At 43.9% G+C, this 144,179-nt stretch overlaps 1 protein-coding gene across 1 annotated transcript; it reads left to right on the top strand.

The window, feature by feature from the left end:
* Positions 1-30,045: 30,045 nt before the first annotated feature.
* LOC309568103 (uncharacterized protein) lies at positions 30,046-141,554 on the top strand. The gene is made up of 6 exons (XM_082273699.1): positions 30,046-31,071; positions 69,606-69,688; positions 71,561-71,629; positions 87,486-87,540; positions 137,213-137,249; positions 141,456-141,554. Exons 1-6 carry the CDS (start codon positions 30,381-30,383, stop codon positions 141,478-141,480), a joined length of 960 nt encoding a protein of 319 aa, XP_082129825.1. The 5' UTR covers positions 30,046-30,380; the 3' UTR covers positions 141,481-141,554.
* The last annotated feature ends 2,625 nt before the right edge of the window (positions 141,555-144,179 follow it).

Genomic DNA, 144,179 nt, shown 5'->3' with positions numbered 1-144,179 from the left:
CACATGTGCTATTATTGAGTGGTTTCAAAAATCATACACTTTTTTCTATTCCACTATTCAATATACAGCCTTGGGTTAAAAAAAATTAAATTGTGGCCTGCAGCAGAGCTGAATGATATTTGGGGTTTTTGGGATTCATCTCATACTTCTGAAGATTTGAGGGTGCTGCCTGTTCCAAACTCCTCCTACTCCTCACCCTGCCTTTAGGGGTACAAACAATAGTAATTGGGGCCTAGTGTGGTTTTGTATGTGTGAGATACATACACTTTTTTTGATCATATTTTCTATTCCGCTATTCAATAAAAACCTTTGGGGATCAGTTAAATTGCGGGATAGTCTGTGTTGGTACGTGTGAGATCCACCTTTCCAAGTTTTTGGGGTTCATCTCATACTTATGAAGATTTGAGGGTGCTGCCTGTTTCAAATTCCTCCTACTCCTCATCCTGCCTTTAGGGGTACAAACAATAGTAATTGGGGCCTAGTGTGCTTCTGTACATGTGAGATACATACACTTTTTTTGATCATATTTTCTATTCCGCTATTCAATAAAAACCTTTGGGGATCAGTTAAATTGCGGGATAGTCTGTGTTGGTACGTGTGAGATCCACCTTTCCAAGTTTTTGGGGTTCATCTCATACTTCTGAAGATTTGAGGGTGCTGCCTGTTCCATACTCCTCCTACTCCTCATCCAGCCTTTTAGGGGTACAAACAATAGTAATTGGGGCCTAGTGTGGCTTTGTACGTGTGAGATACATACACTTTTTTTGATCATATTTTCTATTCTGCTATTCAATAAAAACCTTTGGGGAACAGTTAAATTGCGGGATAGTCTGTGTTGGTACGTGTGAGATCCACCTTTCCAAGTTTTTGGGGTTCATCTCATACTTCTGAAGATTTGAGGGTGCTGCCTGTTCCAAACTCCTCCTACTCCTCATCCTGCCTTTAGGGGTACAAACAATAGTAATTGGGGCCTAGTGTGGTTTTGTACGTGTGAGATACATACACTTTTTTTGATCATATTTTCTATTCCGCTATTCAATAAAAACCTTTGGGGATCAGTTAAATTGCGGGATAGTCTGTGTTGGTACGTGTGAGATCCACCTTTCCAAGTTTTTGGGGTTCATCTCATACTTCTGAAGATTTGAGTGTGCTGCCTGTTCCAAACTCCTCCTACTCCTCATCCTGCCTTTAGGGGTACAAACAATAGTAATTGGGGCCTAGTGTGCTTCTGTACGTGTGAGATACATACACTTTTTTTGATCATATTTTCTATTCCGCTATTCAATAAAAAAACCTTTGGGGATCAGTTAAATTGCGGGATAGTCTGTGTTGGTACATGTGAGATCCACCTTTCCAAGTTTTTGGGGTTCATCTCATACTTCTGAAGATTTGAGGGTGCTGCCTGTTCCATACTCCTCCTACTCCTCATCCAGCCTTTTAGGGGTACAAACAATAGTAATTTGGGCCTAGTGTGGTTTTGTACGTGTGAGATACATACACTTTTTTTGATCATATTTTCTATTCCGCTATTCAATAAAAACCTTTGGGGAACAGTTAAATTGCGGGATAGTCTGTGTTGGTACGTGTGAGATCCACCTTTCCAAGTTTTTGGGGTTCATCTCATACTTCTGAAGATTTGAGGGTGCTGCCTGTTCCAAACTCCTCCTACTCCTCATCCTGCCTTTAGGGGTACAAACAATAGTAATTGGGGCCTAGTGTGCTTCTGTACGTGTGAGATACATACACTTTTTTTGATCATATTTTCTATTCCGCTATTCAATATAAACCTTTGGGGATCAGTTAAATTGCGGGATAGTCTGTGTTGGTACGTGTGAGATCCACCTTTCCAAGTTTTTGGGTTTTGAGGTTCATCTCATACTTCTGAAGATTTGAGGGTGCTGCCTGTTCCATACTCCTCCTACTCCTCATCCAGCCTTTTAGGGGTACAAACAATAGTAATTGGGGCCTAGTGTGGTTTTGTACGTGTGAGATACATACACTTTTTTTGATCATATTTTCTATTACGCTATTCAATAAAAACCTTTGGGGATAAGTTAAATTGCGGGATAGTCTGTGTTGGTACGTGTGAGATCCACCTTTCCAAGTTTTTGGGGTTCATCTCATACTTCTGAAGATTTGAGGGTGCTGCCTGTTCCAAACTCCTCCTACTCCTCATCCTGCCTTTAGGGGTACAAACAATAGTAATTGGGGCCTAGTGTGCTTCTGTACGTGTGAGATACATTCACTTTTTTTGATCATATTTTCTATTCCGCTATTCAATAAAAACCTTTGGGGATCAGTTAAATTGCGGGATAGTCTGTGTTGGTACGTGTGAGATCCACCTTTCCAAGTTTTTGGGGTTCATCTCATACTTCTGAAGATTTGAGGGTGCTGCCTGTTCCATACTCCTCCTACTCCTCATCCAGCCTTTTAGGGGTACAAACAATAGTAATTGGGGCCTAGTGTGGTTTTGTACATGTGAGATACATACACTTTTTTTGATCATATTTTCTATTCCGCTATTCAATAAAAACCTTTGGGGAACAGTTAAATTGCGGGATAGTCTGTGTTGGTACGTGTGAGATCCACCTTTCCAAGTTTTTGGGGTTCATCTCATACTTCTGAAGATTTGAGGGTGCTGCCTGTTCCAAACTCCTCCTACTCCTCATCCTGCCTTTAGGGGTACAAACAATAGTAATTGGGGCCTAGTGTGCTTCTGTACGTGTGAGATACATACACTTTTTTTGATCATATTTTCTATTCCGCTATTCAATAAAAACCTTTGGGGATCAGTTAAATTGCGGGATATCTGTGTTGGTACGTGTGAGATCCACCTTTCCAAGTTTTTGGGGTTTATCTCATACTTCTGAAGATTTGCGGGTGCTGCCTGTTCCAAACTCCTCCTACTCCTCATCCTGCCTTTAGGGGTACAAACAATAGTAATTGGGGCCTAGTGTGGTTTTGTACATGTGAGATACATACACTTTTTTTGATCATATCTTCTATTCCGCTATTCAATAAAAACCTTTGGGGAACAGTTAAATTGCGGGATAGTCTGTGTTGGTACGTGTGAGATCCACCTTTCCAAGTTTTTGGGATTCATCTCATACTTCTGAAGATTTGAGGGTGCTGCCTGTTCCAAACTCCTCCTACTCCTCATCCTGCCTTTAGGGGTACAAACAATAGTAATTGGGGCCTAGTGTGCTTCTGTACGTGTGAGATACATACACTTTTTTTGATCATATTTTCTATTCCGCTATTCAATAAAAACCTTTGGGGATCAGTTAAATTGCGGGATAGTCTGTGTTGGTACGTGTGAGATCCACCTTTCCAAGTTTTTGGGGTTTATCTCATACTTCTGAAGATTTGCGGGTGCTGCCTGTTCCAAACTCCTCCTACTCCTCATCCTGCATTTAGGGGTACAAACAATAGTAATTGGGGCCTAGTGTGCTTCTGTACGTGTGAGATACATACACTTTTTTTGATTATATTTTCTATTCCGCTATTCAATAAAAAACCTTTGGGGATCAGTTAAATTGCGGGATAGTCTGTGTTGGTACGTGTGAGATCCACCTTTCCAAGTTTTTGGTGTTCATCTTATACTTCTGAAGATTTGAGGGTGCTGCCTGTTCCATACTCCTCCTACTCCTCATCCTGCCTTTTAGGGGTACAAACAATAGTAATTGGGGCCTAGTGTGGTTTTGTACGTGTGAGATACATACACTTTTTTTGATCATATTTTCTTTTCCGCTATTTAATCAAAACCTTTGGGTATAAACAATTAAATTGCGTGATAGTCTGTGTCGGTACGTGTGAGATACACCTTTCCAATTTTTTGGGCGCATCTCATACTGCCGAGGATTTGAGGGTGCTTCAGTCTGCCTCCTGCCTTTTCCGAACTCCTCCTACTCCTCATTCTGCCTTTAGGGTAGAAAAAATTGTAATCGGGGCCTAGTTTGTGTTTGTACGTGTGAGATACACCGTTTTGTAAAATTTGTCCTATTCCGCTATTCAATATACACCCTGTTTGAGTGTAAAAAATTAAATTGCGGGATAGTCTGTATCGGTACATGTGAGATACACCTTTTTAAATTTGTTTGGCGCATCTCCTTCTACCGCCGAGGATTGCAGGGCGCTTCAGTTTGCCTCCTGTTCCCAACTCCTCCAACTCCTCATCCTGCCTTTAGGGTACAAAAAATTGTAATCGGGGCCTAGTCTGTGTTTGTACGTGTGAGATACACCGTATTATAAAATTTTTCCTATTCCGCTATTCAATATACACCCTTTTGGAGTGTTAAAAATTAAATTACGGCATAGTCTGTATCGGTACGTGTGAGATACACCTTTTAAATTTGTTTGGCGCATCTCCTTCCCCTGCCAAGGATTGCAGGGCGCTTCAGTTTGCCTCCTGTTCCCAACTCCTCCTACTCCTCTTCCTCATCCTGCCTTTAGGGTACAAAAAATTGTAATCGGGGCCTAGTCTGTGTTTGTACGTGTGAGATACACCGTATTATAAAATTTTTCCTATTCCGCTATTCAATATACATCCTTTTGGAGTGTAAAAAATTAAATTACGGCATAGTCTGTATCGGTACGTGTGAGATACACCTTTTAAATTTGTTTGGCGCATCTCCTTCCCCCGCCAAGGATTGCATGGCGCTTCAGTTTGCCTCCTGTTCCCAACTCCTCCTACTCCTCTTCCTCATCCTCCCTTTAGGGTACAAAAAATTTTAATTGGGGTCTAGTCTGTGTTTGTACGTGTGAGATACACCGTTTTATATCCTTTTTTCTATTCCGCTATTCTATATACACCCTTTTGGGGTGAAAAAAATTAAATTTGCGTCAAACTTTGCATATTTGACTGTGAGATACACCCGTGCGATACTGCTGTTGTTTTGTTCCGCTATTCAATAAACACCTTTCTAGGGCAAGATCTTAAATTACAGAAATATGAGGAGACCGTCAAATAGGGGCCGTGGCCTGGGTCGTGGTGCTGCGGGTAGAGCTCCTGTTGCAAGGAGAGGACGTGGTCGATCTGTGCCAGCTACACGCACAAGTGAAACACCTTCCTCAAGTGTTAGTAGGCGACAGAACCTGCATCAGTATTTGGTAGGGCATCATACGCCTCTAGAAGTGATGAGGCCAGAACACAGAGAGGCGATAGTAGATTGGTTTGCTGCTGACAGTGCCTCCAGTTCCTTCACATTGTCTCCCACCCAGTCTACTGCAGAAAGGTCAGAGTTGGCACCTGCAGCCGATGTCCAACCATCTTTCACCTCACCCCCTTGCAAATCAGGCAAGCAGTCTGATCCCCAAGCCATACAGCAGTCTCTTGTTCTTTTTGAGGACTCTGACAGCAGGGTTTCCCAGGGCCATCCACCTAGCCCTGCCCCAGAAGTGGAAGAGATTGAGTGCAGCGATGCCCAACCACTTATTTCTCAAGATGAGTACATGCAAGGACCATCGCAGCACGTCTCCGATAATGACGAAAAGCAGGTGCCAACTGCTGCGGCGTTTAGCATTGTGGAGACCGACAAGGAGGGCAGGGGTGAAGACTGGGTGGAAGATGATCTGGAGGACGATGAGGTCCTCAACCCCACATGGAATGAACGTCATGCAGGTGACCTGAGTACCTGAGTAGTTTGGAGGAAGAGGCGGTGGTCGCACAGAGCCACCAGCAAAGCAGAAGAGGGAGCAGGGTGCAGAAGCGGAGCGGCCGTGCCCTAGACACTACGCCTGCTACTGCCCAACGCAGCAAGGGAACGAGCGCACTAAAGTCAGCTCAAAGGAGTTCTCTAGCGTGGAAGTTCTTTAGAAAATGTGCTGATGACAGGACACGAGTGGTTTGCACCCTGTGCAATCAGAGCCTGAAGCGAGGCATAAACCTTCTCAACTTGAGCACAACCTGCATGATCAGGCATCTAAGTGCAAAGCACGAGCTGCAGTGGAGTAGACACCTTCAAAACCAAGAAACGTCTCTGGCTCATCCTGCTTCCTCTTCTGCTGCAGTCTCGGCCGCTCCAGCCACATCTGTAGTGATACCGGCACCTGCCACCCCGCAAACAGAGGATTTGTCAGCAACACCACCACCTGGGTCACCAACCATCTCCACAATGTCCCGTGGAAGCGTTCAGCTTTCCATCTCCCAAACACTTGAGAGAAAGAGAAAGTACCCCCCTACCCACCCGCGATCCCTGGCCCTGAATGCCAGCATTTCAAAATTTTTGGCCTTTGAAATGCTGTCATTCCGTCTGGTGGAGACGCACAGTTTTAAAAACCTTATGTCGGTGGCTGTCCCAGAGTACGTCGTGCCCAGCCGCCACTACTTTTCCAGGCAAGCCATCCCTTCCCTGCACAACCAAGTGGGGGAAAAAATCAGGTGTGCACTGCGCAACGCCATCTGTGGCAAGGTCCACCTAACTACCGATACGTGGACCAGTAAGCACGGTCAGGGGCGTTATATCTCCCTAACGGCACACTGGGTAAATGCAGTGGCAGATGGGCCTGAGGCGGATAGCAATTTGGCGCATGTCCTTCCACCACCGAGGATTGCAGGGCGCTTCAGTTTGCCTCCTGTTCCAAACTCCTCCTACTCCGCTTCCTCATTCTCTACCGCCTCCTCATCCGGACAGCGTAACACCTTCACCACCAACTTCAGCACGGCCAGGGGTAAACGACAGCAGGCAGTTTTAAAACTTGCTTGTTTGGGGGACAAACCACACACCGCGCAGGAGTTGTGGAGGAGCATTGAACAGCAGACAAATGAGTGGTTGCTGCCAGCGAGCCTCAAGCCCGGCCTGGTGGTGTGCGATAACGGGCGAAATCTCATAGCAGCTCTGGGCCTAGCCGGTTTGACGCACATCCCTTGCCTGGCGCATGTGCTGAATTTGGTGGTGCAGAGGTTCCAGAAAGTGCGGGCCGTCTGTGCGCACTTTCGGCGTTCTCACCCTGCTGCTACTCGCCTGTCAGCGCTGCAGCGTAACTTCGGCCTTCCCGCTCACCGCCTCATATGTGACGTGCCCACAAGGTGGAACTCCACCTTGCACATGCTGGAAAGACTGTGCGAGCAGCAGCAGGCCATAGTGGAGTTTCAGCTGCAGCACGCACGCGTGAGTCGCTCTGCGGAACAGCACCACTTCACCACCAAGAACTGGGCCTCCATGCGAGACCTGTGTGCCTTGTTGCGCTGTTTTGAGTACTCCAACAACATGGCCAGCGCCGATGACGCCGTTCTCAGCTTAACTATCCCACTTCTATGCCTCCTTGAAAAAACAATTCGGGCGAGGATGGAAGAGGATGTGGCACAGAATGAGGATGAGGAGGAGGAGGATGAAGAGGTAACATTTCCAAGGCTTTCAGGGCAGTCATTCGCAAGGGGCTCCGAGGGTGGGTTCCTGCACACACAAACGCCAGGGACACAATTGTCCAGCAGGGGCACAGTTCTGGAGGATGAGGAGGATGAGGAGGAGGAGCTGGAGGAGGAGATGGAACCATGTTCACAGCAGGGTGGCACCCAGGCCAGCTCATGGCCATCACTGGTGCGTGGCTGGGGGGATACAGAGGACACGGACGATACACCTCCCACAGAGGACAGCCTTTCGTTGCCTCTGGGCAGCCTGGCACACATGAGCGATTACATGCTGCAGTGTCTCCACAACGACCGCCGAGTTGCCCACATTCTAACTTGTGCTGATTACTGGGTGGCCACGCTGCTGAATCCCCGTTACAAGGACAACGTACCGTCCTTAATTCACTCACTGGAGCGCGATTGCAAGATGCGCGAGTACAAGCGCACGCTGGTAGACGCGATGCTGCTGGCATTGCCACCTGACAGCGGGGCCACAGTGGAAGCACAAGGCAGAGGAGGAGGAGGAGGAGGAAGAGGTCGCCAACGCAACCAGGGCACCGCCAGCACCTCAGAAGGCAGGGTTAGCATGGCCGAAATGTGGAAAAGCTCATATGGAACGTCTTAGCAGGAGGCAGCATTTCACCAACATGGTGGAGCAGTATGTGTGCACACGCCTAGACGTACTGAATGAGGGGTCTGCCCCCTTCAACTTCTGGGTCTCCAAGTTGGGCACATGGCCTGAGCTTGCCCTTTACGCCTTGGAGGTGCTGGCGTGCCCTGCAGCCAGTGTATTATCTGAACGGGTATTTAGCACGGCTGGGGGCGTTATCACAGACAAGCGCAGCCGCCTGTCCAGAGACAATGTGGACAAGCTCACGTTCATTGAAATGAACCAGGCATGGATCCCACGGGACTTTTCCGTACCTTGTGCAGAATAGCGATGGATACCGACCTTACCCAGCCATTGTTCTATTTTTGCTCTTTCTCACTCTTTTGGGGTGTACCCTCATTTAAAATTTCTGAAAAGAAGCAGTGTTGGCTACCTCGTCCTCCTCAGGGCCAGATTAACGTAGGAGCTATTGGAGCTGCAGCTCCAGGCCCCTACCTTTATATAAGCCCCGGGTTGGCCATATTCACTGTTACCGCTCTTCTGTCACTTGTAAACACAGAAGTCTGGCTTCTATGCTCGCTTCCCCAGGCAGCTCTCTCAGAACCTCCCCACACAGCACGAAGGCCGGACAAGGAGGGACAGTTGCCGATGCATGGATGTGTTTATGGGCTTCAGAGACAGCATCCCATGTTGAATTAGGCATGCATGCCTGCACCCTTCCTCCTCTGGGTGCATGCCAAGGCACGGCCCTTAAGGCCCTTCAAAATCCTCAGCACCAAGCCCATGATGCTCTTAATCCGGCCCTGGTCCTCCTCCACCGCCGCTTCCACCTACACCGCCCATAGGTGTGCGCAGCCTATTGCATTAGGGTGTGCACCCCAAAGTTTAAATACACATGCATGTGTTTGCCTACATGTACATGGCCCGATACATTACTCTCCCTGCTGGCAAATGAAATAGAGCAGAGCAGGTCCGAGGGAGATCTTTCCCATCTCCTCACTGGCAAACAGAGCGATAATGCTAATGTGCCCTAGGTGATTAGGGTGTGCCCAGGTACACCCGGCACACCCTGTGCGCACGCCTATGACACCGTCACATCCACCACCACCTCAACCTCCCTCCTACTCCATATGGGCCTCGTCCTTCAGAGATGAAGAACATTGTTTTATTTTTCTGGGTTTTTTTTTGTTATTTTAAGTTATTTCCCTATCCACATTTGTTTGCAGAGCACTTGCCATGCTCTTAAATACGTTTTGCTGCCATTTGCAGCACTCTAGCCCTTTCCTTTGGTGTTTTAGAGCCATTTTAGTGCCTGAAAGTTCGGGTCCCCATTGACTTCAATGGGGTTCGGTGTCCGGGAAAAGTTCGGCAAAAGTCCGGGACACGGACCAGGACTTTTTTTTAAAGTTCGGCCGACCAGGTGTCCGCTCAACTCTAGTTACTATACATCTCTGGTAGTGCAAGGGCCTGCCTGATTGCATACAAATTGAAAGTGTTTAGGTTTGACCTAATATTATATGGTGTGTAAGGGTGTATGGCCCTTAAGGCTCTGTCCTGGGACCAATATTGTTTAGATTATTCTTAAATGATATAGAGCAGGAGTTCCCAAACTGTGGGTCGGGACCCACTGGTGGGTCGCGAACTGCATTTGAGTGGGTCGCGATGAGCTGGAAATCACTGAGAGCGGGCCTGCTTAAATTGTGCTGTGCGAGTCCACGCAAATTACAGAGAGCCAGAACAGTCAAATCACGATAAATTCAGGACTCCGCCCACGCAGTTTACAGAGGCTGGTCTGCATTTCCCACGAGGAGCTACTGGCATCAGTGTGTATGTATGTGGGCTGTTATGTAGGATATGTTGATGGGGTGCAGAGCCAGCTCCTCGGTCCTGCTGGCAGCAGCGGTGGTGGCTAGACTGGCGGCGGGATTCTCTCAGCTATAGCGGACAGAGACAGCAGCCTTGGTGTCATAGGAGGACCAGGAGGCCTGGCGGTGTCAGGAGTTCATGACAGTTTCTGTGACCCCAGTAGAGGATCTGAAGGAGAAGAGCCAGGACACCAAGACCAGCATAGAGCTTCTCATCATGGAGACTCTGTGTGAGGTGTGCTGGGCCCTGGAGAGCGCAAACAGGGGCTTCACCTTCACTGTGGACCGCTGGGAGAGGAAGGAGGGTGAGTGCCATATAGCCTTATATTTATTTAAATATTAAGTGTATTCAAAAATAAATTGATTGATATTTTTAATTTAACATCCCCCTCCCTTTAAAATATGCATTATTATTATTATTATTAATATTTGCATTTATATAGCGCCAACAAATTCCGTGGTGCTTTACAATATTCAATTACAAGCAAGTGGGTCCCGAAAAATAACTGTATTCAGAAGTGGGTCTCGGCCCAAAAAAGTTTGGGAAGCCCTGATATAGAGGATGGGATAAATAGCTCAATCTCTGTGTTTGCTGATGAAATAAAAATAAGTAGGGCAAAAGCATCACAGCAGGATACCGAAACCTTTCCTGAATAAATTAATGGAGTGGGCAACTAGATGGCAAATGAGGTTTAACATGGAAAAATGTAAAGTAATGCACTTGGGTGTTAAAAATAAGAATGCACTCTACTCACTAGGGGGAGAACCCCTGGAGAAGGATCTAGGGGTCCTAGTAGAAGACTGAGAAATAGCATGCAAAGCCAAGCTGCAGCAAGCAAAGCCAGTAGAATATTAGCTTGCATTAAAAAGGGGATTTACTCCAGAGATAAAACTAAATTTCTTCCACTTTATAAAACTCTGGTTCGACCACATTTGGAGTATTCCGTCCAGTTCTGGTCACCAGTCCTCAGAAAGGGTGTGATGGAGCTGAAGAGAATCCAGAGAAGGGGAACAAAATGATTATAGGGACTGCAGGACATCAATTATGAGGAACGACTACAAGCACTAACTTTAGTCTCCCTGGAGGAGAAAGACTTGAGAGGAGATATGATAGCAATATACAAATACCTCAATAGTTTCCCAGGGTAGGTGGGAAACTATTCAGTCTCAAGGAGTGTAAGAGGACACGGGGCCACACAATGAGATTGGAGGAGAAGCTGTTTAACCTTAAGATGTCAGGGCGATAAGGATCTGGAACTCTCTTCCACAATGTCAGCAGGAAGTATTGATAGTTTTAAAAGACTTTTAGACATGCATCTTAGTGAACACAACATGCAGGGATATGGGAAATGATTATCTACACACAAACACACACACAGCAACACAGGTTGAACTGGATGGACTGTTATCTTTATTCAACCTTACCTACTATGTAACTATGTATATGTATAGTATGGTTCCTGCGCTATCATGGATTATCCCAGTCACCCTGATGCTGCACCATGAAAACTGGTACTATAAAACAGTTGTAGATGCCAATAATTTAAGGGGGTTGTGGTGCGCTTCTGGGTGTTTAAAATGTGTTAAAGTACTTGTGTGTAATTTCCAACTAAAAAAATGAATAAATAAATGTAAGTAATGTGCAAAAATTCGGGTGTGCTGTTTTTCTATTTCAAATGTTTCAAAATCTTTTAAAATCTATCCTTGATTCTTATATATTTAATTTATAAGGTGCTTATGTGAATAACTTATTCCAAAAAAATATATAAATTATTAGAAAGTGGAATGGTGCTTCTTATAAGTGCTTCTAAAAAAGTGCTCAGTGCATCCAGTGTAAATACAAATGCATCAATAAGTGCCGGTTCAAATTTGTGCGGCTTGCGAGATCGCATGTAATTCGGAGCGCACTGTTGCTTCATTACATGCAATCTCATGTTTCCGGGTTCTGGGTTTCCGGGTTCCTATGCGTTACGTCATGGAGTCACGTGACTTCCTCAGGGAGTCTGAGGAAGTCACGTGACTCCATGACGTAACGCGTAGGAACCCGGAAGTGACGTGCGGTACGCGACACAGGTTAAACCTCTGACTCTGCCTAAGTCCCCACACACTGCCAGATAAAACATAGGCAATCGGTTCCACGACTCCCCAACAGCCATCCCTGCAAATCTGTATCACAGCACCCATGCCCATGCAAACCGCATACACTATGCAGAAAACCAATCCGGATTCTTCAACATAACCACCACTTCCATTCGACTGTTTACACAGCTTATATCAAAAGGAAAACAAGAATTACTTTCTGAACCACTGTACTATTAACCCCTACAGCCCGAACCTCCACAGGAATACATCAGGGGACAGCTACCCACGTGGGAACATACCCCACTGACAAGTATACTGTCATTTATAGACATTACCCTGAATTGTCTCCTTTCCCCTGAATTTCATATCTATACAGTGCACCGGCCGGTACCTAGTTATTTGTGATTTATGTTGTTTGTCTTGTTTCTTGTGTTTACTGGTTTTGTATACATTGATTTTACTCACTTTGTACACTGCACGGTAGTGCATTTTCAAGTCACATTTAATAAATATCTGCTATGATTTACACTAGATACAGTGTCCCGATTCATACTTTGCCAACCATTTAACCTTCCTTTTGTTCTGACCTCTGTGCAGAACCACCTTTATCTATGCATGTTTTAGGTTAGGTTGGCCATATATCGTACTCCAAACGGGGACAAATCGCAGCACCCCATACCTTTCGCTCCAAAAAAACACTTTTATACAATTGCATCCAAATGGAACCCTAATGTGTTAAAAGTTTTGTTTTGGTGTATAGTTTATAAGTATATGAAGCACATGGCAGAAAACATATATTTTCACTGCATATGCAATCACTACTTCATGGATGTGTCTTTCTAACCACTTACTTACCTCTACACACATGTGCCATTTTAGCTTAAAATTCTAATTTGCATGTGCTACATCTGCTTTGTCCATCCACTGACATCAAAAACATCATAGCTGTGGCATTAAACCACAGTAAATGGCAGCATATAAATGTGAGTCTAGGCAGTGGTGTATTTAGTTTTTGTGCTGCCCTAGGTCTGACTAAATTCATGCACCCCCTAATTTAAATATGACCCACCCCTTCCTGTCAAGGCCATGCCCCTTCCCATTTAAGACCCCCCCCCCCCCTGCTATCTGAAAACCACACTCCTTCAATTTAGGCCCCACCTTTTGCAACATGCATAGTGAGCCTTAAGCTGGTCATATTCTATACAATCTGTACAGTCTCCTTTTGAGCTACCATCAAATGTGTAGTACAAGGGCCTGCCTGATTGGATACAGAGTAAATGTATGTTTAGCGTTGTCCTTATAGTACATGATTCTGGTAAACATAAAGGAGAATGTCTTATCTGATTTTTTTTTAGTGTTTGGTCAGTTTTATGGAGATTGTTGGAGGAAGGGATGGATGGATAGAGGGATTAATGGATGGAAGGATGGATGGAAGTAGAGGTAAATGAATGGATAGATGGACATATTTATGGATGGAGAAATGAATGGTAGGAGGGAAGGGTTGGGACAGATGTATGGAGGGATGTAATGAGTGTAAGTAGCTGTCACGCACTGACCTGGTTTTCCCTGGACCAGCTTCTCCCCCCTCCCCCACCACTGCAGAAGTTGACTTTAGTGAACACCCCCGGACATACCTCTCGCACAGGGACTGGTAGTCCTTGCTGGGGGCTGCTGCATCTCTTGAAGGTACACACCCAATCACTGTTAGATTCCCTTGCCATTCCTGGACTGGCCATAGGGCAGACCAGGCATATGCCCGGTGGGCCGAGGCCTCCGCTCCGGGCGCATGATGTGACAGTGTCACTTGTGTGTGTCCCGATGCCGGCGGTTGCCGCTGCTAGCCTCTCCGTGGCCGATTCCGCGGAGACTGAGGGCCGCATTACCGCATATTCTGGCCGCCCACCGCTGTCCCCGACTCCCCCGCCACTCCCCACTCCTAAGCACTGGGCTCAGCTGGCAGCCAGGCTGTGGAATTGGTGCGGCAGTGAGACTCCAGAGAAGAACTGTCTCTCTCACTCTGGAGGAGGGACTAGGGAGTGTGGACGGCCTGTGAGACCACGCGCTCAGTCAGAGCAGACGAAGGAGTCGAGGCGAGCACACAGTGCACAGTGTGGAAGTCAGAGTCTGGTCACTGAAAGAATCGTGTTGTTGCAGGCAGCTGGGGGCCCCACTGCTGGACCAGTGGAGAGAGAGAGGCCAGAGTCGGACTGACCAGGGGATCAGAGACTAAGGGGAGACACAACTTACACAGGGTACAGTAACAGAAGCAGTTTTTAAAGTTTTAACTGAAGTCTTTGGGGGAGGGGGGCCAGTAGGTCACCTCAGGAAGGGATGGGACCTGCTGTGGCCCTGGGGCCTAACCTGTTTTAAGGGTTCTTTATGGAAGTGGGGGCCTGGGGGAGTGGGGGATCCACCCTGGGGGGGGACTGGGCTGGGCCCTGGTCTGCTGTAGTGTTCCACTAAGGGGGGATCTATAATGGAGGGGGTCACTTGGGAGTCGGGACCCTGGCCTGCTCTAAGGGGGGTGGGGGCCTATGGGTTGGGACCAGTCACCAGGCCAGGGGTCCCCCCCATATCGATCCCCCTAGAGCAGGCCAGGACCACCAGGGTCCCCATATAGATCCCCATAGAGCAGGCCAGGCCTGTTCTAAGGGGGGTCTATGGAAGGGGGACCCTGGCCTTCTCCAAGGGGGCTCTATTGGTAGGGGACCCTGGCCAGCTCTAAGGGGTAAAGGGATCTATGGGGGGACCTGTCTGCGCTAAGGGGGGGGGCTGAACTAAATGGGGATCTATGGGGGACTTGCCCTGGCCTGCACTAAAGGGGATCTATGGGGGACCTGCCCTTTCCTGCACTAAAGGGGGATCTATGGGAGACCTGCCCTTGCCTGCACTTAAGGGGGATCTATGGGAGACCTGCCCTGGCCTGCACTAAAGGGGGATCTATGGGGGACCTACCCTTGCCTGCTCTAAAGGGGGAATCTATGGGGACCCTGCCCTGCTGTAAAGGGGGATCTAAAATATTTTAAACACTTACCACAAGCAGTCATTATATAAATGGTATTTTAAACTTATTTGTACTTGTAGAACTGGGCCGGAGTGAAGTCAGAGTTTTTTGATGGTTTTAATTTGAAATGTACCTTGGTGTCCTTCACTAAGGTCTGTACTTTGGAAAATGTCCGCCACAGCCTTGGTCCGTGCCTATCCCTGGCCGGGCTGATGCTGAGCTGAGCCCAGCGCCTCTCACTACGGCTGGCTCAGCAGCAGCATCCAGCGTAGCTGCGTAGCTCAGGAGGGGTGGACCATCAGGTGACTCACTGTGACTGAAGGGGGTGGAGCTAGAGGCCAGGGACCCCCTGCTTGTTGTCGGGAAGAAGCGGGAAGGAACAGTCGCCGGCGCCGCACCGCAGAGTGAGACAACAATACCATGACGAGCCAAGGCCTGCTGCAACAAGGTAAGGAAAGGGCAGCACAATTTACAAAAACAAACACAACACCGTGTCACTGCTGGGATTTGTGGTTCTGGCCTCCGGCAGAGCAGTGTTCTGGTCAGACTGGTCTGGAACTTCTGGCTTAGCAAAAGGCAGGCAGGCAGGCCGCAGGCGTAAAAAACAGAAAACAGCTACACACTCTGTCACTGCTAAAAAACATATGCCATGCCAGTTTGCTTGTTACACGTGATGTGACAGCCAGGTGCACATTTTCAACTTGAAAATGTGCACCTGGCTGTCCATCATATGTAACAAGCAAACTGGCATGCCGCATGGCACATGTTTTCTAGTAGCAGTGACAGTGTGTGTGTGTAGCTGTTTTCAAAACAGCTACACACTGTCACTGCTAGAACATGTGCCATGTAAGAAAAGGGCACAAAAACAAGCACAACACCGCTGGGATTTGTGGTTCTGGCCTCTGGCCTCTGGCAGAGCATTGTTCACTTATGGCTTAGCAGTAGGGATGATCGAACGGTTCGGGTCCACCATCGGTTCGGCCCGAACATTGGGTGTTCGAGGTTTGGCCGAATTTAGAACTTTTTGCCCAAAAAGTTCGGAATTCGGCAACCAGAACCGCCCAAAATGCAATGCTTAAGGAAATGGGCTTTAAAAGCCCGTGATTGGACCAGAACCATTAGCAAAAGCCAATTGAGGGGGCAGGAGAATGCTAGGAATGTGATTGGAGTGACTAGGGGGTCCCTAGACCAATCATTAGTGAATACGCCCCCCAGTATATAAGATCGCCCCCGCCATATTCCTAGCATTGTTATACTGGACATGGAAGAGAGTGGAAGCAGTTCTGTTAATTTTACTTTAAAAGTGTCATTTAGCTATTTATTAGTGTGAGGAAAGGGATATCTAGTGTAGTTAGAGTGCTCCTTTACACTTAAGTTAGTTTCTGTAGGGAAAGTGTTAAGTGTAAGGGGACCGTAGTGTAGTGTAGGGTTAACTGGCAGTGACTGCTATGGCAGGGTGACAAAACCCTTCCATAGCAGGGTGACCGCTATAGAGAAAAGATAATTTTTCTGAATAGCTTCGGCACACCCCTATGGCTTCTCACCAGCCAAGCATTTTTTATGCTGCAGGGGCTGCCACTGCCAGTGCTTTTTTGAGGACATGTTTGATGTCAGACATGACATCTGAACATGTGTATAGGGGGTATATATAGACATATATGTCTGAATATATACCCCTAGACATATATAGGTGTGATAGTAGCAGACATAAATGCTTGCGCTAATGAAATCATTTGCAGTAATATATTTCTGCTACTATCACACCTATATATGTCTAGGGGTATATATTCAGACATATATGTGTATATATACCCCCTATACACATGTTCAGATGTTTTGCCTGCCTCAAAAGAACCCAAAAAAATGCCAAAAAAACGCTAGCGTAAAAAAAAAAAATGCCCAAGTGTGTTTTTGCTGGCATTTTTTGGGGGGTTTTGGAGGCAGGCAAAACATCTGAACATGTGTATAGGGGGTATATATAGACATATATGTCTGAATATATACCCCTAGACATATATAGGTGTGATAGTAGCAGAAATAAATGCTTGCGCTAATGAAATCATTTACAGTAATATATTTCTGCTACTATCACACCTATATATGTCTAGGGGTATATATTCAGACATATATGTGTATATATACCCCCTATACACATGTTCAGATGTTTTGCCTGCCTCAAAAGAACCCAAAAAAATGCCAAAAAAACGCTAGCGTCAAAAGAAAAATGCCCAGGTGTGTTTTTGCTGGCATTTTTTGGGGGGTTTTGGAGGCAGGCAAAACATCTGAACTTGTGCACAGTACCACTATACACAAGTTCAGATGTTTTTCCTGACTGCAAAGATCCCAAAAAAATGCCTTCTATTAAACCGGCAAGGTGTTACAGGAGTGGAGCCAACCCCCTGTCAGAAAGTTTTCTAATACAAACAATCCTTTTTTTTCTGGTTCTGGACATGCTACAGAGGTGAAACTTCACTGGTACACCTTTTAGACCCCCCAGACACAAAATCACACAAAAAAAGTTCTTAAAAATTGTCATTTTTGATTAAAAAAAGCCAATTATTGAAAAAATTAAAAAAAAAAGAGATATTTCTTGATTTTTACTTTGGATTTCAGATCTGGGGGGTCTAAAAAGTGTACATGTGAAATTTCAGCTCTGTAGCATGTCCAGAACCAGAAAAAAAAAGATCGTTTGTATTAGAAAACTTTCTGACAGGGGGTTTGCTTCGCTCCTGTAACACCTTGCTGGTTTAATAGAAGGCATTTTTTTGGGATCTTTGCAGTCAGGAAAAACATCTGAACTTGTGTATAGTGGTACTGTGCACAAGTTCTGATGTTTTGCCTGCCTCCAAAAACCCCCAAAAAATGCCAGCAAAAACACACCTGGGCATTTTTTTTTTTGACGCTAGCGTTTTTTTGGCATTTTATGGTGTTCTTTTGAGGCAGGCAAAACATCTGAACTTGTGTATCATGGTATATATACACACATACATATATTTATATACACACCTAGACATATATAGGTGTGATAGTAGCAGAAATATATTACTGTAAATCATTTCATTAGCGCAAGCATATATTTCTGCTACTATCACACCTATATATGTCTAGGTGTGTATATAAATATATGGATGTGTGTATATAAAAATCAAAAAATCTCTCTTTTTTTTTTTAATTTTTTCAATAATTGGCTTTTTTTTATCAAAAATTACAATTATTTTTTTTTTATTTATCTCTTTATTTTGTTTTCAAGGGAAATCATTACATGCACATTATATTACAAAGGATAAGGTTGGTTATCTAACAAATCATCATATACTTTAGACTTTTCTTGTCTCAGAGGACTATTCTACTCCTCTGTAAATTTCAATCTACACATTTACTATCACTTAACCAATATTATCCCTGGGGCAAGGCAATATCAAGTTAGCAAGTCTCCTTTTTACTCCTATCCATTTTATTCTTACCTTCCTTCTTTATATTCTTATCTCAGTTGTCACTTAAATCCTAAATCCTTCTTCACCATATCTTCCCTTTCCCTCCTTTTCCCCTAGCCCCCCTTCCACCCTCCCCCCACCACCCACTCCTCCCCCCCCCCACCTCTCTCATTCCTACCACTCCACACTCAACCCCATTCTCCCCCTCCAACATACTCAACCATCGTTCCCAGCAAAAAAAAAAGGGGGAAAAGGGATGGGAACTCCCCCCCTTTCCCTCTTCCCCCCCTCCTCCAAGTCTATCATATAATTTCCTCATTCTGAGGTGGAGGCCTTAACATTTGCCTCCCCTCCTCTGAGCCCATAAACAAGTTCCAATTTCTCCATATCATCTTATATTGATCCTGTTTATGTTGTGCCGAGAGCACAAGATCTTCCATTTTATTGATATATTCTAGCTTTCTAACCCAATCAGATACCGACGGGGCTTTTCTTTTTCTCCATAATAGTGGTATACACGCTCTTGCAGCGTTCATCATGTGAGGCAATACTGTTTTTTCATATTTCCTTACTGGCCACTCAGATATCTGCAATAGACAGAAAGCCGCATCTTCCTCAATTTTATACCCTGTTACTTTGTGAACTATTTGTCCTGTCTCTATCCAATATTTTTTTATCTCCGGGCAGGTCCAAAATATGTGAAATAATGTGCCTTCTCCCTCTTCACACCTCCAACACCTGTCCGATTCCTGCGTGTACCATTTATGTAACTTGTCTGGTGTATTGTACCACCTAGTTAGGATCTTGTAATTTATTTCTTGAATTTTAGTACATTTTGTTGGTCTAAATATTGCCCTAAACATTCTCTGTCTTTGGATCTCCGTTATTTCTATGTTTAGTTCTTGTTTCCACTTTTCCAGCCATCCTAATCTTGGTTGATTTACAGGTGTATTCAGCATTTTATATAGGATAGATAGGGGTCTTTCTATTCCTCCTGTTTTCTCACATAACTTTTCAAAAAATGTTAAGGGCCTCTCAAATTTTTCCGGGGCTGGTAGAGATTCAAAAAAATGTCTGAGTTGAAAAGCTTCCCATAGGTAAAGACCATATGGTCCTTCCTCCTCTATTAACTTAGATATTGGGGGCCACCTCCGCTGATTTATGTATGATTTGACACCATCCTGTCCTGTTTCCCTTATTTTTTTAAAATGTTGACTGTTTAGTCCGGGTACAAACTCCGGGTTCCCCAAAATCGGATACAGTGGGGATTCTGCTGTGGTAAGACATTGTCTCAAGGACTGTTGGTAACCTATTTTTAGCGTATTTCCTATTAAAGGATGTGTCCTCAGGGTTTTAGGGAGTATCTTATAACACCAAATCGCCCTTTTTAACGCTACCGATGTCTGCGCTTGCTTTATTTGGACCCATCTTTTTGAGTCTACCTGCTGCCACCAATCTAATATTCGGTTCAAATGAATAGCGTGGTAATATCTGCGAAGGTCAGGCACTGCTAACCCCCCCATATTTTTTGGTAATGACAGACTGTTACGGGCTATACGCGTTTTTTTACCGGCCCAAATATATCTACCAAACAATCCATTTGTTATTTTGAAGAAACTATTCGGTATTTTAATTGGAATAGCCCTCATTATATATAGGTATTTTGGTAGGATGTTCATTTTTATTAAATTTGCTCTACCAAACCAAGATTGAAGGCCACCTTTCCATTGCTCCAATATTCTTTTTGTTTCTTCCATCAGGGGGATTAAGTTTAGTTCATATAACTGGGCCAAATCTGCAGTTATATAAGTTCCTAGATATTTTACGGCCTTATCTACCCATGCGAATTTAAAATTGCTCTTTAATCTAGCCTTTTTTACTTCTGCTATTCCTATACCTAGCACTTCAGACTTCCCATAGTTTATTTTGAAATTTGATAATTCACCATACTGTTTGAATTCTTCCAGAAGTACCGGAGTAGAGATTTCTGGTTTTGTTAATGTGAACAATAAATCGTCCGCATATGCTGCAGTCTTGTATTGTTCTTTCCCTACCGTGATGCCTTTTATATCTGGGTTTAGTCAAATCTTATTCAGGAATGGTTCTAGTATTAATGCAAAGAGCAGGGGGGATAGTGGGCACCCCTGCCTTGTACCATTTTTAATACTAAAAGGTTCTGATAATATTCCATTTGCCTTTACCCTTGCTGTTGGATTAGAGTATACTCTAGCTATCCTTTCCTGCATCACTTCCCCTACTCCTATGTACCTGAGCACCGACTGAATAAAGGTCCACTCGACTCTGTCAAAAGCCTTTTCTGCGTGGGTGCTCAGTATAACACACGGGATACCTGATTTGGTAGCTATATGTATCAGATTTAGAACTCTAGTGGTACTATCTCTGGCTTCTCTCGATGCCATGAATCCCACCTGGTCAAGATGTATTATTTTTGCCATTACCTTTGCCAATCTGGTTGCTAGGATTTTTGTATAGATTTTTAGATCCGTATTTAGGAGTGAGATAGGCCTATAGCTGCCGCAATTCGCTGGGTCTTTTCCCTCTTTTAGTATCAATGTTAGATATGCTCTTGATAGTGCCCCCTCTACTCCTCTCTACTCCTCTCTGATTGAACAGTCTTTCCATGTATGGTCCCAAAATGGGGGCCAATACATGGAAGTACTGTGGTGTCAATCCATCTGGGCCTGGTGCCTTACCCTTTTTCACCTTCTTTATAGTCTGTTCTATTTCCTCCCTCGAAATATGACTCTCTAAATCTTCTCTCTCTTCTTCTGTAAGTTTTGGTAACCCGGATTGAGCTAAGTACTCTTCCCTTTCCTTTTGCGTTTTGCCTATTTCTGGTAGATTATAGAGCCTTGCATAGAAGTTCTTAAATTCTTCCGTTATTTGTTCTGGTATTACCTTTTTAATTCCTTCTGGCGAAACGATCTGTGGGATATATGATCTTATTTTTTGACTCTGGATAGATCTTGCCAAGGTCTTCCCACACTTGTTCCCTGATTCATAAGCTGTCTTCCTTGATATTTGTATCGCGGCCTTCGCTCTTTGTAATATGTCTAGTATTTGTTTTCTTACTATGCTCAGCTCCCCTAGTGTTGTGTTTGCCTTTTTTTTTATGTTCTGTTTCTAATACTTTAAGTTTGTCCAATAGTATTTGCAGTTGTTTATTCCTTTCCCTATTTATTCTCGCACCATGCTTAATTAATATTCCTCTTATTACTGTCTTGTGTGCTTCCCACAGTAAGCCAATGGCGCACCCTGGTTGGTCATTGTTTTTAAAATAGCCCTTAAGCTCCCTCTGCACTTCCGTTTTTACTTCCTCTATCTGAATCAGGCTTTCATTAAGTTTCCAGAATTTTTGTTTTCTGGAATCAGCTGAGGAGGCACTATATATCATAGTAATCATTGCGTGGTCTGACCATGAAATGCTATCTATGTCTGTATATCTGACCGCCAGAAGGTAGGCATGGGGTACCAAAAAAAAATCCAATCTCGAGTAGCTTCCATGTGGGTGTGAATAAAATGTAAATTCCTTTTCAGTTGGATGCTGAAGTCGCCACACATCTATCAATTGCTCCTTATGTAACGTCCTCATCATCCGCCTACCTATCCTCTCGGAGGGCACCATTTTAGTTCTGGATGCTTCCATCGTGGGGGACAGTGGCATATTAAAGTCCCCGCCCAATATCAGTTGTCCCTGAGAGAAGTCTCTAAGCGTATTTAATGTTTTAGTTATAAACTTGTCCTGTTGTTTATTGGGAGCATAGAGGGTTGCTATCGTCATCCGGGTTTCCCCCAGTTTCCCTTTTAAGAAGAGAAATCTCCCATTATCATCACATAGTTTTTCCTCTAGCTGCCATGGTATTTTGCTGTCAATTAATATCGATACCCCTCTAGACTTCGACTGTGTATATGTTGCATGATATATAAATGGGTAAGCATTATTTTGCAGATATGGTAGTCTGTCCGTTTTAAAATGCGTTTCTTGTATAAGCGCTATATTTGCTTTCACACGTTTGAGCTCTGCTAGTAATATCCTTCTTTTTTCCGGTGTAATTAAACCTTTTACATTTATGGAGACTATTTTTATATTTTCCATAATGGGGCTAAGCTAGATTGCCTGATTACCTCGGGCAGATATTGGGTGGAACAGGGGGGGAGAGTCCCCAGAAAAAAAAAAAAAAAAAGAAAACCAACTCACCCACTCACTCTTCACCACCCTAATCTCACACCCTCACTCAATCAATTGAACACACTTTCTTCCCTCTCTCTTTCACTCCTTTCCCTTTCCCTATGGAACCCACCCCTCCAGGGGGAGTTCAATACCCACCCTGGTTGGGTTCCACAGGTCGGATTTTGAATCCTTCTAACACACGGTGTTTTACCGCCACTAGTGTGTTCTTAATTTCCTAGGGGTAAGTGCACGGGGCAGTCACGAACTTCCTCGCTCCTCCCTCCCTTCCCTATTTAGATGCTTTACATTCCCTATTTCCTAATACCTTCCCCCCCCCCCCCAAGGGGGAAGAGAACCACAACCACATTCCATATACCAATCAATTATCTTAAATAGATCTCAATTCCTACTCTTTCCCTCCCCCTCCCCCCAGGTCTCCCATTGGGATCCCTAGCTAATTCCCTGGTAATCTTCCCAGCCAATTTGGGACCTCTATAGGTGGGACTTCTAAGAAATCAAAAAGGGCTATTCTATTTTGAAAGTTACTTTTAAATGTTACTGCGAATGGGAAACCCCATCTATACGTGCATCCTTTACTTTTAGCTAATTCCAAAATAGGTTTCAATACAGCTCTTCTCTGTAAAGTCCCTTTAGAGACTCTCTCAGGATCTTTTCCTTCTGGGAGTAGTAATGCAGTTTACATATTACATCTCTAGGTCTCTCTTGGTCTTTCTTCCTTGGGCCTGGTATTCTGTGTATCCTATCCAGTTCTATTTTGCCCAGGTAGTTCACCCCTAGGATGTTTTTAAAAAGCATATCGACTGACTCCTCCAGCTGTGGGCTCTTTAATGATTCTGTTAACCCTCGTATTCTCAAATTATTACGGCAACTTCGATTTTCCATGTCTTCCACCTGTAACTGTAACTTAGCATCTCTGTCACCCTGTTGTTCTGTCCTCTTCTCCAGAGCTAACAGCCGTTCTTTTATTGAAGCTATTTCTACGTCTTCCTCTCGTAGTCTGGTAGACAATACCTTAATCTCATTTTTAATAAGTTGGATCTCTTTTTTGTGTGTCTCCTCAACTCGCCCTACTAACTGTTCCATGTCAGCCTTGGTTGGAAGGGAGCATATCATTGCCTTAAATTCAGCCATTTGTGCGGCCCATTGGGCATTCAAAGTGGGTATGCTCCCTTCTCTCTGTATTTTCAGGTTAGTCCCCTCATCCCTTTCTTGTAAGGGAGACGCAGCCCTAGAGTCTGTCATGCCACTTGAGTCCCACTCTGTCTGTGTCTCTCCTGCCTCCGCCATTACTACTATTGGTGTCTGATTAGTAGATAGAAATTTTCTTATTTCTCCTTCCGATTTTCCTGAGTTTTTTACCGCATTCTTTTTAACCTTCCTCTTTTTTGTGAGGGTCATACTAGCTTTTTTCCTCTTTCCTTTTTTTTTTTTTCCTTTCTTCCCTTCCTTCCCTTCTCGCTTCTTTTTAATCTTAATTTATAGGATGCCGGACCATTGGCGTAATGTTTATAGGGCTATAAATCTTGCTCCACTCTTTGCGATGTCTGCCACATCCCTCCAATTCATGCTTCAGCTGTATATTCTTCACCCGTCTATTCCATACCCCCTGAGTTAAATCAGATGACAATAGGTAATTGATAGTAGGGAGTCCAAGGAGGTTTTATCCCCTCTTCCCGCTGATCTCACCAGCAAAAAATGGGTAGATATAAACAGTTCATCAAATGACACAGCGATTACCTTCTCCCATTAAATGTTCTCTCTTTAATAGCCGGTTGTGCTACTTTGGTCATCCTCCTCCCCTCTCGCTCCCAACTCCACCGGGGCCACACTTTCCAGCTGGATAGCGGTGCGGTTCTGTCACTTCAACACCGCCGATTCCCACGGCACGGAGCAACCAGCTATACGAGCAGATGGACAGGGAATCGAGGCGCTCCGCCGCCTCCGCAGCGTCCCGCCGTACAGATCCCCTGCCTTCCTCCTTGCTGTCTGCGAGTGCGGTCTCTAGCCGGCAGCGCCTCCCGCCTTCAGAGCCAGTCCTGCCCCCTACCTCGTGGGAGTCTCGGGAGGGAAGGTACTTCCTGGGGCAGCCGGGTCACCATGGATACCGGCCCCCTCTCCGTGCACTAAGAAGCCGCTTAGCGATCATCCAGTAGAGCTAGAGAGCGGATCAGTATGGTTCACCGCTCACCTCTCCTCCCAGCTATCCGAACCCTTGGTCCTCCTTCGGGTAGGTTTCCCAGGCTTGCGGGAAGGGAGTTCTCTTGCGAGACTCACGGAGCGCACCAGCTCATGACTGCTTCCGGTCACGCCCCTGACCCAATCTCAATATGAAAAAAAAAAAAATGACAATTTTTAAGAACTTTTTTTGTGTGATTTTGTGTCTGGGGGGTCTAAAAGGTGTACCTGTGAAGTTTCAGCTCTGTAGCATGTACAGAACCAGAAAAAAAAAAAAAGGATTGTTTGTATTAGAAAACTTTCTGACAGGGGGTTGGCTCCGCTCCTGTAACACCTTGCCGGTTTAATAGAAGGCATTTTTTTGGGATCTTTGCAGTCAGGAAAAACATCTGAACTTGTGTATAGTGGTACTGTGCACAAGTTCTGATGTTTTGCCTGCCTCCAAAAACCCCCAAAAAATGCCAGCAAAAACACACCTGGGCATTTTTTTTTTTTTTACGCTAGCGTTTTTTTTGGCATTTTTTGGGGTTCTTTTGAGGCAGGCAAAACATCTGAACTTGTGTATAGTGGTGTATATACACACATCCATATATTTATATACACACCTAGACATATATAGGTGTGATAGTAGCAGAAATATATGCTTGCGCTAATGAAATCATTTACAGTAATATATTTCTGCTACTATCACACCTATATATGTCTAGGTGTGTATATAAATATATGTATGTGTGTATATATACCACTATACACAAGTTCAGATGTTTTGCCTGCCTCAAAAGAACCCCAAAAAATGCCAAAAAAAACGCTAGCGTCACAAAAAAAATGCCCAGGTGTGTTTTTGCTGGCATTTTTTGGGGGTTTTTGGAGGCAGGCAAAACATCAGAACTTGTGCACAGTACCACTATACACAAGTTCAGATGTTTTTCCTGACTGCAAAGATCCCAAAAAAATGCCTTCTATTAAACCGGCAAGGTGTTACAGGAGCGAAGCAAACCCCCTGTCAGAAAGTTTTCTAATACAAACAATCTTTTTTTTTTCTGGTTCTGGACATGCTACAGAGCTGAAACTTTACATGTACACTTTTTAGACCCCCCAGATCTGAAATCCAAAGTAAAAATCAAAAAATCTCTTTTTTTTTTTTAATTTTTTCAATAATTGGCTTTTTTATCAAAAATGACAATTTTTAAGAACTTTTTTGAGTGATTTTGTGTCTGGGGGGTCTAAAAGGTGTACCTGTGAAGTTTCAGCTCTGTAGCATGTCCAGAACCAGAAAAAAAGATCATATAGGTGTTAAAGTTAAAGGAGGGTCCCGACCCACATCCCTGTTCTACTGAAAAATTATCTTTTTTTTTTCATGGTTCTGGACATGCTACGGAGCTGAAACTTCACATGCACACCTTTTAGACCCCCCCCCCCCCCAGATACTAAATCCAAAGTAAAAATCAAAAAATCTCTCTTTTTTTTTTTTTTTACATTTTTTCAATAATTGGCTTTTTTATCAAAAATGACAATTTTTAAGAACTTTTTTTTGTGTGATTAATAGTTAATGGGGCATGACCCAGAACCCTAGGCACTTTTTAGGGGCATTTATTGGGTTTTAGGGCTTCAAAATTGTGTTTTTTGATTACCGAAGTTCGGGTCCCATTGATTTCAATGGGGTTCTGAAATCCGAACCAAACTTTTGGAAAATTCGGGTGTTCTGGTCGAACTGAACTTTTCAAAAGTTCGATCATCCTTACTTAGCAGCAGGCAAGCAGGCTGCAGGCGTAAAAAAACAGAAAACAGCTACACACTGTCACTGCTAGAAAACATGTGCCATGCCAGTTTACTTTTTACATGTGATGTGACAGCCAGGTGCACATTTTCAACTTGAAAATGTGCACCTGACTGTCACATAACATGTAACAAGCAAACTGGCATGCTGCATGGCAAATGTTTTCTCGCAGTGACAGTGTGTAGCTGTTTTCAAAGCAGCTACACACTGTCACTGCTAGAAAACATGTGCCATATAAGGAAAGGGCACAAAAACAAACACAACACTGCTGGGATTTGTGGTTCTGGCCTCCGTTCGTTCATTAAAAATTTTGCACCTTATGTATTGCATTCATTCTATCATTTATTATCATACATGTATATAGTTTCAAATGATTAATAAAATACAATGACTGAGGTGAGGTGTGATAGTGCAGGAATTGGGGCTGATCTGAGGTGTGAAGGTGCAGGAATTGGGGTGATATGAGGTGTGATAGTGCAGGAATTGGGGTGATCTGAGGTGTGATAGTGCAGGAATTGGGCTGATCTGAGGTGTGATAGTGCAGGAATTTGGCTGATCTAAGGTGTGATAGTGCAGGAATTGGGGTGATCTGAGGTGTGAAGGTGCAGGAATTGGGGTGATCTGAGGTGGGAAGGTGCAGGAATTTGGCTGATCTGAGGTGTGATAGTGCAGGAATTGGGGTGATCTGAGGTGTGATAGTGCAGGAATTTGGCTGATCTGAGGTGTGATAGTGCAGGAATTCGGGTGGTCTGATGTGTGAAGGTGCAGGAATTGGGGCTAATCTGAGGTGTGAAGGTGCAGGAATTGGGGCTGATCTTAGGTGTGAAGGTGCAGGAATTGAGGTGATCTGAGGTATGAAGGTGCAGGAATTGGGGTGATCTGAGGTGTGAAGGTGCAGGAATTGGGGTGATCTGAGGTGTGAAGGTGCAGGAATTGGGGCTGATCTGAGGTGTGAAGGTGCAGGAATTGGGGCTGATCTGAGGTGTGAAGGTGCAGGAATTGGGGCTGATCTTAGGTGTGAAGGTGCAGGAATTGAGGTGATCTGAGGTGTGAAGGTGCAGGAATTGGGGTGATCTGAGGTGTGAAGGTGCAGGATTTGGGGCTGATCTGAGGTGTGATAGTGCAGGAATTGGGACTGATCTGAGGTGTGATAGTGCAGGAATTGGGGTGATCTGAGGTGTGATAGTGCAGGAATTGGGGTGATCTGATGTGTGAAGGTGCAGGAATTGGGGCTGATCTGAGGTGTGAAGGTGCAGGAATTGGGACTGATCTGAGGTGCAATAGTGCAGGAATTGGGACTGATCTGAGGTGTGATAGTGCAGGAATTGGGGTGATCTGAGGTGTGATAGTGCAGGAATTGGGGTGATCTGAGGTGTGAAGGTGCAGGAATTGGGGTGATCTGAGGTGTGAAGGTGCAGGAATTGGGACTGATCTGAGGTGTGATAGTGCAGGAATTGGGGTGATCTGAGGTGTGATAGTGCAGGAATTGGGGTGATCTGATGTGTGAAAGTGCATGAATCGGGGGGTGATCTGATGTGTGATAGTGCAGGAATTGGGACTGATCTGAGGTGTGAAGGTGCAGGAATTGGGACTGATCTGAGGTGTGATAGTGCAGGAATTGGGGTGATCTGAGGTGTGATAGTGCAGGAATTGGGGCTGATCTGAGGTGTGATAGTGCAGGAATTGGGGTGATCTGAGGTGTGATAGTGCAGGAATTGGGGAGATCTGATGTGTGAAGGTACAGGAATTGGGGTGATCTGATGTGAGAAGGTGCAGGAATTGGGGTGATCTGAGGTGTGATAGTGCAGGAATTGGGGTGATCTGAGGTGTGAAGGTGCAGTAATTGGGGTCAGCCATAGTCAGTGTGGGGAAGGCTGCAGGAGTCCTCCCTATACTCTTCTCTAGGATGATGTTGGGGAGAGGGATCAGGACTTTCCCATCACTCCCAGTCCTGGGAGATCCCAACAGGTCACCACAGGCTGGAAGACATCCTGGAAGATCCCAACAGGTCACCACAGGCTGAGAGAGAGGGGTTGATCACAGGGTATTATTCCTGGTAGGCAGAGGAGAGCCCATGTGAAATGGCAGCAAATCCCTGAGCCAGGCATCCTACATTTTTCTCCTCCTATCCTGGGTCACCCGGATAGGAACCCCCTAAGATCCATGTCAGCAGTGTCAATGTCAGATGAGGAGGACTGATGGAGTGGGCACCAGGTAGGAAGCAGAGAAGATCGTCCACTGTGTACACAGCGCAGCCCTTCCTTCCTCTGCCGTCCTTGGATCTCAGCATGACATTAAAGCGTAAGCTCACTGGACACCCTCCCCTTTCCCCCCTGTTCCAATGTCCTGGGATCCCCCGCTCTCAGGATTCTGCTTCAAAAGTCTGAGAATTTAAAAACCCCACGGCATCACCTACATCTGTAACTCTAAGCAGAAGAGGCATTCTGATTAGTCAGCACCATCACATGGATGGCATTGGCCAATCAGATTCCATCTAGCCAATCCTGTCCTCATACGGATGGCCCCCTCAGCGCTGGTGACACACACCACAACCAGTAGTTAGGACATGCGGCCCGGGGGACGGGTGTCACCCCTCTGACGGGTGTCACCCGGGTGCGCTCCGCACCCCCCACACCCCATAGCAACACTACTGCTGGTGCTACACTAAAAGTTAAGCGCAAGCCAGCAGGGACTATTTTGTTCGGGAGCAGGCTGTTTTTTCTCATGCGGGGAGCTTTTTTGGCACCCCCCTGCAAAGTGCCGCCCTAGGCCTAAGCCTAGTTGGCCTAGGCCAAGATACAGCGTTGAGTCTAAGGATGTGAATGTGTCTGGCTTTCAAATAAATAAGTTCTCATGTGATCTAGGTTCCCTTAAATTTAGTTACTATAGTCATTTTGGTTTTTATTTATGACAGGAAAGAGCTTATTTTTTTTTTTTTGTAACTCAAAATAATAATGTGATTTAATAATCCTGAAATGTGTGCTACAGAAGTGTGAATTTTAATGAGCCTACTTTAAGGTACATGTAAGTGTCAGCCAGCATACTGGAAGATTGTTGTTCTTATTCAAATTTACTATTTACCAAGTTTACTTTGCTTTGTGAGATTGTATTGAAATTATAGTGATGTCCCCAAATTATCAGTAAACTTGTGTAACTAACTAAATAATTAAGCTCTTTAAATCTCTTGCTTGTTCTATATTACAAATATATACACACTTATACAGAGAAAGAGACAGAAAATCATAAGGGTATGACATCAAGTAGAAAGGTTTACAATGTTTAGGCATTATTAGCTACTAATTTATTATATAGAGGAGATTGAAAGGGGTGGTCACAATCAGGATGTTCTTGTCACAATGAAAAGTCCTAGTAGAGACTGATAAGACCTAAGAATAGCTGTCCAATTGAGGTGTCTCTGAGTTACTAGCAAGTTTTCTCAGGGCTGTCTTCTGTGACCTTTTGCACCGTGTGGATCACAAATATGGTCATGAAGGGATATGTGCCATCATCTCTTTCTATATTAGCGGCATTGAAGAGCTGAAAAAAAGTTCCTTCCTCTGCAGCTATTGGTTCAGAGGCAGAAAGTGTATTTTGTACATCTGCTGCTATCAATCAACCAGCCTTGTGCACAGGTCTCTTTTCACAGAGCATTTTTCTTCTTCAGCGTTGCTGTTCTTGACTGACTTCTAGCCCGTCATCTCCCACCCAAGAAATCTTTTTGTTGGATTATTTTACTGTGAACTGGTTCTTCAAGCTCGGAATTGAGCTGGTTGCTACTTTTCTTCATCTTGTGATCTAGAGAGTCGAGTCAGAAGACACAGCTAGTCTGTTGCTGGACAGATCGAAGACTTCACTACTCTTTTTGTACCAGGATGGCCTCACAAAAAGTGTGGCTGTTGTGCCTTCTGGTCACAGTTATTTGCTCGTTCCAGGCAAATTTATTGCCTGGGGTACATGGACAGGCGCAAGCTGTAAACCAAGATCAAGATGATGATGATGATGACGATAATGATCACGTAGCCCATGATGGAGATGACAAAGATGACGATGATGATGATGATGACGACGACGAAGATGATGATGACGATGATGACGACGACGACGATGATGATGATAAAAATGATGATGATGATGATGATGAGGATGATGATGATGATGATGATGATGATGATGACGACGACGACGATAAAGATGATGATGACGACGACGATGATAAAGATGATGATGACGATGACGACGATGATGATGACGACGATGATGATGATGATGACGACGATGATGATGATGACGACGATGATGACGACAAGGATGGTGATGATGATGATGATGATGATGATGATGATGATGATGATGATGACGACGACGACGATGATGATGACGACGATGATGACGACGACGACGACGATGATGACGACGATGATCAAATTGTAAAAAAACATGATGATGGCGACGACGATGATGATGACGACGATGACGACGATGATGATGATGATGATGATGACGATGATGATGATGACCAAGCAAAAAAACAGGAAGATGACGATGATGATAATGATGATGAAGGTAACTAAGACTAAAGTATTTCATACTTTGCACAAACCAAACACTAGGGATCATCTCTCAAATATAATTGCGCATTCTAGTAGAAAAATAGCTTCAATATTTTTCTACATTCAAAAAAAAACAAAACAAAAGAAATCGTACAGTGAAGTGTTAATTGTGTACAAGCAGCATTAGCTCACAGGCTTTATTTAACCTATGGCTGCTGGCATGAACGGATACCTAAAATGAGTTTGCATTGAGCCTTTGCTGCTGTGTGCTGTGTCCTTTCCTGCTTTCATTAATTGCAAACTTTCCCTGGGACATTGAATTGGACTGGACTGAATTTCTGAATTACTGGAAGGAACTTGACTGAGTCCTGGTCACAAAGTTGGGATCCCACAAATAACTTTAATATTCTATTTCTGGGTTACAATAATTTTATGAAAAAAGTAATCTGAAAATAAGGTTCAGATAGAATCAGTAAATCAATTTAAATATATCTGATTCACCATCTCCCTTCTAAGTTGTGCTATCAAAGTGCTTTAACTGTAAAAATATGGTTTTATTGGCATTTTTCAGATACCTTGGTCTGGTCTTAGGTTCTTGGCTCTTTAATGATAACTAGAAAGGTCATTGGGTATTCAACTCTTGAAGAGAAGATGTTCAACCTGGTGCAGTTTGTAATGCTAGTTGTATGGTTACCCCAAGTAATTTATTTTACTGCTCTAGTTGTCTGGAGTAATATTTCATATACTTACATCTTTTGTGTATTAATGATTATAATGTTTTCCAAATCTGTTCTCTGTTTTAAAGACAGAATATTATCAGGCAAGAAATAATGCATGAATGCCATTTGTTTTGCCCCTTTATGGCTGATTCCCCAAAATTCTGAGAATTTTACCCTCGCTTTCTGTCCAGCAGAAACACCATGATGTTTTGCCCCTTTATGGCTGATTCCCCAAAATTCTGAGAATTTTACCCTCGACTTTCTGTCCGGCAGACAACAGTTCCACTAGACTGGAAGTGAGGGAATATCTGCACCAAAATAGCTTTAGAACAATGAATTTAAAGGGCAAGTGCAAGAAAATAAATTCTATGTGCAAAAGGGATACTCCAATATTATATGACAAGCATGTAGCCAGTGAAAGTCCTTAATATATTTAAAAAAGTGCTTTCGTACCAAAGTGCAGGTAATTTCTTAGTTTCTCATGCAGTGCTCAGTGGTCTACTCCCCACATGTGCTTACCCTTACCAGATGATGTGGACCCCTTAGCAGTATAGCATGTGGGTCTATCAAACTTGTTCTGGTAAGGGCAGAATGGATCACTTCCTATATGTCCTTACAAGACCATGACTCATAAATATAAGAGAGAGGATCCAAATAATGAAATACCTAATTTTTATTAAAAAAGGCTTTAACAGAAGTGCACTTATTGTAAAAATCGATTCACAGTATACAGATTCCATAAGCATAGGAGGCTAAGTCCAGTCTAAGTCGTTTCAGCTAGTCCAGACACTGGCATGGTGTCCGCACTCTGCGTGCGTTCCACATCTAGCCCGACGTGACGTCGCTGAGGAACCAGAATCTGCGTCAACGCTTTTCATCCCTCCCACTTTTTGTCTTTTTTTTTATATATATTAAGGACTTTCACTGGCTATATGCTTGTCATATAATATTAGAGTATCACTTTCACATAGAATTTATTTTCTCGTTGCACTTTAAATTCATTGTCCCAAAGCTATTGTGGATATAAGTTTATTATTTGTTGCACTTAAGCATATTTTGTTGTTCACTAGTATTGGCACGTTGGTTGCACAATTAATGACAGAAAGGTTTTGCTATTGATATTGTGCTTGTGCTGTGGTTAATAGATTTAAAGTTTCTGTTATGACTCTGGGTTAAAGGAAATGTCCCCAAAGGAAAAAAAAAAAAATAGAGGTTTTTACCACTCCCTACTCTATCCAAAACCAACGCTAACATTTGGCTATATATAGATTTTAGATGTGTGTGAGTCTTTTTTTAGCTCCCATCAGCATGAAAGTAACTGCTTATTGACTGTTTCTCATTCTGCAACATGCTAATTTCATTGTTTTGCAAATTAAGCAAATATAACAAGTAGTAAAGATACTCAATGTTACATGTTACAATTAAAAGTCCTCATTAGTGTCAATGCCTTTATAACCAATCCATTCAATGTATACAACATGAAGGACTTTGCACTACATCAGGGATGTCAAACTCAATTTCATTGCGGGCCGCATCAGCATTATGGTTGCCCTCAAAGGGCCAGTTGTATCTGTAAGGGCTCTTTCACACGGGCGTTCCTTTTTTTTCCTCCGATCAGTTAATTTATTTATTTTTTTAACGGACACGGATGACACATTGGAATGTCCGTTACGTATGTCCGTTTATCATCCCATCCGTTTGCGGATGATAAACGGACATAATGTATGTCTATGTAAATACGGATGTCAATGGATGACACCACTGACATCCGTTTTTGCATCCGTTCCGTTTTTTTAAATGGAAGAAAAAATAGGGTTCTCTTCCATTCAAAAAAACGGAACTGAACGCAACGGACGCAAAACCGATGTCAGCGGATGGTCATCCTCTGACATCCGTATTTACATAGACATGCATTGTGTCCGTTTTTCATCCGCAAACGGATGGGATGAAAAACGGACATACGGAACGCCCGTGTGAAAGAGGCCTAAGACTGTATAAATGTATCTACTGCAATTCTGAAAAGGAGGGTCGTACACCGCTAGTGTCATCCACAAGAAACTTTACTAAAGACTGCTCAGAGAGAATATAGTTCTGCCATGGTGTTCTGTCTGAAGTCTCCAATAAAGTTTCTTGTGGATTATACCAGTGGTGTGTGACCCTCCTTTTCAACTGGCATGGAATCAGAGTATTCTCATAATACTTATAAGCAGATGTCCAGAGCACCCCAACTCCCCCCCCCCTACATCAAATGTCAAGAGGCCCCCCCACCATCAGAAGTCAAGAGTCATCCACCCTTACATCACAGTGCACCCCCTTAATTTGTGCTGCTGCCAGGGAGAAGCTGGAGGCTAAGCTTCAGGAGAGGTGCAAGGGCCACATGAAATGGCCTGGAGGGCCACATTCGGCCCCGGACCTTGTGTTTGACACATGTGCACTACATAGTGGTTAAGAAATCTAAAGGGCATTGAACAGAGATTGAACAATCAGATTGAAAGAACTTAGTACTCCTAGGTTTCTTTGTGAAGGGAGGAAACATCCACTGTTACAGGTCCCCAAGGACCCAAATTGCTGCATTATATGGAAAGGCATCATTACAGGATGGCAGGACTTAAATTACAGCCAGGCAACTGGTACCAACATCCCTGTTGGTACCATTTGCCTGGCTGTAATTCTGACCTACTGGTTTAAATGCAGTGTAAGTGGCTGACCGGGAACAAGTATATAGATCAGGAAAGTTGTAGAAAATTACAATGTACTTTTTGCATACTTGTTCCAGGTGAGTGGCTCAAAGTACTGAAGCAAGAGGCTTGACAACCAGTCAACTAGCATTTTAAAAAGGTGTGATCAGCATTGGCAGCCTCCATGTTTCTTTTATTACGGTCTATGTGCACAGATCTTTATATGTTTCAAATTGGTTTTGCATTTCCTTAGAAGTCTATGGATATGCAAAAATTCCCTTGAAGCAGGTCAAATGCAGGTCCAAATGAGGTCTACTGCAGGTCCAACGCCCTATAAATGGATTCTGAATCTAAGACGCATCTTAAACTGATGTCAAACCAATGCTGTTCACAATCTCAGAGCCTTGCAACACATGATTTCCTACCGTGTATATGGGTTTAAAGAATTTATGAATGCACAGAATAAGGAATCAATACTTTTTATAATTTATTGCTATTCTAGTGCCTTGTAAAATATAATGTGGTGCCTCAATTTCAAACCAAATGTATTATTTGGAATGGCTAATAATTTAGTGATGGTATTTTTCTGTATGTATTTTCTGTTTTGTACTTTACATGATACAACACTGTAAACCTAATACTTTTCATTAATGCTCACACCTAAGCGGAGCAGTGACAGTCTTCTGGATAACTTTGGGATATATGATAGCTCTGATATGCATATTATTTGAGTTTATTCAACCAAACGCATCACTTAGATAAAACAGAATATTGTTCCAAGACCTGCCATAATCTTTCTTTCCTGATACCTAAACCTGGCAGCATACAAGTGGTAATAGCTTTGTCTTCTATCCACTTTAAGTACAATTTATAACGGTAAAGGAAACTCCCTAGGCAAGCACCCTTATGCTGGCCCTATACTGACAGATTTTAAGGATTCTGTATTCTGATAGCCGCAAATGGATGCAACTGATGTTTGGCCAATAATTTTCTGTTCAATCAAAGGATATTGGGCAGGGGCAAACCGGACTACCCATGAATTGAGTTTTTTTCCAGTTCAGGAGCTGTCCAAAATTTGCACAGTGTATGGCCAGCTTTATTCTTATACCAGACACAATATGCTGCTATATTTAGGAACCAGGATAGGAAAATGGGGCTAGATATTTAAACAATTTTCTGTTTATCTGTGGCCAACATGGCAATACACATCTGATAAATTACTAGCCATAGAATAGGAAATGATACTTAAACTTTTATTGAGTTGGTGCTTGTGTTACAGTTTTATTTATAGCTATTCCTGCTCCTGTGAGTAGGTAGAGGGCAGAGCTATTACCACATGTTTACTGCCATGTTGGCTAACATCTATACATTCTATGGAATTCATAGATTTTGGGTTTGGCAATCATGCAACCAACATAATTTACTATATTTAAACAATTTAAAGAGTTATAGATTGACCTATAAAGTGACAGAAAGCTGTGATTAAAGTAGATGTAAACCCAAGCACTAAAACCTTATATAAGCTTCAACATAGTAAAGTAATTTCAAAAGGTGTTATCAATCCTTTTTAGCTCTGCAACTTTCCTTAAAATAGCACCTGGTGATCCTGCCATGAAGGTTGTTGTTCAGGCACTTTTTGTTGGCAACGCTATGTCACTGCCTACCATTTGTACCCCTATGTTGCCACACGGTCACTTGTTCCCCTGGTGGAGACTACAAGCCATGCTGCAACACATTATACAAGCATGGTTTACCATTGCAAAGATGTGAAAGTGCCAGTGGAGCAAGTGCATGTAGTCAGGAAGTGGCTAAATAAGGCTGCAGTAGATCATCAACACTGAGATGGAAAAAAAGATGAAAAAAGGTGAAAATGTGTATTTTATGGAGGAATAATAAAAACAGTACACAGAGCTGTAGAAAACCAAATGTCATCCAGTTAGGGTTTAGATCTATTATAATCATACTTATTTATGGTATTGCAATATTGTGCTCCTATATAGTTTACCTCCAGTTTTCAATTATTGCCAATTTTTAACCATGCAGCAGGGTGACCACACTGTACCTGTAGCCAAACCCTTGAGCTCTGTTAATGCTGAAGTTTAGTAAAATATTTTTTAACAGAACCAGGGACAGTACTTAAAGTAAATGAAACGTGTCCCTTATGCTAGCCAACTATGCCCACCCTTTCCGCCCCCATTCTTAAAACCTGTAGTATTATTTCCTGCAATGAAAAGTGCTCTGTGAATGGAGGAGGTAGATTCCTATTCAACCGCCTATCCTCCATTTATAGAGCACTTTTCATTGCAAGAAGTGTTAGTACAGCAACCACCAGCACAAGGGACACTTTTTAGTCATTTAGTGCCGTCCCTGGTGCCGATTTAAATAAAGAAATCCCTAAATGTAAGCTTTAAGTCAGAGCACATTTGGTGGCCATACCTGAAATGCTGGCTGGCTTTCAGGAGTTGTTAGCCATCAAGTCACCCTTTAGGTTAGGCCAACATGGGAATTTTAGTGGCCTGCCACTAAATCTCTAAAATGAATCACTAAAAAGTAGTGATTGATCACTAAACATAGTAAGTCTTCTTTGATGTAAGTTGCAAAAGAAGTATGCTTATCCAACTTGGGCTGGCCATAGTTGGAAATAAAATGTGGCCAGTTCAACAGTTCAATTAGTTGAACTTGTGACTTTTTTCAACAAGACTAACTATGTAACTGTGTAACAGGAGTGGGTCAAATTTCGATCAGTCTATGGTCAGGCTTCAGTCATTGTCATTAATCGACTTCAGTACAAACAACCTATCAAGCTTTTATCTGTGCAATTACTGGCGGTGGCTAGGAAACCTCCTGCTGTCAGAATACAATAGAGCTGTGGGAGAGATTCTCCCATCAACACTGACTGTGTTAATGGGGAACTCAAGCAATTTTCTTTCTTACAACCCATGGCTACAGGAAAGAAAATTGTATAATGTATGGCTTGCTTTAGCCATTAACACCTAAACGAAAGGAATTCATAGATTTCGCCATCCACGCTAAACAGCATGGATGGGGGAATCTCCCCTGACGGCTATTGGATTCTGATTACTGTTGCTTCTGTAGCTGTCTGAATATCCGAACAGTGCCTGTGCTTGATTGGATGTAATCACTGTTCAACCGATAATTTTCCTTTAAGTTTCAGATCAAAGTTTGTCAAGCTGGGTGGTGCTGACAGCGGTGTATGGGCAGCATTATTTGCACAGAGCTCACACTGTGTGCAACTCATCACTTCTGTATGAAGCTGCATGTAGCTTACATCATAGGAAACCATTTGTTTTTATTTATTTATCACATGAAACGTAGCCAGTGTGGTAAATTTGAGCTCCACTTAGGATCAGGGCAGCCATCAGAAATTTTGGGGCCCCTTACAAAGCTTTAGGCCTGGGCCCCCCCAGAGCTGACCACCAACATTCTCTACGGCCTGCTCACTGGCCGTCCTACCGAATCTACTCACTGACCATCTCGTTGAGTCCCATACTATTTCCCCCTCCTCCTTACCATGTCCTCCTCCTCCTTCAGTCCCATCTCCCAATCTCATGTCCTTCTCTCACAATCTCATCTCCCCCATCCCATGTTCTCCTCCTCCTCTATTCCATGTCCTCCTCCTCCATCCTATGTTGTCTTCCTTCACCGGTCCCATCTCTTTAACTGCATGTCCTCTTCCTGCTCTTCATCTAGTCCCATCTCCCCATCTTATGTCCTCGTCTTACAATCTAATCTCCCCTATCCCATGTCCTCCTCTTACAATCTCATCTCCCTCATCCCATGTCCTTCTCTTACAATCTCATCTCCCAATCTCATGACCCTCTCTTACAATCTCATCTCCCCCATCCCTTGTCCTTCTCTTATAATCTCATCTTCCTCATCCCATGTCCACCTCCTACAACCTAATCTCCCCCATCCCATGTCCTCCTCCTACAATCACATCTCCCCCATCCCATGCCCTCCTCTTACAATCTCATCTCCCCCATCCCATGCCCTCCTCTTACAATCTCATCTCCCCATCCCATGCCCTCCTCTTACAATCTCATCTCCCCCATCCCATGTCCTCCTTTTACAATCTCATCTCCACATACCATGTCGTCGTCCTCCTCCTCAATCCCATGTCCCCTTTATCCATCCCATGCCCCCCTCCTCCTCCATCCCATGTCACCTCCTCCTCTGTCCCATGTCCTCCTCCTCCATACCATGTTTCCCTCTCCTCCATCCCATGTCCCCTTCCTCCATCCCATGTCCCCTTTCTCCATCCCATGTCAGTAGGGCAGTGAACAGTTTCATTCTTTTTTTCATCATTATTTTTTAGGGCCCCAGAAGCAGAAAGAAGTTATAAATCAGCAGAAAGTGATAGTATCAAAAGCTGATATCCAGAGTGACAGAATTGCAAGGAAAATTGGTAAAATTCAGTAATCTATAAGAGCCACAGTCCCTCCACTAGGCATGAGGCAATCACAGTGATGTTTTTCAGACCTGATATTAGGGATATCTTGCTGGAATATTTGTGCAGCACTCTGTAGTGATAAAGACTGGATCGGGGCTCACATACAATATAGGCATAGAAGCAAGCATAGTGAAGGGAGATTAGATGATAACATGAAGATCTTAGACACAAAGCAATGACTGGACACATTATATAATTAGCTATCACATTTGAAAAGTGACTTGGGGGTAAATATATTAATTGTGAGATATCAAAGTACTATAATCCAGCCACTACCTGTAACATGAAGTTTCACTTAGTACATGTGCCTAAACATGGCCACTCACCAGCATGTGCAGGGGGGAGGAGCCAGGACATTGATGCAGAAAAGGGGTAGATGGGAGCCCTGTCATTGCATGCTGATGAATGGAGGGGCGTGTCAGGAACATTGGAGAGATCTTCCAGATCACTTCTGATCCTTCCCCAGCACTTTGCTCCCCATCTCCTCCATGGGCTGCTGGGATGAGCTCTGTGGCATGTGAGAAACTAAACCCTGTCTCACTCCATCTTCTCTCCCTGCTGCTCCCCTGACCTGATCTCCTCAATGTCTGCAGCTCTACCACTTGTGATGTGAAAGAGATCGGGCGCCGGGGGAGCGGCAGGAGGAGGAGATTGGATGAGACCCCCAGATGCCCCCACCCCTAGTTTCAATCCTGTTCCCGGGCACCAGGAGCTGTCCCATGGCCGTGAGACCCTCTATCCTTTGAGCCGCTCCACCACACTTCCTGGTTGCTGGGGCAACGCCAAGCTCCTCACAGGCACCACCGATTAGACACCTCGGTATGCACTCTTGCTGCCATTGGTGGAGGGGGAGTTGGCCGGAAACAAGTGGCTACCTTGGCTGTCAATCATCCAGTCTTCAGGCAGCAGATAGAAATACCTCTGCTGCCTGAGCCTCTTTGGATGTCCGGGCCCCTTGGGAGGCCCGGGCCCCTTACATGTGTGTGGGTTGTCCCCCCCCTAAAGGCGGCCCTGGTCAGGATAGATGCAAGTAACGAGTCCTCCTAGTGGCCCACCCAAAACAAAATTAAATGTATCTCCAATTTTTTATCAAATTCTAACCAGTCAATACTTTTTTTTTTTTTTTTTTTTTTTTTTTATAACAATAGTGTCCTATTCATTATTTTGGGGAAAAATGAGAACACATGGAACTTTTTTTTTTATATGTAGAGATTTTCTGGTTTTAAACCTGAACAAGAATTATACATGTTCTCAAATGTAGAGAAACATGTGATTTACTGCATGGCAGAAGCTCATGCCAAATTACTTAAAAAAAATTGTTTTCTAATGTAAACCAGAAAATAATACAGAAAGGAGCGCAAGATCAAAATCAAACAAGAATCCAAGATAAATAATAATAAAAAAAAAGTCATACAGAAATATCAGTTTGTCAGTAGAAATTCTAGTTTGTCAGTTCACTGCAACATACTACATTAGTGTACAAAGAAATAAATATGAGGCAAATGGCATTTTATAGTGCTGTGAGTGCTGAACTTGCAGTATTGCGTGTTTCACGTGCATTGAATGAAGAAGTTAATTAATTTTGATTGGACCGCAGTGCACACAAATGGCATGTGCTGCTTTTTTAGCACCGTACATAGGTGTGGTGCATTACAATGTACATGCACTGCAGTTTTTTTTTTAGTGCGTTGGTGTCTATTCAAATTAACTTTTGTGATAAAGTGCAATATGTGATAAAATGCACATTTTACAATGATCTAAAGCAATGCAACAGTGTGCACCAACCCTATATTTAATATACATTTTCACAAAAAGTGGTTTAATCTTGTAGTCGAGATTCTTGCATGAAACCCAGATCTTATCTATTTCAGTGTTTGCCTTTGACTAATAGCCAACAACTGCAGTGAGAACTTGAGAATCAGCTGGTTAACTTACTGTCTGAAATGTATCTGCAGTTCTGCACTATTAATAGTCCACTTATAAATGAGCCTTTCAGTTTGTCTGCTGTAGCCTTTACCCTCGTGCTGTACAATAATTTGCTTAATGCATCAACCATGGTCCTACATTAGAAGCACAGAGGATGCATGGAAAAATAAGACAACACTGCAGAAAACCATGGATTTTGTGTTTTTGGCTGATGCAAGTTCCATTGAAATCAATAGGGAACATCAAAACACGTCAACATGAATTGTAATGCATGTTAAAATGCATTTGAATGCACATCTCTGTACATCATAATGCACATAAATGCAAGTTGTCATACATTGATGTGCAATATAGGAGCATATTAAAAGACAAAGCAAAGTGAGTTAACATGTGTTTTGATGTGTTTCTAATGCTTTCAATGAAAAATACATTAGGCATAAAATTGTCAAAATGACTCCAGCAAGAGGAGACCGGATCCTACTTAAAGGACCATGAAAAAATAAATGACAAACTTCTAAAAGGGTTTATGCAAATTAATTGAAATACCACTCCTTAATGACCACATAGAAGGCTTTTAATGATATTTATAATAGTATATACACAAGCAATTTTATTAAACGCAGATGTTTTTCTATGTAGTCATCTAGTCCTATTGAAAAAAAACTATGAATGATCTTTACTGGTGCCTCCTATAGGCTAATGTGGCAGCTAAAATAAGATCATATCATCAGCATAAGTTTTTGTGTTGGAAATGACCAGTTATCAATCACATTCAAACCTGTAGATTACAGCTGACAACTACTATGTCGGTTTTGAATCTGATTGGTTCCTGTGGGTTAGTACATATTGTTCTTTGTGCTAAGGTATAAGCTATGTAAGAAAATTACAAAATCCAATGATTTGTTTTTTTTGTGTGAATGAGGATGCTTTTACATACATATTTGTGAATGTTAATAGCAGCTCTTTTGCATAATGTAACTTTAAATTTTGTATTTTTTTAATGAAATATACACAGGGCCGTCTTTAATTATGATTGGACCCTGGCAAATATTTTCTTGGGCCCTCCCAAAACCCCTTTATTACCTATTTGCAGCCAGTGCGGGCTCAAGGGGTGGCTGCTTTGGGCCCCACAACAATGCCTGGACCCAGGGCAGCTGCCCCTTTTGCCCTGTGTTAAAGTTGGCCCTGAATATACACTGCACCCTACATAGATTATCGTGTTATGGGTGAATGCTGGTCATTAAAAACACACACTAGCTTCTTATCATCTTCTAGGACTCCAGCAGTGAGATATCTCCAATTTGCAACTTGTCACAATCCCTGCCATGTAGTCTCGCTCCTTTTGCTGATTTTAGAATGAGATTCTGGTACATGGGCCTATTTGGTAGTGCAGGAGCAGAGATCCCTTTGTTGGAGTTCTTTATTGAGTTAATAAGCTGTTGGCTGATTTGGTTTGCTAGCACCAACCCAGCACTGGACCAATGCTATTGTTTTATGAGAAAAAAAAAAACAAAAAACGGGCAATTGATTAGACTTTTAAAACTGGTTACTGGTTTGCATTGAAACGTGTACAGTCCTCTGTGGAATGGAATGGGTTAACCTGATTGAGCTTGTCTTTCTGTGTGTGCTTATTTTAAAGTGGAAATATGGTCACAGCGCAGCTGTTGCAGCAAATCTCTCCGGCCATTTCAATAAATGCTTCAACTGAGTAACACATTGTCCAGCCTTCTTAATTGTGTAACGTGTGCCTCTAAATAAAGTATTCATATTACTCTGACGTAAATTGTTAAATTGTTAAATTATCAGGTTTTAGTTTAGCCAGATGCAATTGAAAGTTTTGAACTGAAATGCAGTTCAAATGCGTATACAAGAAAATGTATTGTATTTTAATAAGCCTGTTTCACACCACTGTGGTGCTTTGCACATGCAGCATGTTGCATTTTTTGCAAGTGAACGCACCGCAGACACATGAAAGTACAACTCAATAAATAAAGTAAAAATAATGCCAAAAAATGCATCATAATGCATTACAAACAGATACAGTTGAACATTTTTAAATGCAGTTCTTCAAACATGTATGCAAGAAAAATAAATGTATTTTAATAAGCCTAATTACACCACTGTGGTACTTTCATGTGCATTAAAAAAGGTACAGCATGCTGCATTTTTGCACCACAGATGCATGTAAATGCAGCTAAGTAAAAAAGTAAAAATAATGCCAAAAATGCATCGTAATGCATTACAAACAAATTGCAGTTCAAGTGAGCCCTTGACGAAAATTCATCGACTTATATATTGAAATGCACATTTTATTGCACACTTTACTTGATGTAAGTATCCATATTTTATGTCAAGAGGGCCACTGGGGATGCTGCAAAATCACTGTGGTAGTCTGTGCTACATGCAGTAAGAGGCTTAACATTCTGAGTTCTGTGCGTGCAGCTTCCTCTCTGCACATTGAACTTGCTCAGCACCCCACCAATCATAGAACACCTCAAATTTTTTACAATGACTAAAAGGGGCTCTCTGATTTGAACGATATGGAGTGGAGGGTTGGTGGTGTCATGATTTCCATCGCATCCAATCAGAGAATGCATTGTTTTCACAGATCACAGCTCTTTCTGTATATTGCTCCAACTACCACGTTGACTTACAGCAGGCCTTCGGGTATTAAACATGCATACTTACATCTAGCCAAGCTGGCCCAATGTAAGTATTCAAAAATTATAATTCCTGGAGTTCAGCTTTAGTCATTCTAGAATGCCCATCACTGTCCATACCCTATGTGACACGCATCTATGGCGAAATGTATCATTAGGCTTGGTGGGCCTGTGTCTATGGGCAGCTTTTTCCTGTATAGTTATCAGCCACAAATTGTATTCATATCATTGGTGAACATGCAATTATTGCATATAATTGTATTTAGTCATTTCCACAATAATCTTATCTAAGTTAGTAAAATTAATATCAGAAAAATATTTTTAGCGACACTAAGGCCCCTTTCACACAGGCAATCCAATCAAGTCTGCCTGTCAACTTTTTAGGCAGACTTGATCAGAACCTTCATGTTAGTCTTTGGCCGACTTGTGTCCCTTTACATGCAATTACCTTGGAATCAGTTTAGGTCTGGGAAAATAAACTATAAAAGGTTTACTTCCTTTTCTGCATTTTCAAACCTAAAGATGATAGATCAGAGTTAGATCTAACATGGGACTAGAAATGCAGCAAAAAACTGATCGGACAAGGGTATCATCCTCTCTGTTATCCCCGATTCATCAGGGGATCTGCCCATGGATCCCCCACTAATTAGAACATGTTAAAGGAGCCTAATGATTCCAGAAGTGATTTACTGTGCACCAAAGGTTGTCAGCACCACTGCTGGAATGCAAACCACCTATGCAATTCACCCAAACTGAATAGGTTTAAATTGGCTTAATAGCTCCTATCTCTTATCTGAAAAATATTATGATTTTCTTCCTGATTGGAGCTCTATTTTGGGTGATTTATTTTAACACAGGAATGTCAAATCTCCCGACGGTTCCTTCTATCTCTTGGAAGATTTATAAACTTGGGTTTGTGAGTGTGCAAACCTGCCATGGCCAATACGGTACATATCTAAGCTAATTTTTTTAATTTGCTATTTATTTTATGTTCTTGAGAATGGCAATGGCATTGAGACCAAAAATGAACCTCTCTTGGTGTTTCTGCCTTTTGTGGGAATTGTTTGTAAAACTAAAAAGGACAAATCTATTTTACATGTCATTGAGAGTACTGCATTAATGAATTGCAGAAGAAGAAAGTACTTTAGGGTTAACACTACAGTGGGGAAAATAATGATTTGTTCCCCTGCAGATTTTGTAAGTTCACCCACCTACAAGGAAATTATGGGTTTATCATTTTTATCATAGGTGTATTTTAAATGAAAAAGTAAAAAAGTATTTGATCCCCAAGCAAAATATGACTTAGTGGTAATCTGCCCAGAGAAGGAAGTAGGATGCAAGTGGGATCACATATACTAGACTGTGTGTAATGTGGCATGATCTGAAAATAGTCCCCCCAAGTTAAAATATTTGGGAGACGTTGATGGAGGGCATAAGTGCCCAATACAAAGAAGAAAAGGTCTTTTCTCCTTTTTACTATTATAATAGGACAGTGCACACCGCAAAATTCCCATATCTAAATCGGCTGGCTCATAATCAAATCGCAAACCGCACACCTGAGAAGCTTAATTTACACTGATATTCGCGGAGTATACAGCACTCTATTCCCCCCTTTAATAAGTTCTAAGACACAATGTGAACTTTGAATGTTGAATTATGCTACAAACCTGTAAAAGATGTCACAGGAGAAGAAAGAGATATAGACTGTATTAAGCACCTTAGCACTTTGATAACCTTCAGTAGTGCCTTTGCATCCCGTATGCCCCACCTCCCCAAGGAGGAACCCCCCTACTACCAGAAAATTTATACATTTTAGATAAGTACTACATATGCACTATGTCAAGCAATTATGAGTGCTAAAGCCAAAGATAAAAACGCAAAAACCAACACAAGCACGACAGAAATTAAGACATTTTTAACAGTAGAGAGGAGTTTAAAAAGCCCAGCTACAGGAAAATTAGGAAAATCACAAAGTTCCTCAGATAAGGAGGGAAAAACAGAAGCCAAAAAAGGGAAACACAATTAAAATGTAGCAACATTGAATCAATCTCTTGAATAAACAATCATGGAGGGAGATATAAATTAAGGTCAATTAGAAGGGTCAGAAGGGACAGAGTGTATAAAATCAAGCCCGCAACTTCCAATTAAATCCGAAATGATGGAGATGTTCCAAAAATTGGAAAACATTATCAGATGGGAAATATCCACATTACAAGGAGAGCTAGGACATAAGGTACCCAGAGTTGAAGAGGTGGAAGGAAAAATGTAATCCCAAGGAGAAATTATCAGAAATTTAAAAGAGCAGATTGGAAAATTACAAAAGGATCAAAGGACAATGGAATAAAAAATAGAAGATCAGGAGAACAGGAGTAGAAGGAAGAATCTGAGGATAAGAGGGTTACCAGAGGAAGAGAAAGAAGACTTAGAAAGGAAGAGGAAGGAAGAAACGTTGGTTACCAAGTTTGCACACATCTCAGGAGGGATTTTGGGCCACTCTTCTTTACAGATCTTCTCTAAATCGTTCAATGAACTTTAATCTATTAGCAGTATAAATTCTAAATCCTTAAGGTTTCTTGGCTGTCACTTGGCAACTCGAAGGTTTCAGTTCCCTCCATAAATTTTCTGTAGAAATAAGGTCTTGAGACTGGCTAAGCCACTCCATGACCTTAAAGTGCTTCTTCTTGAGTCTTTGTTGCCTTGGTGGTATGTTTTGGGTCATTGTCATGCTAGAAGACCCATCCACAACCCATCTTCTGTGTTCTGGCTGAGGGAAGAAGGTTCTCATCCATGATTTTACAATGCATGGTCCTGTCTATTGGCCCCTCAATGCGCCAAAGTCGGCCTGCAGCTTTAGCAGAGAAAAAGCTCCAAAGCATAATATTTCCACCTCTAGTCAGCATAGTCATAGTCAGAATTTTTCTTTCTGCATACACAGCAGCACTTTCCCCCAATCCTTATCTGAATCATTAGATTAATTGGCAACCTTTTAAAATCTGCAGGGGATCAAAAAATTATTTTCCCTACTGTACAACTATACAGCTTTACTAAATATTTTTCATGTATTTATATACTGTACAACAAGTAGAGCTCACATTTTGTCTGTGAGTCAAAGCCTTTCTTGAGAAATGTGGCTTGCTAGAGGAGCAATACAGTATGAAGGAACGGAACTGCAGTATAAACGTACAAGGCACTGCAGTTTATGTTCATTCAAATGCAGCACAGCATAACACAAGTTTGGCTAGTGCTTGCCTGAATTACTTAGAACTGCACTGTACTGCAATGTACATTTTTCTCACTCACTAAATACCAGGGACTTATTTACTATGGCATCTGATTACTGTGGGACCATTTTTGAGTATCCTCTCTGATGCTGGATTTATTTGTGCATGCATTAATTGGTCCCCATCCACCTAAAGCTATCATTGCAAAAGTGGGGCTTGCTTGGTCGTATAATCCTAAGAGCTATACTGCCAGTAGCATAGCTATTACCAAGGCAGTCATGCTGGGTAAGTATACAGAACTTATGCAGATGAAAAGGGGTACCTTGGTCCTTCAGGTTTTGTGTTTGTCACAATCTTTAAAGCTGTACTCTAGAAAAACGAAAAATCCTCCCTTGCAGTGGGACTGCGTCCACACTACAACAGTTAAAGTGTTCTGCCCTCCCCCTGTAAACTGACCACAGTTTATAACAGCTGCTGAGCCCTGACACCATGGCTGTGGTCAGTTTACATGCCTCTGTCATCCGCAGCTCTCCTCTCTGCTCTCCCCTGTCTTCTCCCCATCCCCTCCCTGCCTGTCAGCTAGTGACAGTGTCAGCCCCTCCACTCCTGTGGCTAAAATAACATTTACATTTTTATATAATCCTCTCTGTTTCCTTATCCTGTGTGCCCCTGTGTGTGCATTTTATTTAAAAAAATACTATCTATACCTAATGTCAGAGCACTGCTCTGTGCTCAAATGATCGTCCACCTCTCTCCGCCTCTCCTCTCCACTGACGTCAGCGGGAGATTCTTTGCCCCTCCCGCTGCAGCTGTCAGATGGAGAGAGGCAGGTGGTCACGTGAGCGGCGCTCTGAAATGAACTCTAAAAGTTGTGCCCAAACAGGGCTGGCGGAGCGTAAAAAATTAGTCAACAGTAGGGCCTGTATCTTCCTGCAGCTGGTGTTTTCTCTATTACTAATGTACCATGCCTTGTTCTGCACAGTGTTTTTGTGTGGAGGCAGCCATCTTAGCAGAAGCAGGGCTTTGCTTTCTCATGGCAGAGCCTCCAGCATGATGAACAGTGAGCAGCATAGGACTGACCTCACCAAGTCCCACTCCAAAGTGTAAGGCTAGGCTCACACTACTGCAAGCTGTGTGACCCGCAATTTTTTGGGCATGACAGCCCATTGAAATGGGCTGCTGTGTCCGCGCTTCCCACAGGCCCGCATTTCCCTGTGGTTCCCAAAAACTGCACTGCGAACTGAGATGCCTAGGGGTGTCATTCAGAGCCCCACATGTCTCGTAAGAGCAGCGTTATTTGGCTGCAGGTGGTTGCCGATGTGGGAACAGGTGCAATGCCTGCAGACTGGGGGCAAGAGTGAACCTAGTCTTAGATCTCATACTGTAAGAATAGTGCTAGGAGTGGAGGCTGTAGGCAGCTGCTTAATCATAAATGAACATGTCTAAATGTTTCCTATAATATAGCAAATCTTAACTTTTTAAGATTTTGAGTTTTAAACATGTCGTGGATAGGTCTTTCAGCATGACAATGACCCAAAACATACCGCCAAGGCAACATAGGAGTGGCTCAAGAAAAAGCACATTAAGGTCATGGAGTGGCCTAGCCAGTGTCCAGACCTTAATCCTATAGAAAATGTACAAAGGGTGCTGAAACTTCGATTTGCCAAGCAACAGACAAGAAACCTTAAGGGTTTAGAGAAGATCTGTAAAGAAGAGTGGACCAAAATCTTTCCTGAGATGTGTCCAAACCTGGTAACCAACTACAAGAAATGTCTTACCTCTGTGCTTGCCAACAAGTGTTTCTCCACCAAGTAATGTTTTGCTTAACTCACTGAACTGCAACTCAATTTATAACATTTATATCATGTGTTTTTTTCTGGATTTTTGGTTGATATACTGTCTCTATCATTTAAAATACACCTATGATAAAAAATAGTAGACCCTTCATTTCTCTGTAAGAGGACAAACTTACAAAATCTGCAGGGGATCAAATAATTATTTTCCCACTGTACGTAGTGCTGTAAAGTTGGTAAATATTATCAAAGATGAACATAAGAGAATGTTTTGGTCCGTTTACATCCAATTACCTCTGTCCGGGTCCAGAAAAAATATGGAAAAGGTCAGTGTCCTTTTCTGTTTTTCCAGACTAAAAGGGTAAGTTTACCTTTTGAAAAGAAATAAATGCACGTATTTTGCAGGCAAAAAAATGTGCACCTATTATTTTTTTCTAAGGAGCCTGCAGAGCATTACACCTGTGATCAGCAGATCGCAAGTGTAATGCAAGGCTCCTGCAGACTCTCAGGACAGCTGTCTGCCCATATTAGAGGTATCATATCAGAGGAGTAAGGGAGCAAGAAGATCAATGAACCATGAGAGAGCTCATCAGCATCCTTGCAGTTCATTGAGAACTACCAGTAGTCAGCCGCAATGGCTGATGGCAATTGTAGCCTATTCATTCACAGGAAACTATTAATGGACAAAAAAACAAACAAACGGCCGCACTGTTTTTTTTTAAATAGTGACAGTGGGTGCAAGGGGGGGGGGGGGGTTTAGGGAGACAAGGGCTGCATGCTGAATATGTTACATGTTACACCCTAAATATGTAGCATGTTCAGAAATAACCTTCAAATATGGTGGATGTAGGGCAGTCTGACATAAACAGTCGTAAGATCCAGCATGGGTCTGGAAAGCTCCAGTTTTGTAAAAGCTGAAAAAACTGAACAATGTCAACAAAAAAGACATTTGTACAGTACTGTTCTGCTCTGATTCAGCAGGCATTTGTTCACGGATCCCCTGCTGATTGGACTGGATAGCGCCTGTGTAAAAGGGACCTAGATACTGTAAATATACTGTAACTGCATACTTATTAGTCAAATGGACCTTTATCTGTGAAATACAAATAACAGCGTGGAAAGCTTATAATATTTATTAGCTCTAAACACTTTGATACTAACAGATTATTTAAAGCATGGGTGTCCAACCTTTCGGCTTCTCTGGGTCACATTGAGTGTAGAGAAATTTTCTCGGGCCGCATATAAAATTATACTATGGTTAAGGTATATAAGTAATAAAATGCTGCCACGCCCTTCCCAAGCCGCAGTCTGCAATGAAGAGAGAGGAGAGCCACTGGATTACACAGAGAGGGGATCTCCCGCTTACCCGGCGACCGCTGTCATACGAAGTCCTGCCTCCTGGACTGGCTCCTGTGATGGAAGTCACCAATGTGCTGTCTATCATAGGAGCCGGTCCAGGAAGCGGGGCTTCGTATGACAGCGACCGCTGGGTAAGCAGGAGATCCCCGATTCCCCCCCCCCTCCTCCAAGGCAGCCTCTGCCTCTGGGGCAGTGGGCCGCATTGCCTGCGGTTCTGGGCCGAATGCGGCCCTCGGGCCGCAGGTTGGACAGGCCTGATTTAAAGCAAGCCTTTCTGTACGATAAACATGGTAAAGCTGTGTCTGCACATACCACTCAATGTATTCTGGAGTGCCCTGCAACCTACAGCACCCTGATATGCAAAATATTGACTTCAGAGGTGTACCTACAGATCACAGGTTCCCTTAAAAAAATTTAGATGGCAATGTCGCTCTGTGAAACCTTGCAGTGTAAAATTTTCACTCTGAAGTAGTCTGAGAAAGGTGTCATTCTGTTGCAATGCCACTTGAAAGCAGCTGAAGGAAGAATGTATAAATAATGCATGATTAGTAAAAATACCTAATTATTAAAAATCTGTCTCAAATCTGTCTCACATTGCCTCTCTGCTCTTGTTTAGCATTTCCTGGCTGTGGAACAGAATTGATGAATGTCCCCCCTGTATGTACAAATCAATCACATGTAGCAGAAGAGCTGTCATCATAGTCAGTGCACTACAGGTGGGGACCTTTATTTCCGGCTACCTGCTCTGCACTTAGTAGTTAAAAAAAAAAAAGAGCTGCAGTGGCAACAATAATAAACATAATCATATTTTATATTATGACAATTGTCAGTGCTCTTGGACACAATTACTCTATAACCCCAATACAAACATCTTTCAACTGTAGTTTGGAGAACTACAAGCCAGAAGTGTCTTGTCTATTTTAAGCTGATATTTTTTTATAGCCTCAGGAAGACTGTTAGGCATGCTGGGTAATTTTAGAGCGTTGGCCTGACCAAGCTTAATGCAAGATACTCATTGCTGCACAGGAAAACCAAGGGAGAGTTGTGACTAATGACAATGCTAAAGACTCCTCCTGTGAGTCTGATGTCAGCTATTCTAGATTGAAGACTGAATAGGGGACACAGCAGGGCAGCCATCAGAAATGTTGGGGCCCCTTACACAGCTTTAGGACTGGGCCCCCCGCAGTGTTGCCAACCGCCCGTAGATTTACGGACAGCCCGTGAATTTTAGCCCATTTTCGGGCTGCCCGTAAATGCCCGTTACGGGCAGCGGCGCCCGTAATAAAGATGTCCGAACGGGGCCGCCACGCAACTGCGCATGCGCCGTTCCGAAGCCTGTCGGGCTCGGAAAAGCTCGCCTATTTCCGGCTGGACGGGCGCATGCGCAGTGACGAACTGGCGATGGCTGGCGCCATTTTTAAAAGACAGTGACACTGTCTTGTTGGCGCTGCGGGCTGCGGCCAGTAGAAGAAGAAGAGGAGACTAATGTGAGGACTGGCTGGGGTCCCGGGGACAGAGGATAGTATTGAAGGGGCTGAATTGGGGGCAGAAAAGGACAGTGCTTTGGGGGCTAAACTAAGGCAGGGCAAGAGAAGGACAGTGTTCAGTGCTGTGCGGGCTAAATGCAGGGGACAGAGAAGGGCACTGTGCTATGGGGGCTAAAGGCAGGGAACAGAGAAGGACACTGTGCTATGGGGGCTAAATGCAGGGGGCAAAAAAGGACACTGTGCTATGGGGGCTAAATGCAGGGGACAGAGGACACTGTGCTATGGGGGCTAAATGCAGGGGACAGAGAAGGACACTGTGCTATGGGGGCTAAATGCAGGGGACAGAGAAGGACACTGTGCTATGGGGGCTAAATGCAGGGGACAGAGAAGGACACTGTGCTATGGGGGCTAAATGCAGGGGACAGAGGACACTGTGCTATGGGGGCTAAATGCAGGGGACAGAGACGGACACTGTGCTATGGGGGCTAAAGGCAGGGGACAGAGGACACTGTGCCATGGGGGCTAAATGCAGGGGGCAGAGAAGGACACTGTGCTATGGGGGCTAAATGCAGGGGACAGAGAAGGACACTGTGCTATGGGGGCTAAATGCAGGGGACAGAGAAGGACACTGTGCTATGGGGGCTAAATGCAGGGGACATAGACGGACACTGTGCTATGGGGGCTAAAGGCAGGGGACAGAGAAGGACACTATGCTATGAATGGGGGCTAAATAGGACACTGTGCTATGGGGGCTAAATGCAGGGGACAGAGAAGGACACTGTGCTATGGGGGCTAAATGCAGGGGACAGAGAAGGACACTGTGCTATGGGGGCTAAATGCAGGGGACAGAGAAGGACACTGTGCTATGGGGGCTAAATGCAGGGGACAGAGAAGGACACTGTGCTATGGGGGCTAAAGGCAGGGGACAGAGAAGGACACTGTGCTATGGTGGCTAAATGCAGGGGACAGAGAAGGACACTGTGCTATGGGGGCTAAATGCAGGGGACAGAGAAGGACACTGTGCTATGGGGGCTAAATGCAGGGGACAGAGAAGGACACTGTGCAATGGGGGCTAAATGCAGGGGACAGAGAAGGACACTGTGCTATGGGGGCTAAAGGCAGGGGGCAGAGAAGGGCACTGTGCTATGGGGGCTAAAGGCAGGGGGCAGAGAAGGACACTGTGCTATGGGGGCAGAGAAGGACAGTGCTGTGTGGGCAGAAATGGACAGTGCTGTGGAGGCAGATAAGGACACTGTGCTGTGGGGGTCAAAGGCAGGGGGCAGAGGACGACAGTGCTGTGGGGGGCTAAAGGCAGGGGGCAGAGAAGGACAGTGCTGTGGGGGCAGAGAAGGACAGTGTTGTGGGGGCTGAAGTGGGGGGCAGAGAAGGACAGTGCTGTAGAGGGTATATGAAGGTAGGCAGAGGAGGACTCTGCTGTGGCAGGGTGATGTAAAGGGTGGCAGAGGTGGACACTGATGTGGAGGGTGAAAGGGGGCAGATTAGGACACTACTGTTGGGGGGAATGGGGGTGTCTGCAGCCTCTGAATACCTCCTGTACCATGTCCGCATCCTCTGACTACCTCTGGTATCATGTCCACAGCCTCTAACCACCTCCTGTATGATGTCCGCAGCCTCTGACCACCCTCAGGTAAGTGACAGCGCAGCCAGGTCAGTCTAACGGGGGGTCACTGATGTAAGGGCTGGGTGAATATAATAATGTAAGGGGGAACTAAGATAAAGGTTTCCCCCTTTATAGCAGGGAATCCCTTTCCCCTTACCTTAGTGTAATTAATCTGCAGAAGGGGGTCTCTGGTCACCAGATTCCCCCTCCCCCCCCCACATCAGAGTTCCTGATATTCTTTTCTACATCAGAGTCTGCAGGATTCTCCCCTTACAGTGCAAGGGGGAACTCTGTGGACCCTGATGTAAAAGGGAGCTCTGATGTAAAGGGCAATGCTGCAGACCCTGATGTAAGTGGGAACTCTGATGTAAAGTAGAGTGCAGTGGACTCTGATATAAGGTGGTTTCTGGTCAGCAGAGCACCCGATTACATCAGAGTCCCCCTTAAATCATGATCTGCATCATTCCTCTTTACGTCAGAGTTACACTGTAAAGGGGAATCCTGCACACTCTGATATATGGGGGAACGCTGTGCTGGCTGGGTTATATTAATCTGACCTTCATGTAAATGGAGAAATATGGTTTATGACTTTTGTTTAACTTAAACACATTGCTAATAGCACTATCTACATGTTTATAGCTTAATTATTCATATTTGCACGGTTTAGCACTGAAAACGGCTATGTTATGTACATTTTTGCAGTGCCAGTAAAAAATTGGTGCCGTCCGTAAATTTTGGACGTTCTGCCAGTAAATTTCCCTCCGGGGGGTTGGCAACACTGGCCCCCCGGTGCTTGACCACCAATCTTCCCCATGGCCCGCCCACTGGCCGTCCCACCAAATCTGCCCCCTGGCCATCTTACCAATTCCTTCAGTGCACCCACTTTTATTTTAGCACTCTTACAACTTAATATATGAAAATGAAAAGTGTATTACAAGTCATCAGTGTGAAAGTGTGAAAGGGGCCTTCAGTAATTAAGGTATAGTGTGACCCCTTTCAATGCAGAGAGACCAGCGTGTCCCCTTTCAATGCAGTGACCAGCGTACATGCCCCCTTTCAATGCAGTGACCAGCATACATGCCCCCTTTCAATGCAGTGATCAGCGTACATGCCCCCTTTCAATGCAGTGACCAGCGTACATGCCCCTTTCAATGCAGTGACCAGCGTACATGCCCCCTTTCAATGCAGTGACCAGCATACATGCCCCCTTAGAATTTAGTGACCAGCATACATGCCCCCTTAGAATGCAGTGACCAGCGTACATGCCCCCTTAGAATGCAGTAACCAGCGTACATGTCCCCTTAGAATGCAGTGACCAGCATACAGGCCCCCTTAGAATGCAGTGACCAGCATACATGCCCCCTTAGAATGCAGTGACCAGCATACAGGCCCCGTTAGAATTTAGTGGCCAGCGTACATGCCCCCTTAGAATGAAGTGACCAGCGTACATGCCCCCTTAGAATGCACTGACCAGCGTACATGCCCCCTTAGAATGCAGTGACCAGCGTACATGCCCCTTTAGAATGCAGTGACCAGCGTACATGCCCACTTTCAATGCAGTGACCAGCGTACATGCCCCCTTAGAATTTAGTGACCAGCATACATGCCCCCTTAGAATGTAGTGACCAGAGTACATGCCCCCTTAGAATGTAGTGACCAGCGTAGATGCCCCCTTAGAATGCAGTGACCAGCGTACATGCCCCCTTAGAATGCAGTGACCAGCGTACATGTCCCCTTTCAATGCAGAGACCAGCGTGCGTGCGTGCCCCCTTCAATGCAGTGTGCCCCCCCTGGGCGGGGATGGGGATGATGGAGTTGCATTGTGAAAATGGATGAGGATGATTCTGGGTGGGGGTGGGGGTGAGAGTTACTAAGTGAAGAGGCTCTCCACAGTGTAATTCCTTTCCCCACTCAGAATCATCCCCAGCCATTTTTACAATGCAACTCCATCATGTCTGGAGTCTGTGTCCCATCAGGAGTCCAAACAAAAGAACAGGTGAACAAGCAGCAGGCACATCGCACATTCAAAGTTTAGTGACTTGCTCTCTACGCTGATCTCCATTCTACTCTGTGTACCTGCGAGGGCTGGGGACACTTCCTCCTGCTGCTGCATAATGATAACCACACCCCATGCTGAGTGCTGGCCAATCAGCTACTTGCCAGGATCTACCCGCGGGCACTCGGAGGAGAAGAAAGCCTGTATGTAGGGATTTCTTCTCCTTCTCTCCTCCTCAGTCAGACGGCGGTGGGAGCGGGGGGCATGCGGCAAATATCTTGCTGTCTTGCTGATGATTAGAACGCCCCCACCCCCACTAAACACACGCACAAACAAAGGGGGTTCGGGTGCGGGTGGCGGTCGTGGTGAAGTTCAAAAGATAATATTTTTAAAGTGTAAGGGAAACAGTCCCCGCCGGGCCCCTCTAGAGGCTCGGGCCCCTTACACCAGTACTGCCTGTACCCCCCTGATGGCGGCCCTGGGGGACAGTGTCAGCGTAAACTGCAACCTGTCTAATTATGACACAGTACTGGATATGTGTTATCTTCACACGCATGCAAATTAACACATTTTTAAAATGTTTCAATTTGCTCTATTAAGCTGGATACACACTATCCAACTGTTGTGGTTAGATTTCCTTCAGATTTACCTTTTCTATGTAGTGCAAGGGCCTTGCAAATTGCATACAAATTGAAAGTGTTTAGGTTTGACCTCATATTATATGGTTTTGGTAAGTCTAAAGGAAAGAATCTTCAGAAAAAACTATGGCCCATTAGTCTGTCTAATAGTGCCCCTCTTCTAGCCCTAGACTGCACAGCAGCTATATGGGCTAGTGCCACTGTCTAGCTTGGAGCAAGTACGTTTTGGCTCCTGAGGAACCTGAGTGGTTCCTAAACAGCAATGAGCTACATGGGTGTCACCCAGGGAATGTATCCCACATTTTTTTGGGATACACCTTGACGATGTCACTTCCTTTTTTTTTTTTATTGTGACTTCTACACTCTGTTATGTTCTCCTGACCCCTGCAGTCTTTGCAATACATACTCCTGATGCCCAGGGTCGGTGCTAGACTATTTTGCAACCTAGGGAATTCAAGCTACTTGTACCCCCCCCCCCCCCCCAATAAATAAAGGCTGCAGATGCTTTCTTACCACCTTGCCAACTTTAGCTCCATGTGTAGACTGACTTGAGAGATGGCAGGAAATGATGTTGCGTGTAGCACGGCTTGCACAGCACCTCATTGACTGGATACCTCTTCTTCACAGATTGGCTGAAGTTTGCAGTGGATGGCTTAAACTCCAGCTAACATCATCTAATCCTACAACAGTATGAGGAATGATCAGAAATGTTGGGGCCCCCTTACACATCTTTAGGCCTGGGCTCCCGGGCCTGACCCGCTTACATCAGCGTTTACCCCTTTCATTAGGGTCCCCAAATTTCCCCCCTTACATCAGTGTCCCCAGAGTCTCCCCTCCTTTCATCAGTCTCCCCAGTGTCATGCCCCCCACATCAAGATCCCAAGAGTCTCTTCTCCTTAAATCAGGGATCCCAGAATTCCCCCACCCCTTACATCAGGGTCTCAAGAGTTCCTCCACTTTCATTAGGGTCCCCAAAATCTCCCCTTACATTAAGATCCCAATGCCCCCCTTACATCAGGATCCCCCAGAGCCCCCTCCTTAAATCAGGGTCCCCAGAGTTTCCCCTCCTTTAATCAGGGACTCAAAAGTTCCCCCTACATCAGAGTCCCCCTTTCATTAGGATCTCCAATGTCACCTTCTTACATCAGGATCCCCAGAGCCCCCCTTATATCAGGGTCCCCAAAGCCCCCCTTACATCAGGGTCCCCAGAGCTCCTTTACATCAGAGTCCCTAAAGCGACCCTAAATCAGGGTCCCTAAAGCCTCCTTACATCAGGGTCCCCAAGAAAACCCTTACATGATGATCCCTAGAGCCCATTTGCTTCCAATAGAGTCCCTAAAGTTAGAAGGAAAGAGACAAGTGGGGTAGGGAAAGTGGAGAGGTTTAACAGAATAGTTGGGATAGTGAAAGGTGTGGAGGCAGTGTTGTGAAAAACCCAGCTTACCTCAGGATCCATTCCTTCTCATTGCAGCAGTCGGCAAAAGGGCAGGTGAAATCTGGAAGGCTGGGCACCGGAACCGGATAGGTTTGGAAGAGCATCTTCCTCCTCTTCTGAATGCTAGGGACTGGGGGATAGGCAAGCGCATGGTTGGTTGCTAGGACACGGGCAGTCCTAGCAACCAAATCCTAGCGCTGAGAACAGCTAGATGCTGTCAGCCACTGTATATTTAGGTGCCTGAAATACATTTCATTTGCAGCCTCACAGGTGTTCTTATATTTCAGTTAGTTGTCCAAAAAAGTGCCTCGACAGGGGAATGGTTAAAACCTGTGTTGAGTTTTTTTTATAGCTAATGAGAGTGTGTATGATTGCCACTGCAAAAGGAATTCAGGCTTTTATTTATTTTCAAAGTGTGTCATATGCCAACACATCTTAGGGGCAGAAAGGCGTCCCCTGCATCAGGGCTACAAACAGCAGTTGCTGAATCCCTCAACTATGCATAAACTTACAGGAATTAAAGCAACGTTGTAAAAGACTAGGATGACATCTCTGAAGACATTTGAGCCTAAAACTATACATAGACATTAGCAAGTCAACAATAATGCAGAGGTCATCTGAGCTACCTTCAGCATTTCTTCTAGCTAGGGATTTTCCTAAATATGAATGGTCACACTAGGGCATTATTCCTAATTTCCTTGTGAAACCAAAAGGGCTCAAATGCTCAGACAATGATTTATAACCTGTCCAATTTTTTTCATGCTGCTGTAATCAACCTTCAGTAGCAGTATTTGTGGGTGCCCCATATTCATTAGATTGTTGTCACCCTTCCCAAAGGAAAATGGCTGGATCAGAATCGTATTCGGCATCTGTTGTCTCCTTCATGTGGATGGATCATGCCTCTACATTTGACGGATTCTAAGCTCTATGGCCAGCTTTCTGTCCATAGCCTTTAACTTGGAACAAAAAACTTTTTAGGAGGATTTTCTTATGTTAAATTGTTAATCAGATTAAAAGACACACCTATTAAGATCAACCAAAAGACAGAAATGTAAACTTCAAAATATCCGATAAGAAGAAAATATACACGGTCCATTGGTTTGCCAACATCCCTATAAATATCTACCAAACATATACAACTTCCATAGGCTTTTTTGGGCAACTCATATTGGCAATATATAGTAAAAATAATCTCCTTATTAATACATCATAAAACATATGAACTTCTAAAATTACTGTACACCATGGCTGATAAAAAGTTAAAACCTTGTAATATACTATACAATCTTACATCACAGCAAAACCATAATGACCACAGTCAGGGACCAAATTATAATTGTTGTGTTCAATATTTGTCCCCACAGTGGGGATAAACTAATGTGTTTCACATGTTATCTTCCTCAGGGGTGAGGGTATGCTACTCCACTACAAAATTTGTAGCATAATAAAGTATATTTACAATATATTACCAAATCAAGTATAATGCCGATAGTCAAGGACATTTAAATCAACCAAGGTAAAAATCCTGGTGCCTATATTCCCCATCCACCAGTGCAGAAGTGATGGCCAAGAGCCACTGCATGTGCACACAAAGAATCAAATTGACAGCCCAAAGCAACTGCAACAAAAACATAAATTACTAATAAAGCTGATAAAAATATCAATGTGATTAAACAGCAGCCCCAATCAATTATTGATATGTTTAGGACAGGAGATGGGATTATGTCAGTGAGCAAATATCACCAGGATCATAATAAGCTACTATATAAATAATATGTAGAGCTATTATTGCCCAACAGAAACCTGTAAAGAACTAAGGCCAGTAAGTAGTTACTACCTCGTTGATCAAATAAATCATTATAAAGTTAATATCACCGGATAGCCTATTGCAAAAGCCGTGTAGGAGTGTGGACTATAACACATATCCACATGTGTAAATTCCTTTTAGAGATTACTTTTTAGAGATTAGGTGAAGTCAAAATAAAAATAAAACAAAACCACAAAAATAAGTACATGGGACATAACCTACATATAGTAGAATGTATCCCTTGTGCTGATGTCTCTTCGGTTAGGTGAAATCCTCCTCCATCAATGACCCTTCTCACCCCTGCAATCTTCCTGTGCGGCAAGGGTTAACAGAGCTGTGGAAGTTATCACAGGCTCTCATCAAGATTGCCAGAATATACAAACCCTTTCAGCCCAGCTCCTCCATTCATAGAAGCCATACTAAAGCTTCTATGAATGAAAATCGATCTATACATGGAGGGGGATGGACCTTTCAATCATCTGCCCATCTTCCATTTATAGATCTATTTTTATTTATAGAAGCTGTAGTATGCAACTGCATTTCCAGGTTAAATTATTGTTTATTTATTTAATATAATTTAATTTATTTAATTTGATTATTTAATTATCTCTGTGAACAATGTAGGTGCAGTCCGTGCTATGCATAGTCTAACAATCTGAAATAGTGCAAGCTGCTGCCCCCATTAGTCTCCTAGCTAGGTAGTGCCTATTGAAGGGATTAAGTGTAAAGGTTGGGCTGTGGCGCTGCTCTGTATGCACTATAGAGATCAGTGTGCTTGTACAATAACATGAAAAATCCCAATGCCTATTCTTATATCAAACATGTGCAACATATGCACATTTTGTTCAAAAACTGCTCCTGTTGTGCAAAAAAATATGTATTGTAAATTATTGTGAAAACTTGGCAAAAGGTGAAAATAAGAATTGTAAATGATTGCGCAAACTTGGCAAAAGGGTCAAAATAAAATGAATGGGCAAACTCCGCCAAAAAAAGTGCAAGTGCTACATCCAGTGAAGCTCCAAATGCACAAATTCTAAATAATTACTACATAAAACATGAATAAATGTTCTATGGTAAATGGACCTTCTTTTTTTTTAGCAGGTAATTTTTATTAAACAAAAAACAAAAACAAAACAATAACAGATAAGGCACAAACACACTACGCAGAGGGTACCAGTAGTACAAAAAGGGGGAAATACCATAGAGAGCATGAGCAGTCGTAATCAGGTCATCACAGAGAACATAACCAATCAGGATGTAGGGTTAACCAGACTTAAGTATTGTATTGAGATAGCAGCAAACTCCTGGGAGCAAGGCAGGAAGAAGGAGGGGGGGGGGGGGAGAGAGCCAAAGAAAGGAGGGAAGGGAAGAAAGGAGCATAATAGGAAACATTGCAATCCAGGCTAGATAACAATCCTAGCTCACAACATCAGCAACAGGATTTATTGGCACACCCACAGCATCAATCCAAGCAGACCAAATTTTGTCAAATTTCCTAGGACAGTTCCTGCTCTCGTAAGTAAGGCGATAGAGTGGAAGTGTACTAGCGACAGCGGCTATCCAGGTAGTCCGGGTTGGAGACTCCGGCAGCTTCCACCGCAGAAGGATTTCTATCCTAGCATAAAATAATGCGTATGTAATACACAATTTGGCATATTTATCCCCAACCACCTCCCCAAGGTTGTTAAGGAGGGTCACGGCCGGATCCAAGGGGACAGTGGTGTCAAGAACATCACCTAGGGTGTCTGTTACTGCCTTCCAAAAGGAGGCAAGCTCAGGACACGACCAAACCACATGAAAAAATGTGCCAGTCTCACGACCGCACTGAGTAAAGCAGGGATCGCTCATAGGGTAAATTCTGGCAAGTCGTTGGGGCGTATAGTATGCTCTGCGTAAAAATTTCAGCTGTATAAATCTTTCCCGGGCCGATATCATAGAGGGAATATAGTTACTAACACAGTCCTCCACTGTCAAGTCCGGGATGTCCCCCTTCCATCTATTATAAGTTTTCTCAAGAGACTGACTATGAGCCATCGATAGCCTCAGTAAATGGACCTTCTTAACTAATGCACATAAAGCACAGTGTTCTGTGCTTAGTAAACAGTTCATAAATAATGTGCAAGTGTCCTTTAAATTTCACTCTCCTCATGATCTTGCTGGTCCTTATAGTGCCTTCGGGACAGGGACCATAAATGGTGCTGTTACAATCAGGGTGGCACCAGGACATGCAGTGTGCCCAGTGTTTTCACTCGTGCCCCCTCCTGATTCCCCACTCACCGGATGACTTTCCCATTGCAACAGGGGTATCTCACTTTAACAATTGTGCCTGCCTTGTATACTGCATCAACAGCCTCTGTTTTCAGGAAGTCCCCTCTTGTTTTTTGGAAACGAGTGATTGTTTTTTCCACATGTAAGTGCACTACTATTTTAATAATAAACACACCTATACGGTTTTACATATTGGGGGTTGTTTCATATGCCATTGAGAACGTGGGGGAATGCAAGGAGAGGCCGTGGATGCTGTATACTAGCCAGACACAACTGTCAAAGCGGTATATACCCCTGAGATAAGGGGAAAAGACATCTGAAAACAGAGGCTGTGGAGGCAGTATACAAGCCAGGCACGATTGTTAAAGTGAGATACCCTTGTTGCAATGGGAAAGTCATCTGGTGAGTGGGAAATCAGGAGGGGGCACGAGTGAAAACACTGGACACACTGCATGTCATGGCACCACCTTGATTGTAACAGCACCATTTATGGTCCCTGTGCCGAAGGAACCATAAGGACCAGCAAAATCACGGGGAGAGTGAAATTTAAAGGACACTTGCACATTATTTATGAACTGTTTATTAAGAACACTGTGCTTTATGTGTATTAGTTAAGAAGATCCATTTACTATAGAACATTTTATGTTTCATGTAGTAATTATTTATAATTTGTGCGTTTGGAGGCTTCACTGCATGTAGCACTTCCATTTTTTTGGCGGATTTTGCACATTAATTTTATTTTTACCCTTTTGCCAAGTTTGCACAATAATTTACAGGCTCTCCTGCAGTCACGCAAAGTATGTGAGGACAGCAAGGATCTGCCCACATCCTGGACATGTTGTAAAAAAGAGAAAGGTTGACCAGCTGCCAGGAAAGTGAGAAAAAAAGGTAAGTCTTTGTACTACTTTCCAATCCCTCCAGACAAAACAAGCATTTTAAAAATTATTATAACAATCTGAGGCGCTACGCAATACCAATATTAGTGATAATATTATGGTGCTAATTTCTAACTCATATGTTAAAAAATGGTAAAATATATATATATATATATATATATATATACACCCCGTGCTTATTGTGTTGGAATATTCTCATCTCACACGTGTTCATATGTGATAATCCTCCACCTCAATATAAGGGGGCCACTCACCAGACATATTCGACGCCAGGGCTCATACAGCTTCGATATATTATAAATCACCAATAGAGTCCCAGGCCAGTAATCTCATTCCATATTAATCATGGTTTGGGTAAACATAAACTGTATATCATGGCTTTATGTTGTTGAACAAGGCTCCAAACCATAAGGATTCCCAGAAGAAAAACATATAGGTGAATAATTGTGCAATACCATTTATTAAAAATGTCCAAAATTCATCAAAACTATTGTAGCACCCTCCTAGGTAGGTGCTAGGAAAAAGCATATATTGATCCTTCAGCTTATCAGGGGAGCCTGATCTGTTAGGTTGCCTGTTGCATGTTTCCAGGTGTGATTCACTGGGTCTGAGGGAGTGTCCCCACTGCATTCAATGAGGGAGCTTGTTGGACAGTGGAGGAAATCCAGCCAGTGACACATTGGCTTTTGTAGGAGTACCAGTGGGAGGGCATTCTTGCAATGCATCCTGGGATTGCTCATAAAAGCCAGGGGGACATGTGACAGGGCGTCTTTGGCGGGAAGCAGAGTCCCAGGAGGAGGCAGATGGCTGGTGTCGCCTCCTGCTGTGTATGAGGAAGGTGGTCTTAGGCAGTCGGCCTAGTGAACCAGGTGTGGAGCTGAACTGCAGAGGATCCAGAGTAGCTGACAGTGGAGAAAAAAAGTGTCCGTGAGTACTAAGGAACTTGCCAAAGGGTCGGCCCAGGAAGGGGGACCACTCCAATGAAGTTAGGGAATCAAAGAGCTAGCTCACACAGAGAGAATTACAGTAAAGGGGGTGCCATGTAGAACCCTGAAGAATAGGGATAAAGGGGGTGCCTAGTTGGGCCCCGAAGAGCAATGCAAGTTCAATAAATTCTTCTTCACTGCTAGTGACAAGGTGAAGCAGCGGCCCTGCCGCACTCAGTTGTATCTAGACGTCCCATAAAATTGTGCATAGTTCATTCAATTTGGAGTATCCCACTCATGCCTTCTCCTATCCAAGTTCTCAAATAAAACCACAAAAAAACCAAACCTCTAGACTGTTTTCTCACTGAGCCAAGCATTTTGAAAAATGCTAAACTGTGATGTTGTTGCTATTGGTAACCCAGGGGAATCCATAACCAGCAGCTCCCAAGGGAGTAGTGCTACACTATTGAGAATACACATATTGTTGTGCCCAAAGCATCACCCTTTCAAGAGCATTTGGTATGCGCAGTAATCATCGTTCTTACCTTTACCCGGCGAGCTTTCCAACTGTGTTCCACCAAGAACTGGAAATGACGAAACTTGCAGGGTTGCACCTGACACTAGCTGGGATTTGGGAGGTTGGATTGGGCTGGACTGACCTGGCTGAGTTGCTCTGTGAGCGCACACTGCTGATCGTAGGGGAGCCAGAATGCCCCTGGGAAGTCAGCCTGCTATCTTGAAGTCAGACCTAGATGGGGGGAAGCATTTGCTAGAATTGATTGGCTTTATCTTCCTCCTAGATCGAACAACAAAGGGACTTCCAGCGCTAACTGTGATATCTCTCACTCTCAGGAATAAATAAAGTCAAATTACCGTGTGGTGCTGCTGCTAATTAATGCTGATTCAGCATAAGTCAGTGAATGGGGGGGAGGAGCAGCAGCGCTATCCCACAGGACATTTCCAGGTCATTTACCTCTGGTTGGCGGCTCTGTGGCACGTCTACACTGCTTCAGTGCGAGCAGCCACACTATCGGGTGGGAGGAAGCCACGCCACCTTACCGGCTGGTCCGGTCTGCTTTTGGCACATAAGATTCTTCTCCCTTATGCCTGGTTCCCTGTTGTGATCATCTACATAGTTCCGGCTCACCCAGCATCTCGGTCATCCTGTGACCCCCAGCAACGCCACAGATCTGGTTTGGAATACATTCTATTATGTTTTAATCATCGCTATATATATTTTTTATAAATAAACTTTTCAAGGTTTTCCATCAAGCCTGCCTGAGTTACATTGTAGACTATGTACCGTGGGATAGCGCTGCTGCCCCTCCCCCCCATTTATCTTCCTCCTGCAGCTGCTGAAAGCCAGATTCAGTGGCTGCAGGAGGAAAATACAGCCAATGGCGATCGATTCTAGTAAATGCAGTTCCCTCCTCTTCTCTCTTTCTATGTCATTATTATTATTTCTATATGTCATTTACTGGCTCCTTTCATTTCTGAATGAATAGTGTTAGTGATCTGTACTCCATTTATTAATATCGGAAGCATAGTAAACAGTGTTGCTTACTATGGTTCAGTTTGTGAATAAATGGGAAGCTGCTCAGCACAGAGCATTTCATTTTTATTCAGCTGAGGCTGTAGAAAAAGAAATTGAGGAACATGTGTCCTCAATTGCTTTTTGTCTTAACCACTTACCGCATACTAACGTAGGTCTACGTCGGTAAACTTTGCGGTAGTGTACCGGGATGATGCCTCTAGCTAGAGGCACCATCCCAGTACCGTGGTTTAGAGCCGACGGTTGGCTTTCCGTCGGTACCGACCAATGTGGCTCGGGAGCCGCTCGATCGGTACCCGGGGGGGCGGGAGGGGACGTCCCCCCCCCTCCCGCCGCCTTCCGTGGCTTTGCCCGGGGCTCCCGTCCCACCGGGAGCCCCGAGCACCCAGCCGGCACGTCCGCCGGCTGGATGGAGTCCCGATGAATGCCGGAAACGGCATCGATCGGGTCTCCGATGACGTAACCCGGAGGCGGCGTCCATGACGTCACTTCCGGGTTACTGTGCTGCAAAAGGCGGCAAATTTGAAAAACGGCTGTATGCAAAAATGCCGTTTTCGGCGTTTTGCATACAGGGAAGTGTAGTGGAGGGGTCTAGGGTCTTTTAGACCCTCGATCCCTCCATAAAGTGTACCTGTCACTACATATTGGTGTCACAAGGGATGTTTACATTGCTTGTGACAGCAATAAAAGTGATCAGATTTTTTATTTTTTTTAAAACTTTAATAAAGTTAAAAAAATAAATAAAATAAATGGGAAAAAAAAAATTTAGCCGCCCCCGTCACCGTTAGCTCGCGCACAAAAAAAAAACGTATACGGAAGTCAAGCCGCAAATGAAATCGCTGTTCAAACCACACATGTGAGGTATCGCCGCGATCGCCAGAGCGTGAGCAATAATTAAAAAAAAAGAGCTACACTCTAACTCAAAACTGGTAACCGTTAAATAAATTTAAAGCGTCGCAGATTGAGATCTCTATTGACCGTAGTTTGTCGCGATCCCACGGGGGGGCGCAATTTTAAACCCGTAACATGTTGGGTATCTATTTACTCGGCGTGACATGTTCTTTCACAATATACAAAAAAATGGGCTAACTTTACTGTTTAGTATTTTTTAAAATTAGTGAAATGTGATTTTTCAAAAATTTTTCCAAAAAAATGGCGCTTTAAAGACCGCTGCGCAAATACCGCGTGATAAAAAATATTACAATGACCGACATTTTATTCTCCAGAGTCTTTTCTAAAAAAAATATATATAATGTTTGGGGGTTCTAAGTAGTTTTCTAGGAAAAAATACTGGTTTTAACTCGTGAACAAAAAGTGTCCGAAATAGGGCTGGGGCTTAAGTGGTTAAAAGAGAGACATTAGGGGTCTGTTTTAAACAAATCCCCCCAACGGCTCCTAAAAAAAATTGTGAGAAAAATAATAAATAATATTGTAAAAAAAAAAAAACTCCCGACACCAACCTCTGCACTACTAACAAAATCAACTGCCCTATTAACACCATCCACTGCTCTAGTGACTAACACAATCCACTGCCTTACTGACGGCAACCTCTGCCCTACTGACACCATCTACTGCCCTACTGACCCTGTCCACTGCCCTTATTTTGTCAAAAACTTGTCTCCCATTTTTATTTTTTTGTACACTTTTTTGGTAAATGGGTAGGGGTTATATGTACCCAATACTCATTCACATGGAGGGAGGGGGGAGCAAGGATCTGGGGACCCCTTGTTAAAGGGGGCATTCAGATTCCAATAAGCCCCCTGCCCACAGACCCCCACAATATGGGCACAACCCGATCAACATGGGCACAAGGTGCTTTGGGGTGGAGGGCATGTGGCCTGGTATGGTTCAGTGGGGGGGGGGGGCACTCGCTCATCCCTCCCTTTTACTGACCTGGCAGGCTGCATGCCTGTATAAGGGTCTAGTATGAATTGGGGGGGGGGGGGGTACAACACAGTTTTTTTTTTCAATCCACACCAGAAGGGCCTGCTTTGGAGGGGGGGGGGCACCACAGCATTCCTTTCTTTATTTTTTAACCAGCATTGTTTTTTTTATTATTCAGATGTCAGCAGGGAAATCTATTGAAAGCTGATGACTCATCGGACGCCATGGTCAGCTTGCCGGTCCTGCTTCTCAACAACCAGCTTACACTGTGCCCTGATTGGGCAAAGCTTTGCCCAATCAGGGTGCAGAATGCACTGTGCAGCGCTCAGTGCATTGCAGGGTATTTTTCGTGGCGAACACCCTGCAAATTCTGCAAATTGCCAAACAGGCAAATGTTCAGCCTGAACTCATGATCAGGTCAAGCCATTCACCAATCCCTACTATTGAGCTGCCTGGCTGCTCACATGCTGGGATTGCTAGTAAAGGGCCATACTTCTGGTGTCAGATTGCATGCCCAGCCAGTGCTGCCCCATTGAGCGCAATCCCTCTGAGTACCCAAGGGCAGGAAACCAGGAAATGCCTTAACTGGGTGTGTCCAGGAGTCTAGGGGCTTGTGGTTACCCAGGGAGTTGTGAACAGTGGAGTTACAGGGGCCCGCATCCACATCTGGTGAGCAAAGGGGCACTCAGGTACAGAACCTCAGTTCATTCTGTTTTCCATTCCAAGCATTGCTTTGGCAGCTTTATAATCTTTAACATAAAAAGAGAGCAGGTTCCCTGGAAGAGAGTGAGAGCAGAATACTGACACTCAATTTAGAGAACTACACTACATTTCTAGAGAAATTTAAGAATGGATTGCTTCCAGCGTCTACAGTTTCAGAGGTCAGTGAATGCTTGTTTTATAGTTTATTTACTGCTTGTTTAGAATATGTTAAAATGCCTAGTTACATTTGTACAGTAAATACAGAAAGCAGGCTATTTGTTACAATGTTTCATTTTCGGGGAGGAGCCGTATTAGTGTTCCTTTTCATATATATATATATACATATATATATATATATATATATATATATATATATACATATAGGCAAATCAATAAATAAATAAAACATATATCTATATATATATATATATATATATATATACATATAATTATTTTTTGGGCATATATATATATATATATATATATATATATATGTGTGTGTGTTTATATATATACACACATATATATATATATATATATATATATATTTTTTTTTTTTGTGATTCATATATATATATATATATATATATATATATATATATAGACATACATGGATATGTGCAAAAAAAATTTTATTAGCGCCGGAATAGCGCCGTTTTACCGTGAATTTGCGGCAGTATTTGCCGCAAATTCAATAAAACTCCCACTAACGTTTTCAAAAACGTTATTTTCAGCCTAATTTTTGGTTTGGAGCATGCTCACATGGGCTATCTGCCAGAAATTGACTCTGGAGCTATTTTTGCATTTTACACTTTTATTAATATCTTTTTTTCTACTTACATTTTCACACCGTTTAAAAGCAGTTTAGTTCAAAATCATATAACACATCTTTCCCACCCCTTCTTTTTTTTCCTGCCATATTTTGTGATTTTGAAAAAATTAGTCCACCTTTTAGCTGGTCTGTTTTTAAGTCCAGTCCTGACATTAGTTGATCTTAATGAATTTGACACTGCTCATAACGTTTCTGATGGTGTTATAGTGAATTGCATTTGCACCTAAAAATAGTCAAAATGGAGGTAAAATAGAACAGAATCAGCATTGGAGGTACAATGAATTTGGCCCACAGTATCTTACTTTCAAATACATACTTTTAGCATGCAGCAAACAATATGTCACAACACGCGACTCCTTTTTTCTGCTCCCTTTTTTACAACCCTTCTATACAGGGTCCATGATCCATACATTGCACCTAGCAAATAGCACCCCAAAGCACCCTCCTCATGTTGAGGGCAAACGGCCTGGCATGATTCAGAAGGGAAGGGGGCACTCGCTCGCCCCCCCCCCCTTTCCTTGCCTGCCAGGCTGCAGGCTCGGATAAGGGTCTGGTATGGATTTTGGATTTTGGTGGGGACCCCACGCTGTTTTTATATTGGCGTGGAGTACCATCACATGCCTGACGAAGGGGTCCTGTGCGGCTCCAAAACGTTTCACTATTTTTTGATGTGATCGTAACTTGAATAAAGTTTTTTGGACTGCTTTTGCAAGATCCTTGGTGTGCTGGCGAATATGTATTTACTTGTAACTAATCCAGTTGCCAACTGGTGATCGCTTCAGCACCCAATACACACGAGCCTACAAACCAGGAAGGTGTGCGATAGGAATATTAACTATACGATATAAGAGTACCCCAAAGGGTCTGGTATAGATTTTGGGGAAGAAAAAATAAATCAATATTGCTGCACCAAGAATGTGTGCAAAAATGCTTTTAAAGCTAAACTCAAAGGTAAGCAAATAGTGCCCAAATACAAAAGGCAAGTATATTCTTAGTTGACTCTTGGTCACTCTTGGTTATCTGGGTTAGTAGAGGTACTGGTGTACTCAAAGGATTTGTGACCCTTGTAGTTATTGATGAATATATAGTAGATAAATTAAAGTTTTTTGTGGTTGGAGTTTAGCTTTAGCACAATATTTAGGCAGTTGAAAAAAATCCTTAAAATGTAATCCTTAAATGTAATATTTCTCAATATTCTAAAGTTTATCTTTACACTTGGTTTAGTGGTTTACAGTAAATATTTACGTCTAACGCCCCTTTCACACATGCAGACTGTTCGTCCCTTTTTCATCCACCCATTGAGGGATGAAAAACAGACATCAATGCATTCCTATGGAAAAACGGATGTAAATGGATGATCATGCATTTACATCTGTTTTCATCTGCTTCCGTCAACATCCAATTTTTTGAATGGATGAAAGCCCTATTTTTCATCCATTAAAAAAAAGGATCGGATGAAAAACGGATGTGAAACAGTTGCTGACTGAAAAAAACTGATTACAAAAATGTGACTGAACTGATTAAATGAACGGTCCATATTGGTGAAAGGGGCCTAATAAAGAAAACATTTAAAAATCACACAAAGACAGCCAAAATTTTAAAAAATGGTGTACTTTATGTCATGTTGATTTTGTTTACATTTTTTTTTAACTTTTTAACAATTTTTGCTGTTAAAGATGATGATGACGATGACGAAGATGACGACGACGATGACGAATACAAAGATGGTTCACTGTGCCGCTACTGCTCATTCTGCAAGGTAAAGGTTTTCATTTGCCTAAAGAAGGCCAGGTCAGATTTTCCTGACCTGTATGCTTTGACCAATCACAGCACAATGTACTGTCAGAGCCATGATTGTCCAAAGGCAGAGTACCTTTGGCCAATAATGGCTCAGGGGCTAAGTCCACGCCCCACACTGTATAAGGCTGCTGCTTACACAGCAGCCCTGTATAGTTTGTGACAACAGAAATTAGGCAGGTAATTAGTGGATAGTGTGTTCAGTCAGTTTAATGCAGTCAGTGTAGTGTACAGGCATACCCCACTTTTAAAATGTATTGATATGTTGTAGTCCTGGGTCCCCTCTCAGTGCCCTCCAAGTTTGGTGTCCCTGTCACTTATGGTTTGGGAGCAGTGCCATGTCAAGCTGACCAAGATTCCCCATAGACACCAGTGTTAAAGACTGGGAATAGGGCCATGTCAAGCTGACTAATATTTCCCATAGGTGCCAATGTTAAAGACAGGGAGCAGTGCCATGTCAAGCAGACCATGATTTCCCATAGATGCCAATGAGCACTGAAAGCTGAAATTGGTCTGGGCAGGAAGGGGGATGAATGTGCCCTGTATTTAGGTGGTTAAGCAGAACCCTATGACAGAATAAAAAAAAAAAAAAAAACCATGTGGGGTTGCCCCCAAAATCTATACCAGGCCATTTGGGTCTGGTATAGATTTTAAGGGGAACTCAATGCCAAAATAAAAAAAATAAATAAAAAAAGGTGTGGGGTCCTTCCCCAAAATCTAAAACAAAATGATGAATAAAAAACGTGAAATAATCAGCGCAAACCACAATAATCAAGGTAAGTGAATAATTAAATGAATAAGTAAATACAAGGCAGCAAGCAATCAGTGCTAACACAAAGCACCAGTGAGTACAAATAAATCAATATTGCTGCGCCAAGTGACTAAATTCAATAAAGGTACTGTAAATCAATAAAATAATACATCATATACATATACATACACATAATACATCATATACATATACATCAATGAAAAATGTGTATAAACATAAATCACCATATGCAAATATCATAAAGTGATCCAAAACAAATAACAATAACAACCCTGAGGTGAGCTGCCAATCTAGCACCAATCACTGTGAGCACTGTGAATTGAAGTGTTTGAAGCACGATTGCACTTTTAATACACTGGATCACGGATTGAGATATTTTAATAACTCTCCCTTTGATTAAGATTGAGTTTGGGACTCTCTTTTTGATCACTTGATCATAGCACTTTTTTGACATTTTTGCATTTGCACTTTGTTATTTGTATTGGATCACTTTATTATATTTGCATATGGTGATTTATGTTTATACACATTTTTCATTAATGTATATGATTCATATTATTTGATTGATTTAACTTTATTGAATTTAGTCACTTGGTGCAGGAATATTAATTTATTTTTTCTTCCCCAAAATCTATACCAGACCCTTTGGGGTACTCCACACCAAAATAAAAAATGGCGTGGGGTCCCCTCCAAAATCCATACCAGACCCTTATCCGAGCATGCAGCCTGCAAGGCCAGGAAAGGGGGGGGCGAGCAAGCACCCCCCTTCCCTCCTGAATCATTCCAGGCTGCTTGCCCTCAACATGAGGAGGGTGCTTTGGGGTGCTATTTGCTAGGTGCAATGTATGGATCATGGACCCTGTATAGAAGGGTCGTAAAAAGGGAGCAGAAAAAAAAGGAGTCGTGTGTTGCGACATATTGTTTGCTGCATGCTAAAAGTGTGTATTTGAAAGTAAGATACTGTATATCGAGTTCCCTATTTGCACAGTATGCAACAATTTAGGATGTGAACTGCATGCAGTCCAATGTCCAATCCTAAATATTTGTACTTTCATTCCTCAGCACTGCGGTGACTGTGAGAAGTGTCCCTGTGAAGCGAATGATAAGAGTGAGCACTGTAAAAACTGTGAGGTGAGTCTTTTCTAATGCTTTGTTGGTGAAAACTTATGCTGGAATAGGCTGCTAAAGGCAGCATGCTGTCTATTTTGTTGTCTTCTTTGCAGAGCTACTTTTCAACCGTACAGACCACCAAAAAGGAAATATAGATAACTCTATGATTCTTAGCCATAGTTTTACTAAACTATAACTGAGCACCATAATCTAAAAACACTATTTAATTCATTTTTAATATTCAAAGCAAACTTGCCCATCCATCCATGTCTCCATGTTTTATTTTTTTGAGAACTCCTCACTTATGAACACAAGTTGTAGTCATCAGTTGTGCTGTCGTGCATGGGTACTTTGATGCCTCTTTTATACTTAGGGGGTTATTTACTAAAGCTGGAGAGTGTAAAATGTTGTGCAGCTCTGCATAGAAACCAATCAGCTTCCAGGTTTTATTGTCAAAGCTTAATTGAACAAGCTGAAGTTAGAAGATGATTGGCTACCAGGCACAGATGCACCAGATTCTGAGTCTACCCATTAGTCACTACCCAGCCAGAAACCCTAATCTAGGGATATTTCCCAGGGGAGAAAATGAACCTAGGTACCCTCCTACCAATAAACATCCCAAGTAGTCATGATAACCTGGATGAAAGAAGAACTATGGGGACATGATGGGTAATACTGGGAATAAATATCATCCAGGGACTGAGGCCTGAGTTTTTTAAAGGTGCTCCACTCACTTGGGTACACCTAAGGAAATTAGACAACTGCTTCATGCCTTAAAAGCACTGGAGGACTCTGACATGAGCTTGGCCGACATCTGGTAGAAAGCTGGTGTGGTCAGTGTCCCCTTTGGGACTGAGGCTGTGATACCTCCCACTCAAGAGCCCCTACTCCACATAAAAGTTGGCTCAGACCATGGACTACAAAACATCAAGTTCTTGTTCAACTCTTGTTATCAAAAGTGGCCTTGTGTTGCAAGGATCCTTACAGTGTTAGTCAGAACCCATAACACACATAACTCTTCCACTTCAGTTTGCCCCCTGAGACACCAGTAGTGGAACTGTTCCTAATCACAGATGTGATTGCCTCTAAAGTGAGACAGATAGAATTACAGAAATTCCTCAGCTGCTGCTGTTTATCTTAAGTGAATGTTACTAAGTGGTTCTATACAAGATGACCATGACCATAGTTGTAGCAATGGGATCAAACATGGGATTCCCACAGGAGAGAGTCCCATGATTCAGAAGAGATACCAATACATACATCCCCACCTCTACCCAGAAGTGAAGCAGATGCTGTAACAGATGCTGTGCATAGGAGATATTGAAGAGAGCAAAGGCCCATGAGCAACATCAGACATCTGCCAAAGGCCTAAAATGCAGTCACTACAAGAGATGCCTACCCTCCACCATGAATTATGGAATCTTTGCTGTCCTAGGACAGGCCAACTTTTTTCATCAGCAGGTGTTGGCAGATCCCTATTGCCAAGAAAGACCACCTAAAATGTATTTATTTTTTTCCCCTCAAAGGGTTGTGTCAGTTGAACAGGATGCACTTTGGGCTGAACAATGCACCTGCCACAAGGAATGATGGAAGATTGTCTAGGATAACTGAACCTAAATAGAATCCTCATTTATATAGATGATGTAGCAGTGTTCTCTGCCACCTTCCAAGAACATATCGTCCACCTGGATGCTGTGTTGTCCTGGCTGCACCAGTGTGGGCTAAAACTCAAACCATGGGATGCCCAGTACTGCCCATGACTTGATACACATCCACTCCACTAGAAATATTGACTGTCAACTTTCTGACGGTGTGCGCAGCCTAGTGCATTAGGGTGTGCACCACAAAGCTCAAACATGTGCCTTACTCTGCAGCCTCAGTTGCAAGAAACAGTGAATAAATGGGAAGTACTCTGTGCTGAGTGGCTTCCTGTTCATTCACAGACATAAACATAGTAAGCACAGTTTACTATGCTTCAGTTATGAATGAACACAGAGAGAGTGTGTGTTCACTGTGTTAATCTAGAAGAGGAAGGGGCCAGTAAATGACATATTTACTAGCCCCTTCCCCCGTTCTTCATCCTGAAACATCCCCCGCTGCAGCCGGGGGGAAAGGAGAGGAGGGAAGCTAGCAGCACTGTGGGGACAGGCGCAACATGGTGCGAAGCCTGGCCAGGAGGGGGAATCAGCACTGCACATATTGATTAGGGTGTGCACAGGCACACACCCTGCACACCCCTATGACCCTCGACATGTCTGAAGACAGTTTTTATATTATTATGATATCTGATGTGTGTGATAGCACTGGACCAATAGAAGTGAGGTTTGGTTCCTGTAAATATTCAATGAAGTACATCTTCCTTCAAAAAAGCTGATATATAATGAAGCCATAGTGTAGGTGAACCTTGTTTTTGTACTAGGCTGCTACCTCTTTGATCATAACAAATAGAGAGCTCAGCAGATAATAAAATCTGGGGTGGGTATTGTCGAGTACCTAGTACAAAAGTTCAGAACTAGGGATGGGCTGAACGTTTGAGTCTAATGTAAGTTCATATGAACAAAAGGGGTGAATATTGCGCTCAACAATCAAGCTCACAATAAAGTGCTAATGTGCATAATATAAAGCCGATGATGGATCTAAAAATGCTAAAACCATAAATAGCAACAACTGCAATAATAGGTAAAAGCACAGACCAGCTTATATAATATTAGCGTGAATAAATATTGTGAATAAATAAATAAATATATAAATAAAGTCCTTCTTAAGGTAAATAACGTGAATAAATATTATGAACAAATAAAGTCCTTAAGGTGCTCAATTCAGAGTGATATCTCAGCAATGTGAATCAGCATGGACTTGGTGGATATGATGAAAAGCCTTCACATCAAAACCTTCACCCAGTGCTCTGATTAGGTACTTCTTACCAGAGGGATATGACCCCTTAATTACAGGGGGTCATAATCAGCATTGATCTCCAAAAAGGCTCCAAGCCATCCTTATCGCTGTCTCCTCATCAGCAAGATATCATGACCAAATGCTATAGGAAACTCCGGTAATATGGACATCCGAATGCAAAACAGAAAGGAGACTCCAATAGTGTAATATGTCAATATACCAAGGGTTTAAACCCTTGGGTGTTCGTGTGTTCGTCGAACACACAAACAAATGTGGCGCTCGGCGGGAAGTTCACCCGCCGATGAGCGTCCCGTAATACACTGCGCAATTGAAGTGCATTAAGCGCTTGTGATTGGCCAAAGCATGCACCTGACCTGTATGCTTTGGCCAATCACAGCACAATGTCCTGTCAGAGCCATGATTGGCCAAAGGCAAAGTGCCTTTAGCCAGTCATGGCTCAGGGGCTAAGTCCATGCCCCACACTATATAAGACTGCTTACACGGCAGGCATGCGTAGTATGTTAGTGAAAATTAGGAGCGGAGATTAGACAGGTGGTTTGTGGATTGTGCTTTCATATTTAATTCAGTCAGTGCAGTGTAGTGTAGGGCTGATTCTTGTATAGCACAGTGTACTGCAGTCAGTTTAGTGTAGTGCTGTGCTGATTCTTGTATGTAGGGCAGTCAGTGTAGTGTAGTGCTGTGCTGTGCTGATTCATCTTGTATGACACAGTGTTCTGCAGTGCAGTGTAATGTGGGGCTGATTTTTGTATAACACAGTATAGTGCAGTCAGTGTAGTGCTGTGCTGTGATTCTTGTGTAACACAGTGTAGTGGGGCCAGTGAAGTGTTGGTGTATACAACACGTCTGTGTCACCCCACTGATCCCATTTTTTTTTTTTCATTTTAATTTTTTTTTTTTTCAATTTTTTTTTTTTTTTTTTGCAGCATTAGGTTCTGTTGCTGCAATATTAGTACTCCCCCTTCTGTGTCGCAGGTGCTATCAGCTCTGCATCAGAAGGGGGTTTTCTCTTTTGTGGCACAGCAGCACTAATTTTAATTTGAACATAATTGCTGTCCTCCCTTTTGTGTCACAGGTGCTATTCCTTCTGCATCAGCAGTAAGTTGTTTTTTTTTTGTGGCACAGCAGCACTAATTGTATTTAGGGCATAATTGCTGGCCCCCTTTTGTGTCACAGGTGCTATTCCTTCTGCGTCAGCAGAGGGGTTTTTTTTGGTGGCGCAGCAGCACTAATTGTATTTAGGGCATAATTGCTGTCCTCCATTTTGCATCGCAGGTGCTATTCCTTCTGTGTTAGCAGGGGTTTTCTTTTTGTTGGCTTTATTAAGTTTTTCTTTATTAAAATAAAATATATAATAAAACAGTTTATAGTGCGTAATAAAAAGTTATATACCCCCCAAAAATAAAAACAATAATAAAACGGTTTATAGTGCACCAAGCACAAAAGTATTGCATCCAAGCATCATATTACCATCCCACATTCTATAATAAAAAGTTACAAAAACCCCTCCAAAAATCCCCATCACGTCCGAAAAGCCAGCAAGGAGAGACAGACGCTCACAGGCCCCTAAAAGAGGGTAAGCAGCCTTTGTGTCCACAGTGAAAAGTTGTGTTCGCGAACATGGTACAACCTCTGCAGGCGGGGCACACTTGTCCTTTTTTTCCGGTGCTGGCCGTGTTATTGAAGCACAACATGCAGAAGAGTTGGGGGAGTGGATAGCGAAGCTGTCCTCATCCTCGTCCTCTGTCACCCAGGCTCATACTAGTTTGCCTTCCACCACAGCTGCCAAAGTGGCCTATTCCACAGGCTCCTTGTCCACAGCTACTCCTTTCATAGCCTCACCATCGTGCACTGAGGAGTCATCTGAATTATTAGATCATAGTGTCAGTTACATGATGCTGGAGGATGTGCAGCAATTTGAATGTGCTTTGATGTTGGTTCCCAGGTTCAGGAAGGGAATAAGTTGAGCCTAGAGAGAGGGGGGGGGGGTGACAATAACAGGCAATAAACTAGCAGTAATGTTTAAAAAGCTGCAGCATACTGCCAAGTTTTCTCTAGTGACGAGGAGGGAGGGGATGATGAGGTCACTGACCGTACTTGGGTGCCTGAGAGAATGGAGGAGGAAAGTGAGGAGGAGGCAGCACAACTCCAATGAGGCAGGATGTCCTCCAGGGACCGGCTTAAGGCCAGCCACCCTACTGCATAACACCACAGAGCTCCACAGGTGCAGGGCACTGCTAACTCCCAGCCGACTTCCAAAAGTTCATTGGTGTGGGCTTTTTTCAACACGTGCAGCAGACCGCAGCATTACTGTTTGCAATCTCTGTCTGAAGTGGATCAAGTGTGGCCAGAACACCAGCCGCTTGGGCACCACATGCTTGACAAGACATATGACGACGTGCCTTGCAGTCCATTGGCAACAGCACCCACATCATAATAAAATGCAAACTTCTCCTTGCTCCTGATCTGGGATCTATACCCCTACTATACCTCAAGTCCTTTCAATAACCTGCCTGAGAGGGATGATGTTATAGCAATGGGTGCCACAGGTACTTTCACCCAATCTGCTAGCAGTACACCACCTGTTGATTTGACCAGCAGGCAAATTTCGCTACCCCAGTTGCTGAACCGTAAAAAAAAAAAAAATACTGTCCCAGCCATCCACATGCTCAGTGTCTAAATGCTATCTGGGCCAAATTGCTAACACTACAACTGCTGCCTTTTCATCTGGTAGACTATGCCCCCTTTCAAGAATTTGTGGAATGTGCTGTACCCCAGTGAAAGGTTCCAAAAAGAAGTTTCTTTTCACGTAAGGCCATTTCAGCTTTGTATCATCATGTGGAAGGCAACGTTGTGGCCCTGTTGGACAGAGCGGTCAGTGGGAAGGTTCACATTATTGCTGACTCAACAGGGATGTTACATTTCCTTTACGCTGCACTGGCTAACTCTGCTAGCAGCTGGGAAGGATGCAGGACAGGGTTCAGTGCTGGAGCTTGTTCTGTCACCACGCCTCCAAAACATTGGTGGTGATTCTGCCACATCTGTCTGCTCTACCCCCTCCTCTTCTTCTTCCTCTATGGCCTCTTCTGCTGAATTGTCCTCTGAACCAGCAGTGCTCCCTAAGCATTCAAGGGACTACGCAAGCAGCCATGCTAAAAGATGTCATGCAGTGCTTCAGTTGGATTGTCTAGGGGACAGGAGCCCCACCGGGCCAGAGATTCTGTCAGCTCTGCAGGGGCAGGCTTAGAGGTGGTTGATGCTATGGCAGCTTGAACCAGGAATGGTTGTATGCGACAATGGCACCAACCTTTAACCAACCTGCTCCTTTGAAATGGATCGTTATAAAAATATTTTTTTGCATTGATGCATGTCCCCCCAGGGCAGTATCACGGGACACAGAGCCATAAACCATAACGTATGGGTTATATACAGTAGCCACCTTTAGGTGAAGGACACTGGCAACCAATCAGAATTGATGCCCCCTATATAACCCCTCCGACACAGGAAGCACTTTCGTTTTGTAGCAAGCAATAAATACCCCATAAAAAAGGGGAGGGACCTCTGTGTCCCGTGATGTACTTCAAAAAATGAATTTTACAGGTAAGTCTGTATTAAAAAATCCATCTTTCTTTTCGTACATCACGGGACACAGAGAATCACACAAATCATAACGTTTGGGATGTCCTAAAGCAATGCATCTGAGGGGAGGGGGGACACCAAAAATATACCGCAATCGGACCCCAAAAAGGATTATACCGCTGCCTGCAGAACAGGAGTAGGTGGACTTTCTCCTGGAATATCGGACCTTGAGAAAGTAGGTCCGGACACAGTGGAAGGGTCCAAGGCCTCGTCACTGCCAACCTCTGAATTTGTGCAGACCAAACCCTCCTCGGCCAAGCCAGAGCTACCAGAATTACTGGTTTCCCTTCTAGCTGGATTCTGCACAGCAGATGCGGTATCAGCTGCATCAGAGGAAAGACATGCATCAAGAAATACTCCTCCCAAGGAGTCACCAAAGCATCCACTCCGACTGTGAGTGAATCCCTGGTCCTGGACACAAATCTCTTCAACTTATTGTTGAACCTGGATGCCAACAGATCTACGTCTGGGACCCCCCAGCATAGGCAGATTGATTGAAAAATCTCAGGGTGTAAGGACCACTCCCCCGGAAACATCTGTTGACGACTCAAAATATCTGCCTGCCAGTTCTCTATTCCCGGAACAAAAACTGCTGTCAGGCATGGCACAAACTTCTCTGCCCAAGACAGGATGAAATCCACCTCTTATGGGCTGACCGACTCTTTGTGCCTCCCTGATGGTTGATATAAGCCACAGCCGTGGCATTGTTGGATTGTACCCTGACATGGTGACCCCGAAGCCTGGACTACCAGAATTTCAAAGCCCGACTGACTGCTCGGATTTCCAAAATGTTAATGGGGAGACCTTTCTCTACCCAAGACCATTTCCCCTGGACAGTGGCTTCCTCCAGAACTGCTCCCCAGCCAGAGAGACTGTAGTCACTATTTTCCAGGTCACTGGAAGAAAGGATTTCCCCTTCTTCAGATTTCTGGTCAACAACCACCAATTTAGACTCTGACGTACTCTTGGTACCAGAGACATGGACCAGTCCAGGGACTGAACCTTTTTTGGTCCAGGTAGACAGAATGTTGTTCTGTAAGGGTCTGGAATGGAATTGAGCAAAGGGAATTGCCTCGAATGTGGACAACATCTTCCCCAATAACTTCATGCAAAGATGTATAGAAGGATATCTCAGCCTTACTACGGACCAAACCTAATTCTGCAGGTATGTGACCTTTCTTGCTGACAAGAATATCTTTGCCTGTGCTGTGTCCACAAGAAGACCCAGGTATTCCTGGAACCTCTATTATCACTTTGTGAGCCTTCAGCTGGTCTAATGCCAGAAAGAGAGATCTTCTTTTTAGGGGATCTGTCGGTATACCTGACCTTATAAACCGGGGATATGGGAACACCCGAAATTCCAGTTTGTACCCCTGTGAAATGGTGGAGATAACCCAGTTGTCTTGGATCAATTCCACCCAAACCTTTGAGAACTGCCGCAGTCTTCCCCCCACCCACGTGAGTAGGGTGCCCCTTCACAGAGAGGGCTTAGCGGAAGACTTGGCTGATTTCTGGGCCCATGGCTTTTTCTGACCCTGCCCTGAAGGCTTGATTCTGGATCCAGATAGTTGAGGCCATCGCACACTGTTACATACATAGTTACATAGTTACATAGTTACATAGTAGGTGAGGTTGAATAAAGACAATAGTCCATCCAGTTCAACCTGTGTAGGTGTGTGTGACTGTAATCATCTAACATAGCCCTCAATCTCCTGATCCTTGAGATGTAAGTCTAAGAGTCTTTTGAAAGTCACCATACTACCCGCAGAAACCACCTCTTGTGGTAGACAATTCCACAATCTTGTAGCCCTAACAGTAAAGAACCCCCCACGTTGCCTGAGGTTAAAACGCTTCTCCTCTAATCGCATTGTATGTCCTCGAGTCCTCATGCAATTCCTTCGAATGAACAGCTTTTCTTCTAAGCTGAGATCCCCATTAAGATATTTATAAATTGCTATCATGTCCCCTCTCAGACGTCTTTTCTCCAGGGAAAATAAATCGAGCGATTGCAGCCGCTCTTCATAGGTAAGGTCCTCCAACCCCCTAATCAGTTTAGTTGCCCTTCTCTGGACTTTCTCCAGCTCCAACACATCCCTCCTGAGGACTGGCGACCAGAACTGGACAGAATACTCCAGATGCGGTCGGACCAGAGTTTTATAAAGTGGAAGGATTATAGTCTTATCTCTGGAATACATCCCTTTCTTTATGCATGCTAATATTCTGTTGGCTTTGGAAGCTGCCGCTTGGCATTGCATGCTGTTGCCTAATCTATCATCAACTAAGACTCCCAGATCCTTCTCCATTTTTGATTCCCCCAAGGGTTCCCCTCCTAACGTGTATTGTGTTTTTATGTTTTTGGTCCCCAAGTGCAAAACCTTACACTTCTCCACATTAAACCTCATTTGCCATGTCGTTGCCCACTCGGTAATTTTGTCCAGGTCATTCTGTAGGATATCTGCTTCATGCTGTGCAGTTATTGCCCTGGCCAATTTTGTGTCATCTGCAAAACTGATAACGAACTACTGATCCCGTCCTCAATGCTGTTTATGAATAAATTGAACAAGGTTGGTCCCAGGACTGAGCCCTGGGGCACCCCGCTTACTACCTCAGACCAGTCTGAGTATGCGCTGTTTATTACTACCCTTTGGACACGGCCTTTTAGCCAATTCCGTATCCAAGAGCAAACCCTGCTGTCGATACCTGCAGACCTTATTTTATAAATTAAGCGCTTGTGGGGAACTGTATCAAACGCCTTAGCGAAATCCAAGTACACCACATCCACTGGTCTCCCCCTATCTAGCTCACAGCTTACCTCCTCGTAGAATGCTAAGAGATTGGTTTGACAAGATCGCCCATTTGTAAACCCGTGCTGGTTACTACTGATGATGTTTTTGTCTTTAGCATACTCTACGATATAGTCCCTTATCATCCCCTCCAAAAGTTTACATATTATTGATGTCAGACTGACAGGCCTATAATTTCCCGGGATATGTCTCTGGCCCTTTTTGAATATCGAAATCACGTTAGCCTTCCTCCAATCCCCTGGTACATCTCCTGTCCTAATACTGTCAGCAAAGATCAGGAACAGTGGTCTAGATATAACCATACTGAGTTCCTTGAGCACTCTCGGATGTACGCCATCCGGGCCTGGTGATTTGTTTGTGTTAAGTTTATCCAGTCTTTCCCTGATTTCCCCCTCTGTTAGCCATAGTGGCAAGTCCTGTGTATTACTACTAACCATACAGTCATGGTCAGTGTACCCTTCCTTTTCCTGCGTAAAGACTGACGAGAAAAAAGAATTCAGCACGGTTGCTTTTTCAGTGTCCTCTGTAACCATCCTCCCATCATCGCTAATTATGTGTGCAATATGCTCTGCCCTAGTTTTTTTGCTGTTGATATATTTAAAGAATTTCTTTGGGTTTTTTTTACTATCCTCCGCTATTTGTCTCTCAAAGTTGATTTTAGCCATCTTGATTTCGTGTTTACACTTCTTATTTTCCTCCTTGTATTGCTGGAAGGCCGATACGGTGCCCTCTGATTTATATTTCTTGAAGGCCAATTTTTTTCCCCTAATAAGTTTTTTAACGCTACGGTTTAGCCAGCCAGGTTTGGCTTTGTCTCTTCTAAATTTATTCCCCATAGGAATGCACTGCAAGATGCCTTTGCTTAATATTGTTCTAAAGCATTCCCATTTTTCCTCTGTGGTCAGTGATCCCAGGGTTTGGTCCCAGTTTACCCTTTCCATCAATGAGTACAATTTTGGAAAGTCTGCCCTTCTGAAGTTTAGGGTTCTTATGTTCCCCACTTGCCTTTTTATATTGTTATTTATACTAAATGTGATCATCCTGTGATCGCTAGAGCCCAGGTTGTCCTGGACTCCTACCTCCGAGATTATGTCTGGGTCATTAGTGATCAATAGATCCAGGATAGCATTCTCTCTAGTAGGGGAATCCACCAACTGCGACATGTAGTTATCCTGTAAGGTTTCCGTGAATAGCCGGGCCTTATGCGAGTGTGCAGTCCCCTCTTCCCAGTCAATGTCGGGATAATTGAAGTCCCCCAATATGATGACTGATCCTAGTTTTGCCGCTTTACCTATTAGTGCTAAAAATTCCAGCTCTACCTCCTCCCCTTGGTTAGGTGGCCTATAGCAAACCCCCACAACTACTTTTCCCTTATCTTCTTCCCTATCGAGTTCAACCCACACAGATTCTAAATCCATGCTCATCCCATCCGTAATGTCACTCCTTTCTAGCACCTTTATATTGTTCTTGACATAGAGACATACCCCTCCCCCTCTTTTACCAACCCTGTCCTTCCGGTACACCGAATACCCTTGGATATTGGCCAGCCAGTCATGTGAGGGGTCGAACCAAGTCTCCGTTATTCCCACAAGGTCTATGTCCTCCTCATGTACTAACATGTCCAACTCATCCATCTTATTAGCTAGGCTCCTGGCATTAGCATATACCCCTCTTAGTTTTACGGAAGTTAAACGTGATTGGCGGTTTTGTTTATTTCTGTTTGGTCTGCTGTTCTCCCGCACAGACCCGCCAATTGATGTTGTTGACCTACTGTCGCTATTGACCCTACAACTGCCTTCAGTCCTCTGCTCCCTCCTGACTGATTCTATTTCTGAGCCCTCCCCCCCGTCTCCTAGTTTAAAAGCCCCTCCAACTCGGTGGCCATCTTTCTCCCCAAAAGAGCTGTACCGTCCCCATTAAGGTGCAGCCCATCCTTACTAAAGAGCCGGTAGCCGACTGAGAAGTCAGCCCAGTTCTCCAGGAACCCAAACCCCTCCTTCCTACACCAATTCCTCAGCCACTTGTTAACTTCCCTAAGCTCCTTCTGCCTCTCCTGTGTGGCTCGAGGTACAGGCAGTATTTCAGAGAAAACCACCTTGGAGGTCCTTTTCCTCAATCTATTACCTAAGTCCCTGAAATCGTTCTTAAGGATCCTCCACCTACCTTTAACTTTGTCATTAGTGCCCACATGCACCATGACCGCTGGGTCATCCCCAGCCCCGCCCAACAATCTGTCTGCCAGATCTGCGATGTGCCGAACTCGGGCGCCCGGTAAACAACAAACTGTTCGGTTCACGCGATCTTTTTTACAGATTTCCCTCTCTGTCCTCTTGATAATTGAGTCCCCAACTACCACAACCTTTCTAACCTTTCCTGAGTTACGGCCCCCCTTCTTCCTGGAGCCGTCCCTCCCCTGGCAGCTGGGGGAGGGCGCATGCTCCAGCTCTGCCACCCCTGAGTTGATATCCCCCTCAACCTGCAACTCGGCAAACATGTTAGGGTGTACCAACTCAGGACTGGCCTCCCTGACTCTCCTCCCCCTAACATTCCTAACAGTCACCCAGCTGCGTACCTCTGCTGCTTGCGTCTCCTCTATTCCTTCCTCCTCTATGCTGACCCCTGCCAGCGCCTGATGGGTAAAGTCCAAGCTCCTTTCCTTTACTGTCTGGAAGTAGAAGCACTGGTAGTATGAGCGCTGGGGATTTTGAAAGAAGGACGCTTGCTCTTTCTTCCTTTTCACAGGTAGCAACGTACTCTTCCCCCCCGAGATTTTTTGGATATACTTATCCAGATTATCACCAAAAAGATGTTCTCCCTGAAAAGGGAAGCCAGCCAGTAACTTTTTACATGGTAATTCCGCAGACCTCAAACAATCTCTGGGCCTGAGAGGTAGAGACTTCTGTAACCCTGACTCCCCAGAAGTGGAAACCTCAGCTTGACCTTCCATAGGGTCACCATCAGCTACTTCTTCCACATCCACTGCCCAATCCTGAACTGACTCAGGGGGTGGCTCAGGTGAGGGAGATCTATCATATTTCTTCCCTTGAGATGCTGCAATGATACCAGCAATCCTACCTTCAAGGCTGGCCAATGCCACAGCAAAATCGTCCTTAGTGACGTAGGTTGCGGCAGAAGTACTAGGAGTAGCTACTATGCCTGACAACCGTAATGGCTCAGATTGGCAAGATGCCTCTGTGTCCCCACAGTCACTCAAGCAACCTAGCTGCTGCTGCTCTGTGTTCCCTTCAGCCTCTGACAAAGGCTATTGTGTTGGAAACAGTTTCTTGCAGAACGCGCCCATTTATGCTGTATCGCGCATGTGCGCCGTGCTATGTGGCGTTCATTGCGTAAGAACACACTCTCCACGCGGCGTACGCCTGTACTTAAAGGTGAAGATTCCCACGCGCGCGTGAATAGGCCTACACCATAGACACGCGATCAAGGCAGAGACGAACATACGGACGCTTATGCGCCAGGGTGAAAACAACAACAACCATATGGGGTGAGAGCAGCTTAGGCTGAATTTTGTTTGTCCCAGCTGATACCTTTCAGGTAATCAGCTCAGAAAAAAAAAAACACAATGTGATAACAATAGGCAAAGAAATAATGATTTAAATCAAGCTTGGCAACAATCCTACAACTGCCTCAACAAGATGTAACTTGCAAGCATAACATCAATAGTCTTATGTAGGGATACATATGGCACATGGTCTCTGTTATCTTACTAAAAGGAACAGCGCATAAAATATTTACAATTTGCAATTTATGCCAGCAATTTTTACCTTCAAGGTTTGCTGACTAAGTAAATCTTTTAAATTGGACTCGCCAGTCCAGCTGCAGGATTCTGCTTGAAACAGAAATCCAATCTTCACCCATCACGGCGAGCTTTGTCTTGGCGACATTCAAGGACTGGGTCCCCTTATTTTAGAGCGGCCGAAGCCTTGGACCTGTAGAGCACCCTGCATGGAGCGCCTTTGGGGTTTGGTATTCCAAGGGTCTGGATCCCAGGGTCCAGCGCCTAAAAAGGACAGCATTACAGGCAAAACCTCGTATCTGCTTCCTGAGGCTCAGGTACCATCTTTTTAGTTTATTGACTGTTTAGGATGGATCTGATAGCTAACCCCTTAGAATATCTTCTGTGTTCATTTGAAGAAAAAATAAGAAAAATGTTGAGAGATTCTACACAGTGGACATCACCTTTAGACAATAGCAAAAAAACTGAGGTACTTCCTGTGTGGGAGGGGTTATATAGGGAGCACCAATTCTGATTGGTTGCCAGTGTCCATCACCTAAAGGTGGCTATATAACCCATACGTTATGATTTATGGCGCTGTGTCCCGTGATGTACGAAAAGAAACGTTTGATTTTTCATGTTCCTGTCCCATAGAACTTAATAGGGTTCGAAAGTTCGCTAGAACGCTTCCCCTGGTCAAGATGTTCTGGTGTGGACCGAACAGGTATTCATAACACTCAGAGGCCTTTTGGAAATGTTTTTAATCATATATAACACCAAATGCAGTCAATATAAAGACCTCCCCACTTCCTCAGGGCTAATGTGCACAAGAACAAAAAAAAATACTACAAACATTTCATACAAATTATGGTGATGTGTGTAAATGAAACCCATCCATAAAATATCCATTAATTATTTATTGAAATGGACATTGCATTAAAATCAATCTGGATCTCATCCTGGGTAAAGGGGAGGTGAGGGTGGGGGGGGGGGGGGGTCATTCCCCTTACATGGGTCTTGCTGCTGTGGCTTTCATTCATAATTAAAGCCCAATTTAGTACATGGGGGGGGGGGGGGTTAATTGTATGTGTGTTACATGCTTTTAATGTATGTTTACTGTTGTGAGTAGTATTCAGTGTAGAGTTTAAGAGGAAGTAAACTCTTATGGTTTTTTTCAGTTTTTTCTTCCCTGCAAAGTAAATGCTAAATGTGCATCGCATACTAGCACATTATGTAACACTTACATGAAGCCTGTGTTGTCCCCGCTGACGGCCGCATCCATCTTTGCCCATCTTCCTTCCGGGTCTGTGGACTCTGGCTGTATTACTAGCCGGAGGCCGCGTGATGTCACTCTCGCGTGCACGCAGGAGCCGCCGGTCATGGCACAGGGCTCTGAAGAAATGGCACAGGCGGCCATTTCTTCAGAGCGCATGCACTGATGATGTCATCGGCTGCATGCAATGTAAATATTTCCCAAATGGTGCAAGTTTAGGAGATATTTACAGTACCTATAAGTAAGCCTTATTAAAGGCTTACCTATAGGTAAAAGTTATAAAGGTGGGTTTGCAAGTACTTAAAAAAAAAAGCCTTGGAGCTTCCGCTGGCACATTAGGTGAACGAACTGAATAACCTTAAGGGTGTTGTCCTTTTCCTTGTCTATACTGCACAATACCTACTTGACCTCTGTGTATTAAGCTGTTTAAAAACAGCACTTTGGATAGTATCTTGATATTTACATATTATAACTATATTAGTCTATAGTGAATAAAGTGGAACCTTATCTATTTTTAACAACAGGACAATATGTACCATTATGAAACAGGGAATAAATCTAAAATGACATTTGAGGTGGTCAAGCAGGTCGACCATGTGGGGAACCAGTGTCTCTTAGAATATTTTATAATAGATAGATAAAAACTAATGTGGGCTCGGAGTTTGGTTTGTATGATTGTCAGCAAGAGTTTGGGAAGGAAGACATTTGAAATAGATGGAACAGTGGAACATATTTTATTGGTTTAAGTTTTTAGTCTGGGAATTTGTATATTTGCCATTATTGGCCCAGGTTTGTTTACTCCATTTTGCCTACTCAATATTAAGGCCAATACAACACATGGTTAAGCATTTCTTAAATATGTGATTGCATCATTTCATTAAGACAAAGATTCTAAATTATTGTTAAAATAGTTGAACCACTGCGCTATGCCGTTTTTTTCCATAGTTAGTTCTGACACAATTTTGGTATTTAAATGCATATCTTCTAGCTATCTCTATTTTGGTAGACAGTCTGATTTTTACACTGTAAAAAAGCTGTCTTGCCCTGGGCCGGGAGGAAAGGGCCCCGAGGTCAGGGGGTGCCCTTCATGGATTTGTGGGAATATGGGTAATTCTGGGGTTGGCTTGGTACATTAAGGTGAAGCTTAAATGCCATTATGTGGTGTCAGTCTTTACATGTCAAGAGAGGTTTGAATGATATAAATGTGGAATCGGACACACTTAATGCTCCAAGCACAAAGCTTTACTACAACTCTGGTGATTAATATGGTAATAACCAGTAACCTTTAGCAAGCTCTTATAAATCATCTTTCACTGTTCATCTGTTTTATACTGGTGACAAATGATTGCCCACTGGTTGATGTGGTTTATTTCAGTTTGCATTATCATTGCTCTTTGCATTGTCTTAGCAAGTGGTCGATGAGCAATTGAAAAAATTATACCTGTAAATAAGCGCTGAACTTCTTACAGTGACAAATGTAGTTGATGCAAGTAAATCATCTTCTTTTTTTTGTAGTACTGCAAGTTTTGCTACGTGTGTCCAGTTATATGTGAGACAGCCTGCAAGCCTGGTAAGTCACAAGAACATTTACATGATAACAGTAACAGAATTTTATAATTTTACAGTTTAAATGTTCTGTGTGAAAGGGCTTATATTATTATAGAATAACTAAAAACTATAGGCCCATTCACACTACCCATGACGGGAAAATGTGCTGGAAACGCATGGTGATGCATGTTACATACTTTGGTGCGTCATGATGCATTTAATTTTGAATGGCACCGAATACACCTCCACAACACATGTGCAATATACTGTGCATAGCACAACGCATGAGGTCCTGTGTGGTACACTGTGAAAAAACTTTTTGCATGTGAGTTGAGCAGCACATTCATTTGGATTGGCCTGCATAATACTGCACTGCAACAAAATCAGCACATTATTGTAATTGTGCACAGCTTCAGCCAGGTGAACATGTTGGCTGGCTGAGTAACCAATGTCACAAATGTGAGCTCGGAATTATTGGTCCTGTTCTATGGTGCACATTGTTCTTTTTCTACTGTATGTATGAACAAAACTAGCTTTCTAGGTGCAGCAAGAAAATCTTTCTGTGGTAAAATTAGATTAAAACCGGCGCTAGGATTTAATATGTGTTAAACTTACAATGAACGTGTGTTGCAGCTGCTGCCCACTAAGTAAAAACTTAGAAAAATATATATACCCCAAAAAAACAGCGCTCGCAAAATAATAAATAATAAAAATAAATAGATGGCATCAATTCATATACATTTTAACTCCAACAGTGTTATAATACTAAAATATGTGCATAAAGTGCTCTGTGCAAAAAAAAATATATATCCAATAATTATATAAAAGTGCATAAAGTATTGACGTGCTGGATACAGGATAACAACTTATATAATAATTACAAAAACATGCCCTGCAAAGTGCAAAAGTGCCATCAATACTCAAAGTCCACAATACTAGCCCAAATGATTGGTTTATTTCCACAATTATGATCGTGCTCATATAAAGTGCTGAATATCTAAGGTGCCAATTTTCAAGGTGCAATGGTGCTCCACACAGTGATGGTGCTTCCAGCCCCCCCTGAGGGAATCCTCTCACCAGAGCTCAAAGGTAAATGGGCCTTTATAATAATATGGACCAATGCTTCTCCAACCCAGGAATACACAGACTTCCCCTTTGGTATCACTCAAAAAAGGATGAGCCAAACATAGTGAAGCCCGTAATATAACATTTTTTATTGATAATAAGATAAATGCTACTCACAATAAAGCATAAGATAATCGGCAGAAGAATCATCCCATTAACCGCAAACACAGCTCCACTCCCGGAACACAGCTGGCATGCGTTCCACGGGATCCAGGAAGTGACGTATTACGGTAGCCGTTCACCGGAAGTGGGTTGACGCATTTCGCCCACCTACAAGGGGCGTTTTTAAAGACTGTAGACGGGGGTTCTGGGGTCTGCGGGTGGGGGGATTATCGGAATCTGGAAGCCCCCTTTAACAAGGGCTCCCAGGTCCCGGTGCTCCCCCTATGTGAATGGGTATCTGGTACATCGTACCCTTACCCATTAACCAAAATGTGTACAAAAAATATAAACACAAAAGACAGTTTTTGACCAGTCCTTTATTCAAAAATAAAAATAAAAAAATAGTGTCCATTGATGTAAATCCATTGTCAATCATGACGCCTGCCGCACCCGAAAAATAGAAGAAAATTAAAAGATGCTTTGCCTCTTCCGTATGCCGTGCTTCAGCTTTGACATCTGTTTTATAGACAAGGAGTGGGACCACCCGGTTACGTCAACCGGTGGCACACCGTAACACACCCATCAACCCTGCATTCTATTTGTAAGGCCCCCTTCAACCCCGCACTCCATGCAAAGCTCACCCTTCCACCCTGCATTCCGTACATAATGCACCCCTCAACCCTGAACTCGATACAAAGTCCACCCCTCAACCCTGCATTCCATATGTAATGCACCCCCTCAAACCTGCACTACATACAAAGCTCACCCCTCAATCCTGCATTCCAAATGTAATGCACCCCTCAACCCTACACTACATACAAAGCTCACCCCTCAATCCTGCATTCCAAATGTAATGCACCCCTCAACCCTGCACTCCATACAAAGCTCACTCCTCAACCCGGAATTCCATACATAACGCACCCCTCTACCCTGCATTCCATACGTAACCCGCCCCTCAACCCTGCATTCCGTACGTAACGCGTTCCTCAACTTTGCATTCCGTATGTAACGCGCCCCTTAACTTGCCATTCCGTACGTAACGCGCCCCTCAACTTTCTATTCCGTACGTAATGCACCCCTCAACCCTTCATTCTGTACGAAACACACACCTCAACCCTGCATTCCGTTTGTAATGCCCCCTCAACCCTGCACTCCATGCAAAGCTCACCGCTCAACCCTGCATTCAATAAGTAACACACTCCTCAACCCGGCATTCCGTACATAATGCACCCTCAACTATGAACTACATACAAATCCCACCCCTCGACCTGCATACCACATGTAAGGCACCCCCTCAAAAACTCACCCCTCAACCCTGAATTCCATATGTAACGCACCCCTCAACCCTGCATTCCGTAAGTAACCTGCCCCTCAACCCTGCATTCCATACGTAACACGCCCCTCAACTTTGCATTCTGTACGTAATGTGCCCCTCAACTTTGCATTCCGTACGTAACGCACCCCTCAACTTTTCATTCCATACAAAGCTCACCCCTCAACCCTTCAATTAATATGTAACGCACCCTTCAACCTTGAATTCTATACATAGCATAGCCCTTAACTCTAAATTCCGTACGTAACGTGCCCCTCAACCCTGCATTCCTTACATAATGCACCCCTCAACCCTGCACTCCATACAAAGCTCACCCCTCAACCCTGCATTCCGTATCTTATGCACCCACTCAAGCCTGCACTCCATACAAAGCTCCCCCTAGATCCTGCATTCCATACATAAACCAACCGTAAACCCTGCATTCCATACAAAGCTCACCCCTCAACCCTGCATTTCCGTACATAATTCCCCCTCAACCATGTACTTCATACAAAACTCACCCCTCAACCCTGCATTCAGTACCTAACGCACCCCTCAAGCCTGCACTCTATAGAAAGCTCACCCCTCAACCCTGCATTCCATACAAAGCATTTCCCTCAACCCTGCATTGTGTACATAACGCACCCCTCAACCCTGCATTCTGTACATAATGCACCCCTCAACCCTTCACTCAATACAAATCTCACCCCTCAACTCTGCATTCCATATTTAACACACCCCTCAACCCTACATTTTGTACATAATGCACCCTCAGCCCTGCATTCTGTACTTAACACACCCCTCAACCCTGCACTCCAAACAAAGCTCACCCCTCAACCCTGCATTCCGTACATAACACACCCCTCAACTCTGAACTTCATACAAAGCTTGCCTCTCAACCCTGCATTCCGTACGTAATGCACCCCTCACTCACTTCTGCACTCCATACAAAGCTCACCTCTCAACCCTGCATTCCGTACGTAACGCACCCCTCAACCCTGCACTCCATACAAAGATTGCCCCCATTCCTGAATTCCGTACATAACGTGCCCCTCATCCCTGCATTCCATACATAGCGCACCCCTCAACCTTACACTATGTAAATAGTGCACCCCTCAACCCTTCACTCTGTATGTAGTGCATCCCTCAACCCTGCACTCTTTAAATAACGCACCCCTCAACCCTGCACTTCTTATGTAGCGCACCTCTCAATCCTGCACTCTGTACATAGTGCTTCCCTCCACCCTGCACTCTGTACGTAGTGCACCCCTAATTCCTGCACTCTGCACATACTGCACCCATCAACCTTGCACTTTGCACATGGCGCATCCCTCAAACCTGAATTCTGTACGTAACACGCCCCTCAACCCTGCATTCCGTACATAACCCACAATTCAACCCTGCACTCCATACAAAGCTCCCCCCTCAACCCTGCATTCCATATGTAATGGACCCCTCAACCCTGCACTCCATACAAAGATTGCCCCCATTCCTGAATTCCGTACGTAACGTGCCCCTCAACACTGCACTCCATACAAAGCTCACCCCTCAACCCTGTATTCTGTATGTAACGCACCCCTCAACCCTTTATTCCATACATAATGCACCCCTCATCCCTGCATTCCATACATAGCGCAACCCTCAACCTTACACTATGTAAATAGTGCACCCCTCAACCCTTCACTCTGTACATAGTGCACCCCTCAACCTCTCACTCTGTATGAAGTGCATCCCTCAACCCTGCACTCTTTAAATAGTGCACCCCTCAACCCTGCACTTCTTATGTAGCGCACCTCTCAATCCTGCACTCTGTACATAGTGCTTCCCTACACCCTGTACTCTGTACGTAGTGCACCCCTAAATCCTGCACTCTGCACATACCGCACCCCTCAACCTTGTACTCTGCACAGGGCGCACCCCTCAAACCTGAATTCTGTACGTAACACACCCCTCAACCCTGAATTCTGTACATAACCCACAATTCAACCCTGCACTCCATACAAAGCTCACACCTCAACCCTTCATTCTGTACGTAACTCATCCCTCAACCCTGTACTCCATACAATGCTTACTCCCCAACCCAATATTCCATATGTAACGCACCCCTTAACCCTGCATTCTGTACATAGTACACCCCTCAACCCTGCACTCTGTATATAGTGCACCCCTCAACCCTGCACTCTGTATGTAGTGTATGCTTCAATCCTGCATTCTTCACCCCTCAACCCTGCACTTTGTACATAGCGCTCCTCTCAACTCTGCACTTCTGACAAAGCGCTCCCCTCAACCCTGAACTCCTGACTTAGCGCACCCCTCAACCCTGCACTTCTGATGTAGCGCACCCCTCAACCCTGCACTCTTTATGTAGTGCGCCCCTCAAGCCTGCAGTCTGCATGTAGCTTATGCCTCAATCCTGCACTCTGTAGGTAGCTTTCTCCTCAACTCTGCACTCTCTACATAGCACACTCTTCAACCCTGTACTCTATGTAGTGCACTCCAGAATCCTGCAGTCTGTATATAATGCACTACTTAAATCCTGGTATATAACAATGCCTCACTGTTAGTGCAGTTTTGCCACATCCTTTGATGCAGAGGTAATGATGTGCAGTAGTCTCTAGCAGTGAACAGTAATGAAATGCTGTAATCTCTAGCAACAAATCAGTTAACAAAATGAATGTGCAGTAACCTCTAGCAGCCAACCAGTGAGTGGCAAGGATGTGCAGTAACCTCTAGCAACCAATCAATCAGTGAGCGGTAATGATGTGCAGTAACCTCTAGTAACCAATCAGCAAGCAGAAATTATACAAGGTTGAATAAAGACAATAATCTATCCAGTTCAACCTGTGTATGTGTACGTGTGCAAGTGTCGGTCATTATTTCCCATATCCCTGTATGTTGTGTTCTTTAACCCCTTGGAGCCTAAGCCTTTTTCTTACATATGTTGCTTACAAGTTAAAATCAGTATTTCTTGCTAGAAAATGACTTAGAACCAAACATTATGTATATATTTTTAGCAGAGACCCTAGAAAATAAAATGGCGATTGTTGCAATATTTTATGTCACACAGTTTTTGCACAGCGGTCTATCAAATGCAATTTTTTGGGAAGAAATACACTTTCATGAATGAAAACAAAAAACAGTAAAGTTTGCCCAATGTTTTTCATATAATGTGAAATATGATGTTACACCGAGTAAATAGATACCCAACATGTCATGTTTTAAAATTGCGCCCACTTGTGGAATAGCAACAAACTACTTAAGTACTTAAAAATCTCCATAGGCAACATTTTAAAAATGTTTAATGGTTACATGTTTAGAGTTAAAGTGGAGGTCTTGTGCTAGAATTATTGCTCTCATTCTATCGATCATGACGATACCTCACGTGTGGTTTGAACACCATTTACATATGAGGGCACAACTTCTGTGTGCAAGCATGGAGGGACAGGGCACTTTAATTTTTCTTTTATTAATTATTTTATTTTTGTTTTTATTTTTACACTGTCCCTTAAAAAAAAAAAAAAAATAAAATGTGATCACTTTTATTGCTGTCACAAGGAATGTAAACATCCCTTGTGACAGTAATAGGCACTGACAAGTACTCTTTATGGGGGATCTGGGGTCTAAAAGACTTAAAAGAACTTCAAAGCATTCAAAACTCCAAGCTTGGCTGTTTTGAAAGCTGTAATTTTTTTAAAAATCTGGTGCCTTTAATGTTCTAGTACCTGGAAGTGATGTCATGATACCGCTTCCAGGTTTTTACATCGGAGACCTGATCAAAGTTGAATCCGGCATTGTTGGGGTCTTCGGCCAGCCGAGAACCGGGTGAACCACGGAAGGAGGCGAGGGGGCATCCCCTCCTGCTCCTTATAATCACAATTGAGCAGCTGTTCAGCTGCATTGGTTGTTATTACAAGAAAGCCGCCCGTCTGCTCGATTCAATGGTACCGGGGTGATGCCTGTAGCTGCAGGCATCACCCCGGTACAACCCCCTGAACCCAAGGCAGCATCTTTGGGTTCCGTCGGTTTGAAGGGATTATAATGCACATCCAGTAATCTTTTAAGAACATCAATACTCCCCGCTGCCACCACCAGTTGTGAAAGAAAGTTCCACATGTTTATCGCTCTAACAGTAAAAAAAAACCCTGTGCAGTTTACGGTTAAACCGCTTCTCCTCAAATTTCATTGTGTTGCCCCATGTCCTCTTACACTCCCTGAGACTGAATATTTTTTTTCCTACATTGGAATCACCAGTTAGGTGTTTGTACATTGCTATCATGTCACCTATGAAACGTCTCTTCTCCAGTGAGAACAAATTTAGTGCCTGCAGTTCTTCCTCTTAATTGAGGTCCTCTAATCCCCTTATTAATTTCTTTGCCCTTCTCTGGACCCTCTCCAGCTCCAGCACAATCTCCTGAGGACTGGTGACCAGAAGTGGACAGAATACACCAGATGTGGCCTTAACAGAGTTTTATAAAATGGCAGGATTATAGTTATCTCTGGAGTATATCCCCTTTTTTATGCATCCGAATATTCTGCCGGCTTTGGTAGCTGCAGCTTGACATTGCATGTTGTTGCACAATCTGTCATCTACTAGGACCCCCAGATCTTTCTCCATTCTTGATTTCCCCAGAAGTCCCCCTAGAAGTCCCCCTAGTAAGTAGTTGGTATTTATGTTTTTAGTCCCCAAGTGCATTACCTTACATTTCTCCACAATAAACCTCATTTGCCATGTAGTTTTCCACCACATTATTTTGTTCGGGTCCTTCTGTAAAATTTCTATATTCTGAAGTGAAGTTATTGTCCTACTTATCTTTGTGTCATCTGCAAAAACAGAGATTGAACTATTTATCACATCCCCAAGGTCATTTATGAATTAATTAAACAGAATTGGTCCAAAGAAAGAACCTTGGGGTACCCCACTTACCACTCCAGACCAGTACACGTTATTTATCACCACCCTTTGGACATGTCCCGTAACCAGTTTTCTATTCAAGAACAGTCCTTATCCACTTTACGATCAGCGACGTAGACCTACGTCGGCTGGCTTTGCGTGGTTATACCGGGGTGATGCTTCTAGCTAGTTTTTTAGAGCCGGCAGTTGGCTTTCCGGCGGTAATGACCGATGCGGCTCGGGAGCTGCTCGATCATTACCCCGGTGAGCTGGACGTTCCCCCCTCCCGCACCTTCCGCGGCTCTGCCTGGGTCTCCCGTTCCACCGGGAGACCTGAGCACCCAGCCAGCACGTCCGCCGGTTGGATGGAGTCCCGATCAAAGCCAGAAGCGGCTTAGATCGGGTCTCCGATGATGTAACCCGGAGGCGGCGTCCATGACGTCACGTCCGGGTTACTCAGCTACTAAAGGCGGCAGTTTCAAAAAGTGAATGTATTCAAAAATGCTGTTTTCATTGCGCAAAAAAAATCGCGGGACGCAATACACTCCAAAGAAGCTCTTGTACTTTTTTGGGCGTAATGCGTCCCGCAATTTTTTTTTGCGCGATGTTACCGCGATTCGGCAGGCGGAAATCGCGGCAACATCGCTCAGCGTTTGGGGGTCTATTGCAAATCAACGGGCAACGCACAGGCGTCCCGCGATTTGCAATAATCTCCGGATCGCGGGCGGAACCGCGGCGGTTCTGCCCACGATCCATACGCTGACATGTGAACGGAGCCGAATAACCTTGGATAAGGATGGGTGTTTATGGGATGCCCACTTGACTTCAAACAAACCTCAGGGACAACTTCTATATACATTACTTTATACAGGGGCTTTTAAACTAGGGAATGGGGGGTAGGGTACAGATGTAGAATTAGCCAGTGGAAAGCAAGTTTCAGAGGGCAGAAATGGGGGCATTAGCGGTAGGGTGTTCGGAGCTCCTATACCCAGGGTGGGTACGGGGAAAAATCAAGAGAGCAGCCTAAAAACATCAAAATTACGAGGCTTGTATACCAATGCCAGAAGCCTGGCCAACAAGATGGGAGAGCTGGAGCTGCTGATGTTTGAGGAGGACTTATATTTTGTGGGGATAACTGAGACTTTGTTTGACAGCATTCATGACTGGATGGCGACCATTCAGGGGTATTCCCTTTATCGCAGAGATAGAGAGGGTAAAAAAGGGGGAGGGGTATGTTTGTATATTAAGAACAGTATACAGGTAAATATGAGGGATGATATTAATAATGGAGCTATGGACGAGGCAGAATCCCTATGGGTAGAGCTTCAAAGGAAAGGCACGGTGGGGAAGGTAATATTGGGCGTATGCTATAGGCCCCCCAACCAGAGGGAGGAGGGTGAGGCGGACCTCATGTTACAGATAGGATTGGCAGCAAGGATGGGAAATGTCATTATAATGGGGGACTTTAATTATCTTGATATAGACTGGGCAGAAGGAACCGCGCATTCAGCCAAGGCTCGGCAGTTCCTAAATGTTTTGCAGGACAATTTCATGGTTCAGATGGTGAATGCACCGACAAGAAACAATGCGGTACTTGACCTACTGATTACCAACAATACAGACCTGCTCACGGATATAGAAATACGGGACAACATAGGGAACAGTGACCATAGGTCAATTGGTTTCAGTATTAATTACAGTAATAGGAAACACAAGGGCAATATAAGGACACTGAATTTCAAAAGAGCCGAATTCCCTAAACTGCGCTCGCTGCTAGAAAATATCAAATGGGATAGAACCCTGGGAACAAAGAACACGGAGGAAAAATGGGAGTGCTTCAAGAGCATACTTAACAAGGGGGTGGGCCAGTGCATTCCACAGGGAAATAAATTTAAAAGAGCAAAACTAAACCCTGGGTGGCTAAACTCCAACTTAAAAATGTATATTAGAGCTAAAGAAAAGGCCTTCAAAAAATACAAGACTGAGGGGTCATTGGCAGCATTTAAGCACTACAAAGAGTGTAATAAGAAATGTAAAGACAAAATCAGGGCGGCTAAAATAGAACACGAGAGACATATAGCGGAGGAGAGTAAAAAGAACCCCAAGAAGTTCTTTAAGTATATAAACAGTAGGAAAGCGAGGCCAGAGCACATTGGCCCCATAAAAGATGATAAAGGAAAAATGGCCACAGAGGACAGAGAAAAGGCGGAAGTGTTAAATCATTTCTTTTCTTCAGTCTTCACAAAGGAATCGGGGGGCTACACGAACCTTGCTTGTAAGGCCGAACTAAATAATACACCTCAGGAAGTGCCGCCATGGCTAACAGAGGATAGACTTAGAGCTAAACTAGAGAAACTTAACATAAATAAATCCCCGGGACCGGATGGCTTGCACCCAAGGGTTCTTAATGAGCTCAGCCAGGTGATTGCCAGACCATTATTCTTGATCTTTAAGGATAGTTTACAGACGGGTATGGTGCCAGCTGATTGGAAAAAAGCCAACGTGGTACCAATATTTAAAAAGGGGCCGAGATATATCCCGGGTAACTATAGGCCGGTCAGCCTAACATCAGTAGTCTGCAAAATTTTGGAGGGGATGATAAGGGACCACATACAAGACTTTAGTAATGAAAACGGTATTATAAGTAGTAATCAGCATGGATTCATGAAAAATCGTTCGTGCCAAACCAATCTATTAACCTTCTACGATGAAGTGAGCTGCCACTTAGATAAAGGTAAGCCTGTGGATGTGGTGTATCTGGACTTTGCAAAGGCCTTTGACACCGTTCCCCACAAACGCTTACTGTACAAACTAAGGAAGGTAGGTATGGACCATAAGGTGAGTACCTGGATAGAGAACTGGCTCCAGGGGAGAGTACAGAGGGTGGTGATTAATGGGGAGTACTCGGATTGGGTGGGTGTGGAAAGTGGGGTCCCCCAGGGTTCTGTCCTGGGACCAATCCTGTTTAATTTATTCATAAATGATCTAGAGGAGGGGATATCTAGTACAATCTCAGTATTTGCAGATGATACTAAATTAGGCATGCCAAAATCTTCTATGCAGGATGTGGAAATCTTGCAAGCAGACCTGAACAAAATAACGGGGTGGGCAACTACATGGCAGATGAGATTTAATGTAGAAAAATGTAAAGTAATGCACTTGGGGGCCAGAAACCAGAAAGAAAGCTACTCACTAGGGGGGGAACCTCTGGGTGAGTCTAGGATGGAAAGGGACCTGGGGGTACTGGTAGACAACAGGCTTGGCAGTGGCATGCAATGCCAAGCCGCCGCAAGCAAAGCCAACAGAATACTGGGTTGTATAAAAAAGGGGATTCACTCCAGAAATTAAGAGATTATTCTTCCACTCTACAAGACTCTTGTCCGGCCACATCTGGAGTATGCTGTCCAGTTCTGGGCACCGGTCCTCAGGAAGGATGTGCTGGAACTGGAGAAAGTCCAGAGAAGGGCAACAAAAATAATTAGGGGAATGGAGGACATCAGCTATGAGGAAAGACTACAAGCACTGAACCTATTCACTCTGGAGAAGAGACGATTGAGGGGGGATATGATATCAATGTACAAATACTGTACTGGCGACCCTAGCATAAGGAACAAACTATTCAGAGAAAGGAGATACAATAAGACACGTGGCCACTCACTAAAACTTGAGGAAAGGCGGTTTAACCTTAAAGTGCGTAAGGGGTTCTTCACTGTAAGAGCGGTAAGGATGTGGAATTCTCTTCCACAAGCAGTCGTATCAGCGGGGAGCATTGATAGTTTCAAAAAACTATTGGATGGACACCTTAAAGACCACAACATACAGGGGTATACAATGTACGGTTAAAAGCAAACACACACACACATCATAGGTTGAACTGGATGGACTTATGTCTTTTTTCAACCTCACTAACTATGTAACTATGTAACTATGTACAGCTCCTATTCTTCCTTCAGCACACTCGTGCTTGCAGAAACCCAGCTTTTTTTTTTTTATGAAAAAATCTAATTACATTTATTGAAGCAGTTTTTATTTTGTTTTAATAAGCAACTTTTGCTCTAAATATTTTTTTACAATATAAAGAACATACAAATTAAATAATATATATATATATATATATATATATATATATATATATATATTGTGACAGGAAGTCAGCTAAATCTGGGAATGTAGTCACAGGAAGGAGATACATTTCCACCTGATTTAGAAAGTCCATTAATTAATTTAGGGTGTTGGCTACAGAGCTAGCCAGCAGGAAGTTGAAAGGCCTTCACCTGTTCAGAATGAGGGAGTTAAGGCTCTATAATTTGTTCAGAGAAAGTCCTATTGTTTGCTGCCTCCAGAAGCTGTGTCCTGAAGCCATGTGGGCTGGGAGCAGGAGGACAGTCAGCGTGTGCCTCCCGACAGGATGTGTGGGCCTGGGAGAAGACCCCCCGGAGTGATGTGTGCCCGGGACGGTAACCAAGGGTGAATACGTCTCAAAGGTGAGAAGACGAACTGTTGATGTGAAAGAAACAAAGGACTGTGTTGCCCTGTGAAGCTATTATAAAAGGACTATTGAGTGTCCGTTGTAGGACAAGGAAGTCTGCCCGACGGTAGGTTGGAGACAGACACTTAGGCAGGTTCCAGTTGTGAGAAGGTAGCCGCCCACAGAGGCAAGGATTTATTTTCTGTTTTATTTTATTTTGGATGTTTTGCTGCATACAGCCTGGTGAAGAAAACACCATTTAATAAACCACACTGTTTGTTTGCAAGCACTTGTCGGCTACCTCTCTGGGAAAACGCACCCCCCAAGGGGTCATCCACACCCGCCACCGAGCTAATCCCTTACATATGGTGGAGGTATGCAGTGGGCAGAAGCGAAGATCCCTGCAAGGAAGTGCAAATGTTTGATGAACTTTGTCTGGTGCATGAGATTGCACAATCTATGTGTGCAGGAGAGAAGATCCTGACAGAAAAAAAAAAAAAAAAAAAAGTGTTTTAAAGAGACAGGGGTCTCAAAATTTTTTGATGAACTTTGTTGTGTCTGGTGCAAGTGACTGCACAAACTGTGTGCGCAGGAAAAGAGATCCTGCAAGAGAGAGAAAAACTACATGTGTTGAAGAGACAGTGGTCTGAAAATTGTTTGCTGGACTGTGAAAAATTTGTTTGTGGAGTTATTGAAGATGGGGCGGTCCAAACGCCTGAAAAATGCAAAGATAGATGAAATGAGAGACCGGATTCTATGGATGGAGGGGATGTTGCCGTCTGAACCAGCCCCATCCATGCCTAAAGAGAGTCTACTAAAGAGGAAGGTTGTTGTCCCTAGCAACACTGATGAAACTGCTATGGAGACGCAGTGTGCTCAGATGAAAAGTAAACTCAAAATGGAGGAGATGTTGAAACATCTGATTATATCAAATGCAGCTCAACAGCAAGCAAATGCAGCTCAACAGCAGGCAAATGCGGATTTTCAGCAGAGCTTTGCAGCTCAACAAAAGGCTCATCAAGAGAGCATGGCAGGCTGGAAACAGAGACGCCAGCAGCTAATGGAGGCCATCGGTTTGGAGGAAACCGAGTATGTGTGCAGGGCTGAGTTGGATGCCTTGCAACGGAAAATGGAAGAAAAGGAACAAGCCTTGGAATTGCTTAAAATGGAGCATAGAAACTTGCAGGAAACAAATGAACTACTCAAGTCTCATGTGTCACAGTGGGAAGAATCCACTGCTCTTCTTTTGGTCGAGTTGCAAAAACGCAGAGAGACTATAATGGAGAAAGATACCATCCTCATGGAAAAGGAAAGTGAAATTCAGACTTTGCAGAAGCAAAGTATGGCTGATATGTTGGAGTTGCGTAATCAGCTGGAAAAAAGTCTTCAGTCTTTGGGAGCTACAAAAATAGACCTGCAGGAGTCGCAGGAACAGAATGTTGCTCTGGAAGCGACATTGTCTCTCAGCGACAAAGAGAAAAGTGAAAGAGAGGCTAAATTACTGAGTACTGTGTATGAGCTCACTACTTTAAGCAATGTGGTAGATGAATGGCGTGCGGACTGTGAAAGTTGGAAAGGGGAAGCCCAACGTGTCCAGCAGCAGTTAAAGGAGAAAGAAGCCTGTGTGGCAGAATTACATTCTTATTCCCAGATGCTAGCCAATGAGGTGAAGGCTCTTATGCGGGGAAAAGGAGATTGTGAACATAAGAGGGAAAAAGTAGAGGCACAGCTTCTGGAATCGCAAGTCAAGGTGTCAGAAGGTGACCGATTGTGTGCTAAGCTGTCAGAGAAGGCAAACCGACTGCAGGTTGAGTTGGACAATGTTACAAATCAGCTTTCTCAAGCAGACAGCAAATCTAGAGAAATTGCGGAAGATTTTTCTATCTTGGAATCGCAGCTGCAAGACACGCAGGAACTCTTACAGGAAGAGAGGTGTCAAAGGCTGAGTTTTAGCACAAAGCTCAAACAAATGGAAGATGAGAAAAATGGCTTCCTGGAACAATTAAAAGAGGAGGCGGAAGCAAAGAAAAACCTATCAGAGCAAGTCGCAACATTGCAAGCTCAGATAGCGGATATGAAAAAACGCATGGAAGAAAGCGTTGGTTCATTACAGTGTGTTGAAGATGTGAAAAAGAAGTTTGATCAGATGCTTGGTGAAGAGAAGACTGTGTCTGCAAAATATGCAGAAGAACGCGCACGTGCAGAAACGGAGGTGCGTGATAACGAGAGCAAAGCCCTGTTCTTGGCTCGCTCTTTGGAGGAAGCTCTAGAGTCTAAGGCTGAACTAGAAAGAGTTAACAAGCAGCTATGTACAGAGATGGAACATGTGGTCAGCTCCAAGGATGATGTTGTGAAAAGAGTTCAGGAGCTAGAAAAGTCTAAGCGAGCCTTAGAACAGCAAGTAGAAGAGATGAAGATTCCGTTGCAGGAACTGGAAGAGGAATTCCAGGCAACAGAGGATCTGTCCCAAAGAGGGGATAGTGTGCCTGATGCAGTTTTTAAAAGGATCAGTGTTTTGGGGTCTGTCCTGAGTGAGCCTCAGAAATGTGATGACACGTGGCTTGAATCACCCCTTTGGAATAAACCGTTCCTTCAAAAACTTCAAGCATTGGAAAATGTATCATTAGAGCTTCAGCAAACAAAGGAGCTGAGTAAGAAATGTGGTGATTTCTCAGTTCAGGCTGAAAACCTAGTGGAGAAAACTAAGGCTGTTGGTGAAAACGTGAAGCAAATGAATAAGTGCCTTTCAGGGAGTGTTTCCAAAATGGAACTGGTGAAAGACGGGTGGCAGAAGTTTGATCGTGATCTTGAGATGCATTCCATGTGGAATTCAGATAGAGAAAAAGAACTAGGTGACCTTGAGCGGTCAAATAGTTCAGCAGAAAGTGCATTGAAGAAACCTGTAAAAGAATGTGTTGCAGTTCCATGCTTCTTCACTGATGCAGAGAGGAGGTCTATAATGGATACCACCCAGATCGCTGGGTTCAACTGTGTTGTTGCCTTTGACCCCTATGTTGGTGGAAGGAAAGTTGATGATGTTCTGGTTGGCTACTTCTGTGAAGAGTTTGGCAAGAAATATAAACTGAATATCAAATCAAATAGTAGGCCTTTACTGCGACTCGCTCAGGAGGGCGAAAAGTTTAAGAAGTTGATGAGTGCAAATGCTTCAGATCTGCCTATGAATATGAAATGTTTAGTGAATGATATTGATATCTCTGGGAAAAGGAACAGGGGTCACTTTGAAGAAATGTGTGACAGCCTGTTGTCTCAATTGGAAAATCCTCTGCACAGCATCTTAGAGCAAGCAAAGCTCAAGAAGGAAGATCATTCCCTTTTACAACAAAAAGTCAATGATTGTGTACAGATGTATGGAGAGGCAACTCAAGTCACAGAGGGATGTCAAGAGTCCCTACTTGGAACAAAGCTTAGTGAAGCAAAGGTTCTCAAAGTTTTGTGGAAAACATTTATGGATTGCAGAGAGAGGCGTCTTAAGAATGTTGAAGACATTAAGACTAGCCCAATTGAGTTGCCTATGGATCACGGTCCTCCATGGTGGATTGGACAGACGGTTATGAGGGACAAGCTGTCTGACATTTATGAGAAAGCTGTCAATGAAGATGACAGAAACGAGAAGGAGCGAAATGATGCCAAAAATGCAGTTGAAGAATGTGTATATGAGATGAGAGACAAACTGTGTGGCATTTATGAGAAATCCGTCAATGAAGATGACAAAACAGTTTCATCCGGAAGCTTGAGGATAATAGGAGGCTTATCAGTGAGTCAGCAGTGCTTGACACATGCGTGCCTGGAAATCTGTGTCCCAACCCTAGGGTTGAAACAAGAGGGGGGGGTATGTGACAGGAAGTCAGCTAAATCTGGGAATGTAGTCACAGGAAGGAGATACATTTCCACCTGATTTAGAAAGTCCATTAATTAATTTAGGGTGTTGGCTACAGAGCTAGCCAGCAGGAAGTTGAAAGGCCTTCACCTGTTCAGAATGAGGGAGTTAAGGCTCTATAATTTGTTCAGAGAAAGTCCTATTGTTTGCTGCCTCCAGAAGCTGTGTCCTGAAGCCATGTGGGCTGGGAGCAGGAGGACAGTCAGCGTGTGCCTCCCGACAGGATGTGTGGGCCTGGGAGAAGACCCCCCGGAGTGATGTGTGCCCGGGACGGTAACCAAGGGTGAATACGTCTCAAAGGTGAGAAGACGAACTGTTGATGTGAAAGAAACAAAGGACTGTGTTGCCCTGTGAAGCTATTATAAAAGGACTATTGAGTGTCCGTTGTAGGACAAGGAAGTCTGCCCGACGGTAGGTTGGAGACAGACACTTAGGCAGGTTCCAGTTGTGAGAAGGTAGCCGCCCACAGAGGCAAGGATTTATTTTCTGTTTTATTTTATTTTGGATGTTTTGCTGCATACAGCCTGGTGAAGAAAACACCATTTAATAAACCACACTGTTTGTTTGCAAGCACTTGTCGGCTACCTCTCTGGGAAAACGCACCCCCCAAGGGGTCATCCACACCCGCCACCGAGCTAATCCCTCACAATATATATATTCTAACCTGTTGTGGTTTTTTAGCAAAGGCCCATTACAGGCAGGCACTCGCAGCTCTTATACTTGGAGAACAGGTAGGGTGACACAGCTCACACTTTCCCAGTACTTCCTCTCTGTGGTCAATGCTCCCAGCACACCTCTTCAGGCCCTGCCAACCCTCCTGGCTGCAGCAGCCCCTTCACTAGCCCTCCAGCTAACTTCTGTAATGGTCCTCCAGACTGACACTCTCTCCACAGTCCTCCAGACTGACACTCACCAGCCCACCTGACTGACTCTCAGGAGATCTGCTGGAAGTGCTGAACTGTTCTCACGGGAGTAGCCGCACTCACCCGTCCTATCACATCTGAGGCTTCAGGTTGACCAGTAATTTTTCGAACTGGTCGGGGATTTTATTTCTGGAACCAATTCTATCCCTGTCTTTTTTCCCAATGGATCAGCTTCCAGCACCACAAACTAACCCGGCTGGTCTCAAGACAGCTTGGCAGCGACCTTCATACACACTCTTTCCCCTGGCTGTAACACTCACTCTCTCTGAGGTGTAAAGTCGCCATAATCTCCCTATTCCTTCAGCTGGTGCACTCTTTTCCTGAACTTTACGTTGGAAAGCCTGCCTCAGCTGGGGTGGATCTCCTCCACAGTTAAACCCTTTACAGCCAGCGGGGTGAGTAATCTCCTCACGAGATCTGTGTTTGTTCATTTCAGCAGAGAGTTCTGTTCTGCTCCGGGAGGCTGAGGACAAACAACTGCTAAAGTGTCAAATGTCTCCCGGCTTCCCAGCTAATGAAGAATCAAATGTTATCTTGATAGGAATGTATCCATCATAAGGGAACTTTTGGGTACCAATACCCCAAATTTCTAGCTCTTCCATTTTGCACAATTGGATGTGCTTCAGGTGTCTGTTGTAGAAATCCCTGTACAATAGAGTCACTTGTGCTTCAATGTCTAACAGTGCTTTGGTGAAGATTCTCTCTACTTGAAGCAAGACTATTGGAGAGGGCCCTACCAAGTTCTTCAGCAAATTCTTGTGGCGGTGAAGTCCTTTTGATGACTTGTTTGGAAAAGGGTGCATTGACCTTTTGTGTCTTTTCTCCCAACCTGGGTGACTCACTTTTAGATACAAGCAAAGGGGTAGAAGGACAAGTGGAAGATTTTTTCTTTCGTTTCTGCTTTGACTCCTTTCTAACTTTGGAGCTCTGTTTGGTCTTGGGACACTGAATTGGCTCCTTCACTGAGGTCCCCGGAAGTTTCCCTCCTTCTTTGAGAAGAGTCTCTTCTGTAATGCTTGTAACACTTCCGTTAGCAACGCAGGACTGACTCCCTTCCTGGGGCACTTAGCCTTGAAATGTGCAACCTCTCCACATCCAAAACATCTCTTTTCTTTGGTTGGGAGTAACCTCGATCCTGCTGGGTTAAACCTTTGCTCCTGCATCTTTCCTTGAGTCTCTATCATTCATATCAGGGCCTGGGGCATTTAAATTTGAGCTTGAGAGACTTGGGTCATTAATTCCACTGGCTTTGGGTCATCAACTGACTTTTTGCTGTAGGGGCCATCATGCCCTTCTCAGTCTGCCTCTGTCTCACTGTCCTCATCTGAGAAACTGGGTTATACATAGGCAACACGGGCAGAAGCTCTTTCCCTCCCCCACTTGCAACCAGCTCTCGCACCTCTTGACTCTTTTTTACTTCCAGCAAGGCTTCCTCTTCCCTAACTTCTCTCATCAACTTGGGCTAAGTAGGAACTGTTCATGCTCCCTTCAACAGTAGCAATTGGGTGGTTTGGACAGGCCTCTTGTAAGACCCGATCCAGACAAGCTTGGTCAGCATCTTTGGGGTCAATGCCCCTTTTGAGGATGATCTGGTGTAACATCCTATCCACTCGAGAAATGTACTCAGAAAGTCTCTCCTCTCTTTGCTGGTGGTTCTTTGTAATTCATACCTACACAATCCTTCTTTCCCATCTGCAAATTACAGATCACTTTGGCTGATGGACCTCTAAGGCTTTTACTAAGCTGTTGCCTCTTTACAGCTTCTGGAACACTCAATTCTTCTGCTGCCTGAGTAGCCTGACTCATCCATGTCTCAAACTCCTCCTCTCCAGCAGGAGTTGGCATTTGCCCTGAGAAGAAACTGAGTTTCCTATACCCTTGGTTGGCGGTGGCAGAGCCATTCTTCACCAGACTCTTGACTTGCTGGCTAATGTTCGTATAGAACAAATCGGGGAGCCATGGCTCCACAGAAATCTGCACCAGCTTGTCCTGCATTCCCCACACTGATTTGTGGTTGTGGTTGCCCTTCAGCTGCATCTCCTCCCGATCGCATTCACTCCCTCTGCTAGGTGAAACCTCTTCTTCCTGGAAACAGGCAGGTATATCTTCTTGCCAATCCATCAACACCCAAACATAGTCCAGGGTAAACTCTACCTTCACATCAAAGAATGTAGGCCGTCTGTTCTGGAATTAAAGCTCTTACTCACTGTCGGGTCTCTTTCTCGGTGCACTCACTTTCTGGAATCTCTAGAACAGTGCATTGTTCCATTCGAAATCCTTGAGCGTTCCCCCAGGCGGCTTTAGTGGCCGGTCCATCTCTTGTTCCCGAAATGGTTAGTGACTAGGCTGGCTGGGGACTGCAGCAGAGAACATTCCTGACTAGCCCCCAAATGTAGCAGTACCCCCCACAAGGGCCGCTTAGTATTGTATGTTTCCCTGTGCAGCCTTGATCCTGTGAAATTTCCAGCCCCTCTGACACTCTAGGTTTCTCACATGATGTGTATACCTTCATTATATAATGTCAATACCGTCACTAACACTAAAAGGAGAACCCCCGGGCCAGCCTATAGTACCTCTAATCCTAATGAGAGACTGAGTATTATTGGTACCAGTAATGTGTCCCCTTTAACCACTTTAAGATCGGAAGGATTTGCCCCCTTGATGACCAGGCCCTATTTTGCGATTCGGCACTGCGTTACTTTAACAGATAATTGTACGGTCATGCGACGCTGTACCCAAACGAAATGTACGTCCTTTTTTTCCCACAAATATAGCTTTCTTTTTTTGGTATTTGATCACCTGTGCGATTTTTATTTTTGCGTTATAAACAAAAAAAGAGCGACAATTTTGAAAAAAAAAAACAATATTTTTCACTTTCTGCTTTATAACATTCCTAAAAATGTTAAAATCTAAATTTTTTAACATTTTAGGCCAATTTGTTTTCTGCTACATATTTTTGATTAAAAAAAATGCAATAAGTGTATTTTGATTGTTTTGCGCAAAATTGATAGTGTCTACTAACTACGGGAAACATTTATGTAATTTTTATTGTTTTTTTTATTTATTTTTTATTTTTTACTAGTAATGGCGGCGATCTGCGATTTTTTGCGGGACTGCGACATTGCGGCGGACAGATCAGATCCCTAACTTACATTTTTGACACTTTTGAGGTTACCAGTGACATTACTACAGTAATCAATGCTAAAAATTTGCACTGTTACTGTAATAAGGACACTGGCAGGGAAGGGGTTAGCAGTATAGGTGATCAAGGGGTTAAAAGTGATTCTATCAGTGGGGGGCGTGGCTTCTGAGATGACCATCCTATATAGAAGGATCACATGAGCTCTGTGATCATTTCAGGGAGGACAGTTGGCTGTGTTTACAACAGCCGACCGTCCTTCTCTCTCTGCGGCTTCCCCGCTGATGATTGGGGACGGGAGCGCGCCGGTGGCGTTGCATGCTCACCCCCTAGCTCCTCCCAGGCGAGCAACGTATACCTACGTCATTTTTCCTGTACGAGCTAGCCTGCCGCAGTAAATATAACGTAAGCGGTCGGGAACTGGTAAGAGCAAAAGGATAGTGTTCTGAATACAAGGCCTTGCAATTATCTTTTCCGGAAGTTGGAGCTCAGAGAAGCATAGGATCCTTAAGTATGGCAAAAGTGATCAGCAATCAGTGCAAAGATACTTGATCTTACAAATGACCGGTCCTCTTGACAATCTGAATCTATAATGTCTGAATATAGTGTTCAAAGTGGAGTGCCAGTGGCTGGCAATATACTTTGGGCATCTGCCCTCTCACCAATCCTGATGACACAGCGATTAAACTGCAATCTATATAAGTCAGTTCTCCATCTGATGACCAGGTTGACACAGTTGTTTGTTCAGCTGGTTCAGTAGTTTGTCTGGCACCTCTACTGTCAGCGGGGTAGCTAGGAGACCCCTGGTGCGGCGAAGCAATGAAGCAACTTACATCCTAGCTAAACTGGGTGGCGTGGTAGGCTGCAATCCTCCAGACGAAGCTGCGGACCAATGCTCACTTGATGGACCCCGGGAAGCAAGAGAGCTTGGGCCTGTTTGGCAGATCCCTTTAAAGCCTCTCCCATAATTATCCCCCGGAGAGCATGACCTACTGGGAGGTGCAGTTCATGGCTAGTTCAACAGTTCAGCGATGACTGCACAAAAGACTACAGTTCCCACAATGCTCCTCTCTAAGCTCAGAAATGTGATGCAGATAAGCTGAGCCCAACAGTAGAGGGATACAGAAACAGTATGAAGAATTGGAGAACAAGTCTGACAATGTCAGGTAAACGTAGACAGCTCCCGGCTACATTTAAGATCATACCTGGAGTTCAATTTTAAAGGTAGATGATGGATGAATTATGTATAAACGTGTACTATACAGTACATTTGTTGTTGCCTATTGCAGCTGACATTTTCATTGTCCAGGTTTAAAAATTATTCCAGAATTCTAATAGGTTGCTATGGGTAGATAGTTTTTTTTATTTCATTTTATTATTTCATTTTATTATGCTTTTCATATATCAGCTCTTTAAAATCTTGTGTTGCTCTACTAAGCATCACATTCAGTACCCAGCCCAACAGACACAAAGATTGCTAAAGCTGACATATGCTAGCTTTTCATGTGATAACATGTCCCTATAGTGGCCATTTTGTTGTATAGCATACCAGCTACTAAAGGTGTTATCTTCAGTCCATGTTATCTGGCATAGATACAATATATTCACAATGAACGGGGAGAAAAGAAAAAAAGAAAAGAGGGAGACTCTGGTCGTAAATGCTGTCATGACCAGGGCTATGCAACCTCGCAAGGTGTTTCACTCGCCCAGTGGGGCTATGTTGAGTGGGGCTATGTCGCGGCCAACCTAGCGCAGAGCTAATAGTCAGGTCGTGTTTGCAGGCCAGACTGGGAAGACCGTAAGGATATAGAATATCCAGTACGTCCCCCAGTCCGGCTGTTAATTGTAGTTCACACAAGAACAGTTAATTGTAGTTCACATAGGAACAAAAATAATAAAGAAAAAGTGAAAAATTCCATGTAAATAGGAAAAAATGCCAGGACTGCAGATCCCAGCAGAGAGCCAGGTCCTTAATCCTGACTAGGCAGAAAAAACTGGAGTCCTACAGCAGGAAGTGATGGTATACCCTCTGGGACTGCCCCAGGGGTGAAACCAAAAAGGTTTCCACCTAGTCCTACTCCTGAAGAGAGACAGCATAATACCCAATGGTCTGAAGCCTTGAAGCTGTGTCTGTCAGTGGATGAAAAAGAAATTAATGTTTAGCAAGGAAAATAAATTCCACAATAATTATGCTACCAAAATTAGTGTGTGCTGTAAATTGCCTCCAGCATTGCTCGTGTTTCTTCTTGCTGAGGCTACCATTTTGCTGAAGAGCATTTTGCAGAGCCCCTGAACAGCAGTAAATCCTAAAGCGGAACTAAATCCATCGCTTTAACAGTTTCAAAAAAGCAATCCTGCATTCCACAAATGTAACTGTCTCATTTGCTTGTGCTCTCAACCAAGCTGTCAAACCATAAAATGGCTAGTGTTATAACTGATCACAAGTGCAGCACCATGTCACTTACAGATCAAACAGACCAGCTTCCTTGGCTGTATGAAGATAGCTCCTGTGCCCAGGAACAAGGGCATCCCATAAAAATACAAAGAAGGGGGAAAGGGAACAAAATTGGAAGGGGCTATGTACAAATAATGTAGCAACAGTATCAAAAAAAGACACTTCTCTTCAAACACATATGTACACTACATATCAACAGTACTGTATATACACATCGTAGCTACAGGTCTGTGCAGCTAACTCATACACAGTATAAAGCACTTAATTTGGCTGGAACACCTCCCCCTAGTGGGAAGCCCTCCCAGTAGGCTGAAAAATGTTGAGTCCATCATGATGCAGGGTGAACAGCCACCCTCAACGATACCTGCAGAACAGAACAAGGAAAACAAACACATTCCTATCACTATCTATCTGTACATTCTGTCAGCAGGGGGTTATAAGCCTGCTGGCAGAAACAAGGAAACACATTTTCAAAGAGTCTCTGTTAGAAGAAGCCCCTCCTTGTAGTCAGTCTCCTTTCAGTAGAACACTAGGCCTCACCCAAAGTTCTTCATCAGAAACAGACATCCACCTGGAACAGGTCAGGGTGTTAGTCCGGCCTGGTCCTTAACCACCTCCCACCCGGGCCATTGTAAATATACGGCCGGGTGGGAGTCTCGTCCTTCTGAATGGACGTTCCGGAACGTCCTTCAGAAGGAGAGAGATCGCGCCGCCGCGGGCACGCGCAGCGGCGCGATCTCGATGTGCCTGTGTCCCTCGGACACAGAGCAACATCATTCGGCAGGAGGGCCCTGTGATTGGCCCTCCTGATCACATGACGGCTGTGTCCAATCACAGCCGTCATGTAATGTAAATAGAGCCGTTGTAACGGCTTCGATCTCTTCTCCTCCTGACAGATCCTGTCAGTGAGGAGAAGAGAAGAGGATCGGTGCTGCTGCTGGGGTGATCAGTGAGTATTTCTAATTACTCACTGATCACAGGGGGGGTCTGTGCTGGTAATCAGATGATTGATTACCAGTACAGCCTTGGGGGGGGGGAGGGGTGCCACTAAGCCACCAGGGATGCCCACCCATGACCACCAGGGATGCCCACCATGGCCACCAGGGATGGCAAGTAGGGCTCAGAGAGCCCCCCAGTGCCCTCCCTATCAGTGTTGCCCACCAATGCCATCTATCAGTGCTGCCCACCAGTGCCGTTATTGCCATCTATCAGTGCCGCCCACCAGTGCCCATTACTGCCCACCAGTGCCGCCTATCAGTGCCCATCAGTGCCCCCCATCAGTGCCGATCAGTGCCCCCCATCAGTGCCGATCAGTGCCGATCATTGCCGCCCAACAGTGCCACCTATCAGTGCCCATCAGTGCCCATCAGCGCTGCCTATCAGTGCCCACCAATGCTGCATATCAGTGCTATCTATCAGTGCCACATATCAGTGCCCATCAGTGCTGCATATCAGTGCTACCTATCAGTGCCCATCAGTGCTGCATATCAGTGCCACCCCATCAGTGCCACCCCATCAGTGTCTCCTCATCATTGCCTGTCAGTGCAGCATCATCAGTGCTCATCAGTGCAGGAAAAAACATATCTATTTACAAAATTTTATAACCTAAACAAAAAAACTTTTTTTTTTTTTTTCAAACTTTTCAGTCTTTTTTTATTTGTGCACCAAAAAAGAAAAAACCTAACGGTGATCAAATACCCCCAAAAGAAAGCTCTATTTGTGGGGAAAAAATGACACAAATTTGGTTTAGGTACAGTGTTGCATGACCGCGCAATTGTCATTCAAATTGCAACAGCGCTAAAAGCTGAAAATTGGTCTGGGAAGGAAGGGGGTTTAAGTGCCCAGTATTGAGGTAGTTAAACAACAAAGGCAGCAATTTTCTCCATGCTGTCCATGTAAATTACCTGTGACCTGAGCCATTCACAGCAGTCCCTTCCCAGGTAGTACTGAGGATTGGGTAATCTGCTCAGGTTGCCGTCAGCTCCTCTGACAGTGACAGAGTGGCTCTTAGTAAGATGTCCAACTTTCACAACCACCACTCTGTCTTTGTAAATAGTATAGATGGCCTTGCGGTTCGCCCGGCGGTCGGTTCGCGGCAAATTTTGCTTGTTCGCTACCCGCCAAATTTGCGAACACATGGCGTTGTTCGCAGCGGCCATATTAGTTTACATTGGGGAGAACTTTGACCCATGACACAGCCGTCAGGTAGACCGGGATAGCCAATTGAAACATTTCAGCACATGGACATGCCCCCTACCTTATAAATAGACCAGAGCAGGCAGCCATTTCACATTCTGCTTTTTGTCAGCGTAGGGAAAGGTCTGCTGTATGCATCAGGGAGAGATTGCCAGGCACAAATAGCTCTGTTAAGATCCCCAAAAGTCCTTTTCAGGGCTTGTAGTTTGGTATAGGTCTACTACAGTCTCTTTTGAGTTTAGGGACAGGTATCCAGTCTGTGCTTTAGGGGCAGTTAGAGATCGGCAGCAGTGACACAAATCGCTCTGTTAATGTCCACAAAAGTCATTTAAATGGCTGCAATTTTTTTGGTATTTGTGTACAGTGCACTATATAGGGGAGGGGGGGGGTAATCCACGGTATAATATACTTTGTAGAAAGCATATTATAGTGGATTAGTATTGTGCACTGTGCAGCATTGTGACAGGTGTGGTGACTAAGCGTTGCTGCAGAAATACTACAAACAGTGACAAAAGCACTTTTAATGTATTATAACTGGTGTGATAGACCAGTGGCCCCCCAATACCACATATTGAAGTGGGGTGTTATCTGAGTATACTTTCATAAGTGTCTTTGTGTCCTGCAACAATATTGCCTCTTTTGCTGTGTTTATTCTGATACACACAGTGCCAAACTCACTGGCCAATTTTTTGAACAACTGGTGTGATAAACTAGTGGCCCCCCAATACCACATATTGAAGTGGGTGTTATCTGAGTATACTTTTATAAGTGTATTTGTGTCCTGCAACAATATTGCCTCTTTTGCTGTGTTAATTCTGATACACACAGTGCCAAACTCACTGGCCTATTTTTTGAAGAACTGGTGTGATAAATCAGTGGCCCCCCAATACCACATATTGAAGTGGGGTGTTATCTGAGTATACTTTCATAAGTGTATTTGTGTCCTGCAACAATATTGCCTCTTTTGCTGCATTCAGTCTGATACACACAGCACCAAACTCCCTGGCCAATTTTTTGAACAACTGGTGTGATAGACTAGTGCCCCCCAATACCACATATTGAAGTGGGGTGTTATCTGAGTATACTTTCATAAGTGTATTTGTGTCCTGCAACAATATTGCCTCTTTTGCTGTGTTAATTCTGATACACACAGTGCCAAACTCACTGGCCAATTTTTTGAACAACTGGTGTGATAAACCAGTGGCCCCCCAATAGCACATAATGAAGTGGGGTGTTATCTGAGTATACTTTCATAAGTGTATTTGTGTCCTGCAACAATATTGCCTCTTTTGCTGTGTTAATTCTGATAGACAGTGCCAAACTCACTGGCCAATTTTTTGAGCAACTGGTGTGATAAACCAGTGGCCCCCCCAATACCACATATTGAAGTGGGGTTTTATCTGAGTATACTTTCATAAGTGTATTTGTGGCCTGCAACAATATTGCTTCTTTTGCTGAGTTAATTCTTATACACACAGTGCCAAACTCACTGGCCAATTTTTTGAACAACTGGTGTGATAAACCAGTGCCCCCCAATACCACATATTGAAGTGGGTGTTATCTGAGTATACTTTCATAAGTGTATTTGTGTCCTGCAACAATATTGCCTCTTTTGCTGTGTTAATTCTGATACACACAGTGCCAAACTCACTGGCCAATTTTTTGAGCAACTGGTGTGATAAACCAGTGCCCCCCCCCAATACCACATATTGAAGTGGGGTTTTATCTGAGTATACTTTCATAAGTGTATTTGTGGCCTGCAACAATATTGCTTCTTTTGCTGAGTTAATTCTTATACACACAGTGCCAAACTCACTGGCCAATTTTTTGAACAACTGGTGTGATAAACCAGTGGCCCCCAATACCACATATTGAAGTGGGTGTTATCTGAGTATACTTTCATAAGTGCATTTGTGTCCTGCAACAATATTGCTTCTTTTGCTGTGTTAATTCTGATACACACAGTGCCAAACTCACTGGCCAATTTTTTGAACAACTGGTGTGATAAACTAGTGGCCCCCCAATACCACATATTGAAGTGGGGTGTTATCTGAGTATACTTTCATAAGTGTATTTGTGTCCTGCAACAATATTGCCTCTTTTGCTGTGTTAATTCTGATACACACAGTGCCAAACTCACTGGCCAATTTTTTTAACAACTGGTGTGATAAACCAGTGGCCCCCCAATACCACATAATGAAGTGGGGTGTTATCTGAGTATACTTTCATAAGTGTATTTGTGTCCTGCAACAATATTGCCTCTTTTGCTGTGTTAATTCTGATACACAGTGCCAAACTCACTGGCCGATTTTTTGAACAACTGGTGTGATAAACCAGTGGCCCCCCAATACCACATATTGAAGTGGGGTGTTATCTGAGTATACTTTCATAAGTGTATTTGTGTCCTGCAACAATATTGCCTCTTTTGCTGTGTTAATTCTGATACACACAGTGCCAAACTCACTGGCCAATTTTTTGAACAACTGGTGTGATAAACCAGTGGCCCCCCAATAGCACATAATGAAGTGGGGTGTTATCTGAGTATACTTTCATAAGTGTATTTGTGTCCTGCAACAATATTGCCTCTTTTGCTGTGTTAATTCTGATAGACAGTGCCAAACTCACTGGCCAATTTTTTGAGCAACTGGTGTGATAAACCAGTGGCCCCCCCAATACCACATATTGAAGTGGGGTTTTATCTGAGTATACTTTCATAAGTGTATTTGTGGCCTGCAACAATATTGCTTCTTTTGCTGAGTTAATTCTTATACACACAGTGCCAAACTCACTGGCCAATTTTTTGAACAACTGGTGTGATAAACCAGTGCCCCCCAATACCACATATTGAAGTGGGTGTTATCTGAGTATACTTTCATAAGTGTATTTGTGTCCTGCAACAATATTGCCTCTTTTGCTGTGTTAATTCTGATACACACAGTGCCAAACTCACTGGCCAATTTTTTGAGCAACTGGTGTGATAAACCAGTGCCCCCCCCCCCCCAATACCACATATTGAAGTGGGGTTTTATCTGAGTATACTTTCATAAGTGTATTTGTGGCCTGCAACAATATTGCTTCTTTTGCTGAGTTAATTCTTATACACACAGTGCCAAACTCACTGGCCAATTTTTTGAACAACTGGTGTGATAAACCAGTGGCCCCCAATACCACATATTGAAGTGGGTGTTATCTGAGTATACTTTCATAAGTGCATTTGTGTCCTGCAACAATATTGCTTCTTTTGCTGTGTTAATTCTGATACACACAGTGCCAAACTCACTGGCCAATTTTTTGAACAACTGGTGTGATAAACTAGTGGCCCCCCAATACCACATATTGAAGTGGGGTGTTATCTGAGTATACTTTCATAAGTGTATTTGTGTCCTGCAACAATATTGCCTATTTTGCTGTGTTAATTCTGATACACACAGTGCCAAACTCACTGGCCAATTTTTTTAACAACTGGTGTGATAAACCAGTGGCCCCCCAATACCACATAATGAAGTGGGGTGTTATCTGAGTATACTTTCATAAGTGTATTTGTGTCCTGCAACAATATTGCCTCTTTTGCTGTGTTAATTCTGATACACAGTGCCAAACTCACTGGCCGATTTTTTGAACAACTGGTGTGATAAACCAGTGGCCCCCCAATACCACATATTGAAGTGGGGTGTTATCTGAGTATACTTTCATAAGTGTATTTGTGTCCTGCAACAATATTGCCTCTTTTGCTGTGTTAATTCTGATACACAGTGCCAAACTCATTGGCCATTTTTTTGAACAACTGGTGTGATAAACCAGTGGCCCCCCAATACCACCACATATTGGAGTGGGGTATTATTTAACATTATACTTTTCTAAGAGTGTATTTTAGTCCTGCAAAAATATGGCCTCTTTTGCTGTGTTAACTGTGCTACACACAGTGACAACAGTTACTGGCCAATTATTTGTAGAACTGGTGTGATAAAACTGTGGCCCCCCAATATCACATATTGAAGTGTGGTGTAATTTAACAGTATAATTTTCTAAGATTGTATTTTAGTCCTGCAAAAATTTGGCCTCTTTTGCTGTGTTAACTGTGCTGCACAAAGTGACAACAGTTACTGGCCAATTATTTGTAGAACTGGTGTGAGAAACCTGTGGCCCCCCAATACCACAGATTGAAGCAGGGTGTTATATACCTTTTTCCAGATATACTGCGATTCTCTAGAGACTTTTGTTACAGGGTAATTTAAAAACATGACAGGCAGAGGAAGAAGCAAACACTTACGCAGGGGTGGTAGGGGTAGGGCAGGAGCAGTAGGCCGGAGCCAAAGTGTGAAGTTTCAGAAGGCGCATTCGATTGCGTCAAAGAACGCACCAGACTTGGTGGCTTACTCTGCCTTCCTCTTCTGCACCCTCCTCATCCTCTCTATCTGCACCCTCTTCACTCTTTGCTGTGTGCACCCCCAAAGACACCACCACAAACACCACCACCAACACCATCACATACCCTCCGCTGTAGTCTCTGGAATTATTTTCCGATCCATCACAAGACATTTGCGATGTGCAGCCATTGTTGGAATCGGATCAGGAAGAGGAGGTAGCAACAGCTGCCACTCAGCAGTCTGACGATAGTATCCAGATCAGCCCAAGGAGGTTGGTCCCCGCTGTTGCTGCCTACTCCGAGATCTCGATTGTCAGTGGTGGGGAAGGTGACGTGGATGATGACGTGTCTATGGACGTCACGTGGGTGCCCACAAGAGAGGAAGAGGAGGGGAGTTCAGAGGGAGAGACGGACCGGTAGATAGGGAGGAGAGGCAGGCAGAACTTGCATTGCACAAGAGGTACAAAGCAGACTGCAAATGTATCAGGAGCGAGCCATTAACCATGTACAGTCACATCTGGCGCTCCCAGGACGCTGGCACATGGCTCCGCAGTGTGGGCTTTTTTTAATGTGTCCGTTGCTGACAACAGTGTTGCCATCTGCAGCCTTTGCAGTCAACGCATAAGTCGCGGTAAGCCCAACACTCACCTAGGGACGACCGCCTTAAGAAGGCACCTGAACTCCCATCACCGAGCCCAGTGGGAGCAACACCGTCAGAACCCACAAAGCCACACTCCAGGCAGCCTCTTCTCCTTCTTGTCTCTCCTCACATTTTTCCTCCACTCCACCTTACATGATGCCATCGTCACGTTGTTCTGGAAAAAGGCAGGCTTATGTGGCCCAAATGTTGAAGCGTAAAAAAAAAAATGATGACGTCGGATAACCCTCTTGCCCAGCGTTTGACTGCTGGCTTGTCGGAACTTATAGCCTGCCAACTACTGCCATATCAACTGGTGGACTCGGAGGCCTTTCATAAATTTGTGGCCATTGGAACACCACAGTGGAAGGTCCCAGGCAGGAAATATTTCTCGCAGAAGGGCATTGCAGAGCTTTATGGCCATGTTCAGCGGCAAGTGACTATATCTCTGGCACACAGTGTTGGTGCCAAGATACATCTGACCACAGACACATGGTCTAGCAAACATGGGCAGGGAAGGTATATCACTTTTACTGCCCACTGGGTGAATCTTCTGACGGCCGTCAAGCATGTAACCCGTGGCACCTGTGTAGATTTGGTTGTACCGCCACGGATTGCATGCAGGCCTGCCTCTTCTCCTTCATCCTCCCTCTCCTCCTTGGCTGACTCCTCCTTTTCCGCTGCTACCGTCTCTTCCGCTGCACCGCCCAAGATCCCCAGAACCTATTCCATATGCCAGGTGAAATGTTGCCATGCTGTGCTGTGTCTGTTGTGCCTGGAAGCCAAGAGCCACACTGGTCCTGCACTCCTTTCAGCTTTGCGTTCACAGGTAGATCAGTGGCTGACACCGCTGAATTTGACAGTTAGTAAAGTGGTGTGCGACAACGGTGCCAATCTGCTGAGCGCGCTGAAACAGGGCAAAATAACACACGTGCCATGCATGGCACACGTCCTGAACTTGGTGGTGCAGCGATTCGTTGCCAAATACCTTGGGGTCCAGGACGTCTTGCGGCAGGCCAGGAAAATCTCGGGCCATTTCAGAAGATCTTACACAGCGATGGCTCGTCTTGTTGACATTCAGCGGCGACACAACCTGCCCGTCAGGCGTCTTATTTGTGACTACCTGTATGAACTCTGCGGCAGGACAGGTTCTGGGGAGCTTGGGTTTTTTTCACCTCGCCAGTGGCTGCTCATGCGGGACGCATGCAGACTTCTGCGGCCATTCAATGAGATCACCAAACTGGTCAGTCACGGCCAGGGCGCCATAAGTGACATCGTACCTTACACCTTCTTTCTGGAGCATGCATTGCGTTGTGTCATTGATCAAGCCGTCGAGGAGCAGGAGCAGGAAGATGAGGAAGTCGCAATGTTGGATGAATTCCCAGTGGGTGCTACTCCATCTGAGACAAGTCAACAGCAGGAGTCTGAAGAGGAGTCAGAGGAGGATGGTGCTGGGGGGGATGAGGAGGAGCAAGAAGAGCATGCTTTAAACCTTTCTGGAATCCCTGGTGTTATCCGTGAATGGGGGGAGGAGAACGAGGACGACATTATCCTGGATGATGAGCTGGAAGCAGGCCACTACACTGCTTCCAGTTTAGTGCGAATGGGGGCCTTCATGCTCCAGTGTTTTAAGGGGGCCCCCATATAAAAAGCATAAAGGCCAATGACCAGTACTGGGTGGCAACGTACTTAGACCCCCGGTACAAACAAAAAATGGCGGAAATGTTACCACAATCACAGAGGGCGGTCAGAATGCAGCACTTCCAGGCCTTGCTGCGGAAAATGCTGCATTCTGCTTTTGCATGCGCTGGCAAAGGAATTTCCACTCACAGAGAGACAGTTGCAGGTAGCAATCCAACAACACCTGCAAGAAGAGGGCGGTTTGAAGATGTCTTGGTGACTTCAGATATGAGATCCTTCTTTCAGCTGACCCATCGACAGCTGTACTCCGATTCCAGCATCAGGGAACGCCTAGACCGACAGGTGTCCGACTACATCTAGTTAACGGCCGATGTGGACACTCTGAGGAGTGATGAACCCCTGGACTACTGGGTGGGCAGGCTTGACCTCTGGCCAGAGCTTAAACAATTTGCAATGGAATGGGTGCTTGCCCCCCGTCCAGTGTCCTATCCGAAAGGACGTTCAGCGCAGCAGGGGGGATCGTGACCGATAAGCGCACTCACCTAGCTCATGACAGTGTAGACTACCTCACATTTATAAAAATGAATGAGGCATGGATCTCTGAGGAATTCAACACGTGTGACCAGTAGACCATGTTTCATGGAAATTCCCCAGGCCACAAATATCCGCCAGACCGCCATCCACCCACAGCAATTCCTGGTCCTTGGCTTCGCTACATACAGCGGCATAAAAGGCATTTCATGTCCATTGAATGGCAAATTTTTGGGGCCTTTCAGGGCCGACAATTATTTTTTCTGTGAATGCCTAATGTATCTCCAGCCACAGAATACAACTTTCTTAGCTGTCAGTTAAACCCATGTGGGCTAATTTTTGGGGCCTATACTGGCCGACACTTACTTCTGTATCCTTTGAATGTCTAATGTACCTTCAGCCACAGAATACAACGTTCTTAGCTGCCAGGTAAATCCATGTGGGCTAATTTTTGGGGCCAATACTGGCTGACACTTACTTCTGTATCCTGTGAATACCTAATGTACCTTCAGCCACAGAATACAACATTCTTAGCTGTCAGGTAAACCCATGTGGGCTAATTTTTTGGGCATATACTGGCCGACACTTACTTCTGTATCCTGTGAATGCCTAATGTACCTTCAGCCACAGAATACAACATTCTTAGCTGTAAGGTAAACCCATGTGGGCTAATTTTTGGGGCCAATACTGGCTGACACTTACTTCTGTATCCTATGTATATATATATATATATATATATACATATATATGTGTGTGTGTATATATACCCCTATACAGAAGTTCAGATGTCATGCCTGTCTCCAAAGACGCCCAAAAAATGCCCAATAAACGCCTGCAACAAAAACGCCCAGGTGTGTTTTTTCAGGCATTTTTTGTGCGTCTTTGTAGGCAGGCATGACATCTGAACTTCTGTATAGGGGTATATATACACACACATATATATATATATATATATATATATATATATATATATATATATATATACACATACACACATATAGGTGTGAAAGGAGTGGAACCCCATCCCTGCAAATAATTTCATTAGCGCATGGATGGGGTTCCGCTCCTTTCACACCTATATGTGTGTATGTGTATATATACATATATGTGTGTGTGTATATATACCCCTATACAGAAGTTCAGATGTCATGCCTGCCTCCAAAGACGCCCAAAAAATGCCCAATAAACGCCTGCAACAAAAACGCCCAGGTGTGAAAGGAGCGGAACCCCATCCCTGCTCTACTAAAAATTCTAAGAAAAATTATCTTTTTTTCTGGTTCTGGACATGCTACAGAGCTGAAACTTCACAGGTACACTTTTTAGACCCCCCAGACACTAAATCCAAAGAAATCTCTTTTTTCTTTTTTCAATAATTTTTTCAATAATTGGCTCTCTATCAAAAACGACAATTTTTAAGAACTTTTTTTTGTGTGATTAATAGTCCCTGGGGCATGACCCAGAACACTAGGCACTTTTTAGGGGCATTTATTGGGTTTTAGGGCTTCAACATTGTGTTTTTTGATTACCGAAGTTCGGGTCCCATTGATTTCAATGGGGTTCTGGAATCCGGACCCAAACTTTCGGGAAGTTCGGGTGTTCTGGCTTTTTTCAAAAGTTCGATCATCCCTACATAGGAATGATCCAGACCCCTCTCTAGAGCTGTTGATCGCTGTACCTCATGTTAGAACCGGGAAAACCTTGGCAGTTCTCTTGGCTTTCCCTTCCTAGGAAGAACACAGGCTTTGGGTGACCTCACTACCTGCTGCCTGTTCTCAGCTGCTCTGGTTTGGGTGGTAGAGGTTCTGTTGAGAAATGTCTGCCTTACACTCACCGGGATCTGCACGGGTCCTCTGGTCCCTTCAGCTGAACCTGGTACATCCAACACCTCGGACAACACTTCCACCTGAGAAGGTCCCCACTCCTACTCTTCCTCTGGGCTACAGAGTGATGACCACTCTGCAAACTCTTCATCCAAGGGCCCTAATTCCTCCTGAAGTTTGGACGACCCCCAGTCTATGCACCCACCACTGCCACTCCCCACTGACTCACATGAAGATGAGCTGTCTTTTAGCACTGGCTCCTTTCAGGTGGGGCTGACAGGGTGTACAGGTGCGGCCGGCATCTCAGGGGTAGCGTCTGACTCCTGCTGGGCAGCACTTACAGGTACCACCTCCCGATCGGTCTGCAGGCCAGTGGTGTATTTAGTCTTTGTGCTGTCCTAGGCCTGACTAAATTTGTGCACCCCCTAATTTAAAAATGACCCACCCCTTCCGGTAAAGGCCACACCCCTTCCTGTTTCTGACCCATTCTGTCATCTGTAAACCACAGACCAAAACCATAGTGTATCAGTGCCCATCAGCGCAGTCTCATCAGTTCCCATAAGTTCAGCCTCATCAGTGCCCATAAGTTCAGCCTCATCAGTGCAGCCTTATCAGTGCCGCCTCATTACTGTCCATCAGTGCAGCCTCATCAGTGTCCATTAGTACAGCCCCATCGGTGGCCACCAGTGCAGCCTATCAGTGCCCATTAGTGCAGCCTACGATATTTGGATTTGTGTTTGCTGCCACTGATTGTAATTATAGGAATATTTCACTTATTTGTATAATGACTAGGATGTCCATTGTCATTATACAAATAAGGGGAATAATCAGTGGCAGCAAACACAAGTCCATATATCTTATAAGATATGAGTAATCTTACTAATCCAGTGACATATTGCGATAGAGGTGAGCAGGTCCAAAATATTATTGCCATCATATACAATTAAAAGTCTTAATTGTATATGATGCAATTCAATATACTTGCTCAAGGACAAGGATATTTAAAGAAATTAAATTATATTATTGACGTGATGCCTGCCATACCTGGGGGACAGAGGAGGGTAGGCTGCAGTGCCACACCTATGAGCATTGGCGGCCGCCAGGCCAGTTGTATTAAGTGTGGTCGGCACCTGCGGTCTGTCCGAATGTCTTCATCCGCCGGTATTATCATACCGGCAGGTAGCAGTGTGGGTGCTAGACTTATTTGCCTCCTGGACCCTGCCCTCTGGCCCAATTCGCCCCATAGGACTGGCACTATACTAAAAGGGGGCCCTTTTTGTGTGGAAGCCGGGAGAAGGCTTTTTTTTTTGTACGGGGTCCAGCTTTTTTGCTGCCCCCCTGCAAAGTGCCACCCTAGGCCTGGGCCTTGTCGGCCTAGGCCAAGATACAGCACTGCTGCAGGCCGAGGCAGATTCACCATCCTCAGACTCAACCCCACTTTTAGCAGATACTTCAAGGCCCGCTCCAGCCTTCTCGGACTTCCGTTGCTGTTCTGTGCATAGACCTGACTGCAGGTCCACATTGTAGTAGCTCATCACAGTGCCTGCACTGGATCCAGGCACTGACCACCATGGTCGGTATTCTGCAACCAGGACACAGTAGACACAGCCTCTCCATCCCCTTGATCATCCCAAGGGCGAATCCACCTCGATGCCCTAACTGGAAATTGGTGTCTACTAGTGTAACCTCCTGCATGTCAGGCAACCAGGTCAGTGCTGGGTACACACATGCACCTTCCACCATCTTGCTCCTCTCTCGCTCTCTCTCCACAAGCAAAGCACATTGGAACTCCTCTGGGGTGTGGCTCTGACCCAAAGCTTCCAGACGGGCTGACTCCACCCTCTGGTGTGCAGGCTAGCCATGCGCTGGACAATAAAAAAAATTTTGTTTAGTTTTAGTTTGGTATTTAAATAGATTTTTTTTAGTTAAATTGGTTACATTAGTTTCATTCATTTTTGGAGTTAGTTTTGTTAGTTTCGTATTCAAATTCGAAAAATTCAACCGAATTTGAAAAAATCTGAACGCATTTGAGAAAAGTTATTGAATCAGTATTCGAAAACGCATTTAAATTTGATTTGTTTTCCATTTAAATGCAGCTGTTGCATAAGGCTATTGATACTGACTGTCTGACAATTTGAAAATTAAAACAAAATAAAATAAAATAGAAAAAAATATTTAACCATCTACCGAAAATTCAAATAGAAAACATTAGAATAGACTAGAATAGAATAGAATAAAATAGAAAAGAATAGAAAATAAGAGAATAGATTAGAAAAGAATAGAATAGAAAATCAATAGAATAGAATAAAATAAAATAGAAAGAATATAATGGTTATACAGGCATACCCCGCTTTAAGTACACTCACTTTACATACACTCGCAAGTAAGGACACAGCTTGTTCAGCTTGGCATGACACTACTTCCGGTTTTTAACATTGGCGTTTATAGGAAATCTTGGTCAGCTTGACATGGCACTGCTCCCAAACCATAAGTGACAGGGATACCAAACTTAGGGAGCACCGAGAGGGGACCCAGCACTACAACATATCCGTTTTGTGGCCGGCCAGCTTGCCCTAGGTAATATACCATGCCATAGTCCTGGATCCCCTTAACATGCTCACCAAGCTTGGTGTCCTTATCACATGGTTTGGGAGCAATGCCATGTCAAGCTAGTGTATTTACATGCATTGAGAAATTAAAAAAGGTATTGCTTCACTTTAAGTACATTTTCGTTTTACATACATGCTCTGGTCCCATTGTGTACTTAAAAGTGGGGTATGCCTGTATTCTATTTTATTCTATTCTGTATTAAATGTTTTTTAATTTTTTTCTGTTCTATTCTCTTATTTTCTATTCTATTCTTTTCTATTATTTTCCATTTTAATCTTTTCTATTCAAATTCATTCTATTTAAAATTTGCATTTCTGAAGATGGTTATCTTCAGAAAAGAATTTAATATATTTTTTTATTCTATTGGTTTTCAAATCTATTCTATTATTTTCTCTTATTTTCTATTCTATTTTGGATTCCATTGTTTTTTGGATTCTATTCTAATCTATTCTATTCAAATCTAATTCATATTCTAATTTATATTATTCTATTCTATTAAATTATATTATATTATATTCTATACTATGTACTGTTTACTTTACTATTTACTTTTGTTTTTTTATTCAATATTATTATATATTCTATAAAATTGTATTCTTCTTTAGAAAATCAATTTCTAATTTGTTCAAATTCAATTTCCATTCAAACTTGTTTTCAATTTCGATTCAAATTTTTTTTCGAATTCAAATCAAATTTGTCCGAATATTATTTTGCTTTTTCAGACTTGTTTAAAATCGATTATATCGTAATTCGGTAATTCAGATACATCCAAATTTACAAATAACAAAAACAACACACCTCACATGTCTAATGTAGGCTTGTTCGTGCATGCTCTGCAGTAACCCCTTGTTCACTGGACTGAAACTTGAAGGCACAGGCTGTAATAAGTGTGATTCACATGCTGATACTTGTAGGACTTGTCAGGACATGCCGCTCGGCACCAACTGTGTCAGAACAACTGAGAGCAGATGGTAGCAAGCATTCACAGTGGTTTCCATAAGCAACAGAAAAGACTGTAACACACGTCACATTGTAGTTAGCAGGCTTAGGACAGTCCTTAACATCAGCCGTGGTTGGCAAATTAACAGACCCCCTCCGGCAGACACCCGCTGGCTTACCCCAATCACCATGGGCAACAGCAGACATTTTACTATTCTGAGCAGGACATTGCAGCTTACAGTCACTTTCTTCAACTTTAAGCAGACCGTTGGAAATTTTGTAATCCATGGGTAATCCCGCAGTTACTATGGGTGACAGCACATAGCACAGTTCTCATGAAATAGCATGTTTTAAGCACAAGTGCCCATCCCAGCTGCGGTTGGGGCAACTGGGTATGCGGTGCAGCACTAATGCAGCAGCAGCTCCCGCTGGTTGCTATGGACAACTACACTTGACTTGAGCACACAGTCACAAATAGGTAGAGCATATGAGTCAGTTTTCTTGGTTTTAACCCTCACAGAGGTCCTGAAGCAAAACACAGTCCCCTGGCTCGATGAATCTTTGGTTGCTAGGAGCAACAGCTATGCAGGTTGCCATTGGCGATATCCCGGACAAGCCCCCAAATGTAGTGCACCCCTAAGGAGCCAAAAGTAAAGTGGAATTCCCCACCCTGCACAGCCAGGCACACCAAATTTTCCCAGTCACTCCAGAGTCAGGGAACAAACTTGGATAGGGATGGGAGTTTATGGGATGCCCACTTGACTTCAAACAAACCTCAGGGACATCTTTTCCTATATACAGTCCTATATGCAGACTCTATATACAGCTCCTCTTCTTCCTCCAGCACACTCTTGCTTGCAGAAACCCAGCTATGTCACCCTGTTGTGGTTTTGTAGCAAAGGCCCATTACAGGCAGGGACTCGAAGCCCCTATACTTAGAGAACAGGTAGAGTGACACAGCTCACACTTTCCCAGTGCTTCCTCTATGTGGTCACTGCACCTCTTCAGGCCCTGCCAGCCCTGCTGGCTGCAGCTGCCCCTTTCACTAGCCCACCAGGCTAACTTCTCCCAGAGTCCTCCAGACTGACACTCACCAGCCCACCCGGCTGACTCTCAGAAGATCTCCCAGGAGTGCTCACCTGCTCCTGCTGTCCTCTCACTTGCTCCCATGCTTCCAGCAAAGGATTCTTTCCGCTCCTGAGCCCCAGGCCGACTGTCCTGCTGGCATGACTCATGCTTATTTATGAAGTTCCTAATTCCTTCCAGCCCATTATTGCTGGGGATTAGTCAGAGACCTCGTAAATATGCCAAACAACCCCCCTAGCTTTCACCCACTACACCTAGAACCTTCTCCAAGGTTCCAGAAAACATGGGGAGGCACCAGAACAGCTGTCTGCTGAGTCATCCAGCCTCCCTGAGTCACTCAACATTGACCCAATTTCAACCCAAGCCTGGCTCTCAGCCAAACCAATTTACGTACACTAACAGCTAACTATATGCACTAGCACACTAGCTAGAGAGCGCTACATCCAGATACTACAGTGATTAGCAGCTTCCCCAACAGTCCCTTGGCTAAGAAAATATGCATACTTACATTGGTCCAAACTGGACCAATGTACAGTATCCCACAAAAGTGAGTACATCCCTCACATTTTTGTAAATATTTTATTATATCTTTTCATGTTACAACACTGAAGAAATGACAATTTGCTACAATGTAAAGTAGTGAGTGTACAGCTTGTATAACGGTCCCTCAAAATTACTCAACAAACAGTCATTAATGTCTAAACCACTGGAAACAAAAGTGAGTACACCCCTAAGTGAAAATGTCAAAATTGGGCTCATTTAGCCATTTTTCCTTCCCCGGTGTTGTGACTCATTAGTGTTAGGGGTGTGGCCTGGACGGCGATGGAGTAGGACGCACATGTGCTGAGCTCAGCTCCTGTGATATCCTGTAACTACTATCCTGTGTGCCCATTACCCGTTCTACATCGCTCGGTCAACTCGGGACAGACGCCTTCTCCTCCCGCATCATGTCTCCACCCAGGAAAGTGGCCTCCGTCTGCTTCACAGCTCGAGAAGTTCTGCCGTCAAGAGCGAGACCCAGAGAGGGAAGATATCACCTCTGCCTCGGAGGCCACTACAGCAGACACTAACTGGTTCCTGGAGGCAATCTCCACATGTCAGGCTACACTGACAACTAAGATCGAGGAGGTAAAGATAGATATATCCCTCATTCGGCAAGATATGACCAAATTAAGGGAGAGAGTGACTGAGACAGAGGTAAGGCTTGGCCGTGCAGATGACATCATTCACCCCTTACAGCACACTACTGAATCCATCCAGAGGCTGCTGCAGCAACTAGCCCAGAAGCAAGATGACCTGGAAAATAGGGCTTGCTGGTGTAATTTGCGGTTTATTGGGCTCCCTGAGGGTGCTGAGGGGACTGACTCTGCCACTTTCTTGGAAAACCTTCTCACTACTACATATAGCAGGGATGCTTTTTCTGCTACTTTTACTGTCGAGCGCGCACATCGTATGCCAGCTCATCGTCCCCCTGAAGGTGCACCACCTCAAACCTTTATTGCAAACCTGCTCAATTATCATGACCGTGATGCAATCCTGCGATTGACCCAAGAACACGGCAACATCCCATTCCAAAATGGCCATATTGCAGCATTCCCTGAGTTCTCAGCGGAAGTCCAAAAGCAAAGATCCCGCTTCACTGAAGTTAAACGACACCACCTGAAATATGCCATGCTGTTCCCAGCCCGGTCAGGAGTGATTTGCTATGATCGTGCACACTTCTTTGATGACCCTGATCTTGCTTCAGACTGGCTGGACCAAAGGGACGCAACAAGAAACCACCCAGCGTAGAACTGTCCTCTCTGGTAGTTGTGAGTATGATGATACCTGTCGCTGTGGATCTACCCTCCCTGGCTCTACTTTGAGGCCTTTTTGCCAGACTGGAGCCGCCGTTCTATGGACCATGTCACCCCCTATATACAGTACGGTTTCCAGTTTGGTGAGTGGAAGCTGGCTGTTCGGACGTTGCAGGGACTTCTGAGTGGCCTGAGTCTTTTTTTTTGTTTCTTTCCTATGACCTACCCACATTTGCCCTGCTTATCCCCCTTTTTTTTGTCTTTTTTATTCCCATCCTCCTTGGTTTTTCTTTTCCATTTGTCCCTGACCGGGACTTTCCTTTGACCGTAACCCTGTATGGGCATCACAATATACTGTTACAGTTACCACATGGGTACTGAGGCCTGTCTACTGTACTCTACTCCTGCCCTCATTCCTCCGTTCTCATGCACCGGCAATATGCTACAGGAGCAATCCAGCCCCTCTCTACTGTTGAATTAGCACACTGACTATACTGTGCGTCCTGCTAAAGTTTTTTCTTTCACCAACCAGCGATTGTTCATCCCATCTAGATATTAGTTTTAGTGAGGAGATGGCTTTTTTCTTTACTAGTGATATAGTTTATGCCGTCTGTACGGCCTCACATTGTTACCTAGATGTATGCTGTCGATGCACCCATTTTGTGTCTCATGCCCCCGCACAGTTGGGGCAGCGGAGGTCGGGGTGGGGGAATATTGATTATTTTTGTGTTACACTGTTTATCTGTGATGCCTTGCTTTATTTATGGTACTATATGTTACATAGCCTGCTGGTTGAGTTCTATGCTTTTCTACTGGTGTACTGGTATTTGTGCGAGCCTGACCTGGGAGCTGTCGATGTGTCCATCTTCCTGATATATGTCACCTCCCCTAGATAGCCACCTTAAAATTTCTCACGTGGAATGTCCGTGGATAAATTTAAGCATTCCGCTATACTTTAGTGTCATAAATCCTACAGGGCCGACACAGTGGTTTTGGTGGAAACCCATATCACGGGCCAACCCCAACTCGCATTGAGGCGCCCCTGGATAGGATGGACTTACCATGCCACCCACACTCCCTACTCCAGAGGTGTCTCAGTTCTTGTTACCAAAACAGTTCAGATGACAATTCTTTCTATACACACAGATCCCCAGGGCAGGTTTGTTTTTATGCATGTGACCTTATACGCTAGACTGATCCTGGCCTGCTATATCCCTCCTCCATTTAACTCTAAGGTGATTAATGAGGGTGTGTCATTCATGGCCCAGCACCCCTCCATCCCTGCACTTTGGTTAGGCGATTTTAATATGGTCCTTAACCCACTTTTGGACTGCCTACATTATACTCCGACCCCCTCCTTACCTAACACTACCCGCCTGGACCGCCTACTTAGAGATTTTGCACTCACAGACACCTGGCGATACCAACACCCTGACACTCGCTTGTTCTCATGTTTTTCTGCAACACACTCCACAAGACATGGGCTTTGAGCCCAGATCCCTTTCGGACCACGCCCCATACTGGGCAACATTCAAACTAGCACATCAAGTCGCACCTCGCCCATGGCGCCTTCACCCTTTTTGGCTCTCTGCCCTGGCGGATCAGGAGGATCTACCTCGCGAATGGGACTTTTATTTTAAGAATAACAGGGGAACCGTTGAGACATTCAAATTACACATCCGTTCTACCTTTACAAGAAGCATTAATCGCTTTAAGACCACATCCCAGACCCTTCTGTGACAGATGTGTGTGCCTCAATCCCTTCTCCGGCTAATATTTCCGCACTTAAATCCCAAACTCGTATTTTTGACCAATTAAATTCATAAGAAGGCCAGACTCATTAGTGTTACAAGGTCTCAGGTGTGAATAGGGAGTAGGTGTGTTAAATTTGGTGTTATCGCTTTCACTATCTCATACTGGTCACTGGAAGTTAAACATGGCACCTCATGGCAAAGAACTCCCTGAGAATCTGAAAAAAAAATTGCTGCTCTACATAAAGTTGGCCTAGGCTATAAGAAGTTTGCCAAGACATTGAAATTGAGCTGCAGTACGGTGACCAAGACCATACAGCAGTTTAACAGGACAGGTTCCATTCAGAAAAGGCCTCGCCGTGGTCGACCAAAGATGTTGAGTGCATGTGCTCAGCGTCATATCCAGAGGTTGTCTTTGGGAAATAGACGTATGAGTGCTGCCAGCATGAGCAGAGGTTGTAGGGGTGGGGGGTCAGCCTGTCAGCCTGTCAGTGCTCAGACCATACACCGCAAACTGCACCAAAATGGTCTGCATGGCTGTCGTCCCAGAAGGAAGCCTCTTCTAAAGATGATGCACAAGAAAGCCCGTAAACAGTTTGCTGAAGACAAGCAGACTAAGGACATGGATTACATGTACTGTGACATACAGAAGCAGAGCCTGATCCCCTCCCTTCAGAGACTGAGCCGCAGGGCAGTATTCCATCATGATAACCACCCCAAACACACCTCCAAGATGACCAATGCTTTGCTAAAGAAGTTGAGGGAAAAGGAGATGGACTGGTCAAGCATGTCTCCAGACCTAAACCCTATTGAGCATCTGAGGGGCATCCTCAAATGGAAGGTGGAGAAGCGCAAGGTCTATAACAGGCATGTCCAACCTGCGGCCCGGAGCCGCAGGCAATGCGGCCCACTGGCCGCGGAACTCCAGACAGTCTCCCGCAGTGTTGCCATCCTCTCGCTAATTTCCGGGCTGCCCGTAAATGCCCGTTACGGGCAGTGGTGCCCGTAAAAAAGATGGTCGACGGGCCGACATTGTAAGTGCGCATGCGCCATTTCCGATGCCTGCTTGTACAAGCACGGCCGGGCAGGTGCATGCGCAGTTGAGTAATGGCGCAATTTTTAAATGAAATGCACTCAATCGTTTTCGGTGGACCTCACCGCCACAGCAGAGAAGGAGGACTGGCTCGCAGTGAGGAAGACAGACACTCATCTGAGTGAGGGGGACAATATTGCAGCCATAAAGGGGGCAGAGGTCGGAGGACACAGTGATGTACCTGTGGAGGGGTGAAAAGGGGACAGCACAGGAGGACCCTGATGTTTAGAGGTAAGGAGGACATAGGAGGAAACTACCATGTCTATGCAGCCTCTGACCAGCTCCTGTACCATGACCGCAGCCTCTGACCAGCTCCTGTGCCATGACCGCAGCCTCTGACCAGCTCCTGTGCCATGACCGCAGCCTCTGACCAGCTCCTGTACCATGACCGCAGCCTCTGACCAGCTCTTGTACCATGACCCCAGCCTCTGACCAGCTCCTGTACCATGATCGCAGCCTCTGACCAGCTCCTGTGCCATGACCGCGGTCTCTGACTAGCTCTTGTACCATGACGCAGCCTCTGACCAGCTCCTGTGCCATGACCGCGGTCTCTGACCAGCTCTTGTACCATGACCCCAGCCTCTGACCAGCTCCTGTACCATGACCACAGCCTCTGACCAGCTCTTGTACTATGACCCCAGTCTCTGACCAGCTCCTGTGCCATGACCGCAGCCTCTGACCAGCTCCTGTGCCATGACCGCAGCCTCTGACCAGCTCCTGTGCCATGACCGCAGCCTCTGACCAGCTCCTGTACCATGACCGCAGCCTCTGACCAGCTCCTGTAACATGACCACAGCCTCTGACCAGCTCAATGACTAGCTCCTGTACCATGCCCGCAGTCTCTGACTAGCTCCTGTACCATGATCGCAGTCTCTGACCAGCTCCTTTACCATGATCGCATTCTCTGACCATCTCCTGTACCATGGCCGCAGTCTCTGTTCATCTCCTGTACCATGTCCACAACCTCTAACCATCTCAACAATTATCAAATCACTGAAGTGGTCATGGTGGTTAGAGTGTTCCTCTGTATACTGAATTCCATTTCATTTGATCATCCTCTAGTTGTGTTAAATTAGTGCGAGGGGGGGGGGGGGTGGCGCGCGGCAGCGTTTTATTACTTACCTTAACTATAGTACATATTTTATATGTTGCCCGAAAAAATTTCTCTACACTCAATGTGGCCCAGAGAAGCCAAAAGGTTGGACACCCATGGTCTATAACATCCACCGGCTCTGTGATGTCGTCATAGAGGAGTGGAAGAGGACACCAGTGGCAGCCTGTGATACTCTGGTGAACTCCGTGCCCAAGAGGGTTACAGTAGTGCTGGAAAATAATGGTGACCACACAAAATATTGACATTTTGGGCCAAATTTGGACATATTTCACTTAGGGGTGTACTCACTTTTTTTGCTAGCGGTTTAGACATTAATGGCTGTGTGTTGAGTTATTTTGAGTGGACAGCAAATTTACACTGTTATACAAACTGTACATTTACTACTTTACATTGTAGCAAAGTGTAATTTATTCAGTGTTGTTACATGAAAAGATATAAGAAAATATTTACCAAAATTTGAGGGGTGTAGTTAAGATCATACCTGGAGTTCAACTTTAAGGGTATGATAGATGAATAATGTATACACATGTACTATAAACTACATTTAATGTTTCCTTTTGCAGATAATATTTTTACTGTTCAGGTTTAAAAATTATTCTATAATTCTGAATGGTTGTCATTGGTAGATAGTTACACAAAGATAGACACAAAGGTTGCTAAAGCTGGCAAGTGCTAGCTTTTCATGACATGTGAGTACATTTCCCTCTAGTGGCCATTTTGTTGTATAGCATACTAGCAACTAAAGGTTTCAGTCCATGTTATCTGGCATGAATACAGTATATTCACATTGAACAACAGTGTAATAGTAATATACTATCAAGCTGAAAATGTAATGCAAGGACAGCTTTAGCTTACTAGGAGCCTAATTATCATCAGCAGAAAATTTGCTTGAAATGCCTGGACCAAAAAAAAAAAAAAGAAACTTGTTAGGAAATCCTTCTCCTGGATGCCCTTCTGCAAAGGCCACTCTTACCTGGTGTATATATTCATTATACAGATGCTTGTTCCTATTCTTGAAAAGGTCCAGTGTAAAGAATGAAACTGTGCCAGGATGCCAACATACCTGACAACCTTGACAACCCAACACAAGCGTCATCTTTGGCTTATTGTAAAACAGAACAAAGTGCAACTTGACAGCAACCAAGATAGTGTTTGAATGATAATTATTATTAATTATCAATGATAATTATATTATTCAAATATAATTAGGTGCCTTGTAAATATGCTAAAGCTTTCCTTGAATATAATTTTCAACTTATACTTTACATAGTTACATACAGTAGTTAGTGAGGTTGAAAAAAGACATCAGTCCATCCAGTTCAACCTATGATGTGTGTGTGTGTTTGCTGTTAACCGTACATGGTATACCCCTGTATGTTGTGGTCTTTAAGGTGCCCATTTAATAGTTTTTTGAAACTATCGATGCTCCCTGCTGATACGACTGTTTGCGGAAGAGAATTCCACATTCTTACTGCTCTTACAGTGAAGAACCCCCTGCGTATTTTAAGGTTAAACCGCCTTTCCTCTAGTTTTAGTGAGTGGCCACGTGTCTTATTGTATTCCCTTTCTCTGAATAGGTTTTTCCATATGCTAGGGTCGCCAGTACAGTATTTGTACATTGATATCATATCCCCCCTCAATCGTCTCTTCTCCAGAGAGAATAAGTTCAGTGCTTGTAGTCTTTCCTCATAGCCGATGTCCTCCATTCCCCTAATTATTTTCGTTGCCCTTCTCTGGACTTTCTCCAGTTCCAGCACATCCTTCCTGAGGACCGGTGCCCAGAACTGGACAGCATACTCCAGATGTGGCCGGACCAGAGTTTTGTAGAGTGGAAGAATAATCTCTTTATTTCTGGAGTGAATCCCCTTTTTCCCAGTGCATCCCAGTATTCTGTTGGCTTTGCTTGCAGTGGCTTGGCATTGCATCCATGTCAGATAACATTACTTTGTCTGAGATTTACAGTAATTAGAGATTTACAGGAGGTACAAACTCAGGGTTGAGTTTAGGCATTTAGGATCAATTTAAAGCAGAACTTTACCCATAGAAACGTGATAAAAAAAAAATGTTCTTTAGCAAAGAAAATACATTCCACAACAATCATGCTACCAAAATGAGTATGTGCTGTAAATTGAGAAGAAACGTGAGCAATGCTGGAGGCTACCATTTTGCTGAAGCCTAGAGCCCCTGAACAGCAGTAAATCATAAGGCGGAACTAAACCCATTGATTTAAGGGTTTCAAAAAACAGTTACAATACATTCTTGGAATGCAGGATTGCTAACTGTCTCTTTTTCTTGTGTTCGCAACCAAACTGTCAAACCACGAAACTGCTAGTGTCATAACTGATCACATGTGCAGCACCATTGCACTTGTCAACAGATCAAACACAAGCAGTTTCCTTGGCTGTAAATGATAGGGGGGGGGGGTTAATTCCTCTGTCAGCAGATCGGCCTCTACAAACTAAAAATGCCTAACATGTCCAGATGCTACTGGATTTTAAACACTACATAGACACCTATTTTTAATGTTTACATAGCTATAAATTCAAAAGGGGCCAGCCTGAAGTGATCTAGCAGGACTTTCTGACTGAAGCTCCACTTTAAGATTTAGGTTCAAATTTATTGTAGAATTCCAGGCTTAACCTACCTGGCTAGTCTTAACACTTATGCTAAATAACCTGTGTAAAACATGTATATACTCCTGAGCCAGTTCCGGTCCGGTCAAGTGATCCCCTGTGTCTGGCTACAAGGGAGAGGAGAGAGCACTAGAGAATGGTTGGGAATGCATAGAAGCGGTTAAATTACCCATAGACTCCCATGTCCCAGCCACTGGCGTTCCCTTTTCCCCCCTGCAGCTGCCTCTGGCTGATACAGAGCAGCCGGATCACATGACCAGACAAGAGCAGGCTGAAAGTAGGTACATATATACAGTATCTCAAAAAAGTAAGTACACCCCTCACATTTTTGTAAATATTTTATTATATCTTTTCATGTGACAACACCCAGGTTCACACTGGGGCGACCTGTGAGGCGACCTGGTCGCCTCACAGGTCACCGTAGGTCGCCTCCCATAGGGAAGCTGCGGACCCGTTCTAATAGGAGCGACACAAGTCGCTCCGACTTAGAAAAAGGGTCCGGAGCTTCTTTGGGGCGACCAGGAGGCGACCGCCATAGACTTCAATGTTATGAAGTCCGTGGCGGCCGCTCCGAGGTTGCGGCGCGCTGCTTGCACCGCGACCTCGGAGGTTGCGGTGCGAAGTAGCGTCGCCCCTATGTGAACGGGGCCTGAAGAAATAACACTTTGCTTCAATGTAAAGTAGTGAGTGTACAGCTTGTATAACAGTGTATATTTGCTGTCCCCTCAAAAATACTCAACACACAGTCATTAACCACTTAAGCCCCGGAAGATTTTACCCCCATTCCGACCAGGGTTTTTTTTGCGCTTCGGCACTTTGTGACTTTAACGGACAATTGCGCGGTCGTGCGACGCTGTACCTAAACAAATTTGATGTCCTTTTTTTCCCACAAACAGAGCTTTCCTTTGGAGGTATTTGATCACCTGTACGATTTTTACTTTTTGCGCTATAAACAAAAAAAGAGCGTCAATTTTGCAAAAATAACAATATTTTTCACATTTTTTTATTTGAAATTCCCCCCAAAAAAAAGTAAAAATCTAAATTTTATAACATTTTGGGCCAATTTTTTTTTTTTTACCATATGTTTGGTAAAAAAAATCGCAAAAAGCGTATTTTGATTGGTTTGCGCAAAAGTTATTGCGTTTACTAACTAAGGGAAAGATTTTTGTCATTTTTGTTGTTGTTTTTTTAACGCGTAATGGCGGCGATCTGCGATTTTTTTTGCGGTACTGCGACATTGCGGCGGACAGATCGGACCCTTGACTGACATTTTTGACACTTTTGGGGTTACCAGTGACATTACTGCACTAATCAGTGCTATATATATGCACTGTTACTGCAAAATGACACTGGCAGGGAAGGGGTTAACTTTATTGGGGAAGGAGGGGTTAAGTGTGTCCCTAGGGGCGTGCTTCTAACTGTGATTGGACATGGCTACTAGTGTAGGAACAGTGATCAACGGTCCTACATAGTAGAATCGTATGATAACCATTCCTACACAGGGGAGCATGACAGGCGGCTTGTTTACATCAGCCGCCTGCCTTTCTCCCTCTCCACCGACGACATGCACGGACTTCCTAGGGAACGAGCCGTGGCGGGCGCGCGCCTCCGCGGGCGCCCGCTATTGGCTCACAAGGAAGTGACAGGCAAGTGACGTATATATACGTCACTTTGCCTGGCCTGGGCTGACCGCCGCAGTATATGTACTTGCGGCGGTCGGCAACCGGTTAATGTCTAAACCGCTGGCAACAAAAGTGAGTACACCCCTAAACTAAAATGTACAAATTGGGCCCAATGTGTCAATATTTTATGTGACCACCATTATTTTCCAGCACTGCCTTAACCCTCTTGGGCATGGTGTTCACAGGTTGCCACTGGAGTCCTCTTCCACTCCTTCATGAGAACTTAATGGACCTGGTGGATGTTAGAGACCTTGCGCTTCTCCACTTTCTGTTTGAGGATGCCCCACAGATGCTCAATAGGGTTTAGGTCTGGAGGCAAACTTGGCCAGTCCATCACCTTTATCCTCAGCTTCTTTAGAAAGGCAGTGGTTGCCTTGGAGGTGTGTTTGGGATCGTTATCATGTTGGAATACTGCCCTGCAGCCCATTCTCCAAAGGGAGGGGATCATGCTCTGCTTCAGTATGTCACAGTACATGTTGGCACTCATGGTTCCCTCAATGAACTGTAGCTCCCCAGTGCCGGCAGCACTCATGCAGCCCCAGACCATGACACTCCCACCACCATGCTTGACCGTAGGTAAGACACACTTGTCTTTGTACTTCTCACCTGGTTGCCACCACACACGTTTGACACCATCTGAACCAAACAAGTTTATTTTGGTTTCATCAGACCACATGACATGGTTCCAGTAATGCATGTCCTCCTTTAATTTTTATGCATTCAGGCAGGTCCCTGCACTACATAGTTTAAGGTAAATCTAAAGAAAATTGAACAAGAAAATTGTATAATGTATGGCCAGCCTAAGACAACAAAGTTATATATGGGCAGGGCCCTGCATCCACTGTGAAATACAAGCAACTGATAAAGTGATCTCCAAATAAAATTGCCAACATTTTCAACACATTCCAGTGATCTCCACAACAGCATCACTTCCATATCTTCACCTGCAGGAAGGGATTGGAGGATCAGTTCTTCTGATTAGAATCACATCACTTGTTTTATTTCATTTATCTAGCACCAAAAACTATGCAGCTCTTTACAGATTACCACTCAATTCAGTGCCTGTCCCCAGAGAAGTTTACACACTAATATCCTTCCGGCCGGCATAAAGTTATACCAGGGACAGTCTACAGATGGAAGCCAACTCATTTTTCAGTATTTTATTTGTGGGAAACTGGGGAACCTAGAAGCCACTAACAAGGGGAGAACATATAAACCCCAAGGAGATAGTGACCCTGACAAGAATAAAACCAATGGGCCCATGGGCTGCCCATCACCCAATAGAGAAAGTGACCATTTATTACTAAAACAAGCAAGCAGAATGTCTGAAGCGATATTGATGAATATGTTAAAAATTGCAAAATGGCATTAGGGCATGTATCATTTTGCAGCTCACTTCTACATCTACACTTTAAAAATGGTAGATTTCCTTTCTATGGAAGCAGATGTGTTCTTAAACTATATGTGACTTTATTTTATTTTGCAGGAAGTTACATAGATGAAATTACAGGAGCAGTATATCAGTAAGTACAACTTTTCAATCATGGCACGGTTTTAATTTTATTAATGTGGAATAGATGCTGGTGGATGAATTATGCATCAAAATGTACTTAAAGGCTAATTTTATCTTATAAAAATAATCATGAAAGCACATATTTTTAGCATGAAATATATATATATATATATATATATATATATATATATATATATACAGTATATATGATTTTGTTTTGCTTTGTTTTGTCTAGAAAAAATTGTACCCACAATCAGTGGTGCAATGTCAGTCTCCTGCAAACAATTCCTCCAGCTTAGGGTTGGGTTCACACTTATGCAAATTGGATGCAGGGTGACCCGTGGCTACTGCGGAGCGAATTGCACAGGAGTCCTGTGTATCTTTGGCTTCATTTCAGGTCCAAATTCAGCCAAAGATTTAGGCCTGATTCGTCCCTGAAACAGAGAACGGGGACGCACTGGACCCCTGCTGTGAGCCACATCGCTATTAGGCGTGAGCCCAGCCTGAGACTCCAAAATGGCACCATGTTACACCCTAAAAGCGATTGTAACATATAGCATGGTACAAAAGGTGAACTTAAACTTTAAAACATAACTCCAGGTTTACTTTGACTTTAAGGCCTCATGCACACTTGACGTTTTTACAGCGGCTGTTTTTGGCATCAAACATTTTTTTCTACAGCCAATAAATGCCCCAGCATGTTATCCTATGTGTCCATGCACACATAGGCTGTTATCAGCAGTTTTTGGCAGGCGAAGGCTGTAAAAAAAAAAAAAAACACTAGTGGGTTTTAAGTGGTGTTTTTCACCTGAAAAAACGCTCTAACGTCAATAAATACCAATAAACGCTAGAAAAATGCTAAAAAACGCTGCTAACTGGCGTTTTTTTTTTAATGTTTTTTGTTCCATTTTTTAAGCCTGGGTTCTGTTTCGAGGTGTCATTCATGGAACATAGCCTGGGTTCACACTGGTGTGTGCTGAACACTGCATGTGATTTGCACCAAAACGCACCGCATTCCTGTGCACATCACATGTGATGTCTGTGCGATGCAATTTGAGCTATATATTTTGTATGGCTCAAATTGCATCACATTTGCACCAAAATGTTGTAGGACCCTTTTTTCTCCACACCTAATTGCATCGCATGGGTGTGAACACCCATGTGATGCGATTCTGGCAAGCGCACTGCATTTTGCAATCTGTTTCGGGGTATCGTTCATGGAACATGAAGCGCTGTTAACATTGTGCCAATTTGGCATGTGATTTGTCATGTTGAATCCTCGAAACAGATTGCAAAATGCAGTGAGCTTGACAAAAATCACATCACATGGGTGTTCAAACCCATGCAATTTTGATGCAGGGGAAAAAAGGGTCCACAATTGCACCAAAATGTTGTAGGACCCTTTTTTCCCTGCACCTTAATCTGATCGCATGGGTGTGCACACCCATGCAATGCAATTCTGGCAAGCATTGCATTGTGGGAAAGTCAGAGTTACTAAAATAGCATAGAGGTGATTTTTAGAGGTGATCAGCTTTCATTTATTCACGTAAAAACTTTATCCCACAAGGTAAAAAATGTTGCTGTAACTGCTCATGTAACTTCAGTGTGAGCCGGAGTTTGAACTCTATTTGTTACATCTACACATCTACTACATCTAACAGCCCCCCCCCGACTGAAAATGCTACTGTCCAAAGTTGCCCCCAGTGGCACAGTCCAGAGTGGGGGCATTCTAGGAGGTGTCGAGTCCCTGGCCAGATCACTAGATGAAAACAGAGGGGAAAAAAAGCCTCAAAAAAGAAAACTGATGTAGCGATCAGTCTAAGGATTGCTGCAATATATTGCATTTTTGATTTTGGGTTTAATACCACTTTAAAAAAATAATTGCTTCAGCACCTAATTGTATGTGCGTCTTCATCTTTCTTAGTCCCCCTCTGTAAAGTTTCACAAATACGTGTTGATTCTGCCGGTCAAGCGCACCTCATGCAGTTTCCTGTATTGAGGTTGTTAGCATAGATAGGGTACACAGTCACCTGTAACAAGGAGAAACTCTGCCATCTTGAACACTCACATGTTCCTGTCCTGAGTCCCACCTCCAGAAATAAAGGAATGGCTACATGTTCAGCCTTTTTAATGCTTTGCTGCAGCAGAAAGAAAACATACAGTTCTTCTCATAAAACAAATCTGCCTCTTTACTATAGCACTGCACAGGTCAGGCTCAAATTTACCATAGAATTGCTGACCAGTTTCCTTATTGTAGGTCCTCTTGGGTGGGTTCTCCAATGGAGCCTATACCAGGCCTAACCTGAAGGGTTCTCAACCTAAGTCTCCAAGCTTACATGACAGTATACTAGCGTTAGCTTCTTTCCTTCACCCTCTGCTCCAGGCTCTTCCGGCTCTATATTATAAGGGACTAAACTAGCCCTACTAACAGCATCCACCCAGGGGAGGGTCTCCCTTAAAGGGGTACTAACCCCAGTTTACAAGGTAACAACATTGCTGTGCTGCTCCTGAATCCAGAGCAGTGTTATTGCCCTCATGGAGGCTGTGCCTGTTGGCAGTAGAGTAGGATAAGAAGATGTTGCAGTAGCTGTGATTAAATTGTCACTACTGATTCACAAATTTATAGCTTGTTAATCAGCTGCTAGCACTGCCCAGGTCATTCTAGAATCACAGCAATGCCTCCGCTGTTGACATTCTCCTACGTTGTCCTGCAGTGTCTGGGAGGGGGAGCGTAAGGAACAAATAAAGAAGGATTTTTTTTACTAAGGGAAGATAAAGACAGTGTTTTTTTTTTCAATTTATGAGGTATTCGCATTATGTAGTTGGAACTAGGGATGATCGAACGGTTCGGGTCGACCATCGGTTTGACCCGTACATTGGGTGTTCGAAATTCGTCCGAATTCCGAACTTTTTGCGGTAAAAGTTCGGAATTTAGCCACCAGAACCGCCCAAAATGCAATGGGACAGGAACTGGGCTTTAAAAGCCCATGATTGGCCCAGAAACATCAGTAAAATGTGATTAGAGTGACTACGGGCTCCAGAGGCCAATCAGGAGTGAATACGCACCCCATTATATAACATGGCCCCGCCAAAACTCTAGCACTGTAATACAGAGGCTGTGGAAGAGAGTGGAAGCATTTGTGTTTCTCCTGCTGCTTGTAAAGCTCCAGTGTCATTTTCCAATTATTAGTGTGAGGAAAGGGATATGCAGTGTAGTTAGGGTATTATATACCACTATAGTTAGATTCAAAAATCTAGTTTTTGTAGGGATAGCTTTAAGTGTCAAGGTGACCGTGGTGTAGTTTAGGGCGACCTGACTCTGCCATGTCAGGGTGACCATAGTGTAGTTTAGGTGACCTGACTCTGCCATGTCAGGGTGACCTTAGTGTAGTTTAGGGTGAACTGACTCTGCCATGTCAGGGTGACCTTAGTGTAGTTTAGGGTGAACTGACTCTGCCATGTCAGGGTGACCTTAGTGTAGTTTAGGGTGAACTGACTCTGCCATGTCAGGGTGACCTTAGTGTAGTTTAGGGTGAACTGACTCTGCCATGTCAGGGTGACCTTAGTGTAGTTTAGGGTGAACTGACTCTGCCATGTCAGGGTGACCGTAGTGTAGTTTAGGGTGAACTGACTCTACCATGTCAGGGTGACCGAACTCTGCCATGTCAGGGTGATCCCACTATGCAGATTCTGGGTTAGGGGTATACATATATACAGTATATATATATATATATATCTATATATATATAGATATATATATTTATATATATATATATATATCAAAAATGACAATTTTTAAGAACTTTTTTTGCCTGATTCATAGTCCCTGGGGCATGACCCAGAACCCTAGGCACTTTTTAGGGGCATTTATTTGGTTTTAGGGCTTAAAAATTGTGTTTTTTGATTCCAGAAGTTCGGGTCCCATTGATTTCAATTGGGTTCTGGAATCCGAACTGAACTTTTGGGAAATTCGGGTGTTCTGGTCGAACCGAACTTTTCAAAAGTTCGATTATCCCTAGTTGGGACCAGTTTAGACTGTCACACAAGAGTCAGCAATACTTTAATAAGTACTTACTGTACTTTTATATATACAGTTGTTAAAAGTGTCTGAATTGTTTTCTGTTGCACTATGTATGTTAACATAATATAATTTGTAGTATACAGACCCAGCAGATGGATTATACACGCCTTATAACACTGTCTTATCTTTGCGCAGGACTGTCGCCAACATATTTGAATAGAAGCAAAATTTGAGCTTTTGAAGCCGAAAGCTGGGCACTGGACTCCATTTAAATCGGTAAACTTTCTATAACACGGACAATTTAGGCCATGGTTCGAACATAACATGGCTGATAGCAAACACTGGCATTCAGCATTGTTCAAGCTGTAGAATATATCGACTGAATTTTGTACTCTTCTGAATGCCAAGATGTTGCCCCCTTAGCCAACAATTACCACTGTATTTGCTGTGCCCAAATTAGTAACTTGGTCCTACCAGATCAACAACTCCAAATCTCCTAGCCCTGCATCTGCTTGCGACTTTTCAAAAATTAAACTGGGATGAGACATCGAACCAGTGCAAGATTGGAATGTCCAATGTGCTTTTCTGGCAGACATTAAACCAAGAAGATGCTAAATTTGCAACTATCTCCTTGTCATGGATCAGTCATCGTTGTCAAACTCCATGGGGAATGGAGATGGACATTATTGATACAGCCTACTTTAACCTCCTATATATATATAGTAGCAAAAAACATCTGAAGAATGGAATATAAAGACTATGTTTATTTATTTTGTGTAAGGAATAAAAGTCTCAAGTATCAAAAAATAAATATTGTTCTATACTCTTAATTGGCTTCTGTTTATTTTATTAACCTCTTGAAACATACAGTATGTTCTACACTGTGCTGATCTCTACCTGCTTCTGCTCCCCTGCGGAAAATACTGGTGGTTCTAGAAAAGGAGGTGAGCTAGCCCCGGTGTGCCATAATCCTAAATATATATAGACAAAAGGAAAGATTGGTGCAACACACTGTTGCCCCAAAAGAATTGCGGGCTTTAGAGGCACATTATGGATAGGCAGAACAGTTTTGTTTAAAACATTAACATTTTATTGAAGATATTCTTTTATAAAAAAGAGCCAAAAATGATATATACATAAAACAATACATTAAAAACGAAGCCAATAATGGAGAAAAAGACTCCATGCAAATTTATAGTGGATATACAAACATTGCACACTATTTGTTTGGGGAGGTAGGTATATTTTACTGGTCTGGAAAGGTTGACACGTTTCGCATTGCGCTTCTTCAGGACCACAGATGATTAAATACTCTCTTGACAGGATAAGCAAAATACAACATTAGTCAACAATACATAGTGTAATGTATAGTGTAATTTGTATATCCATTTGTATATCCACAATAAATTTGCATGGAGTCTTTTTCTCCATTATTGGCTTCGTTTTTAATGTATTGTTTTATGTATATTTAATTTTTGGCTCTTTTTTATAAATGAATATCTTCAATAAAATGTTAATGTTTTAAACAAAACTGTTCTGCCTATCCATAATGTGCCTCTAAAGTCCGCAATTCTTTTGGGGCAACAGTGTGTTGCACCAATCTTTCCTTTTGTCTACTGGTGGTTCTAGTTATGTTTCACATAGCAGAAGTGACTATCAAAATGCTGCCATTCCTGTGTAAAAAGCTTGCAGATAGTCTGAAAGTAAACACGATGTAACATTTATTACACTCAGGGCTTTTTTTCAGCTAGCACTTGGTGGAACTCAGTTCCACCACCTCTGGCTCAGGTCCTGTAGCTTAATACAGCAACAAAAGTAAGACATGTGGAAGATGGTGGAGCTTTTAGGAGGCGAGGAGAAGATAGGGACTGTGGAGATGGGATTGCATGCAGAGGTCAGAGCTGAAGAGGGGTGAAAGTGAGTTGGGGAAGGGGGATGCAGAAGTAAGCAGCTGTGGAAGAAGGCTGAACTGTGCACTCTGTGTGTAGCGCACCCCTGAACTCTGCACTCTGTATGTAACCACTCCCCCCCCCCCCCGAACTTTGCCCTTTGTACATAATGCACTCCTGGTATTTAAGTGAAATTTGACCATAGCCACTATTTGATGCGGATGAAAGGGTGGGGGGGTCGTGGTTGAGTTCCTGTACCTATTTTCTGAGAAAAAAATCCCTGGTTACACTGTATGTAATTATTATATGACATTAATTAAAGCAACCTTACAAGTAAAAATGTTTGGTAAATAAAATGTATCTAAATGTATGTAAAATATTTACCTCGTTAATTGTTAGTTAACTCTTATTACTCATTCCTCCCCTTAAAATCTTTTTTGTCTGCTATGTTTTTATTTCTATTTTTTTTTATTTTTTTTATTTAACTCAACTCAAATACACATATTAATGCAGCTCTGTAATAATTATTACATCTTTAAAGGTATGTTTAAATGAAAGCAGTGTACATATGAGTTGTTTGGCATTAGCCTCTTCCAGTCCTTGTACAGCAGGGCTGAAGTGTGAGAGGAAGAAACAGTACAAGGAGCTAGGCAAGTAGGCAGTTTGTGTGCTGACAAGAGGAGAGAGCATAGTGACAAAAAGTTGAGCTCATCACATAGAAACATAGAAAAGTGATGGCAGAAAAAGACCGAACAGTCCATCGAGTCTGCCCATTCTCTTTTTGTTTTTAGTTTTTTATTATTTTTTTGTTTATTTATTTTTTTTCTTTATTGTCTGAGTATAGATCTATGTGTAGCCCTGCCCCCAGGGGGGCTGCTAGAGATGTTAATATCCTCCTCACTTCTCTTGCCCTGAAGACCTTCCAACCCATTTGACACTGTAGGCTTGAACATGTTGAATGAAGAATACCACCAGGTTTCAACAAAAGATTAGCTATACTATCTTTTAGCAAGAAGAATAAACAATATTG

The sequence above is a fragment of the Pelophylax lessonae genome, assembly GCF_965119305.1.
Source record: "Pelophylax lessonae genome assembly, chromosome: 12".
NCBI classification, from domain to species: domain Eukaryota; kingdom Metazoa; phylum Chordata; class Amphibia; order Anura; family Ranidae; genus Pelophylax; species Pelophylax lessonae.
The sequence above is the reverse complement of the archived record's forward strand: the minus strand, read 5'-3'. Positions and strand labels throughout refer to the sequence as shown.

Bases quoted from the DNA above. Each gene is read 5' to 3' on its own strand.
- LOC309568103 (XM_082273699.1), top strand. From the start codon at position 30,381: ATGGCCTCACAAAAAGTGTGGCTGTTGTGCCTTCTGGTCACAGTTATT. The intron at 31,072-69,605 runs GTAACTAAGACT...TTGCTGTTAAAG, and splicing joins TGATGATAATGATGATGAAG to ATGATGATGACGATGACGAA. The intron at 137,250-141,455 runs GTAAGTACAACT...ATCTTTGCGCAG, and splicing joins ATTACAGGAGCAGTATATCA to GACTGTCGCCAACATATTTG.